Raw genomic sequence first — 124220 nt, forward strand, 5'->3', positions numbered from 1 at the left:
CCCTTGCTGGGATTATGGATCTTCTGTGATCCCTGTGAAAGCAGAGTAAAATTTGGGATTGTGTGAGGGTACGGTGCACTTTAAGAACAATGAAAAGCAAGTGTCATGTATTCTACAGAAACCAGTCTACTGTTTATATCCGCATCCCGCACTACTGGAAGGCTCCCTTAATTTAAGTTCTTGCTGTACAGCTTTTCTCTGTAATTTCCATCAGCACAATCACTGGCAATTCTTTTCTCATAAACAGATAAGATCTGAATTATCTTTTTTCATTCACAGTGGCTTTCATTCACAGCCAGCTCAGCTAGATGGGATGTTCTTTTAAACTATACTTCTGTTTAAGTCATCTCTCTCCTTCCCAAATACGAGTGTGTGTCCTTCAGGAGAGGTTAGGAGTTGCCAAAGCATCTCCTGTGATTTCTTATGGTCTCTGTAAGAATTCCTAACTCTGTCAAAGTTGGCTTTGCCTTGGACCCTCTGCCATGATAGTCTTGTTTGATCACAACCCTCTAAACTCACTTGCTGTTCATTGTTGTGTGTCAGGGACCCTTGTCCCCACAGAGCGTGCATTAGTAGTAGTTGCGTTTTGGTGCCAATGTTACTCCTCTTTCCACTGCAGATCAAGGACATTCTCAAACCAGAGGTGATGGAGGAGATCGTTCTGGAAACCCGACAGAGATTGCTGGATCTGGAGGGATAGCACACGTGGCCAGCAGCAGTCATTTCAAGTCCCAGCATGGCAGCTTTTGATTCTCAGTATTTTTTTTTCCCCAGTGTTCTCATCCCAAACATTCATTCCATGCTTCAGAAAACACCAAAATTCCTCATTTTAACTCCTAGGATACCTCCTGATCCCTTTTAGTACAATAGTATTAAATAGTACTGGAGTACAATAGCCTTTTAGCGCAGCAGCCTGAAAAATTGATATCCGACCTTTATGAAGATGCAGGTGGAACTGGGACATACCTCATAGCACTTGTTGCTGTGTCTAGTGCCCCTGAAGTTTGTGCAGAATGATAGGGGATGGGGATGGGATGTGTTTTGTGATGGCTCTCTCTCCCTAAAGTCTTTCTAAATGGTTTTGATTTTCCTTTACTGTGATACAGATCTGCCAGTCTGTCCTGACTGAGAGCTCTTGTTTTCCTCTTTAAGACTGCAGATCACAGGTACAAGTCTGGAGGTCAGGAGTATCCACACCCTTGCTAACCGCATTTTGGGTCTGGCTGTTCATGGCTTATATGTCTCAAGGGTATGAGATTGGATGTGGCATGATGTGGGTGTCCACATAAGCCAGGAGCCATGGGTGAGCAGTGCCTTCCCAGACTGTGTGCATCCTGCTGGTCCCTTTTTTATGCGGTGAGCTTCTCTGAGGAGGCTCCATTCTTGTTTTCTGTTAAATATTTTACATTTCAATAAATTTTTGAAACAGATCGGTCCTTCAGGAGTGTGTGTGTTAGCTTGTCTTTCTCTAGGATGAATTGGATCTAGCTTGAGACAATGTGGTTCGCTCAAGTTTCCTTGTGCCAGGACACTCAGAACAGTTGCAATGTCCTGTTATCTCCTCTTCAGCTGTTGCTCCTCATCCCATTCAAGCAGGACTTGACCTTCCTCTTCAGCGTATCTTCTGTGCAGAGTTCCTCTGTCAGTAGATTGCCTAGCATTGTTCACTGTGTCGCTCTCATCATTGCTTCCCCGCAGGATCCCATGGAGAGGTGAGTTGTGCAGCAGCTGTGTCTGGGGGATGACAGGGAGACCAGTATGATACTGGTGGAGCCAGACATTGGCAGCCAGTCACTTGCCTTCTCTGTATGGAATGGATGTGATGCTTTCCTTAGAACATCCTCTCGGATCTCTGGTGCTATATTAGAGCTGTTTGTGTGATACGTATGTATTGTGTGTATATATTGTATTTGTATTGTATTAGAGCTCCTTGCACTACAGTGCTGTAATTCTTAAAAAGGGTGAAAAAGCAAAATGTCCGCCCTAATTGTCCCTGAATCTAATTCTAACATTGCAAATTCTCATGCTTGCCCCAGGCAAAAGGAAAAGTTCTTTGCTCAATCTTTTCCTGGGAACTAGAAATACCCCGCGTTACTTCTCATCTAATTGAGACTGCTCTGCTTGCGGTCCAGAGTAAGCACTAGGTGGCAGCTTTGGATCGTGTTTGTGGTATTTACCTTCCCCAGCAGCTCTGCATCATTGCCCTGCCAAATAGCAAAGGCTGGAAGTCTGCCACCAGCGCTGCTACTGAAATACTAGAGCATTATGGAGCTCAGTGACTAAGGACAAGCAAGGACATGGCTAATCCATTCTGCTGCTGCACAACTCCAACTTCTGCCTGTGCTGCATCTGTAAAATAGTGCTTAACTTCTTGGGGATACTGATGGAATGCTCCACACAAGACCCGGGAATTGTTATTTTTGAGTTTTATGAGGATTCCTTAGTAAGTGTTGCAACAATCACATCCTCAAGATGACTTGGGAAATTTGAAAACTGAAGCTTGATGGTGATGCTCTCTGTCATTTCGTTAGTGGCCAGCCCAGGCCAAGCCACGACACTCTGCATGAGGCCAGCAGCAGCATTATCCCTATTCGTGTGGACTGGAACAGTGCAAAAAGGCTAAAAGCTTTAGCAACCTCTCCATCTTTTAATTAGAAAAGTTCCTCTTTTTTTCCCTACTCAATTGCTGGAGTTTAGCAGCTATCTTATTACCATATGGGGAGATTCAGGGATTTCTGCTGTGAAGCTTCTAGGTATAAGCAGATTTTGGTTATACAAGCAATAAGATAAAGTATCTGATGTCCCTCTTTTTTAAAGCGTTTTTGAAGGGTGATGGAGAGGTCTGCGTTTAATCCAGTAGATCTCTGCATCTCTGTCACTTAAACAACTCTGCCAGTCAAAGGGCGAAGGGGTGAAGAGACTGTACTTCACTCCCACCTAGAGAGCTTGGGTATCTGGAAATGGTTCTGCTGAACCGCTACACGAATGCAAAATGCTTCTTTGTCCTCAGCCAACCTCTCTGCAGGCATCTAACGGGTCAGAAAGGGGTTGGGGGGGTTATGAGGGTCTTGAAAGCGCCGTTGGTAATGTGGTGGAAACATGCTGAGTAAGTGTGCTCTGGAGATGGTTAATTTAGAGCTGGGTCATGCTGGTGGGTACAAAGCATGAGCTGTCAGACCTGCAAGGTGAGACAGTGCCACGTTCTTATAACACAGATCTTAGGAAGAGGGTGCTGGTGTCTGTGCAGCAGGCTGGGTGGGCTGCACAGCTGAGTTGTTATAAATATATATTTTTTTTTCCTTTTCCTCTCTCTTATTTTTTCTTGTTCTTTCTTTTTGGTCTACGTAGCAATCTTTAAAACTGTGGTCTATTTCCAGGTTTCTTATGCTAGCCCTCTATCCCCACTGTGAACTTTTTTTGGTTATTTATGCTCAATAAATGAGTATACAACCTGAAAAACAATGAGCTCAAGATCTGGACTGCTTCATCTCTGAGCTTTCCAATTCCTCCTGCTTGCTACAGCATTCCTGATATTTTGGCCTTGGGGATGTACTAAATGGGGGACAGCGTGTGACTCATCCAGTTCCTGTGCTCCTGAATAACTGGCACTTTTGTTTCTAAGCCTGAGAACAAGAGCACCAGCTGGTAAGGTTTGGTTATGGATTTTTTTCTGATGTGTGGGGGCAACTGAAGGTCCCAGTATTTTCCTCCCTGGCCACGAGGGGTCATTGCCATTCTTTGCAAATTCAGCCAGGGCTTTGCTAAGCCCAGACCTCAATTCTGTAACAAGGCCTTGGCAAGGAGACTGCTGGTGGTTCCTGCAGCCCCATCAAGCACGGCTTTGCAAGCCAGCAGGTAGTGAGAGATGAGAGTGACAACCTTGTGTGGGGAGGCAGAAACTTCCTGAGCAGTTTCAAAGGTGTCTAAGAAAGTTACTGGGCCAGCTGCCACTTGCTCTTGATTTGGCTGAATCCCTGTGACTTTTCGCTCTCTTGGCAAATGTCGAGGGCCACCAGTGCTCATCCATCTCGGAAGCAACTGGATGTACTCACAGTTCCCATATGGAGAGGTTTCAAGTATCACTGTTCAGTCATGACTCACAATATGGCAAATGACTTTTCCCCAGTGCTCAGCAGAGATGAGCGAGGAGACACACCAAGTCTGGAGGGGGCTCTCGCATCTCGGGTAGGTGGGGGAGCCGGGCCCCCTTTTTCCATAGGCAGGTCTGCATGGGAGTATGGGCAGGCTATAGACAAAATGCTTTTGGATTGGGAAGTGCTCAAGATGTAAAGGAGGACCCCAGCAAAAGCAGTGTCCTCTTGAATTCTTGAAATAGTCTGTGGGGTTTTGCTCTCTTGAATTCTTGATGTAGTCTGTGGGATTTTCCTCGTCAACTTCTAAGCAGGAGGAATGAAAAGGAAGAAATTATGGCTTCTCTTGTTTAAGAACAAAACCAGAGTCTGAAACCAGGTGGGAAAAACCTAATAAGTGTTCATTTTCATATGGGGAACTAAAATGCCCGTGCAAGCATTAAAACAGCTTAGACCAGCTTGATTTCTTTGGTCACCAGTGTCTTGACGGCATGGAGCCTGTTTATAAACCAGCTGTAGCTCCTGCCTGTGCTCTTACTCTGGGGAGAATACATGGCACAGACGTGCTTGAAAGTGGAGCTGGTAAATAGTTCCCTTGCTGGTGAGTGCTGCCTGCAGAAATGAGAACACAAAATCACTTGTCTGTAGAAATAACTTTCCTGTTTCTTGGTGGCAGTGTTTGATTCATGTACTAATATGAAGAACGTCAACCCCTCCCTTTACTCCCTGTATTAGCCATTGGGGTTTTAAGTTTGTGCTAATGGGTTATTAATCCAATTACTGCTGCTTATTACGCTACTTCTGCATCATCCATGTGCAGTTTTCCTGTTCAGTTGAGGTGAATGGTATAAATACGAAGCTTTGAGCAGACCCTAGAAGATACTGAAACCCCACTGAGATTATAGGCAGTCTTGAAACACTTGTCTCATGTTCCTGAGGATCCTGCTAATTAATATGCTAAGGTTTCTTATTTGGTAAAGAGGTTGAAGCTTTAAGATATTGTTATGGAGGAGGTGGAGGAAACTCACTGCAGCTGTCGGGTGTAACAACCCACTCTTAACTGAAGGTAAACAAAAAAAGTATTGAAATTTATTTTATGAAATATATGGGATGTACACAGGCTACATGCATGGCTCAATTGAAAGAAACAGTCTGTAGATTTATTTTTTTTTTTTAATTTATTCTGCATTCACACAATCTTTCTGTCTTCCCTAATAATTTCTGAATCCACTGGGCAACTTCAAGTTTGTTAACGTGAGACAATCACATTGATAAAATCTGGCAGCAGGGTAGGGGACAGAAAATATAATACCCTTCAGGAAGGAAAAGAGAGAAGATACCTTGCTATGATATTTGGGAGTGACCAGCTGGCCCGTCTGCCTGTGCATAGCCCCAGATTAACTACAGCACTGCTTTGGGAAACAGGAAATGCTTTTGGAGCAACTACTGAGTGGAAAGAGGTTGGGGACTGCTGGCGAAGAACCTGCCTCACTTTGCTGCTTATGATTGCAGAGCATCAGAAAGAATACCTGACTGTTGACCTGAATGATAAATTCACCCAGTCTGTTAAATAAAAAGCAAGTACATTCATCTGCGTAGATCTCAGGTGAGGCAGGGAGAAGCGTATATACAGTCTGTGTAGTCCAGAATACAAGTCCTGCTTATTTGCAATTACCCTTGTGTATTTTGGTCAAGGTCTTCCGAATATCACGGAATACGAGTCTTCTGGAGTTCACTCTGCTTCAGCCCTGCCATGATAGATTATCTAGGATGCTCCAGTCAGATCCAGAAGGGAATAACTTTTTCGGTAAAGGATGGTTGGTATTGTTTTTTTATAACAAACTTTCTCTCAGGCTGCTCAGCCTGTGTTGACAGCCAGCTTTGTTTCCTCAATTTTTTTCAGTCCGTGGGAGCTGAGCGGGGGGTTAGATCACTGCAGCGAGAAGCTTGATCTCCATTACTGAGATAAACCTGGAGAAATTCTGCTGAGTTCAAGAGATGTGACCCTGGATTTGTCTCAGCATAATGTACCAGAATTTCTTTCTCCTGCGTGTGTATAGCACAAACAGCTTCAGTACCTGCAATTCGAGTCATTGATGGAGAAATGCAACAGAAATTGGTTTGGGATCAGTCTCCTGGCTAAGAATTAGTGATGTAGGAGCAGCCTGCCAGAGCAGAGGTGGAGGATCCTGTAGGGCCATATGAGCTGCTACATTTCAGATGCTGTTGTTGGAAGATAAAAAAATACACACTTGCCAGGGACCTTGAATATGGCGTAGGAGACGTAGAGTATGTTTGGATTTGTCACAAGGGAGGAGTCGGTATAAACAAGCTGCTCTGTGTCCAGATGGTTCCCCTGAGCAGGAGGCTACTGCACAAAATTGCATTTGTGTGTTCTCCCGTTGTCGAGTGGGAGCAACCGCAGACCTTTGACCAAAACACCCTGACCCCAAGCTGCTGCCTCAACCCTCTTCTATTCCCAAGGTGAACTGGGGAACGTATGAGGAACTAAGTATCTTCAGCATCACCAGCTGTGCTCTTTAGCTCAGGGAACACTTACGCTGGGCATCTAAGGGCACCACAGTGAGGGCTGAAGAGTTTGGGGTTTTAACTTCATCTTTGTACAAATGGTGCACAAAAGTAGATCAATAAAATATTTATTGTCACATTCATTAGCCTCTAGGGCTGGTTTTGGTATGAAGTTCTCCGTATGTTCCGACAGCATTAGTGAGGAAGGGAAGTCCTTTGTGCAAGCAGCGTGACCCATCCCTGTCTGTGGAAAAACTGATGGTTGCCCACACAGGGGACCCACCGAGGATCTCTTCTTCCCTGTCCATCTCTGCAGGAAATGCGTGGTCCAGAGCTGGCCATGGCCCTGGACACCTGTGTGCAGGAGGGGTCTTGAGCTGCCTTGCGGGCCAGCGAGCTCTTGTTGTCGGATCTAGGGGAAAATAGCTTGGGTAGCCCTTGCAAAGGGTAAGGGATTCCGCATGAGCTTTCTGGGTCCTTGGCTAGCATGTGATAGTGATTTTATACTAGCAACTCCCTCTTCCACCTGTCATTTCTGCCATCTTCCCCTTCACCCCGCTCCCCTTCGTTTCCCTCCTCTTTCCCTTCGTGCCCTCATCGTCCCCTCAGGCCCCTTCACTGCACCCCCATTTCCCTCACGGTTTCACCCTGGAGGCACCATCGTGTCCCCCAGCCCCCTGTTCCCCCATCCTCCCCCCGTTCCCCTCACAGCTCGCCCCTCGACGCCTCCTCGTGGCTCCCTTCACCCCCCATTCTCCTCACAGTCCCGCCCCAACCCCTGCTCGATCCCTCATCCCCCTCAGAGGTTCCCCCCCATCTCCTCAGGGGCTTCCCCCTCGGAACCGCCCCGGCTCCCCTCACGCCCCGTTTCCCCTGGGCCGCCCCTTCGCCGCCCGGCAGGTTTCCCGTCATGGCGGCGGGCGCGGGGCCCGCCCGGGGCCGACAGCGGGCCGGGGCCGCGGCCGGGCCGGGCGGGAGGCGGGGGCGGTGGAGGAGGAGGGGCCGGAAGGGGATGTGACCGCCCGCCCCGCCGGCCGGGGACGGGGCTGCGCCGCGCCGGGGGTTCCGGGATCTCCCTCGCCGCCCGCAGCCGCCCCCCGCCAGCCTTGCTCCGCACCGCGGGTCCCCCCCCCCCCGGCGGCAGCCCCCGGGGTTCCCCCCCGCTGCCCTGCGGCTCTTCGTCCCCCTCCTCCTGCCAAGCCTGGCGGGGCCCCCCCCGGGCGTGCGGCCGCCCGGCCCCGCCGCCCCCCGCCCGGCCCCCTCCGCGTCTCCCGCTGCGGCCGGGCCGGCCTCAGCCCCGCCGCCTGCCCGGGCCTCCCCTGCCGCCGGTCCCGTCCGCGGGGATGCAGCCGGCCCGGTCACCCCCGCTTGACCTCTTCTGGCTGCTGTGCAGGAACCGGCCTCCCGGAGCGCGTTCCCGGCCTCGCACCCCAGCACCCGGCTGCGTCTGAGGCGGGCGGCAGGGCGGCCACCTGCCCCGCTCCAGCTGCCCCAGCCTTGCTTCGACGCCACCATGGCCCCTCACGGCCCGCTGGCCCGCTTTGCCTCTGCAAGGGAGAGGTAGCGGCGGTGCAGGCGGCCCCAGGCTTGCGATGGGAGAAGGCGAGGCGTCGTGAGGCTGGACCGAAGGAGCCCCCCGTCCTGCTCCTTTGCCCCACGGCGTGTGTGGGGCCGGCCGGGCCCAGAGCCGCCACCACTTCGCCTTGCGAGCTGACATGGTTCCAGCCTTCTTGATCCTGCTGGACGTCAACGATACTTGAAGCCAAATAGGTGGCTCTTTGGCCTTTGCTAACTCAATGCTATGCAAAAGAAAAGGAGGAAAAAAAAAAAGAAACCTTGACACTGGTTGGAGTGGGAATGGCTGTTTCCTGCCCTGGGTGAGCCTGCTTGTGGTTTCTTGCTTTGTGAGATGAACTAATTCTCCTTTACCTGGTGGAAGACACACTACGTATGGCAACCTGAAACTTTGGTAACGCTTGGTCATTACTAAGCAGTTGGAACTTTTACTCATTTTTTTTGCATAAAGTCACCTAAGGAGCCTTGTTGCTGTCTTCAAAAGCATTGGAGGGATCTGCGCTTGTCTTAATTCTTCACCTCAAGTGACTTTATCCTGCAGTGAGTGCAACCACGCACCTGCCTGAAATACGTTCTCCTTCAAAGCTCCTTCCCAACCTGGAAGATCAGGGATCACAGACTTCAAAAACTTCTCGTCCTGGGAAGGGCTGCCCATAGTTACTTTATGGGGCAGCAGCCTGGAAAAGTTCTTGGGGACCAAAGGAGGCCAAGTCTGCCTGCCCTGCACTTTATCAAAGGAGCAGGGAAGAAGGAGTCATCGAGGCATGGGGGCCCACACTGTAATGTCTTTGTGGAACACGGTAAGAGGCTTCTTCTATTGGTATTTCTTTTCGTTTAATTTTGATTTGCTGAGCTAGAAGCAATATGGATTTATTCAAGGGCATGGTGCAGATACAGAGATATTGTACTTTATGGAAGTCTTTTGTTTTCTCTCCCTTGCTCCTGAATGCAAATCTTCTGTGATTATTAAGAAAATACTTGGGCCGGATTGCTTGAAACCTGGGGAGAGTTTATTGTACAACTAAATGTGAAATACAAGGAAGTAACTTTTAAACATTGTACAAGTTTCGCATTTCTGCCTTAGGTATGTTCTGGTTTACAGTCTGGGAAAGTATTTTATCCTTTTCGAGTTGTCTGTTTTGTAGGTATAGACCAACCACAGCCGATGGTGATGCTATGGTCAGTGACAAGCCGTCTTTAATTATCTTTAAAAAAGGGACTCTGCTACCTGGAGAAAAACCCAACCAAACAACAACAACCAAAATACTTCCTTTGGAAAGTTTGTGGATAGTGCTGTTGTGAAAACTGGCTGGAATAAAACAGTGTCTTGTTGATTCACTTAGTGCATTTATAGCACTTTTGGTTAGTGGTTTCTCAGAGCTGGTTAAGCCTTCATCTGGTGCTCTGATGGATTTAAATGCTAGAGGATAAAGTGGCCAAGTTAGGGGTACAGCAACCCAGTTACTTGCTGGTCTTCTGCAAATTAAGAGGGGACTGAGAATCTCAGGAAAGAAGCCAGATGAAAAGCTCCGTAGGACTCAGAGATGGGTTTAATGACTGTTCCAAATGTTGCTTTTTTTTTTCTTTTAAAAAAAAATTACCAGAGAAATTGTAAACTGAAATCATCTCTACAGAAGTGAGGTGCAGAAATGCATTGTTTCACTGAAACTTTTTGGAATAATCCTTACTTTTGCACAATGCTCTTTTAATTCTAATGTTCTTTGAGAAGACACGCTACTGGCTGCTATCTTCAGCTGGAGAACGGGATTTTGACAAAGTTTCTTCAACAGTTTTGTCCTCTCAAGGAAGTTTATCTGTGAATAAAACAAAACTGCTTCTGTAATGTTTGTATAGCTAAAATTTGAAATATTTGCTGGGTCTGAGAAGACAATCTAGTTAGTGGAAAAGTTTTGACTGAATTTTGTTTTAGCTGGGCTTTGTTTTCAAACTTTCGCTAATTTTGTGTTTCTAGAAGGGCCCAAGAAATCCTGTGCAGTGTTCAGCAAAGACACAGAGATTCTGTGTATGTACTACTGTGTTGAAGTACTGTTTTGAGTTACATTAATGTTAGTACTTTTAATTTCCCATACAATGTTTTTGCACTGAGGAAATTGAAGATAATTAAGGGGAGGTTAGAGAATGGAAGGGCTACCTTGGCCCTCTGGTGATAAACCCACTGCTGAATTTTTCCAAGCTGTGCTTTCAGTCCTGCAATACACCCGCTCCTCCACCCCCAGTCTGGTTGCTGCTTTTACTACTTTGGACAGAGTTTCAAGGTCAGATGAGATACAGCAAGAGCGCTAACTGCAAGCAGTACGATATTCTGACTACCTTTGGCGTTTTGATGTAGCAGAAGAGCCAGAAACGCTCCTTTTTGATCATCTAACAGGAATAGGCAGATGGTAACTTCTCGCCAGTATGACCTGAGGTCAGGAGATCCTAGCACATTTGCAAAGAAAAATAGCATCTATAATGTCCGTACACCATATGCCCACAAGAGACCTCAGTGTCTTGATTTAGAAAAGAATAAACTTGAAAGGGGACATCAAGGCCAGGACATCTGTTAAGAGAACTGCAAAAGATCAGCCTCGCTTATCCACATGAGGAAAAGTTTCCTCCTTTGAGCATCTGAAACAGTTCTTCGAAGCACAGACAGTAGAAGGCTGTACCACTGTCATTTGTTGTTCAGCTCTGTTTTGAGTTTGGGCTGCTCCTGTCCTGAAAAATGCTAACTTAAAATATCTGGGAAAATACAGAGGGAACAACAACATTTGTTTTAGAAAGTTCTTAATTTCCCTCCCTTTTTTTTAATTGATAATTTGTCTTTGAAGTATATAGTCTGACATACTTTATAATTAATGGACAGGATAGTATTTAATGTCTTCAGTCCTATTCAGGTACGGTGTCATAGGCCACACTTCGTGTAAAAAAAAAAAAAAAAAAAAAAAAAAAAAAAAAAGGCATTTTTTTTTGGGCTTGAATTTGTATGTGTTTGTCTTTCAGTACTTTCATTACACAGTTTCTTCTAAATGCCAAACACTGTATCTGGTTTCTCTGTCATACTGGGGGAACCAGTTTGTCCCAGGAAAATCATGTTTCTTGCTTTTCATAACTAAAATGCTCAAGGAGAAATTCCAGGGTGGGCTGCTTAAAGCAAACCCCTAGAGATAGTCAAACTCTTAAAGGTACTTGTTTTAAGTTCTTGTATATTAAAACCCATAATACAACAACAAAAAGTGGAGTTGGTAGTAGCATGGCTCTGCTGTTGCGGTTGCGTTTTTGTAAAGCTGTTTCATGACCCTGCGTCAGTGAGACCACTGCCTGCTAAGTTCTCCTGAGGCTCATTCAGCAGACAGTTTGTGATTTTCAGAGCACTGTAGATCTTAATTGCTTCAGTGGTATTGAATCTTAGCCGAAAATGTTAGTGAGTATTATCACATACTAACAGTGTAAAGCAAAATAACTCAGGGAAGTAATTCCATTTCTCAGCTGTCACACTTTCTGTAGCGCTCAAAGCAATGCATCCAGAGCCTTCTGAAAAGCAAGGAGGCAACTGGCCAGAAATCAGCTCTGCTGGTGGTCAAATGTTCTGTGAGAATAATGCAGAAAGGCTCTAAATTTTGTCATGAGTTGACAATTGAGGAGTGCATTAAGCGGGGAAAAAATAATCTATGGGCAAGTTTTGGGCTTCTTTCTTTGTATTGCAGCTTTCCGCACTAAGGATGTTTTACAAGCTGGAGTTGGTGCTGGCGTGGTTACCCTGGGCAGCAGAGTAGCCCTTGGCAGGATTTTACAGATTTCATCTTGACGCAGATTACTCCATCTCTTATATTGATTGCAAGCTTGAAATTGAGAGAAAGTATAAAGGCAACGTTGGCCTCTTCCCCTGTGCTTTTCTAGGCTGAGAAATGAGTCTATAGTCACCGCTTTTTGGCAATATCCAACAGAGAAAAGCCATGGTCAGTAGACAGTTAACATAAAAGACTTTGTCAATGTGTTTAAAATTTTGTATGCTAGTGTGTCTTGTGCCTTTCCAGAACATTAATCTCAGGAAAACTCAAACTTCAGAAAGGGAAGGCGTATTCCCACAGGGCTCAACTCTGATCCCGGAGTTGGCAGTAGCTAATGGGAGTGATTGGCAAACACCACACCTTCTCTAGCTGTCTCGGGTAGGTGTTGCAGTGCTGAATGATGAGCAGATTCCCTGAAGTATCTTGGTAGAACAGTATCTCTGAGCAAAAGCAGCACCTGAAGGCTTAAAAAAAAGTAATTCTAATCCTTTGACCTGTAATGCTGAGGTGAAGAAGAGATGCTAGAGTAACTCTAGCGAGGTGGTGGATTTAGTTCACAGCTTTGAATTTCATTTATTGCGCAATTGACGGTTGTGATGCTGCTGGGAGGTGAAATCCTGAGTGGTGTCTCTACTTGTGTGAGCCCAGAGGGTTGAGTTTTGTGTAAATTGTGATGGTGACTGGGAATGGGGACCATCTTTCCATCGGCATGTTAGTGGGAACTTGAGTGTGATTTTTTTGATTCAACAATGCAAAATTATGGTAAATAATATCTTGAAATACAGGTCTTTCAAATGATGCTACAGTTTGATGTACATATTTGCTGTCATTGGTGCTGGTTTTGCTGTGAAAGTCAGAGAAATAATTGATTTGGGAGGAAGAAGAAACCTTCTGAAGACGTTTTGAATATGAGACTTTCTTATATGCTGCTTCTCGTTACATCTAATGGATTACCAATAGATATCAAGCTGGTCTTTAAACTTTTTAATTGTTTTGTGTTTGAGACATTCTGCTAAGTAATACAACTACAGCTGACTGTAAATTTGGTAGAAAGAGAAGGAACTTTATTTTTTTAATTTGTGTTACACCTTTACACTACCAGGGAGTGACAGTTGTTCAGCTTTGAGTTTTATTTTAAGTATCTTTAGAATACAGTTGATAAAGCACTCACACAAGAATGTTCTTTTCTTAGTCTCTCATAGTGATAAAACGTGGTCTTTCTGATAGTTTCTCTTCCAGCAGATAAGTGATGGGAAAGCTTAACCAAGCTGTTTACCTTACTGTAAAGAGAGACGAACTCCAGGAACTAGACCAATTTTTCTTATACCTTGAGTGCTGAATGTAGCTGAAGTCAGCCTGCTACAGTCTCTTTCATATTGGATCTGAACTTTTTTTTCTTACAAGGGTGTTGAAAGTTTTAGTGCTTTAATTAGGAAGTAATTGTATGAAACAGATCCATAGCATAAGCTTGCCACAGCTGCCAGCTGGAGATGTGCCCTGTGAAATTCACTGTTAGGAAAAAAAAAAAAAAACCAAAACAACCAATTAAAAGTATCTTTTCCTATACTATTGATTAAAAAAATGATTTTTAAGAGTCTTTAGGTTTAATAATCTATGTTTTTTTACACTGTTAAATTTCATGTTTCAACTCTTTGGATTGTGAAAATGAGCAAATTACTTTATAACTGGTTCCTTCCTCAGGACTTAGTGATTGACCAGCATATATGAGTATATGCTACAGTATATTCTGTTATATTTATATTGGTGTTTATTAATTTATAAAATGCCTATCATTTTCATACCATGTAGGAAAATGCATAATTCCAAGAAGTTTTATTTATTTTTTTTGTTGCGAGTAAGATGTTATTAATAACTGTACGGCTTTGGAATATACTTTTATCAGCTGGGTGGTCCATAGCAGGTGGTGATCAAGCAATAACATACGGTTTTGTACTCATTATCCTTTATCCTACAGGTGAGCTCAATATGTCTTCTTTATATGTAATATACATTTATTAGATAGTCAATTGCCCGTACATAGAAATGATTTAAATGAGATTCCTTCCATACTAGAACTCCGTTTCTTTAAACCCATGTAGTTACAAACCCTGCATTTATCTCTTTCCATTGTTCCTCAGGGCATTTTTATACTCCGTGTCTGCTTCATCAACTGCAAAACCTGAGACTTGAAAGAAACTGCTTTGCTACTCCTGATTCTGCTTTAGACCATTCACCTGAAATTGTATCGTTAGCGTCGGCCTCATTAAGAGTCCATTATTTAGAGCCTGCCTTCAGTAGCTCAGGTCTGCGGTCTAAACTGACACAACTTTCTTCGTCGTTAGGTTGGAAATTTGGCAGCTCCCAAACTTTTATTTCCATCTCTATTAGGAGGGACTTATCCCCAGCTTTTGAGATCATTGCTTGTGTATCCAGCTTCGATGTGCTTCGGTATTAGTCTGGTTAATGCCGATATCTGCCACACACCAAACGCAGATTTGTTTACTGCCTCTGACTATATCCCTTTTCATCATACAAAGCTCTTGCTATATTTTTTCCTGCTCCAATTATCAAATTCCAGTGGGTTTTGCTAAGAAGAAGCTCCTCCACAAAACTTGATCTAGGGTTGGAATATGTTAGGAAAGAGACGTTAAGGCTTGCTAAACTGCTTTTCCACGCAGTGAGGTGGAAGATGATGATGATGGGGAGACGCTAATCCTTTTCCTGGGCAAAAGCAGTTCTGTTTTGTGCACTGACTAATCTTTGATAACTTGCCATGTTTAAGCAATTCATCTCCTTCATGACAAATAGGTAGTGGTTGCTTGTATGCCAGACTTTAATTAATGGATTGTGCTGGTTCTGCATTCTTATTTACAAATTTTAATAGGAAGACTATGTGAGAAGATCAGGACAGGGAGGCAAAAGAAAGCTGCAGGGTATTAGAATAGAAATCATGGCTTGTAAGCGATCACCTCATTCAGCACACTTCAGCATTTACCTACAATCTTGCAGTATTTTAAATTGAAGAGTTTAAATCTTAAGCTTGAAAGTGAGTTATTGACACAGTCCCATTGCTGAGAGTTGGGAATCCGTAGTTCCATCCCTGGTGCTCTCTGTGATGGGCTCTGTGGCACGTGGCAAATCACGGGGGTGAGAAAGATGAAAATGGCCTTGGAAAGCCTTGTCCTGTTGCTTATCGTTTTAGGGGCGGGATGCTGTTGTGTTGTGTCTCGGGAAAATAGGGTTGTGTTTCCAGCTGCACTTATAGGAACTCTGATAAAACAGACCAGAAATAAATGGGTGAGTATTGTCAGTCCTGGGTGGTTGTGCTGTGTTTACTTGTGTGGATGCGACAGTAATCAGTGTCTTGGCAAGGTGTCGGGTCAGGAACGCTGGTAACTGATACCAGGCTGTCTGAATGCGTGGCTGCCATAGTTAGTCCAACTCTTAACATCCAGCTGATACCCGTGCTGTGCTCAGTAAAGGTCCATAGTGCTGCCTTAGGCCTCGGTCACTGTTTGGAGTATTTTAACATCCCCAGATTTCCCAGGACATTACTGCAGCTCCATCGGTGTACTCGATCCATACCGTAAGGTTTGAAACGTGTATTGCCGTGGTGCTGTGTGAGAATTGATGTTCAGTATGTGATAGGTGTCATCTCTTACAGCTATATAAAATGCTCTGATTGATGTGTGTTCATGCAGACTGAAGGAAGTGTTTAAAGTACTACTGTCCTTCTGCAGTTATTATTGCAGATGGACTTTGCTTTCCTTTTTTTTAATTTTGTCCAGAGGAACGGGTCTGCCTTCTATCTGCAGTGTCTGTTGATAGCCGTATAAAGAGCAGTAGTGTCTTCTCCCAGCAGTTTTTTGTCATTTCAGATGTCCTGTGCCACTCTTGCGAGAAGTCGTGAGTCTCCTTGTAGAAGGTCTGTTGTGAATGGCAGAAGTCCATTACCGTAGGAACGTGCAGAGCAGTTCAGCAGAAGCAGGAGGGACTCCTGTTGCTTTGCTTTTGTTGACTGTCTTATCAGTCAGCTCGTATCCTGCTCTATGCTGACTGAAGATCAATCTAAACAACATCTAGAGGTTATTAATCTGCTTACCAGAATATCCATTTTATCAGTTTAAAAAGGAATCTTGGACAAAAAGGGGAATGAACATCCAGACAATTTTAGTAAGTAAAGCTGCCTAAGGCGATGTCTTTCCTTAGTTCCTAACTAAATTAGTTCCTAGTTAGAGCTTTCCTTAGTTCTTAACTTTGTTCTTTCTTTAAACTTGCAAGTTTAATGCCAATTCTGCACTTAGATATTAAGCATAACTTTTCATGACATGGCTGGAAGTTGCACCGCCCTGATGGCAAAATTTGATAGGAACCTGCTAAAGTGGTGTGTTATGCTCTGGGAGGAGCCTCTTTCCACACATCTGGTTGTAAGGATGGGTCAAGCATGTTCTGAGTACCAGATTGCTTTAGTTTTTGCCTAAAGTACTTTCTTAAGTTAGCCCTGAAGTTAGATTTGTTTTTTTTTTTTTGTTCTTTCCCAGCATTTCTTCCTTGCTGTTAGTGGTTAGGTTGTGAAAAGCATGAGCTTGGTTTTCCGCAGTGATTGCTGCTAATTCACAGGGACACAAGTGAGATCATCATTCTTTCATGAGTGAGGAGGCTGCCTGATTTATGTTGTGTCATCTCTGTGCTCTGTTTTTACCTAATGAATAGAATTTCACAACAGATTATTAATTATTAAGACTTTGGTTTCATTGTGTGTATTAAAGAATCAATATTGCTAGATGTTGCCTGCCTTGAGAAGCTTCTTATCCATTAGTGCCGCTTTTCTAAGGCATTTTGGTGCATTTATCTTTTAGACTGACTTTAGTTCTTTCCTTATTCCTTCCATATCAGCTCAGTACTCCTCATATGCCTTTGCAGGGCCTGAGTTGTGTCTAGTCTGTCTCTGTGGACTCATCCTTTGAAGTGCCATCTGATCAGTAGCAAATCCTGTTTGGTCCAGTCTCTCCTTAAAGCATATAAACTAGTAATATGCTGAACCTTAATCTGCTGGGGTTTGCACTCCACATTTGCCTCAAAGAGGAAATGGTGGACTTGAAGCTGGGAATAGTGTGTGATGAAGTCAATACTGAATTACATATTCTGCTCCCTGTTAAATGCCTGGGTTTTGGGATGGCAAAGCTTGCTGAAATACAGGATTCCACCCTTTACTGACCTGCTGTTTGTTCCCTGTCTGATATCCATCACTGTTGGAGGTAAGGAGTGACCTGGGCATGTTCCCCGTGTTTCCCATCACTGATGCTGTATAGGAGGAAATTTCACTTACTCTATGCATCCAGAATTTACTGACACGCATACATCGACTCTGTCAGGTTTTTACAGTGATCAGCTGCCAATCCACACCTGGGGGAACTGATGGCTTTTTCGTGGCCTTTTTTTTTTTTTGTGTGGGTGTGTGTTCCCAGAATAAACGATGTTGTTTTTCCAGAGGCTGAATGGGTGAATGGTAGTGGGATAAGGACATGGAAACTGTAAATAGGAAATTGTTTGGTCTTTCAGGAAATGTTTGCTATTTCATTTGTGTTCAAGTTGCTCAATTTCAAAGGCTACTTTTTAGGTGCTGTCTCATTTAATGTAACTGGTGAAGGGTTGCTTCTGAGTTCTGTTTTCTCGTTTTCTGACATGACCACAGTGGGTTATCGACAGGGCTGTTATGCAGTAAGCTCAACTATTTTCACTTGGATTTTTGTGATACCTTTGTAATGAATCTTGAGAAAATTAAACTGTCATTTGGTGCACTGACCACCAGGTGTCTTCTTTGAATCTTTTTAATAACTTGCTCTGGTTAAAACAAACCCCCTGCAGTAAGAAGTGTCTTGGAAATGAGCAAAAGCTAATGGCAAGAACTAGGGTCAGAAGTGACAGCCATGAATTTCAGGAATAGTGGCTGTCAAGTCTCTTTAGTTACTTGTAGAGCCTATAATCTTTCTGAGCTAGCTTGCTGATGAAGAAGAGGTTGGTAGGTGATGTTTGCTTTTGCCGTTAACGGGAAAATCTTGGTCCCTCACCTCCTCAAGCTCCATTTCAGCCCGTTCTTCTTTTTTTGTTTTTAAAAACAACAGAAATAGTTTTCAGTGCTGTATTCCTTTTCATTTATTGCTGTCTTCTGCATTTGATCTCGTTCCTCCACCTCTTTATGCCACACTGACTTCTTAAAACTATATATATTTTTTTTTCTTTTATTAAATTGTGTGGTCCTCTCAGTATAGAAATTGATTCTGCAAATCCTGTTGTAGTGTTGTGTCCAGCATTTCTAAATGTGTGAGCTTTTCCTGGTGAGGATGCTCAGGGAATAACTGAAAACAATATTCAGCCTGTTACAGCTATTTACACAGTTGGTGTTGTCTGAATGTCAGAATTGCTATCACAAAGCTAATTGTGGAGTTAAACTTTTATGAAGTCATAACAATGCTAACAAAAGCAAAGCTGTAATCTAATAATACTCCGTTTTACTCAGATCTCTTTTGGGTGGGAGAACTTTATAATAATGAAGATGATTTAGTGTATCTAGCAAAATAGTTTAAGCCATAAATATGTATGCTTGAATGGGTTTTTATTATTTTTATTAGCTCTACGCTCTCTTCATATCCTCTGTAAATCTGACAACACATAATGTTCGTTTAAAAGGTATATTCTAGTTTAGCCAAAATTACTGGAACAGCTATTAGAGCTATTGTTGTCTGGCTACACCTAATGTTTGCAAATAACCTAGGAAAGCTCAAGTAAAAAATGTTGAATTCATTCCAAGCTGTTATTTCTTCTTAAATATATTTAGCTTGATGGATAAGCAGATGCATTTAAAATTCTCTGCAATCAACCTTTACTTATTTTAAGGCTATTGATGGATTTCAATAAAATGTATTTACTATATACATTTTTATTTTTTTCACAAATGTGAAGCTCTTTAATACAAAATAGATGTCCTTTACTGGAAATTAACCATAGGGTAGATGAAGCTGTTCCTATCATTTGATACTGTTGATGTTCATATAGAACCTGCGATTTCTCTGGGTTCTGTGGATTCTCTGTTATGTCTAAATAGTGCCTCCCACACAGGGTTTGAATGTCAAGGTACTATCATGTTTCAGGTATTAAGTAGTAATTATTGTTACAAGGTGATCACATAAGACAGTGTAAGTGTTGCTCAACCCTTCATGTTCCATGGCATTAGGAAAAAAAATCTGTTGGGGAAACTTCCGTCTAATTAGACCTCACTGCAAGAATTACTGGTGCTTTTTACCTTGCTCTTGCTAGAGGGTGGGTGTGCAGTGAGGCTTTGTATGGCGACAGGTCCACCACCAGATGGTTGTGTGGTTTGTATTGCATAAGAAGTACAACTTGCAGACGGATTCTAGGAGCTGGTTCTGGACCTGCTGCAGCGATGGGTCTGCTGCAAATCCTAAAGGCTGTTAGTGGTTAGCAAAACACACAGTGCTACTAACATCTCTTAAACAAGTAGGTGATATTTTGAGCCAAGCAAAAGGACGAATTGGAATAATAAAGGTTGGATTTTGGGAGGCAAATACTAATTTTAAATGCTAGTGTAATCATTTTCGTCACTGCAGTTTTGCCTCTGCAAAGCGACGGTGCTGCATAACACTTGGTTGCAGACCTGCCACAATGTCGGTCAGGAGACCTCTCCCGAGAGCATTTGCAAACTTCACTGAGCAGTAGTGTGGCTTTGTAATTGTGGTTTTAAAACACAGGATTTGAAGAACATTAAATGAAAAGAGTGAGCAATGCTGCATTTGGTACCGGGTAAAGATTCAAAGAACCACGAAATGTTAACGTAAAATATTTGTATTCCACTTACTGGAATAAGGAGCACAAATCTGGTGAGGTGTTTTTGTTCTAATTTGATGTCTTGGGTTACTTCTTCCCGGAAAAACGAATGTTACAGTGCATTGGCTGTGTTTGCATCATTGAGTCCTGCATAACTACAGAGGCATTAAAAGCATCAAGGTGAAAGATGCAGACACTAGTGGAGCAGATGCTTTCCAGCTCAGACATCTCCTTCATCTGCAAGGCTTCCAAATTAGGAAGTGGTGGGCTTCAGCTGCACTTCAGAACCTGATGATCTGGAGCCCCTGGTATGAGACACGTTTCATGGCCACCAGATAGGCTTGAATCACCCGGTGTTGAGGGTGCCTCATCACTCCGGTCTCGGTGAATCATGGCAGTAATGGCGGGATGCTGTCTGCCGGCTGATAAAGGGTGGATGTTGTGGCTGAAATGGGGAGACTGCTGGTGAGCCGCATCTGAGGTAACTATACTGTGTGGTATCTGAAGGGCTTGGTTGGGCTGAAATACTTTGGTCGTTCTACCTTTAAATTAGTTTAAATAGCTCCGTGGATGTCACCGTTTTTAAATTCCAGAATTAGAAGGTCGGCAGCTCTTCTGTGGCTATGAGGCTTTCATCTGCTGAAGTTGTATTTCAGAAAGTTGATGTGCTGCTTGTGAAACGCTCCCCTAAGGCAAATCAAGCCCTTTGGGGAGAGGGACTGAGGACTGGAGCGAATCAGACAGGCATTTTATGTTTCAATTATTAATATAGTACTTTTTATGATTTTCAAATTGGAATTGCTAGCAGCTGAATTTTAAAAATGTACTAGTTCTAAAATTTTTAGAAGTAAAACTAACCCCATGCAAGTAGAGGTGCTTTCTTCTACCTTGGAGACCTCTTTCCTACAGTCTTACACAATCACGCTCGGATCCGAGTTCTCTTTATCCTTGCTTTGGTGTGTACTGTGGTCGTATCCGTACCAGCCGCCGTGGAGGTACCCATTTGTGCAGCCTGTGTAAGGGATGCATCCGTGAGAGCTTGGCAGCCTCCTCTGGAGAGGAAGGCCTTACTTAAGGAGAGATGCATTGAAAAGGTAATAGTAGGGTGCATTCCTGGCTTGTAAAGAAATTCTGATTTATTTAAAACAGATACAAATATGCAGTACAATTACAAATTATTACCACAATGATGCCAAATACCAATCTGAACAAATGGATTTCCTTAGACAAATTGGAAGAGAATAGGTTGGGCTCTTCCCTTGTTCCTCCCTCCCCATCAAAAAACCCATTTAAAAAGAAACCATAAATGCTATCAAGAAAAGGGTGGGGGTTAGGAGGTCCGTGGGTGAGCTGTTGCTAGTAAGTTCTGTCGGTGCCCCTAGACCCCGACACTGTCACTGGGGCCCTGCTGTTTTGTGCAGTTGTGTGAATGCAGGTGCTGCCTAAACGACACCCGGCCAGAGCCAGGAACACTGGTGCTGGCATCTACTTATGTTCATCCCCTTGCACCATACACCACCTCCAACTCCTCTTCAGTACAAATCACCCGTCCTGACTCTCGATGGCGGAGGCCAATGCATCAGTCTGAGCATCCCGGGTTTGCTGCTGTGGTGAGAGAATTGCTTTTAGCTTGGGATCATATGTGGAACATTTGATGAAGGGTCTGGCTGGAGGAGCTGACCTCGCTGGGGGCTGGCCTGGGGGTGTTTTATGAGAGGCACAAGTAAAAGCAGATAAGGCAGATGTGGGGAGGAGGACGACGGAAATGTGCACGGCTTCTCCGGGGCTCTTCTGCCGCTTCCTGCTGCGGGGGCGGGTATGAGCCAGCCTGGATGACAGAGCTCCTGTTATTTTGAAACGTAGCGTACCACAGATAAACCGCGACAAGGACCTTCGTTGCTACTTTCCTTTATCCCACCTACGCTTTTCCTCCCACATTTGGCTCTTGCATACAGTAGAAATTAAAACTCTTGCTACCAAACCAAATAAAAAAAAAATAGGCAGGTTTTTCTTTCTGCCTGGCATCAGCTAGTGTTATGTTTGAAAGAATAATTGAGATTTTTTTTTTTTTCTCAATTGTTTCTCCTTGGTGCGAGGATTGTCCTTGGATAAGCAAAATGTATATTTTCATGCTGGGTAATTGAGGTTTGTGTAGGTAGTGATTCCAGGGATGCGCCAGCACCGAGCCAAACGAAATGCTGGATTCTGCCTTGTAGCAGGCAACAGCAGTGCACATCACCGGTAGTTAACAAGTACCTGCTTGGTTTGTTCGTAAGTCAAAAAACAGATCTATTGTCTTTATGTTCTTTATCATCATAAAACTGCAACTTCTTGCTCTGTAAGCCCATGTAAATAGGTAACAGGAGTTCTTCATAGGAGTGTTAGAGGGTTAAGAGGAGGGTTGAAATGCCTGAAGGTGCTAAGGGATGGGATAACTTGTGTTTGCTGGTTTAAATTAAAGGTAATAGTGCCGATACACAGTGCTATGCACATTCATTTTGCTTTGATTTTTCATTGGGCTGGGGGAAGATTAAACTGTTGTTGTGTAACACTCGCCGGTAGATGCCTATCCAGTAGTCACCTGTCCTTTGTGAATCTGTGTAGTATATCCCCTGACATTTCACGCTCATCTTGTAGCTGCTCACCTTTTGTCTTCAGTGTGCTAAAGCTGATTTTTATTTGGTTTTGTTTTGATTTTTTTGGTTTTGTTTTTTATCTCTACCAAATTGTTGCTTTTTCTCTCGGAGAAGCAACTGTCCATCTTCAAATTGGATGCCCTTGCAGGTTGGCTGATTGCTTTGTATTCTGTCAGACTATGAAAATCCTGCTGTTGAGCTGAAGGAACTGAAATCCTTGTTTAGAAAAGAAAATCATAATTTCTTACTGCCTGCTAGAAAAGCTGTTGGCCTGCGCTTGCAGGTGACCTGCCAAGGATTTAAAAAAGAAAAATTGGATTTTATCCTCTTTTTGTCTGGTTTTAAGATGGTGAAAGCTGGCATGAAAAATGGTGGTTTTCTGAGAGGGGCTTTGTCTGCCCTAAGCAGCAAAAAAAAGCAAACCTAATCTTGTTTTTCTTCTTGGGTCAACTTTTAAGCTCTCAGATATATTCGCTTGCTATTGAAAATAGTATTTCTTTCTTTCTGCCCCTTTAGGTAAAGGGAAATAGATGCCCACTCAATTTGCTATTTTGACATCTTCTTTCTATAGTTCTGCGTAGTTGTTCCTTCCTGCTGCATTTTGGGAAGATGGTGCTTAGAGACTGGTTGTGTCTTTTGTGGGGCAGCTGTACTTGAAACGCTGGTGGCTCTCGGATAAGGTGACGTGTAGATGTCCCTGCTCCCCTCTGCCACCACAGCCTGGACCTCCTGAGCTATTGCTCTAATCACAAGAGTGTTGCCATCTCAGAATGCTGCTTCTGTAATTAAACGTACAAGTTCATGTAACTCATGAATAGTCTGATTTTAGTCGATGCTTTGGCAGTCTCTAATGTGCCAAATATCACCTCCAACTGCTTAGTGGAAACAAAAAATCAGACCCGTTCTTGAGAAACTTGTTTTTCAGCTTTCTTGATGAGACTGATCAAAGTTTTTACCCAAACTCATCTGTATGAGTGGATCATACTGTCTGAGTGAAGCCTGAAGGATTGTGTGGACAGGAGACTGTTCTGTGTTATAATAAAAAGCTTTGTTTTGAAAACCCATATTTTTCTCTTAGACTGTGATTACATGGGATGGGATTTTGATTTCCACTTTGTTTTCGCCAGTTGCTGAGCTCTGACCTAGACCCTGCTGGGAGGCTGCCACTATGATTGCAGCACTTTGCTGCAGGACAGGCACTCGCCACTTCCCATTCAGACACTTTCTTTCCCGTTCAGCTCGCTGATTTTTATTTATTTTAACAAACAGTAGCAGAAATTGAAGAAACAACGCACGGGTCCACCTCTCAGCAATTTCCCTTCTTCCATCAGCCCTGACCAAAACAGCGATGGGAAAGAAGAAACATAATTGTAGCAAAATGTTATGCGTCTCCTTCATACCATAAACCCTGTACTTTAGGAAAGACTGTATTGCTGGACTCAATAGTCCAGAAACATTGTCCTTCCATTTTTTCCACATTGTCCCTTTCCTGCAAATAATACTTTCATAAGATGCTGTCTGAATTAATGCCATTTATTTTTTTTATGTATGAATGGTTGTCTTTCTAGTGTCGTAAAAGAATCCTTCCAGCTGAGATTGAGTTCATCATTCAGCATCCCTGTTCAAAGGAAAAGTCTGAAGGATTGCTAAAAGCCGGGAGGAGGCCATCTTGCTTTTGTGATCCTTCGGGCTTTGAGATTTTGGTTCATAGCACTTGGTATTTTATTTTTTTTTACCTCATGTCTAGGGACATTTTATCATCCTCCTCTTTCCTGTTCCAAGCAATTACCATTTATTTTATCTTCAAGCAGCAGCCTGTGGCAATAAATTTTAGGAAATTCCTTCCCGCCCTTTATTAAGCCCCACATAATAGCTTCCGCTACTCACTCATACGTTCATTAAGAAGAATTAAATGAGTGCTGGCGGCCATTAGCAGAGCATTTAATAACCTCTCCAAGGGGAAGGTGCAGCAGATTGGAATAAATGAACAGGAGCAAAAACAAATGAAATAACTTCATAGAATATGCTCAACTAATTTGTTCTTAAAAAACATTACTTATTTACATGAATGTAGCACTTTAAAAGGTGCCGGTGTGAGACCCCCGGCAGAAGAGTCCTCAGTTCAGAAGATCCGCAGGCAGTGACAGCGAGCGCTCGGCTCTGCTGCCTGGTGGAAGGGCTGTGGGCTTTTTAGGGCAATTTAGATGTCCTGCCCGCTTCCCCAGCTGCTGATGCTGTCAGCGAGGCTGCTGGCTGGGCTTTCGGGTTGCAGTGAGGACATCTGGCTTGTAGGAGCTGGGCCATAACTAATAGCTCATCTCATCTGGTACCAGCCATGCCAGGGTCTTCGGATGCTGGTGATGGGTGATCCATGCCGGGCTGCGTTACATGAACCACTGAGACTCGTTACCAGTAAGCAAATCACACCCCCTCCATCGGTTCTTTTTTAAAGAAGATTCCCTGTCAGCTGACATCCAGTGTATGACGGATCAGTCTGAATACCCCTAAATGACTTTTCTGAAATAAAGATGATTTAGCAGGTATCATTGCAAACAATTTGCTTAGGAGATCTCAACTGGTAAAGCATCGGGACTACCAATAGATCTGGAGTGGCATGTCGGAGCACGTGGAGTGGCTGGAGGGTGTTGCTGCGAGCTGTAATCCCTTCCACTATTGACAGTATTTTAATGTCCATGTGTATGGTCTGATCTGTGCAGATGAAGGAGAGTTGCTGGGATCTGTGTGGATTAAAATGCTCTTTTAATAGTTTGTGAGGCTGCTTAGCTGGGCATGCGTTCCCTCTTGTCTTGGTGGAAAATAAACAGAGCTTTAAGGTGATAACCAGCTCCTGTTCCACTGGTGTGCTCCCGTGTGTAAATGGTGATAGCTGGGCACACTGGTGTTAAACACTGCACATGTATCGGACTTCCAGCGTCGCAGTGAGTGTGTCCCAGCCTGGGTCGGTCACCTTTAGTCCTCAAGGATCTGACAGTGCCACATTGGTTTATCACACTTCAGAGCTTCAGTCTGACTTTCACTTGAAAAATAGAAAAATTCTAATAAATAAAAAATGCGGAGATGTTACAGTAGTAGTTTTTATGGCTAGCGTTTCATAATGGAAATGCTGACAACCTTGATCTCCTTTCATTGTTACCTGTTTTAGAGGTAAAAATACCGTGATTCAAATGTAGTTCAGGTATTGCGGATGACAGATTTCTGTTGAGATTTTGTAGGGTTTTTTTGCTGTAGTCATTTCTGAGCTAATTTGAGGAGCTCAACGAGTTGAAAACAATGACACAATAATTAATGTTGCTAAACCAAAGAAGCAGCTTAAGGCTTTTAGCTGGATCACAACATTTGCTTGATATTTTAATTTGGGTTTGTTTTTTTTTTTCAGATGAAATATAATGAGAATCAGTTTGCAGTTGGAAATATTTGCACTGGAGAATTCCTAATTTTTTTTAATTATTATTTTTTCCCTACTTCCTAGTACATGTGCAAGTTTCCTGTTTTAAATTTTTCGTTATATTTTAAGCATCAACAGTATATGAATGGAGTGAATCTGCACAAATCATTTCAATACGTGATATGCTGCTATTACGCTCAGAATATCTTATTCTAGTCTCTGTGCCAGGTAATAGCTCAGATAATAGCTTTCAGACGCGTTGTAAATAACGTTGGGGAGAGATGGTGCAGACATTTGTTTTTAATGTACAAATGTATATATGACCTGGCGATTTGCGTTGCTCTTTAAACAGCCTAATCGCCTTTCATCTAAGGGAACAAGTAACTGGGAGAGGGGAAGATTTTGATGGAGCAGATTGGTTTTGGATCTCTCTTGTGCTGTGATACGTGGACAACAAAGTGTTACTTACGGCAGAGAGGAGCCTGCAGCTCAGCAGAGGAGCGGGCTGAAATACTGATGATGAGCTAATGTATTCTTATGGGGTCACTCCCCTGCTAATAAATAGCAGCGTTGGTAATTGTTGCCATTTTCGTGCAAGTTTGCGGTATTTCACAGTTGAGCCCTGGCTTCTGAATGCAGGCAGTAAAAAATTAGATATTAAAACCTACCCAGGAGCAGCCCTACCTCCGTCTCTGGTTTTCCTTTCCCCCTACCCCTCTTTCCTTGTGGCGTGAGTTGATGGTACTGGAGCAGATCTTTCTCCATTTTAATTATGCTGGAAGCTTTTATCCTGGATTTGAGAAACTTGGTTAAAGACACAATGTAAATTGCTAATGGTTGCCCTGATGCTAATAAAAGCTAAAAATTGTAATAATATCTTTATCGGTTTGAAACAATTCCCGGGTCCTTTCCTCCTCTCAAGTAATAGAAGCCATTCAGCGCTCTGACATTTGATCGGGAGTTCAGGCAGCCGCGGAGGCGAGCGGCAGCTTGCTAATGGATTTCTGATTGTTCTCCTGGTCCATTCTCCTCCTGATGAATGGTGCAGAGTTGGCTCTCGCAGTCTGGGGAACTGATAAAAACACTTCGCCATCATGTCATTACGTTTCTCCGGGAGAGGAGAAGAGCAGGTTTCCTCTGCTGTCCCAATGGCTTGCTATCCTGCTCAATTAGAGAGAGAGATAGAGAAGAGCAGTCTCCCTATTTGAAGCTGAAATTAGTTTTATGGCTTATATTAGGTCTTTCCTGGGCAGCTGGTAGAATCCCTGCTCGCTCTGGGGGTGCTCAAGCGGGTTTTCCTGCTGCTGTTCCACTTTGTGAATGCCTTAAAGCAGTGATGTTGCACAGCTGACTGATGTAGGGCTTTTTGTGGGGAGATGTGTGTTGCGGGGGTGTGTGTTTCTCTGCCTCATGGACAAAACACCTTTTGATGGCAGACCTCTACATTTCAGGCGAACGTAGCCACGTCTGCCTGGCGTCCACACGCAGAGTCCCCCTGCAGAACTGCCTTCAATAGGGCCATTATGCAAGGAGCTCTTAAATGTGCTGCGACTGTTGGTTTAATAACTCAGGTTATATGGGTTTGGGATGCCTATTCTAGGGTGCTAACGGGAAAATTCAGGATGTTCTTTTTATTTCATTTGTTATGGGATAACATCCATTTAAAAAAAAAAAAAACAAACATAAAAAAACCATTAAACCCCCTTAATCTTAGGAATGATTCATTAAAATATTTTTATCAACTTAAAAACCAGCATTTGCAGCCCCTTTACCATCCCTAACAACTTGAACCGCTCATTCCTTTCCCTTGAAGGATTGATTCCCTTCCCCAGTACTGCCGGTGAGCTGTGAAAGTGAATTTTGGCCTTTGTTATTAAGATATCTTGAGTTATTTCTGATTTTTCAATGTGACTAATGAAAGGGGTTATGTGTTACGTCTCCTGTCACTGCTACGCTCTTGCACATGGAGGGCTTTGGGGGTGTAAATCAGCAGTGCGCCAGCCTGCAGACTTCAACTGCTGGAGGAATGGCAGAGCTTAGCTCAGTGAGATCCCCTCCAGGCTGTGCACCCGTGTTTTTTGTTTTCTGTAAAAACTCCAGGCTAATTTAGGCATGGGTTTTGAGCTTGTTGAAGATCGCTGGTGATAAACTGTGTTGTAACAGACCTACATAATAAACATTAATAGTGCCTTGCAATACGTTTTATTCCCAGGCATCTGAGAAATACCCACTGAGTGATTTATCTCGTATTTCAGTAGATACATCTTCTCCTTCCCCTCCCAGTTTTAGAAAAAATAACTAATGAATTGTGGGCTTAGTGCTGTTTTGCGGCTTAAAAGTTCAGGCTGTGCATTTCTTTCCATCACAATCTCATTATATTCCACAGCTACCTCTGTTGGCCCGGTTCAGATAAACAGCATTAACTTGTATTAAACCCCAAACCCTGTACGCATGGACTGTGCTGTCTTTCCCTTGCACAGAGAAGTCGTACCAAGGTTAAGTCCCTTCCATGCAGGCGGTTGCCTCTAGGGAGAGCTGGTGTACAATATAGGAGCACCCCGTGCTCGGTGGGTTTTCAGAAGCAATTATTTGTTGGACTCATCGTCTTGTGAGGAGCATCATTTGCTCAGCACATGCTGGCTTTTGGTGGGATTTTGAAATGATACTCCCGTAGTTGTAAGAAGCTTTTAAGTGAGATGTTCATGTTTCTCTAGAAAGGAGAAGGCCAGTTTATCTTCCTCTCTTGCTGTTACTCACTTGTTTTGATTGGTATTCTTGCCATTCCCGTTTTTCCTATTTTGATGGTCTTTCTGCCTCTTTGTTTAATCTCTAGTCACTTCGGCAAACACAAGCCGGCATGATTTCCTGCAAACCTAGTATGGCTCATGGATCAATTTCAAAGTCATCGAATCTGGACCTACTGAGTGCTCATCACAGGAGGGCTAATGTTCAGGACGTAATATCTGACGGTGTCACGTTGCTCAGTCCCGTCCCTGCTGAGACAGGCAGCTGGAGCTCTGCTCTCTGCTCTTTTGTTTGACTCCTCGATAAAAGCAAGTTGATTATTTTAACTTGTAATAGTTATACCCCTGTCCTGTGGACAGGCTAATACCAGATATCTGTACAGGCTTCCATTATCTCTTCATTCTTAGTGCAGGAAATGTGAAGAAATGTGCTGCTTTTTCCTGTGGATCCATAACACTTTGGTTTAATAACTGGTTTGGGGCCTTGTTTGCTGTTAGAACTACAGCCATTTGGGTGTTTTCTTTTTTTTTTTTGAAAGGATGCCAGCAAAACGGCATATTCAAATGTTTCCAAACTTTCCCGATTACGTAGAAAATAATCACTGTGCCAGAACCACCAGGAATCTTTCTTATCATACATGTTTTTTTTTTTTCTTTGATTACAGTCTTGCTGAAAGGCAGTGTTTAGGCAAACATTCCTCTTTGTGTTCCCTGGGATGGGCTGTCAGTTTGTTAGACTTCCAGCGGTCCTGTTTATTCACGTGTGCCTTTGGAAGAGTTGGGACACAGCAGGTCATTTTCTGCCTTTGTTCACTGCTAAGCAATTAGAAAATAATTTATGGCTTTGTTTCTGCTTTCGAATCCCTTAAGAAAATGATGGCATATTCTTAACAAAAGAACTACAGTGCTGAGACCTCTGCATCAGAGAGAAGCCGTTCCTCATCAGCGTTAGCACAGCACTGGGGCACTCTGCTGCTGATTGGGCCCTTTGGCTGTTACTTAAAATTAAATGAATAATGAATTTTCCCATTCAGCCAGAACTGGGTAAGTGGTAGAAGTGATGTACGTGCTAGATCCCTGCCTGGGAGCAGCAACGTGGCTGAAAAATCGACTGCAGTTCGGGTGCGCTGGCTGATGTGCACAAGTACTTGTCAGTACGTGCCATCATTAGTACTTCAGGGTCCGTCTGCCCCCCACTAGCAGGTAGTTGCTGCATGTAACAAGCAATTGAGGTTTTATCCTAACCTAATAAGACATTTGTTTTGTGGGTATGGAATTAGTGCCTAGGTTTATTGATTATCTAATACCGTGGTCTTCAGCTCTTTAACCTGTTGAAGGTTAATTAAAAAAAGGAATGGTCAACATAGCGACCTTATTGTTAATCTGAGTATGACTGGGCAGAAGTAAGAAGTGCTTTGTGTGCTGAAATTGGTTTATAAGCTTTTTCTAGATTGCCTTCCTCCGCCCCCTTTTCTGTGCCTGGCATTTCGTTCCCAGCTTGACATAAATATTTGGCTAAGGCTAAAGCGATGAACAGAATTACATACTATCAGCAGAATTAGAGGGAGGAAAAAAGTTCTTCTGCCAATCACATCATGTGCTGGGTAGAGCAAAGACTTGACTTAATGCATCTTATTGTATTTGGCATATGCTAAGCAGGATGAAGATGCAGTGGGTGCAGGTCATCGCCCACTGCTCGTTTCCCAGGCTTTGGGAGAGCGCTCCGTCCAGGAGTTTCAGCAAGCCGCGGGCTGGAATGAGCAGCATGTGTTGGTACCCGCTCTGCAATGTGACCTCTGCTGCATTCCCCAGGCTCATTCCTGGCATAACTTGGCCTCTCCATCCCCACCCCCTGTCCTGGCTGGTTCATGGTCAGGCTGGAGAACCGTGGTAACCCCAGCAGCATGAGTGCTTCGTGGTGGAGCACTGAGGCATGCTCAGCTGTTTGCTTGAAGGCTAGCGATCGGCTCTGGGTCTGAGCCCACCAAGGCACAACAGAAGTGCTGTGGCAGGAGGGGCTGGCAAGTAGAAAAGGCTCTTGTCCTGTGCCTGGTGTGTACCAGGTGTGCTAAACCTGACAGCCAGCATTGCTTTCCCAGCGATGCAGAGCTCATGGAGCACGAGAGGTGGAGAACACCTGAAAACCGCCTGGCTGAAGCAATGGCTGACATTAAATTTTATTTAAGTGGAAGAAAACAGCTAACTGTACCTTTGTTGGCTTGCCAAGCTTTAGACTGTACAACCTCACCATGGGAAGATGCTTGTCCTTGTTAAGGGCAGGGTAACCTCTTCTGAAGTAATTTAAACGGAAAAAAAGAAATTCATAATGTGGGAGTAAGTGTCAGATAATGGGTTATGCATCTTTACGTGTGACCTTTGGATTATAACAAAATGTCTAACAGGCAAGACCTTTTGCCTTGGGTTTTCTTCTAGGGTGCGCTCATCAGCCTGAGAACAGCTGTTGGTATGAGACATAATTAAGGTTTAATTGGAGATGTCCATTAGGAGGATAGAGTGAGTAACACAGGGACAACATAAAGATAATAAACTCTGAAGGTTTAAAAGAAGAGGGAAGTTTAAAGAAGAATAAGCTGAGAAATGGAAGCTGGTCCAATGGAAGAGCCAAAGGGCATAAGAAGAGCTGAGCTGGCGGATCAGATCTCAGAAGTACAATTGCCTGAATTATTCTGGGATGGAAGAGGAGCTGAGGAACATCAGGGCATGAATTTGAAGAGCTTGGAAGTGAAAAGGAGTGGTATTTTGGATGACAGCAGTATAAATGGAGAAGGGCAGGAGGCCTGTTGGGGTGAAGTGAGAAGTGGAAAGTGGTTTGCTGGAGGGCCGTGCAGTGCTTGGAGGATGTATGGTAATGCTCATGCCCCGATGAATGGGAGTGGGTGGTGAATTACTAGCAAAAATGCCTTTTCTCCAAAATATCATTGTTAATCTCTCTTAGCGTCAGTGCTGTGTTTAAATAGGAGTTTACAGCCATTGCTTTTGTCGTGTCAGAGTTTCAAGGGGTTTTGTTTATGTCAAGCACATTTGCAGTGGCACACGGGAGGTAAATTGCTCTTCAAGTGGTACGTGTCCCTGGCGCTGCCCTGGGAAAACAAAACCATACCTCACAAATCAAAAGCCCCGCAACCAATCCAAAAAATATGCTCCTGAGCCCTGCTTAGCAGACCAGTTTGTCCTGGTGGGACTGTAGGAGTGAACACTTCTTCATCTTCCTTGTAGCTCTGCAGAAATGGAGGCATTGAGACATGCAATAGCTTGTCCTTGGCCGTGTAGGTAGTCCAGATTGGGATGAATTGAAGTCTGGTGGCCGTTGTGGATTGTCTAGGATATTTTGCCCTGTAAATTCTAGCCAAAATTAAAATAGTTCCCTTAAACAAAATATTTAGGCAGACTCTATTTAAACATCCCCTGAAGTTTCCTTTCTCTTAAATTGCGTGACAAAATACATTTGCAAATTCTGCTGTTGAAAGTGGAAAACTTAACGTTAGCAGTTTCCGTTGAATTTTCTAATTGTGAGCATGTGCATTTAGTGCCTTCAGATTTTCATTGCACCCTTTAGCAGAGCTGCTTCAAATTCTTTATAGAGGGAAGTGCCTTTTCCTAAGAATCCGCAAATGTTTGAAATGTTGAGAACAGATTTAGTATCTTTTGATGAGAAGGTTAGCCTGGTGCTTAGAGCAAAGTCCTGGGAGCTGTAAAAGTTCGGGGCTATTATGCTAGCGGAGCCAAGTGACTTTCCTCTCTGTGTGACCTCCAGCAAGTCCTCAGACCTCTTTGCATATCATTCAACCCAGCTGGAAAACCTAAGTAAACAGCAGGAATCTTGCTGGAAGCCAGAAGCCTCGACTGACTGAGTTATTCTGGGGAAATGAAATAAGTCATGACTTAGAATCAGGTAAACAACATTTAGATTGGATTGTTTTAAAGAGAAACTAATTCTGTAAATATCCAAAACAGCTTTAATTTGGCTTACTTTGACTGGGTGAAGTGATTGCTCTGTCCTACTTTACAGCAAAGGAAAAAAAACTATACTTGCATTTTCCCTTTTCATCAGACTGTTTACAGAGTCTGTAGAAATCGAGTTAATCAATATTTCTATTAGACATGTGCTTGGGCCCCATGCCACAAGCACTCATTTTTAAACCCTTCAATCTTGTATCATTTATGGAGATTGTATTGTCAGAAATAGTGCTGTAAATAATTTATTTTGCTGCCAGTGCTTTTCTAAAGGTCTCTAGGCATGATGCAAGATTTCCTCCAGGAGCTGTAAAGCTTCCAGATCAGTTTGCTATGGCAAAGGGATATTTTTTTTTTTGAGACAGGCAAGTGGGATGGTGGAAATGACTTGTTATTTCAGGGAGTGGCTGGCAGCTGTTTCTTTTGCATCATTATTGTAATCTAGAGTAGAGCAATTAGTAAGTGAAATTATTGCCATCTCGTTGTTTCATGGGTTGTGTGGAATGAAGTTTCTTAGTGCACACAACCTCCTGAAACTGCAGATGTCCCAGTGGAGCCGCTGTCCCTGAGTGTGGGTTGGGTGGGTACGGCACGGCAAGGACAGTGGCAGCGCTGGCTGCGGGAGGCAGCTGAGGGGCAGTGTCTGGGGGGGGCCATGACAGCCTGCGTTCGGCCCCGCTGGGCTGGGGTGGAGGTAGGTTGGTGCTGTAATCACGGAATCACGGAATCTTCAGAGTTGGAAGGGACCTCTAGAGATCATCTAGTCCAACTCCCCTGCTAGAGCAGGATTGCCTAAACCACATCCCTCAGGGCTGCATCCAGGCGGGTCTTGAAAATCTCCAGAGAAGGGGACTCCACAACCTCCCTGGGCAGCCTGTTCCAGTGCTCTGTCACCGTCACTGTAAAGAAGTTTTTCCGTGTATTTGAACGGAACTTCCTATGTTCTAGCTTGTGCCCATTGCCCCTTGTCCTGTTGCTGGGAACCACTGAAAAGAGCCTGGCTCCATCCTCCTTAAACCCACCCTTTAGATACTTGTAAACATTAATCAGGTCCCCCCTCAACCTTCTCTTCTCCAGGCTAAAGAGTCCCAGCTCTTTCAGCCTTTCCTCATAAGGGAGGTGCTCCAGTCCCATAATCATCTTGGTTGCCCTACGCTGGACTCGCTCCAGTAGTTCCCTGTCCCTCTTGAACTGGGGAGCCCAAAACTGGACACAGTACTCCAGTTGTGGCCTCACCAGTGCAGAGTAGAGGGTGAGAATGACCTCCCTCGACCTACTGGCCACAGTCTTCCCTATGCAGCCCAGGATGCCATTGGCCTTCTTGGCGACAAGGGCACACTGCTGGCTCATGGATAATTTGCTGTCTACCAGGACCCCCAAGTCCTTCTCCTCAGAGCTGCTTCCCAGCATGTCTGCCCCTAACATATACTGGTGTTTGGCATTCTTCCTTCCCAGGTGCAGGACCCTACACTTGCTTTTGTTGAACCTCATTAGGTTCTTCTCTGCCCAGCTCTCCAGCCTGTCCAGGTCACGCTGGATGGCAGCACGGCCCTCTGGAGTGTCGGCCACCCCTCCCAGCTTGGTATCATCAGCAAACTTGCTGAGGATACACTCTGTCCCCTCATCTAGGTCATTAATGAATATATTGAACAAAATTGGTCCAAGTATTGACCCCTGAGGGACACCACTCGTTACAGGCCTCCAACTGGACTCTGTGCCGCTGATCACAACCCTCTGGGTTCTGTCACTCAGCCAGCTCTCGATCCACCTCCCTGTCACCTCGTCTAGCCCATAGGTATCATCCTTCAGAGTAGCAGATCATGTTTTTTCAAATTGTGTTGTGCAGCTACAGCAAAAGTGTGCACGCTCAGGTTTACACATCGGATGTCTTCCTCTCTCTCAAGTGACTCCGTTTCTAATGAGACTGGCAGTTGCAGGAGACGTGTGGCACTGCCTTCTCTTTGTACTGCTCAGCGCAAAACCTTCGTGGGCTGCCTGGGTCTCCTTTCCTCCAGGCAGCCACTGAATGCTTCTCCTCAGCCATCCAGACCTACTGCAGCTGGGTCTTCCAGCCTTCAACAGAGGATTGAAATCTGTCAAATTTCTATAACTTCTCAGAGACTAGAAACTTCGCTGATTGAAGAGAAAACCCTATAGCGGGCCTAAATAAACATCAGCTGTATACTGGGAGGCTTGCAAGAAAGTCACTATTTCCAATTTACTCTTGAAAATCTTCCCAGATCTTTAACACTGTTATGGATTTCCGGGTAATGAGTAAAGAGTGAAAAGAAAGTTCTAGTTCTAAACTAACTTGGTTTACTCCCCAAGCAAATTAGAATGCAAGTATCTAACAGAAAAGCAGGCACAGGTAGCCTAAATTATCTCCACAAGCTTAATTGGCTGAAAGTTTAGACCCGGAGAGCTGATTTAGCTTTAGCTATGGTATATCAAAACATTGACAGCCAGTTGTCCAGAGATTACTTGGGTATCACATGCTCCATCGGGGTGCTCCGCGGGTCTATATCCAGCGATGAGCCTCAAAGATTGGCTATTGCTGACGTAAATCTTAGTGATTCCTGGAAATGCCCTTGCCTGTCCTTACCTTCAGTGATGTGTAGAGAAATCAACAACTTCAAACGAATTAAGACTATAAGCAATTTGAGAGAGAAACTCTGGCTTTTTGCTTGGCAGGGATAACAAAGAGCACAGCCTGGCTACTGTTGTATTGCAGATGGCAATTTACAGGTACGGGATGAAACAGATCCTGTGCATCCTACCTGGATGATGACGTGCCTGATGCAGCGGAGGAGCGTTTGTCCCCTGGGCATGATGTTAGTGCCATTTGCTAACAGCTAAGACACCCAGGCTCCGGCTGGATTAATAAATGAATCCTCAAATGCCTATTTTGCGTAGATGTATGCATTCTTAAAAATTGCCTTTTTTAGTGCTTTGGGAAAACACTAAGTGTAATAGTTAAAAATAACTTATATTGCTTCATGTCAGGTGTAAAACATTGCATTTTGACTCAAGTTGTAGATTAAAGTGGGAGGCTGTGTCGTTCCTTCTTGTTTTAAACAAGCCGCATCCTTTATTGGCCTCTCCTGTGTGCCTCTAGCCCCCAAGGTGGCTGTTTCATATGAAACAGTATCGTTAGACTTTGTTGTCGATTATTTTCATGCTCCAAAGGAATGGATCAGAAACTGAATTTATCAGTTTTTATACTGAAAGAACAAACCTCACCCTATTCGAAGTTTCCTTCTGAGATAATTTTTTTCATGGCTTATTTTGGTTTTGCTGCGTGATCTATCCCTACATTTCCATCAGTGTGCTTAGATGCACTGGGTGTCTTGGGATGGTGGATTTTTCGGTCGTGTCACTTCATCTGATGGTGTATTTGTGCCTCTGCTTTTCCAAACGTCGGCCGCTGACCCTGGCGCAGCGGTTCGTAGCTCTGCCACTTGGTGACAGTCTTTCAAAATAAAACCATCACCGGTGAAATGGGGGTTTGAACTTACTGACTAGCATGTGCTTCTCCCCAGCAAATTCGGTATAAATAAGTACTGATGTATAATAATTTATTTGTATATGAAGTAGAGGTGTAGATACGTAGTGCTCTGATGCCAATTTGCTCTAAATGCCACGTTACCAGTTCCCATTAAATTCACTCCCTGGAACATCATGTGCTCGTAGGACTTTTTTGTGGAGTCATCAAACGCGGTAAATGACAGGTCTCTGTAACTGGAGCGTTGCTCAGAGGGGCTGTCACCAGGGGTGACATGTACCCACATGTTCACACCTTGAGAGCAGCCTCTTAAAGGCTGTTCAGGTCACCTTGCTCCCTTTCTCCCTAGATGCACAAGCCAGGTGCCAGTGAGGTTTTGGTAATTTGTTTTAGGCAGTGAATCTGTTAGCTCTCCAATTCCTCATGTCTTTTGTACGGCATGTTGCACAGCCCCAGACAGCTGCTTTTTCCATGTGGCAGCCAGAGCTGGGGCTTTTTCTTTGGGAGGGAGTACAGGTGGGTCTCAGACTTGGCCAGTGCCCTCCTGGGCAGGCTTTCTGCAGGCTTTCCATCTTTCCGCGCCCCTTCGCACCCCAGATATGTATTTTCTACCTTCTTTCTTTTTGTCGCATGTTTAACCTTTTCATTCCACTGTATTTTATTGTCTCTTTCCATTCAATTCTGGTAAAATTCTCCCAGAATGCCACAGCAATACGCCCCCCCCCCCACGTCTCCCTCTCTCCCCTCTTCCGGTGGGCCAGGCACACAGGTCCTCGCTTAAACTTTGCAATCTTCTTTTCACAGCCTGGTTTGAATTTCCTGGTAGTGCTCAGCAGTTATTTTCTCTGTACTCTCTATCTAAGGTCAAAGAATAAAAAAGGATGAGTTTGTTTTTTCTTTGAAAATCATATTTGGCCACTATCTAGGTTTCAAATTCAGTTCCTAATAGAGGACAGTAGGTACAATTGCTGCCACAGAGACCATTTGCTGTCTGAGTTGTGGAGTGCTGAGGTCTTTTTTCCATTTATCTTCTCCGATGAAGAAAAGCTGGTACAAATGTTTGAGTAAGTCGCTGTAAGCTCACAAAAGGTGTGTTTTGCAATGTGTCCTTCACTTTGGGGAGCTGGCATTTTGAGAATAAAATGGCCACCATCATGTTTGTGCTGAGATTTATTTTGGCCACCAAAATTGCAGATATGTATTTTCTACCTTCTTTCTTTTTGTCGCATGTTTAACCTTTTCATTCCACTGTATTTTATTGTCTCTTTCCATTCAATTCTGGTAAAATTCTCCCAGAATGCCACAGCAATAGAAGAAAATTAAAAATTAGCAATTTGCTCTTTTTGTGCTTCTACGTGGCAACGCTTTGGCTGTTGAAACATTCATGAACGCATCAGTATTGAGCTATTTTAGTGGATTTTGTGCTGCTGGTGCCAAGAGAACCTTTCTAGTAGGTATAGTCCTGGAGCAAATCGGTAATCTCAAGAATTTGGGATCAATTTACTGGGGTTCTGAAGTCTGGTGTGCAAGAAAAAGCGATAATTTTTGTTGTGTTCAATTCAGCGCAAAGCTGTGTGGCCACACAGTAAAGTCAAAGCACTAGTGCTTTTAGTGTTTGTTTTGTTTTGTTTTTCATTTGCAGCTATATCCCAGGATTATAAAACAGACAGGTAAAGACTGGAGTTTCTTCTAGAAAAAAAGCAGCTTAACGGGGTTGCTGAAGGCAACAGAGAGGTTCCGATGTAGGGCCGGCTTCTCACCTAGTGCAAGCCTTTGATGAAAACATAAACATTCCAGTGGCAGTTTCCTTGTTTGACTTTGCTTGTTTCTTAAATTCCCAGGGCGGGAACACTGGTGTTATAGAAAATGATTGTCCATTTTCAGCATGGTGAGACCTCGGTTTCTGAGCTGCGGGAGCACAGAGCATGCGCTGGCCAGTTGAGCAAGATTTCTCGCTTAGCGGAGGGCAGGACAGCAGGTGAGCAGGAGAAATCCATCCTTCTGCAAACTGCAACAGCAATCCCTTTATGTTTCCATCGTGCTCAATTCCAGGCAAAAGGTCATTCCCAACACCAACTCTAAGGGATTCTTGGCTTTTTTGCAATCTGAGATGCACCAGCCTCTCCTTGTGGTGTGCATGTCACTGCTCTCTGACACCGGAGGACAGCAGCCTGTCTGAGCCGCCTTTGTGTCTCTAGCAGCGCTATATCCTCTGTCTGGGCAAAGGACGCTGCTGTGCTGCTTCAGCTGCTGCTTTCAGACCGCATCAGCTCTCGGCTTCTGGTTCTTAATGGTTTGGAGAGGACAGACTGTGGAGAGGCAGAAATCCTCCAAGTCCTGATTTTGGCATGGCACCAGTGACATAGGTTGGTTTTCATGCCGTATGTTTAAGGTAGACACTATTCCCTACTGTAAATATTCTGATGCAGATACTCAGAAAACAGATCTTTATGACTGTAGGTGTAGGATGCTTTAGGGTTATCTTGGTGAGCTCAGAGTTTCCAACACAGTAAAGTATATTTCTGAGGGCCATGGGTTAGCAGCACCAAGAGCACAGTCTGGCCCTCTTTCAGTAGGCTGGTATCTAATTTTGGGTTGTCTGACTAATTAGTTTGGGACGCTTGGCACATGAGCGCAGTCAGAGGATGATATATTGGATTATTTAGATGGCTTGATGTGCCAGAGAGCTGAATTTTGATTCTGTTCGCTTCAGTCTGGCCCATGCCAGTACGCTGGAGGAGCAGGGGAGCAGCTTCTGCAGCTCAAAGCTGGCCTGCTCCAGCTGACCTGAAAGAGCACTCGGTCGTGTCAGCACTGCGGACCCAACCCACTTGGAACCCAGGTTGTGAAGAATAACACGATGCCATTTTTCTTGTGTTCTTCCTCTCTTCTCTGCATTTCCTGAAATACTCATAAGCTGTTTTGAAGTAATTGACATCGGTTTCTAATCAGCGGTGTCCATGAAGCCGCACTCCGTTGCTAGCCGTGATGACGTTGTTTGGCACAAGCGGCTGCCAGGTGAGTGAAAGTCGATCTGGAGTTGTGGAGTGAGTGGAAATAATGTGGCCTGGGACATGTGTATGTAATTTGTTCAGATGATTCAAGTGAGAGCCATGGCAACTGAGATAAACAGAGGAAAAGATACTGGAAAACCAGCAGCGGCTTCATTTTAGTAGCACAGCCTTATTCCAGACAGCTCAGATGTTTACTATAAGAGCTCCACCTTCCTGCGTGTCTCTTCCTCCCCACCACCCCCATCGCTTCACATGCACTTAGTCATGAGATCGGATGGCTTCTTGGGTAAAGCACTGCAGGCCAAATTCCACCGTTTCTACTGGAGCAAAAAGCCATCGGCTGTCTTCAAATATGGGCTGCAGAATTTCTCTCCCTGTTTGCACATCCGTGATTCAAAGGACCCTAATAAAAACGCATCTTATTTGAGTTTCCTGTGGATCAAAATACACTTTCTGAAAGCGTTACCGATTATTTGGCTAAATGTGATGCCTGAGCTCGCGATGTGCTTTTGCTAGAGATAAAACCATTGGGCAAGCATAAAGTCTGTGCAGTATGAAGGTAATGTCTGACATGGAAAGAATGGAATAAAGCACACCGCCACCGCTCTTCCCATGTGAAGTTAAAGTTGGCCAATCTGTGGCTGTTGAATAACAAACAGCTCTTGAGAAGATCAAGTACGGCTTCCATGCCAGGGCTCTACCACGTGCTTGGCAGCGGGACCGTGCTGGTGTGTGGGCTTCTGGGCAACTGAAACCTCAAGCTGCAAGTAGAAACAACCCAGCAAGAGCAGCAGCCGCCTTGTGAGAGAGGGCTGGGAAGGAGGACCTGAATTCTGTCTCCGAGGGAACGATCCCGATGGCTGTGCTTGCTGTCAGGGTTGTGTAATCTTGCAGCAGGGCTACAGTTTGGGTATGCTTATCCCAAATCCCACCCCCCCAGGGGAGCTGGTGGTGATTCACCTCTCTGAATCATAATTCCTGACACTTTTCTAATTGCTGTCCTTAGTGTGTCCTTCCTTCACGGGCTGCAAATCCAGTCTGATTGGAAGAAACAAGCTTTCAAGCGGTTTAAAAGCTGGCCAATTTCCTACACCAATACACTAATCCTGCAGCAGAGTTCTATCTTTGTGGCTTGTTTCTTTTCTGTGTTGCTTTAAGGGTGAACTAGGAGACACAAAAATTTGGAAAAAGAAATGTAGTGAGCTGTAGAAATGTGATAAATATACGGTAATTTGATTGTGAGAAAAAGCATGCCATGTATACAGTTTTCAGTTCACAGTTTAAAACTGAGTGTATTTATGTGTTTATAAAATCAGCTCTGTTTGTCACGAATTGGCAGGATCCTCAGTTCTTGTCGTTCCAAGATATTGCAAATACCAATAACTAAATCTAAATAAAGTTGTTTGAGTATACTTACACTCTAGAATACGTTTTTAACATATGGTTCAATATAAAACTCCCAATGTCTATACCAAAAACGCTAAGCTATATGTGCTGTATGTGCTTTTTTTTGAATGACTGAAAAGAAGGATTAAAGCTAATTTTGCAAATATCCTCTAAGTCATCGTTTTGCGGTAGGAATGGAGCCAGGGCACTGGTTGCTGAACTCTCGGTTAACTAACCATCTAAGGGCGTCTTGTACTTCTCAGCACGTACGTGCTCCAGTCCCTCTGCCTGCTCTTCTGCTGGTGGCCCCGAGCCACCTGGCTGCTCCGTGTCCTTGGTCTGTAACAACACTGTTGTGTTACTCTGAGAAAATGGATGTTTGGTGCTGCCTGTACAGGCAGGTACAGGGTGCAGGTGATGCTCCCTTCCCTGTGACTGCCTGTGTTGAGCCTTCAAGCCAGGAGTCAGGAACCCTCTGCTAGCAAAAGATTTTGCCTGGGCGTTGCGTGCTGTAAGCGAGAACAGGTTTGTCTTAAACATTTACCTAACTTAACGTGGCTTGAGGGGAATAAGCAGGCTCTCTAGGAAGGGTGCCTTTTTCCTTAAGATGCGTGTTATTGGTGTTAGTGTAGATGATGAAACAAGACACACTCATCTTTCTCTCTGAATTTTTTCTCCTTCATTATTCAGTTTTACATTTTTATGTCATTTCCAGTTCTCTTGTCACGGTGAAATCTTTCAGAGTGGATAAAAGCTGAAAGCTACAAGCAGAAACAAAAATTTTTCAGCTACTTTTGCTATCAAGCAGCAAACATCAGTCAGAAGCCCAGTGTTTGTTTTGCTTTTGTTACCATTCCTGGATGAAAAAATGTGCATAAAAGGTCTGTCTGCTGACTTGCAGTGATTGGGGGAGCACAAAGAGCTGAGTGAAGGGATTCGGAAGGAAGAGGTACAGAGTTCAGTCTTGAATCATGGAAGATGCTTTCCTGGATGCAGTGTTTTTGCATGCATCTGTCCCCGTGGTGGCTTCACGTCTCTTCATAGAGTCCACCCACTGGCAGAAGTGCTCAGCCTGTTTGAGTGTCCCCTCAATGTTCCCTCCCAGAACAGATTTTCTCTTTCTTTACCTGCCTGCCCTTGCTGACAGGTAGAATTGAGAAACCAGGAACCAGTGTGGAGAACTTGAGAGGGATTTTCTATTTTTGGGTGCTTTAAAAGGGGGCAGCTTGAGAGCAGAGGTTTGCATGAACTGGAACCACAAACCGATGGGGAGAAGGGGCTGAGCTGGATGGGTCAGAGGAAGTGGTGGGTCAGCCCTTGTAGGTGTTCAGTCAGGAGCAAACTATTTTCCACAGGATTTCAGAGTGGAAACTTACTCTTTCCTAGAAACATTCCCAAGGAGCAGATGTGCCAGTGATTGATACTTTTCCAATAAGGATAGGAACCGAAGCTTGCTCATTGCTTCACAGGGTGATGCCTGCTCAGGAAGAACACCTGATTTATATGGTTCTTTGGTGGCCAATTTGTGACTGGAAATGGCTGGAGCCTGTTTTGAAGCTGTGCAGAAGAGCGTGCTTGCGTCATCCAGAAAATGCAGTGAGTCAGCGGAGTCCTGAGGGAGCTGTAACGGCTCAAACAGAAACTTGGAAAATGAAATGGGGATGGATTTAAAGATACAGCCTTTGTGGCTGCTGCTCTGTTTAGAGATGGTCTGCATTTGTCAAAGGCCTTGGTGAGGAAGGGGTTCAGTAAGGACTTTGCCGCTGTAAATACAAGTGGAGTTTTATAAGAGTGATCCACCCGGGGCTGGGTGTGGATCTGGAAGAGGGTGTTAAGCTAGTTCTGCTTGCCATTATACTCAGTATTTTGGTATTCAGGGAATCTCCATGAATTCTTCATCGATATGCGTGTTTTGGTATGTTAATGAATAACTTATTGGGAGGCACAGGAAGGAAGGTGGGGGGCAGCCTCTCGGTTCGGCCCCTGCTCATCCTTTTCTTTAACGTTTTCAACCGCCTTCAGGTTTGGGCTGGTTGCTACAGCGTGACAAGCTCTGCTATGGCTGCAGTGCGGCTGTGTTGGGATTGCTCGTGGGCCATTTCATCTGCCCTGGGAAGACAAGGTCCTGCTAAGGAACCGCCGTGTGGTTTTTGAACACATGCCCAGATCCTACCCGGGTCACAGGGGCCGGTAGAAGCACCTCCTGGTGCCACCACCATGGGGAGGTTTGCTGGTAATGGACACTGCTCTTCCTCTTCGTGTCCACCCACGGCTAGACAAATGGGTATGGGATAAGTCCTTCCTTCAAATATTGATTCACCAGAGGTCGTTTCAGGGATTAGGTGTGCTCTTCTGAAAGTGATTATAGTTCCTATCGCAGGTGAAATAGCCAAGGTCTGTTGTGATACTGTTGGTGCATTGGCTGTTTTGTTTGAAAACTTTCCGTGACACTAAGGCACCTTAAACCCACAGATGGATTAATCTTTATGATATATTTCTGGAGGGAAAAAGTATCCGTATAGTGGCATAACAGTGAAGTCAAAGGTAATGTCTTGTGCTTCATATATTACCTATTGAATCCCTATTATTTTTGCTTCAGAATTGAGAGCCCGTTTTCCTCGTTTACAAGGCCAACAGGCTGAGGCTGTTCCTCCCAGCAGAGGTAGCAGAACATAGCAAAAATCCCTGGTGGATCTCCCCTCCAGGCAGGCTTTTCCCCTGCTGGGACAGAGTATTTCTAACGCAACTTCAGGCGCTGAACTCTGTTGTTTTTTATCTGAGCACGACAGAATAAGATGCATCAAAGCTAGCTGTCCCTTACAGGTATGGTAAGGGACTCTGTTGCTGAGAGCAGGATCTCTGAGAGCAGGTTCCCCCTCCCTTTGTATAGTGATATTAGTTCACAATTTACATTGTCTAAATAACACATGTGCAGTTAGGGACAGAGTGAGTTTTCCAAAATTAAAAGAACCCATTTCTGGAGAACCAAGAATGAAGAAAAATGAGCAGACGTGTTTTCTTATTTGTTCAGGTTTTTTGAGCAGGGCAGCTTGGTCTCTGGGCCCCTGGGGAGTCCTGTGGGGTGACTCGGTAGCTTAACAGGGTGCTGAAGTGTTTTGAATGACCATTCGTGTCTGTTCCTCCAGCTCTGCAAAGCTAAATAAAAAAAAAAATCTCCTAACTCCCAGTGTTTGCCGCTGTGTCTCTCTGGTTAGCTCATTTCAAACTGCAGATCGTTTGAACGAATGAGGTGGGATTCCTCGCTGGGCCTTCAGTTCCCCCGTATTTGCTAATTTTCTCTGCGTATACCCATTCATTGAGTTTGCGTCCATTGGGGTGTGTACTGACCTACGTGTTCTTCTGTGTATATAGGCTATTCTGGCACTTCGTTATCAGGAATATGAAAATGTATTGTGACTGTAATGTGCATGCACGTCAATTATAGTTTAGCTTTAACTTTCTTTCTGTAGCAATTATATTCAGACCGTGAAAGCTTCATTAGTTCATTTTGATTGAAGAGTGTATATGGTCCCCAGCAATGCTTATGCAAATTGATGACTCATTTTGTATCTTTAGAGTTGAATTTAAACATCTATAAAATTTTAGACTTAGGGAAGTAATTGCATTACAGTTTTGCAAGTTCTGTGAAAGTTTTTTTTTTTTTTTACACTTAAGGCCATATTTCAAACCTGTGACCTCATTCCCATAAAGCAAAGCTATTTCATTACATCATAGCTGTGCAATTTGACTTTTGATAGCTGACACTTGCATTTATGTTGGATCCATTAAATATTTGTCTGCTTAAAAAGCTGCCAGGCATTTACATGTTAGCATGTAAATGTTAGTAAAAAAATTCTTTTATACATTGGTATTCTTTTGGCCTTCTTGCTGGCAGTTTTTTTGAAAACAAATGAATTGTAGTTTCCCTTCCATTGTCACCCTCTGCTTGGTTTCCAGAAAAAATGATGAATGATACTTTTTTTTGCCTTTGCAGCTGCAATATTTGATTGCAGTCTGACTTCACTAGTGATACATACGGAAATATTTCTCCAGTTAATTGGACATTATCAAATCCACAGCAGGGGACTAAGCCCATATTCAGATGTAGCTGTTCTCCCTCTGTTGCTGTGAGCAGGATCTCTGAGGGCAGGTTCCCCTCCCTATGTATAGTGATATTAGTTCACAATTTACATTGTCTAAATAAATACTTGAAGAGCTTAGTGTCACAAATCTGCTGCCATTCACTTTGCTTTGAGGCACTGTGGATTCCATGCTCCTCTAATTAAAGTTAGATTTTAGATAAGTTAGATGAGACTTGTATGAATCCTTTGAGATGGGAAAGGCTCAACATATATTTGAAATATTACAGCGTGTCAGTCTCTTACAAGGTGCCTGTTTGCAGGCTTCATATAAATATTGAATATTTTTGCGTAATATTTATTACCTTTAGCAGTGGCCAACTGTCTTTGAATCGTACTGAATTCCAGCACTGAAATTCCCCTTCTGAAACAGGTTAAAACACATCTTTGATCGCTCTATAACTTTAAGTCGCGTTTTTTCCCCTTCCCTGAACCTCTTCTGTCACCTCTCTTTTGCCAGCAAGTCTTGTGAAAGCAGCATCCCTTGTGATCCGGATCAACTGACTGTCTGGCGCCGGGGGCTGAGGCGGTGCTGGGGAGGACCCCTCCCACGGGGAGCGGGCCGTAGACGGTGTCCTAACTCCTAACCCCCGCGCTGGACTGCACGTTCCTTGGTAGGAGGATGCTCGGTAAATGGGATTGGGAAAACCTTCCTCTGAGAACGCCGGGGAGGGTAGCACTGAGATTAATAGTAATGTTTTCTTCGCACTGTAAGCTCTGTAGGTGCAGAGTTAAATTCCTTGCTCACGCTTACCCCCTTGGCAGCACCTCCATGCCATCGATTATTCATATTAAAAACAAAAACAACAAAAGGATAATTGCACAAATTTTGTAAAATGGCTATTTTTGCACATTCAGCCTCAGATGGCGTTTGACCCTTAATACAGATGGTTTCACTTAATGTATTTTGTTTAAACAATCCCTGTTCCTGGAAGTGGTTTCAGAATAGGCTGTTCCTCATTGCTGTTCGTGTTTGCTTTTTCTTATGATATTATAAGAAACTTGAAGAGAGCGGATTCAGAAAAGGGCAGCAGTCAGTGTTAACAGGCATTCGTAGAAGCCTTTGTATTTTCCAGTTAAGGTACTGCAACTTTGTTGACTCCTCACAGCTTTCAAGACTGAAGTGGTTTGGAGCACTTTTGTTGTTCAGCTGTAGAGCTCACTATATTTCTCTTATTCCTCTGTCTGCGTTACAGACCTTGGGGAGTCCCAGCACATTTATGTGGAACAGCTTGTCATCTGAGATACCTCCTTTCCCCTGGTTTTCCCCCATGGAATAGGCTTCTTGGTGCTCTGACACATGAAAACCTTCTCTTTCTCTTGGATATAAACGAAGCGTTTCTCTGTGAGGGGGGAAAAAAAAAATTGTCTGTTATCCTTGGATCTAGCCCCTTTTCATGTCTAATTCCTGCATGTGCAGGCTTTTCGCAGATTGTGCAGGATGTGTTGTTCATATTGAGCACACCCTGGGCGAGCTGTGAAAAGCCCGCATCAAGTTCAACGTCAGGGGTCGTTATATCCTGCCCTCTGCCATGGCTACACTGCTGTGGGGCAGCCCTGCTCATGGAGAGAATGTGAGTGCTCTCAAAGTACATGAGAAACGTGTTTTATAAACTGGAAGTTGGTGTGACGGGTGTGTTAATGAACATTCCACGTTTGTATAGTACCTCCTAGCAGTGGATCTCGAGGCTGGGACCTGATTTGTAGTTAGCTTGTCCAGAAGCCAGGTGGCATGAATATCTTTTACGTTTGGAAGGAATGGAGGCACAAGTTGGGTAATTGGTTTATCTACAATTACAGGAGAAATCTAAAGAAGAGTTGGAAATAAAACCATGGCATGTTTATTTCTAGAGCATACAATTAAGCTGAATGATTAATTTTCCCATTATTTATTCATATTTTTCCTAAAATTATTATCATCTTAAAATCCAGATCCTGTTCTAGGGGTTGACAGTGTAAGCAAAAGTGAATGAAGCTATTACCAGCTCTTTCCAAAGCAATAACCTGCCAATCCCCCCAGTGACATTGTGACATCCTTTATATAACACTTCAGGTACAATTAAAAAACGAGAGATCACATAGTCTGTGGGGTTCTTCCTCTGTGCTCTTTCTTGATCTTATAAATGGTATGTTACATGGCTTAAAATCCTTTTGCGTTATCTCTTCAGTATCTTCTGTTTCCCATGCAACATGAAGTGATGCATTGGCTTCATCCCCCCTTGACTCCAGGGCTGCTGGAGATTTCTAGTCCTGTTTCTTTCTCCAAACCTTCCTCTGCTTTGAGATTAATTTTAAAATAGGTTCTGCTGGCACCCCAGCTGCAGTGCGTGTTGGAGAGGCGGGATTAGGAGAACACAGCAGCTCTTTCTCCCTGTGAAAATCCTCTGGCCATGTTCCAGGCGTGAGACTTGCAAAGACTGAGCTGAACCAAGAGAAGGGAGGAAACTGGGACATGTGGCCTAATGAAAACCAGTTGGCTTTTGCTCTGGGTTTCCCCACCTCTTGTTGGTTCAAGCCAGAGCCTTCCTTCTCCTGTAGTGCTACATGTTCTAGGCTGCTTTTGCTTGTTCGCTTATTTTGTAGGCTTTATTCTTGTACTAACTTGGTATAACATACCAAACTTGGCTGAGCAAGCAGAGGAACCTGCACAAGGGACTCTTGAATACACCACGGACTAGTGAGGTTAAGTCTGGGCTTTTTGCACTACATTTCAGGTATCAGCCATGTGAACCCAAATTTTTATAACAGGTACTATCTGGTAAACTCAAAGGAAGGAGTATCAATCGAAAGAGTATTCTACCTGGGCAATATGTGGTATTTTCCGTTCCTCTTGCAACACATTAAGGGAGAGATGCAATTTCAGAAAGTGCTGGATATTGTTTATTTTCATAGGGAGTGTTGCATGACTTCTCCTTCATGGAGAAAGTAAGAACAAGGTAATACAATAAGAGCTTGTATTAGAGGCTTGCGATCTGCAGAAATAACATGGAGTGTACCTGATTTACATATCGCTGACATGAGACCTCAATACGGACTGGAGCTCGAGGAGAAGTAGGAAAAGCTGGGAATTTAATTACAGAGTGGTTGTATCTTCTGCCTGGAACTTCCCCAGAATCAGGAGAGGCTTACAGAGGAGCTACACAGGAACTCACTCCAGAAAGAGTTTCTCACAAAGCTGTATTTTCAGAGCGCGTTGTCTCTATTGCAGCACCAGTGCATATCTGGGTATCCGTCAGCTCTCTAGGAATTTGAGGCATTGCCATCCCTACACCCAGGCTGGAGCGTGGCCAGTTACTCGAGGCTGGCCGAGGTACTTCCATTTCAGGTGGAAGCAGGTCTCCCAGCACTGAATGACTCTGTGGTCTATTTGATGGTCTCTGAATGATTAATGAAATGCATCTATATCTGGTCCACTCCTACGTTCACATTTATTTCTTTTGGATTTGTTTGTAGATCTTTCAGTAGGAAAGGTTGTCAAGGTTAAGCCGTCCATACAATTTGCTACTTGCCAGTACAGATGATTTTCTCCATATTTTGAGTTAAGAAACAGCTCTCTTGGCCCCTTTGTCATGCCAACACTGTTATTTGTATGAACACACAGCAAGGAGAGTCTTCACATTCTTGAACTGGGTCACCACATGGTTGTGTGAGCACCAGTGCCAACAAAAGGGAGAAGATGGGAAAGGTGGGATGGAGGCATTCGGGATTTTGAAGGCATTAACTGTCTGAGGACCCTCGCTCCGTGTCACCAACTAGTCTCCATGTTTGCCTGGACCACTTTTCCGCTTCCTGCCCTTGTGCTCCATTGTGCAAATTTTCAGAGCAGTGGCAGATATTTGACTTTTTATTTCTTTGTTTAATCATTTATGCGAGTCTTCAAAATCTACTTCTCTCCCTGTGAAGAGTGAAGTGACTCAGCTGCGCCTGAAACGAAAGATGTGGCAGCTCCAGGGCCAGCGTGGAGCAGGGTCGGATAGCTTATAGGGTGCCGACTGTTGCTATTCATTTATAGTTCCGCACTTTTCTTTATTTTCTGTCTGGTATGCGGGCAGACAGAATCTACAATCTTTATTCACGCCAACAGCTGTAAACCTCAGACCACATGTAATATATCTGCTGTGTGAATGGCTCCGATTAATGACGGGCAGGTAGGGTAGAGAGGGAGTGAATAGAAAGGAATTTTGCATTTCTCAAAATACACAGAGGGGCAGACTTCAGGGTTACTGGAGATCAGTAGCATTGATTTCTTTTTTACACCTTCCTTTATGTTGCCTCTTTTGCCTGGAAAGGCAGAAAACACAGAGGTATTCCACAGTCTCATGCCATTTTCTAAATCTAAATGCAAATCTGACAAGCATTAGACTCTGTGCATACCAAGGAAACTCATCCCGAAAGGATTTAATTTAAGAAACTTTGCCCTGATGAATTTGGAATCAGGCTTTTGCTTTGACTTACTGATGCAACCTACAGGGAATGTTACCTACTTTAAAAAAAAATAATAAAAATTAAAATGCTTCTTTCGATGTGTTTTTATGTTTGGTAATTGAAAAGCAGTGTTTTAAACCCTTGTGAAAGTTTAGTACTAGGTCTGGCACCTGAACTGCGCCCATCTACACCCAGCAGTGCATGAGTAAAATGGATACCTCCTCCCGCATCCTCGCTCCCGTTGGAGCAGGACGGAGGTGTATATATGCATCTTTACATTTGCCTTGATTCACAGTGGAATAGCTTATTTCTGCCTGAAGTTTCTGCCGGTTGGCCCCATTCTTCACAAGAGAAAATACTGGTCCTGCCTTTACGTCATAGTCCCAGCAGGACTCTTAAAACTTCTTATATTGTGTCCTGACAACAAAATAAAATGCTGAATTGTTTGGAGGGAACCATTGCTGCAGGCAGTTCTAATTAACTGGAAGCTTTTCCTTTCTGGGAGCATATATTTAGTTTCTTATACTGGGAATAATAAGCAATTAGTGCTACAGAGCACCAGGCACTTCACCTGCTTATCTGAGGGAGGCTGAGTATAGGTGCTGAGGGTGGATAAATACTGTAATTCAAATCAAGCAATTGTAGATGTTTTTATGTAGCGTCTTCTACACTTATATGGATGCTTTTTTATTTATATAGTTACAAAGGGCTTCTACTTTCGCAAAATAATATGTACTTCCCTGTGGATGAATTAGTGAAGTCTTGAATTCCTGATTGGAAGGCACTGGTTTTTGGCTTTTCTTAGTATTTTTGTTTGTTTTAATTAAAAACGAAAAAAAAAAGTATGCTCATTAGTGTCAGGACATGTGTATGCTGTGATCCTGTAAGGGTTTCTGTCCATCGATATTGATGCTGTTCAAAAGCATAACTCTGTTTAGGATTAGATCCCTAGAGAAGAATTGTCTTTGCAGTTGAATTTATCCTAATCTCCTGTTGCTGCGTGTGTTACCTGAATTTTTCTACATTTCAGAAAATGATATTAATTTTTGCTGAATTCAGTGCTGAAACAGTTCAGGTGAGTGGGGACTGGAGGAGCGGCGTACGGCTGGGTAGGGAGACCTCGCTTGCCCCAAAATAGCTGTGAAAATGTTAATACAGCTGTGAGACCTCCTCTGGTGATCTACTTCAAGGCAAAAGGGTTGACTTGCTACTAGGTTTGATGGATTATTTGTTCATCAATGGATTATTATTTGTGTCCGCTAGGCGTGAAATTTTTTTTTCTGTTGCTTTTCAATTACTTTGGTGATTCCTATACCTGTGGCAGCGCCAAGTGTGCTGGACACATTTGTAGAGCTGTGCCCCCAGTTAAACTCTCCGCCTGGGAGAGGAAGAGCAGCCCAACTGCATCGGCTGGGTGCAGAGAGTGAGTGGAAGACAGACGTTTCGACTGTTCCAATAATATTAATTCAATAGCTGATGCACAAAAGGTTTGACGTATTGGCCAGAGCGAAGGTGCTCAGTAGAGGTGGATGTTCCCGAAATGAGAATGACAAGGACGAGACGTGGGTAAGGACCAAGCGTGTGTCTCCAGGCGCTTCAGCTGGGGTGGGATGGGGGCTGGAGAAACCTCTCCTCCTCCCTCGTCCTCCTAATCCCTGCTGGGTCTAATGCAGCAGTGGTTCAGTAATGCTTGTTTTCTTTTCTTCTTCTCCCCTTCCACCCCCTCCTCATGTGTAATTTGATCTCTTAGGCCTGGTCTTCTGCTTTGGCAGATTTTTCAGCTCTTGAATGGAAAGAATTAACCACTTAGTTACTGTCGGGACTGAAACACGTTTTACTGGTCCTCCTGTCTCTTCCTGCAGACGTGCTCAGAATTACACAAGATAGCCCATGAAGTCATCAGCTTTGAGCTCCCCCTTTTAACCTCTTGTTTTAACTTTACTTTTTCATCTGCATTTCCTTGCCTTTTCATTTAAAAGAAATACGGAAATGCTCACACTCAAGATCTGAGTCAGTATTTGGCAAAGAAACTTCTCTAAAATTTCTTTTCTGATATTTTCCAAGCATGTATCGTTTCTGATTTGTGTCCTGGTTGTCTGTAAGCCCTCTCTGCTCTGGGCTGGCAGGAAATACTGAACTTCAGTAGGATCCCTAAACTGATGTGACTCTACACATCACACATCAGTCCCCACTCCCTCTTTCGCAACCTTAATAAACTGCCCAGACAATGGAAGTTAAGTAATTACAGTAAGTAGGAGTTTGTATGATTTTTGTGTCTTTAAGGTAAACTGCTATTTTTTTCAGATCTGTAAAGTGCAAGACGCCCTTTCTTTTTCTTTCCCTGTAAATGTTTAAAAAAGCCTTTAACGGAAGACGCCCAAAACTTTTTCAATGATTTGTGAAGAGCCCCTTTGCACTTGGATTTAACCTTGCAGGCTTCAAACGCTAATACCCCAGGCGATTCCCTGTGGAGTAGTACCCTCTGCCTTGTTACTACCTTAAAAAGAAGGATTCTGCCCTGTTGCTTGAAAGGAATTTCAAATAGCTGAACATCCCCTCTCTGAAATCCCACCACTTCTCAGCCGCTTCCTTCACTCATGAAAATTGCAAATAACAAACATCTGTTAAATCATGGAGAAAAAACAACAAATGCACATGCTGTATTGCAAAATCCTTTGTTTTTCTGTTGGTGTGTACCGTGGACTTTTTGTAACCTGGATTTTTTATTTTTTTTCTTGAAGTTTCTTCCTGTGAGAGTGGGACTTGCTAAGTCCAAGTGCCAGAAGTGTTAATATTTCATTGTATGTGCAGGTATCTATGGGTGCTCCTGCAGGGCCGTTCAGGCTGTGCTAGATGGTTCCTGAAGGAAGGAAAACACTCTTTGCCCTCAGGTGTTAACTAGCCTTTGTTCAAATTCACGTGTGGGCTTTCTTTTATTTACAATAGTGCCTATTGTAGAGTGGTCAGATAGTAGCAAGAGGCTTTTGTTTTTAACATGCTATTTTAGTTAGCAATTGTAAACCTGTCAGACGAATTTTGAGAAAAACTTCAATGTAAAGGTAGAATACTGGTTTCTATAAAAATGCTTTATACGTGAACTAGAAAAGGAAAGGGCGAGATACCTACATAAAAAGGTGGAAGAAAACAGACGATGGCAGCGCCGGTGGAGTGTCTCTGAGGTAGGGCAGTGCTGGAGAAACTCGGGGTGGCCTGACACAGATGCCTGAAGGCACAAAGGTTCATCTGAGCCAGGAATCAGGACAGAGCAGTAAAACCACTTGAGCCCTGTTTGTCTGGGTAGACGTTACTGATGCCAGTGGTGTTACTGCTCCCTATGATCACCAAATAAGTGGTGGTCAGAGATCCTTTGCTATCTTGGGCTTTCTCCTTAGGTGCGTGAACAAACTTGGAAAGTTTTGCTGGGTTGACACGATCATTCTATGGGCGAACACCAACAAGGACTTTTCTGACCCTCTACCTGTTACCTGGCAGGTATTAGTAATAAATCACAAACGTAATCGCCTTCTTGTGTGGTGCTCGCATTGCCAGGTAAGAGGAGAACAGTCGTCATATCGTGGAAGACTTGTTCTCCCGTGTTGTTTGGACTAGTTAGGAGGTGTCAGTGGACAATTATTGAGACTAAGAGGTGATTGACTCAAGAGAGAGTTAACTCTGAGGTGGCTTTTGAAGGGCTGGGTGTGGGATGTGTGCCGAGCTCTAACCCTGCCAATCTTGAGCTCACCTTCTGCCGTGCTTTCTTTGGAATGCCATAGAAAAGCTCTCATGCTTGACCCACTGAAGTTGCATTCATTGCAGACAGTTTTGTAGACTCCACCTGACAGTGTTTTGTGCTGCATATGCCAAGAAGGTAGAACTTAGTAGCCAGGATTTTAAAGCTGCTAGTCCTCTCGGTCTAATACATGCTACTATTTTCCAAAAAGCTTGGCACACTGTATCTAAGAATGGATGGAGGCATTTAATGGTGGAGGATATGAAAACCCAAAGGAAAACTGGAATCTGTCAGACAAAGCTGGACCAGCCCCCAGGAAAACAGGCAATACTGCATTTGCTGTCGGATCAAAGCCCAGCTTTGTTACAGCTGTGTCTATAGCACATGCTGTGGGCATTCATGGATTTCAACATAGGCTTCTTTGATCACTTTCATATACACATATATTTTTAATCAGGTAATGGTGTTAGAATGTGTTACTTCACTATGTGAAAGATGTCATCGGAAGAGAGCTGTGTAGTGTTGCAATCCTCTGTGGCATGGACCTATTTTTTAAGCGTAATGACAGTAACCTGTGAATGCCCAAAATCACGTATAACCTTATCGCTTACTAAGAAAAATGCATCTTACAATTGATGTGATTCTACCTATCATTGGTCCATACATCCAGAGAGAGCGAAGTGCTTCACTACCTGCATTGGATTAGTCTGAACATGCCTATCAAAAAATGTCCAGTGTTTGGGGCTTCAACCCCTGTTACCTTTCCATGTTTCAGAAGAGGATTTTAAAATAGAATTTAGCTCTGCTTTTAGGTGGGTGACGACCACTCAAGCTGTTTTTAATGGTATCACAACAAAATTCACTCCAGCTGCTGACATTGTGGGATCATGCCAAAACTCACTTTCTGCTCATGGAGTCCAGTCCTTTCACTGTCACTGCGTGCGTGTGTGTGATCGTTCTCTTTTGGAAAAAAACCTGCCCTCAAATTTGGGGTAGCTTTAAGAAAGTGAAGACTAAAGAGCTGTCTGCTAGAAGAAGCTCAAACGTGAAGGCAGTTGGCTAAATAGGTTTACGCTGTTGTATGAGCATGAACAATAAAGGCTAATGGATACTGGATTGCATGAGGCAGAGCAGAGCCAGCAGGTCGAAGGAAGTGATTATTTCCCTCTTTTTGGCGCTTGTGAAGCCACATCTGGAGTAGGGCGTCCAGCTCCCTCCTTGCCCTGGAGCAGACACCGGAGGGAGACTGGTGGGGGGCTGGAGCAGACGGTGCCCCCCGGGCTGAGGGAGCTGCCTTGGCCCAGGCAGGGTGAGGGGGCTGGAGGGATCCCAGCACGCTCAGAACCACCCACCTGGTGACCAGAGAGATGCTTCTCAGAGTTGCACAGCAAAAGGAGAAGCAACACTTACAATTTGCAGCAAGGCAACTCTGGATAGGTATAAGAGGACAAAAAAATGTTTCATTCTGCCCAGCAGATTCGGTTAAAGTTTAGCTGCAAAAAGCCTGGAACAACCTGATGTAGAAGATAGCCGCCATCTGAGCAGGGGGTTGAACTGGAGACTTCCGAGTCTGCTCCCAACCCAAACTGCTTTGCCGTTCTGCACCGGAGAGCCTGAGTTGAAGGTTGCATCAGTCACTCTGTAGACCAAAAGTCTGCACACTTTTCATGACTGACTTTATTCAAAGATGCGTATATGACAAACAAACATGGAAGGGATTAATGGATGTCAGCCGTAAGAGTAGCAGGGTTTGTGTGATGCTACCAATATGCTTTTATTTCTCTATCACCAGTTAATATCATGGCATGCAGGAAAGGCAGAGGGTATTTGCTCCGAAGTATTTACAGCCTAGTTTGCCATGACACAAAAGAGGAAATGGTGAAGGATGAAGTTTGTAGCAGAGGGACCACACGAGCTTGTCTGTGTGGAAACATAAAGGGAATAATTTGTTTATCTACAGAGGAAGTTATCCCAGGATAGCTCTTTGTGCTTGACTCCCCAAGTGGATGCCTTTCTCCTACAGTGAGGTTCTTCTGGCAAGCGGGTTAATTTAATTTGAGATGAGGCATTCTTCTTCTGGAATAAGAACCCCAGGAGTTCATCAGGAATGTAATCCGCATTAATTCTGCCGGCGCTCATTGTATTAACCTTAATTGTAATGGCTGGGTGGTGTTCATGGGGGGCAGTCTTTGTACTGACGGGAAAATGCCATGGGGATTCTGCATTCCTACAGCTGCAGCTGGAGAAGGGGGATAGGGATGCTCCTCACATGGAAAAGAAGTTGCGTGCAAGATGCCTGGTCTGCTCTTGCAATGTTGCTTCATCCCAGTTCCCTGAACATGACACTGGGCCTAAACACGTGATGACAGAGCTCCTCCTGTGATTTATGTAACCTTTCTCCTCCAAATCTGCTTTTAACTCCTCTTTTTTTTTCCCCCCCCCCTTTTTTCCTTCTTCCCCACGTCCCCCCCCCCCCCCCCCCCCCCAATCCAGTGCAGTTCTGCACAAGTTCTCTGTTGCAGCCTCATCTAAAGTTAGGTGGGCAGGGCAGGGGACAAGTAAGTGGGTGCTGGTTTCTCTTGAAACTCTTGTGCTTCCATAGAATAGAAATCCTCCTCCAGAAGTGGAGGGAGGAAGGGAGAGCACAGGGAGAACCACATCATTTTCTTTCCAATGCATGTGCAAGCTGCCAGAGGTGGGGGATCGGGTCTGTAGCCTCAGCTCCTCTCTGGACTAAGTTGATGAAATGTTTAAGTTCTCTTGCTGTTTCCTACTTTATTAAATGGGGATATCCATGTTCCTCCGCGCTGGGAAAAAGCGTGAAACCACTTTGAACATCATGATTATTTCTCTGCTAGAAATGATGTGGCTTGTGGTAGTTAAAAAAAAATGCAAATGCAATTATTGCAATTCAGTACGGGTTGAGAGACCAAGGATTTTTTTCCAAGCTGTCTTTCAGGCGTGCCCCCCATGGATCAGAAGTCTGAGGCAAAGTATTATGCTGTAAAATACTGTTTAAAGAGTCTGAGCAATGTTTGCTGTTTCGCAGGCACGGTCCTCAGATGCTGGAAGCATGCAGAGTTTCCCCTAAAGTATTAAATGTTTGAAAACGTTGGAGGGCAAAAGAGTGCTAGCTAGTCAGTAACCGTGCCAAAATAAACTGTCAGATCTGGAGGGAAGTTTTCAGGGACAAAAATGAAGATTTGCTCCTATGTTGATCCTGTGTGGGACACACCAAGTGCTCCACACGGTGCAGTGGAGTTTGTGGGGTCGGCTTCCCAGGCCGTTTTCCCCAGCCTCTTTAATTTGCACCCCTGGTGAACTCCGCACCCTTGAGCACCTTGTGCTCCGAGCAGCAAAAGCACCCTGAGATTGGGGAAAAAAAAAGCAGCTGTACACACACGCCTGATTTTCTATCTCCTTTATAAAGACAGAGAGAGAGAATGTATATAAATATAGAATATAAGTAACACAAGTTACAATGTAACTTGTAACACAAGTGATGATTGTTTTAGAAAGGAAACACACAATAATGTTCAAAAGTAAAGTATCAAAACTGGAGAGCAGTAATTAACATGTAGCCTTGAGAAACCTGCAAGGGAAATGCACACTTTGTAGGGGAAAAGAACAGTAGGTAGTGCGAAGGGAAGACTTTTGGCCCCTTGTGCAAGAGGAGTGGTGCCCTGCGAGTGTAGCTGCCCCCGCTGAGATTTGAATCCCTTTGCCTGCAATTATCACAGGGGTGCTACGGCTGCATCTCCTGGGAAGGACCTTCAGCTCCCCTGCAGGTTTTGCGCTGGTTTACGAACGGGTATAGCTCTGTGTTTGCTTCTCCCTTAATATGGGAGTTCCCTTAATATGCTGGGAAACGACAGGCTTTTAAGATTTTGACTATCGCCTGCGACTCCCTGGGTCCAGCAGTCGTGCAGAGAGCACCAGAGCAACAGCGTGACTCCTCAATCCTGCCTTTCCCCCCTCCCCATACCCAGGAGGGCTCTCACAACATAATAAAACCAAACTTGTCGCTTTTTCAGCGTGGTGTCGGGAGAAGGAGGCGAGGCAGGGTTGCAGGCAGGAGGAGGGTTAAGGAGCGAGGGCGTTGCTCGCCCTGCCTGATGTCATGGAGGACGGCAGCGGCTGAAGGGGGCCCTTTGTTGGCAGCGGAGCCCCAGCAGCCCTGCCTGCACCCAGCGCCCGGCCGCGGGCGGGCAGCTGCCGCTGACGGCGGGCAGCACCGGCACCCCAACTTGCTTGGCTTTGCTTTCTTCTTCTTCTTTTTCTCCCCCTCCCCCCGCCTTCCCCCCCCCCCCCCCCCTCTCTCCCGCCAAAAGAGTTGGGAAGGAGGGAAAGATGGCTGGAGTTAAGTCCCCGGGAGAGGAGATGCGGGGCCCCAGGGTTTTCCACCTCTCGGGCTCGCCCTTGTAATGGTTTTCAGAGCACTGGATTTCTTAGACTTTTCCTGGATGTTTTGTTTTAAACTTTTACCTGGATATTTTGTCTTAGACTTTTCCTGGATATTTTATTTTAGACTTTCCCTGGATATTTTGTTTTAGACTTTTCCCTGGATATTTACTTTTAGACTCTTACCGGATTTTTTTAAAGACTTCTATCTTTTTTTTTTAGCCTTTTTGCTGGATAATTCGACAGTGCGAGAAGCTGAAAAGAGGGGGTGGGAGGGGAGAAGGGAAACCAGACAGCCGAAGCCAAACTCTAACAAATGAAAATGTTGGAGATTTGCTTGAAATTGGTGGGTTGCAAATCGAAGAAAGGGCTTTCCTCCTCCTCCAGCTGCTACCTGGAAGGTGAGTAACCCAAAGGGGATGGGGTCAGACCGTGCTCCCCTGGGAGCTGCTGCACTCCCGGGGGGCACGGTCTGACCCCTCCGCCATCCCAGACATGAGTTTTATCTGTTCTTTGCAAGTTTTGGCCAGGTTTGGGGAGATATTTGGTCCTGACCAGCTTAAGGCTAGGCTTTCGCGTGCTGGGGGGGTGAGGGAACCGAGTGGTGTACATCCAGACCCCAGGTGACTTTCATTAACTGCTGTATACAAAGGGAGCGCGGCTCTACCATTTATGGTTGTAAAATGTCAAGTGATCTTATTGCCGAGCCCATAAACAAAGCCGTACCTTCAGGCTTCGGCTTTATTATTTTATTCATTTTTTTGCCCAGAGAAGGATCTCCCTTATTTTGGATGTGAAAGGAGGAAAGTAAATCCAAGTTCAGCCTCGGGAAGAAAATGTAGATGAGTCCATCAGTAAAATATTTTCAGCATGCGTTAATACATAATCTCTTAGTTCATTTTGGTTATCCCCTTGTACGTTTGCTTTCCACAGGCACTCATTTAACTGAATTTTCTTGTGTGATTGCTTTTAAAAGGTGATTTTTGAGTCACAGCTGTGGTTGTTTGTAGGCACTGAGATGTTAAACATATGGACCGGACTAGTTCAGATTGAAAGCCCTGGCGACAGAGGCACCCTGCCGGGTGGGGGGACTTTGGGCTGAGGTTTTGCTTGGTGTGACCTCGAGCAAGTTCTTCACCCCAGTGTGGCTTCGTACCCCGTCTGTGGAACAGCATTAGGGGTCCCCCCAAGCAGCCCCGTCCCTGCACTAGCGGGGCTGTGTCCATCCCACCAGGGCGGTCCAGGCTTCTCCAACTTCTTTTGTGTTGCTGGATGTTGCTTCAGTAAAAATAATCCGCATGCCAGGAGGACTGTGCTAACTCGTCAAATCAGAGGCAGGAAAGGCAGCAGCTGATTTCCCGGGGCCTATCGAAAGTCGCTGTTGCTCAACTCTCGAATATTCAGTGGAGAAATGGTCCTCGGGAATTCAGAGGTTAGGAATCTCAAAATCTACAAATGGCTTCTCATGGCAAACCCGTTTGAAGAAATTTCGGATTAAGAGTCTGTACTCATCAGATGCATTTAGTGTCTCAGAAGGATTTTCTGTTGTCTAAAATCAAAGAGCAGTTTCCAGAGGACTTTTTAAATTTATTTAAAGTTTCAGAAACTTAATGGTGGGCAGATGAGTACGAGTAGTTTTGATCTTTCCTATGCGACTGAGTTCTTTGGTAATCTTTTAGGTCTAGAAAACCTCTCTGTGTGTCCCCTGCCAGGGGCCGGGCTGCCTGGGGAGGAGCAGCCCCGAGCCCTAGGGCCTCTCCGCGTCTGCCGCTGGAGCTTCAACGCAGCCCCGGCGTCTGGGGCCTCTCTTCCCTGCAGGAGTGAATGCTGAAGGATGATGTTACAAGGGTGTTACCCTGACTGTTTTTGCAAGTTTTCTCTTTTGTGTGTGTGTTCCAACCACTTCCCCCCTCCCCAATTTGCAATGCAGTTGCAAAATAGGATTAGAGCACAGTTCGACTTGCGCCATATTGGCAGGATTGAGTTAAGAACATGATCGTTGACACAATAAATATTGTAGTATTTCCACCTTCAGCTTCCCTGAGACTGTGGTTGCATATTTATTTTTTATGATGGTATGGGAAATGGGCATTGAAACAACTTTTAAACCATCTTCTATCAAAGTAGCTCTGTCTCGTTTCTCAGCTCAGCATGGGACAAATCCGAAGCCAGCATCCAAGTGGCATCTTAAAGGTGACAGATGTGGCAACTGCAGCCTTAATGCTGTGACAGTCGGTTAGGCAGCCCAGGACCCACTGTAATCGACTGTAGGCCTGTAAAACAGGGTGAGAAGTGAGATGTCTACTCATCTGGAGGGGAGGAGATGGAGGGGGGGAACATAAGCTTGTGTGTTATTCTTTTCTAAAGCTGAAGGTCCCCACGTGGTATCCCTAGGCAGCTTTCTTATTGAAATTATTGTGATGTTGAAAGCCCTGTTGAGGACTCTTCAAGAAGAGCAGTGGTTGTTTACCCCAAACCCCTCTACTCCAACGGCACAAGTGAAAATATGCTTGCATTATTACCCTGGAGAAGATAACAGTTTTTTTCATATGGATTTGTTAATTTTGATAGCAAGTATTTCAACGTGTTGTCCTATGAAGGCCAGACTGACGGATCGTGAGAAGGGGACAGGCTTGTGTCAAGGGCCACAAACTAGGGACGGATGCTCCTGGATCCCTGGGAACAGCATGTGACAGCCAGTCCATTCCCATGCGCGTCCCACAGCCTCACTGAACCTTCTGAAAAGATTAAGGAGACGATGGTGATACCATTGGAGGATTTAACTCTGCTCTTGTTATCTTAGTTCTACGGGAAGCTATTGAGGACATGGGGGGGAAGCTGTAAGTCTCTTTGTTATATAGTAGACTATGAAACCTTAAACAAAACTGCTTAGAGGATGAGAGGTCCATTAGTTGCATGGAAAACCAGTTGCCAGGAGGATAGATTCAATTTTACCTAATTCAGTTTCTTCTTTTGGTTTTCATGTGTTAACGCGACAGTGTTTGGTTGATGAATAGCATGGGGCTGTAAAAAAATCAAATCTGTTGTGTGTTTAAACACACTTATTGAAAATACTACATTGAGGTTGGGTTTGATATAAGGCTGATTTAGAGTCAGGCACTCATGTAGGTGTACGTGTCTTTTGACCAAGTAATAAGAAATGTTTTTTTTTCCCATGGTGGTCTTCTTCCAAGGACTTTTATGCTCTGTTAATTTGCAAGAACGAGGATTGTTTGTGGAGTCCTCTTTGGTGGTGTGGGGGGTGGCAGGTGCTGCATCCCATAGCTGTGTGCAGGCGTGCTTGTCTGCTCGCTGAAGGAGCTGAGACCTTTTCTTAACTTGATCAAAACTAAGTTTAAACTGGTTCTAATGATTACTGAGCTTTCATATTGGTGTTTGAGCTGGCCATTTTTTGCCCTTGTTTCTATTCCCACTAGTAAATATTATTTTAAAATGTGGGAGATCTGAGTTTCTGTCATCTGCTTTCTTCTTTCTGCCTGTGCCAAACTGAATAATTCCTCACCCACTTCACACCAAGAAAGGGTAAAGAGTAGAAGGGAAGAGGCACAGCACGTACTGCTGCCAATCTGATCTGGAAAACAGAACGTGTCCATGTCCCAAATAGGGGCTAAAATAGTCTTGCTGCCTTTTTGGGCTTGCTGTGCCACTGAAAGGCAGAAGCCTTGTTTAAAACCTGTCAATGTTCTCTGTAAAGCTTGAAAACTGTTTCTGTGAAGTATAAAAACTGTTTTGGGGACGCTAGTGAAGTCCTTTGTTTTCCAACTGGAGTGATTCCTGTCCTGCCAGCTGTCGGATTGTCTCTATCTTTTTTTTTTGTGTTTAAGTGTGTCTTGTTACAGTTAGAGGAGCCTGGGGTGGAGCAGCAACCCGTAGCCATTGCCCCAGTCCTGGGGAGTTTCTTCTTACACGTTTGGGCACGTATTGAGCCAGACCCAAATGTGCAGTGCCAGCAACTCATCCTGCCCCGGTGTCACTGGGATCAGCTGGCAGGTCTTGGGTCAATCCGTTAGGAAGAGCGAGTGCATCAGGACGTCATTGCTGCCTGCCGGGGAAGAGTCTTCTGTTTGTTTCCTCTCTTCCTTGGCTATTTTCTGCTCCTCACCTCTTGGCCTCTCATCTACCATCACTCAGTAGAGTTCTTGCTTTTAAATATTTGTGATGGCTTGCTAGTTATGTGCTTGTTCCAGTGGTTCTCGCCTGTCCCGTCCTTATTAAGAAATCTGGCTGATGGTGCTTGCTACCATTTCCCATGGGTTGTGGTGAGGAAAGGATTATCATTTCATAGGAAAAGCTGGAACTGTCTTCAGACCTCCCACTGATCATCCACACAAGGGTTAGTCCTTCCCTGAGCAGTCTGGGGCTGCTCAATAAAACAGGGAAATATAACAGTAAATATTGACGATTCTTGCTTGATGCTTTCCTTTCCCAGGGCTCAGAAATGGGCAAACTTCACTACTTCTGCTCCCTTAGTAAGGAAACCAAAACAAAAACGGTAAGGGTAAAGTTCTCAGAAATACACAAGTGTCATTGACGCTCATTTGTATCTAGTTACTCTTTCCCCTTCCTCTCCCAGAGGTTATGAGCTAAGGTCAGGCAGCAGTTTAGTAGCAGATTTAGGAATAAAATCCAAATTTCTGCCATACCCACTATTCCACTCCATCAACATCCACACATCCACTACATCTACAACTGTGATTAGCTGGCTGGAGAAAGATATTTGCCATGTCACTAAGGGTTTATAAATGGAATAAACTCAGTGAATGAACTCGAGTGGAACCTGCAGACTAATATAAGAGTGAACTTTAAAAAGAAAACCCCAAAATAATCCAAAAACCAACCAACCAAAAACCAATAATGAAAGCCCCAGGATGACAGAATCATCTCTTGGAGGAGTGGGAGAAGCCACATCGTCAGGGGTGCTTAGTGTTAGACAAGATAAAACACTGCAGTTTGTGCGTGGGCAGTGCAGCAGGAGCCGTGGGTGGCCTTGTTCTCTCATTTGCGCTCAGCAGACTTGGTTTTCGGTATTTAGAGTGCCAGAGGTTCCTGGTGGCCATGCGACGAGGGTGCAGCCTGCCTTGCTGGAGGTGGAAATTGGGTAGCACAGCTGGGGAGACTGGCCCAGCACAGGGGGAGGAGCTCCGGTTGAGAGAGGCTGGATCTGTTTTTGCAATTCTTTATCTCTGTATCGAAATACACAATATTTAAAAAGTGATCGTTTGTCCTCAAGACGGCTGTAAGAACGTGGACTTCGCAAATATCAGCCAAGAGCACAAGCAACAGCGATAGCCTTTGCTGCAGAAGGTTGTATGGCCTGTGCTGTGGAGTGGGTGACAGGAGAGGCTGAGCGTGATCTCACTAACGGGATGAGTCTGAAATAAAACATGAAACCTTCCTTCTTTTTGGAAAGATATGTTTTAGAGATTTTTTTTATTTATTATTTTTTTTAAAATCTGTATTCCGTCAGGCATAGGGAATCCGTGAGGGCCACTAAGGAAATACTGGGACAGAGAGGCAGCTGCTGCATCCTATGTGCTCAGTGTCGGGAACGTTTGAATATATTAAACTTGCATAGCTATTCTGCCATTTATCATAATTTCTTCCAGGGGAAAAGGAGAGTAGAGGGAATGTAGGGAAAGAAGATGATTCCGGTAGCATATGCTGTACCTCCAAAGAGATTACTAGATGTGTTCTGCACTCCCTTGCTCTAGAAACCTCGTGGAAAAAAATGCCAGCACAATTTGTAATACCACAGGATGTTTGTTTTGTAGGGAGACAGGAGGTCTCTTCCTTCCCTTGGGACTGCCCTGCAGTCAGCTGTGGAGGAGCCGAGTGTAATTCTGTGCTTCTGCCTGTTTTCCAAACCTTCCCTTAAATTACTAAGGAAATTTGCTTGCGTTGGTCTACACCAGTTGTTCCTATCTGAGAACTTCTTACACGGGCCCTAACAATGGTTCATGACTTCGTATAAATGGTAATTAGCAGGAGATAGTTATGTTTTGGTGTCCGAATATAAATATCTCCTGGTAAAAACTTAATTTAAGGGGGAAGTGAAGATGTTCTTATGGCTAATGCCTCAAAATAAAAGCTACTGTTGTCTTATTTTGAAGGCTGCTCTGCTTTGAGAGTCGTCATTTAGTTGGTGTTAGTGGAGAACTGAATTACAGCATTGCCTTGGGACTCCTCCCAGGAATCCAGGTGTCATCTGGAGCATGCTGTGATCAAAGTAATAAATTACAGTCTTGCTAGGACGCAGCAGAAGACAAAGTGGATGCGTGGAAGGAATCGCAGCACAGAGATAACAGATTGAATTACGCTCGCTTCCTGCCCCATCGCCGTGCCAGGGTACCCTCCTGTAGGTATAGCAGCCAGGCTGATTTATTAGGAGGAATCTGAAGAGCTCAGCAGTGCTGTAAAATTGTCGTTAAAACCAGCAGTAGGAGGTGAAGAAGCTGTAGTGTGTTGAAAAAGACCTTCTCCACATATGAACAGCAATGTCTAACTCCTGCTCTGAAGGACTGTAATGTCTGGGCAAATTTACTAGAGAGTACCTTGGAGGGATAAATGCTGCTGACAGCCAGCTGTACATGGCTCCCAGATGGACATGTCCTGTCTGCTTCTCTCGCTTCAGTGTTTTGTGTCCTGAGTCTGCTGACAGCCTCCTCTTGGGGCCCAGACCTTTAAAAGTGTGTTTTGTCATGGTCTATCAAGCTTCTGCTACACTCGGGTCACCACAACTCTGCTCTTTCCTTTACGCTCTTCCCTGTGTTGACTCAGGGCCCCATCCTCCCTTTCTCGCTGCCCTTCAAGCTTCATTTGGTCACTGCCTTTCCCCACCCCAGTTCTTAATGTGGGGTTCCTACCTTCTGGAAACGCCAACCCAAAGTTGGGTCGTACATCTCCCCGTCGTGCTCTCCTGCTTGGCAGCTTTCACGCGCAGCGTGCAGCTCCATCGGGGTGCCAGGGCTGAGCAGGGGAGAGTCATCTTGGGGGATACAGAGGATACGAGCCCATCTGTGCGTAGCATCCTGTGTATTCACTGGGGAACTTGTGTAGTTTTCCAGCTTAGCAAATTCTCATACATTTACTTATCAGCCCTTGCTCTTGCCGGTCCTTGGGTTTGCAGTCAGTTATCACTGAGTCGGTGTTCACAGGAATGTAATCAAGCACAACCAGCCTTCCTTGACTTTCACACCGCAGCTTGTGTGTGTTTTTGGTGATTGACACAGAGTTGTCTCATGGTCTGAATCGAAGCGCATACCTTGGCATCCGTGCGCAATGAGTCAGTCCCAGCATCGCCACAGCCCGGGCACGAGGGAGGGATTCTTGCGGAGTGCTTGGCTTTCCTCCCGCCTCCCCATCCGTGGCCGTGCATGAGCCGTCCCTTCGCTGGGCTGCGCAGGAGTTGGAGGGGAGCCTGCCTTGGATTTCCTGCCTTCCTGTTGAATCAGTCCCCTGTGGGGGAGGCATTTTCCTTCCTAATGGAGGTTATGGTCCGTCCCCCGTGCAGCATGTACTGGTTTGTACCATATTTGCGGGAGAGCATCCCGGCGTCGCTCCTCGCCGAGGTTGTGTATCTGCTACTTGCAGCTCTCTGCTGTCTGTCTGTCTGTTCCAGGTGTTTACTGATGGTGTAACTCCTTGGAGTATCTCCAGTCACTGCAGCGCCCTGTGTTTGATAAGGGAGCTTAATGGGCTTGACAGGATCAAAGCGTTTTCATGGTAAAATGATTATAGCTTAATTTTCTGAAAGTGGATTTTCTGTTTATTTTCTCATTGTCCCTCTTGAAGCAAACCCAGGCTATTAAAATGTATTCTCCTGCAGGAAACAGGAGGGGGAAGCAAGGATGGCCACATGCTTAAAAACCACCCAACACCCCACCACCTTTTCTGACTGTGGTATGTCTAGTGGAATCATTTTGAAAGCAGAACTATTTGACTTCTCTGATTCACTATAAAAATATATCTCCCTGCAGATACGGTTTGGCTAGGAAAACAGGCCCAGCAGTGTGTATGTTTGCTCTTTTGCTCTTTGCCCGCATAGACGATCTTGCCTTTTCCAAAGAATACAGTAGTAGTGGTATTCATAAATAAGTGCCCAGAGAGCCTTTACCAGCGGTGATCTGACCAACATATCGAGGACGCCAGATAGTCTGTGGGTGAATAGTGCCACATTCACCACCAAAGCTCAGAAAATAATAGGATTTGTTACTGTTTGTAGGGATGGGTTTTGGGGGGTTTTTTTAAGCATTTCCCCATTGGGAAATGTATTTTGGACCTGTCCCAGTCCACGCTTGACTTCTATACGTTTTTTGGTGTCAATTCATGTCAGTTCTTCACCGGTTTACTGGTGCAGCTTATGCTGGATTTCCAGACCAAACAAGCAATAGGGTTAAAAGTGTATTTTGGTGTGATTGCATCTGCATGGCAGCCCCTTGCTAGTGAGTATTGCAAGTGTAGAGAGAGAACTGCGCTCCCAGCTGACATGATAATGTACAAAACACTTGGCCTGGGATTTCTCCCTCCAAAGCCCTGCTGCGTTCGCCTGTGCAGGAGAGGGATTCAGCAGCGAGGGGGGGCAGCAGGCGGGAGCTGATGCTGAGTAACGAAGAGCAGTTCCGTGGTGCAAGGGTGCGATAACGCCATTTCCTGTCCTCATACCATCGCTGACGTGATGGTTTTGTGCAGTGCCGTGACCTCGCTCAACAAACTCATCCAGATGGAAAACAACCCTTCAAAAACCAAGATTTTCACAACTTATTGTCCTGGGTTTGTGCCAGCACAGTCACTCGCGGGGCTGCTGGCGCAGCCGGGGGTGGCACGTTGGAGGGAGGGGACGCAGGTACCCAGAGCATCGCTCTCCCAAACTCTCGAATCATCATCCAGAGGGGAGGGTTTGCAGGAGCGACTGCAATAAAATTCCCTGATGTACTTGGGCTTGCCTGATGCTGACTGAATATTGCACACCTAACATGCTGCAGTGTACGGAGGACTTTGGCAGTTGGTTTTTACTCACCCGTGAAACTCAGTTTTTAGGAATTTCTTTTTCTGGAGGTGTCTCGAGGCTGCTAAAAATGTAGAAAGCTCATTGTGCCAAGTACGCTCTCTGCTGTGCTCTGGTTTCAAGAGTGACAGGCAGGAGAGAGGGTAACAAAAAAGGTACAGCCTTCTGCTCAAGTAAGAAGAGAAATGATTAAAAATACTGCAAATAACGGAAGTACATATCTCATTCTTAAATACCATGTCTTATAGATCTCGCCCTGCCTGGCTCTCTCTGCTGCCCATTCTGGTGATTTCATTTATAGGATAATTAAGGGATTTACTTTTTAAAAGTCTTGGGTTTGTTTTCAAATCTAACCATTCCAGCAGTTAGACATGAGCCAAAGGATCTACCAGCCGCAAACAGCCTACGTGAGCAGCATTGGCTGGAGGGAGGGAGAGGGGACTGCGTGCCATGGGAGGCAGGAGCTGGGGGACAGCTCTGGGACTAGGGTGTCCTGCCTATGTGGCAGGAGATCTGCATCGAAGAGCTGTCCGTATCTGTCCTCTGGCGCATGAGGAGCGCACATGTCAAGAAACAATGCAAATTAGAAAATCAGAGTGCGTGGGTTAACTAGATGGCTTTTATCAGCAAAAATGAACCTGATTTTTTCCTCTCTCTCTCTTATCCTCCTCCAGAAGCCCTTCAGCGGCCGGTAGTGTCGGACTTTGAGCCCCAGGGTCTGAGTGAAGCAGCTCGCTGGAACTCCAAGGAAAACCTCCTGTCGTGTCCTAGTGAAAATGACCCCCATCTCTTTGTTGCACTGTATGATTTCGTGGCGAGCGGTGACAACACCCTCAGCATAACTAAAGGTAAGGCAGCTGGGCAGAGCAGCATGGGAGTGTGTGAGAAGGCTTAGAAAGAAAAGTCACTGTGGAATAACTGAGTTATACACTAAACCCTATGGAATTTTTTTTACTGTGGGAATACTTCTTAAACAAATACAAATATTTCACAAAGTCATAACCTTTTAAGAGCTTAAAACTGTCTGAAGTTTTTGCATTGGGCAAGAAACTGTTTGCCAAAACTAAGGTCTCCATTAGAAGCAAGAATTTGAACTGAGAAATTAAACTAAACTGATTTTAGAGGCTGGCCTCTATAATTTTCATAATTCTCCAAAACACAGTCCCTGTATGAAAAATGACTGTACAGTTATACTGTTTTATTACTCAGTCCTTGTGTTCTTTGTGCACTCCAAGCCACATCTTACCGTGCTAATTGAATTTTTTTCTGTTGTTTATCCACTCCTGTTCTCTCCCAGCCCCACTGAGCTAACTCAGTTCAAATAAAATTTGTTGGATTCATTTTGTAAGCTCAGGCTGTATCAGAGCTGGTGCAGAACTGCACGGGAGCCTTAGAAACTCCTGAAGCGTGCATGTGTCTTTATTTGTCTTCGAGGGGTCTACTCAAGCTTAAAGAAACGCACATGCTCCCTGCTCAGTCAGATACCTATTCCTATAGGAGATAATTTAATGGTCTGTTAGCCAGAAAGAACCTATCTTTACCCTCAGCTCCCGTGTTTGCTGTGTCTAAATACATTTCTTCTTGTGCTAAGGTGAAAAGCTCCGGGTCCTGGGCTACAATCATAATGGGGAATGGTGTGAAGCCCAGACGAAGAATGGACAAGGCTGGGTACCCAGTAACTACATCACCCCAGTGAACAGTTTGGAGAAGCATTCCTGGTATCACGGACCAGTGTCACGTAACGCTGCTGAGTACCTTCTGAGCAGCGGCATCAACGGCAGCTTTCTTGTGCGCGAGAGTGAGAGCAGCCCAGGACAGCGATCTATTTCACTGCGATACGAAGGAAGGGTGTACCACTACAGAATAAACACTGCATCCGATGGAAAGGTAGGCTGCAGGCTCTCCAAACCATGAGAGAAAACCTTACCGGTGTACTTTGTCCACTGGCTGTACAAGGTCAAGTAGTAGCAATTGAATTGAGCAGTTCTGAACCCTGATCACAACGTTCATCACCTGTAGTAACAATAAACTGTGACTGTCACAGCTCTGACAAAACAGCTTTACTCCTTTAGCAAACTTCTGGTGAAGTGTAATACAGCTCAGTTGTGAAAGACTTAAAGGTAGGAGGTAGTAGAGTTATGTCAGAGCTGAATGTAATAGATACCATTAATAAGACATTCTGAGGATGAATTCTTGCCCCTATGTCCAAAAGCTAATCTCTTCGACTGCCAAATCAGAAAACTCAGTGCCGGTTGCTAATAATCCTGTAAATATTAGGGACAGAAATGCCTTTTGAGCTATTCTGCAGTATTTTTAACTACTCTTTTGATTTCTCTACAGTATTTCAGCGTGATCATTGGAGACGGGTAGGCACTTTCACTTTTATATGGGCCCAGTCTCTAGTTCCTTCGTTATTTTTTTTCCCTAGATCGTTATGTGCTGTAGCAGTGTTGCAATGCCGTGCTTTGTGGATGCTGCAGAGAGATGTTAGCATAAAAGTGTAGTTTTCCACAGATTTTTCTTTGAATTTCATGGAAACATTTCTACTGGCATTGGTTTTTGGAAAATCTTGTTTTTAAGGGTTCTATTTTAAGTGGTGTCTCTTTAGATCCTGTGCAGAAGTTGAAGTGTGAGTCTGGAGCATGGCTGCTGAGGCTCTTCTTGCCAGCATCTAGTAGATGGCAGATTCTGTGCCATTAAAATACTTCAAAAGAAAAAATAAAAAACCCCAAGTGCAGTAGTGGCCCACCATGGCCAGTTTTCTTTTGTCCTGTGAGAGCTTTATTCTTCTTACAGCAACGTTGACAGCAAAATCTCCAGTAAGAAAACACAGGGAACCAGTTTATAGTGTTTCCTGTTTATCAGACTCATCACTCTAAAACCTTTAATAAGATAAACAGGTTTTACTCAATGGTGAAATGCTTTTTGTCTGCTTTAAGAAGGACGTTGTAATTGAGACAGTTCTGGCCTTGTTATTTAAGGCAATGTATTTCCAAGTTACAGTATTTTGATTCTTCCTTTTTCCTCCTGTGTAGACACACTCGGTGGTCAAAATCGGCACTGGGAAATGCTGACGTGCAGCATACTTGGAGGACTCCATGGCAATCTGGAATATTATTCCTCCTCCTGTCTCTGTAGTTGATATTCCTTCAATTCACATTGATGCTGGCAGATGAGCAGTGTTCACATGTGAACATTTTGAACCCAGGCCTCCTTCAGTGAGTGTAAATAAGCATGTGTCCATGATGTGCTAGCACATGTTCTCCATTTTAGCTGTAAAAGGGTTTGGCATATGGAGGCTTTCATCCCAGCAGAGCTGGTTTTATCCCAAAAACAGTTCTGCAGAGCTACAGTAACGCGTTCAGGTCTGTATTAGCCAGGTTAACTATTCATTTTCCACAAAGTTGCTTGCATCAGTGTCTTTGAGAAAAGGTGCAGGTCAGCAGAATTCACTGAAGCAGATCTGTGGCTGATGGGGGTTGGAAATACAGAATCGAGAAGCAGCAGTGACTGAGAGCTGTGGCTCCTGGGCTTCGGCCCTTTAGGAAGGGGTGAGCCAAGAGGTAGCCACAGTCTTCCCCATTGCCGTGCCGAGGGCCAGCATCCCAGCGCAAGGAGCTGTTTGCCATGTCCATGCATCAGGTGCGGCAGTTTGCAGCCTGGCGTGTTAAACCCCATTGGTTTTGATTTGTGTTAATGAGCCGGGCAGTGAATTGCGACAGTTTAGTGGCAGACGTGCTGCTCTGCTGCTTCTGCTGCTGGGCTGGGGGATGCTGTGCTCTTCAGCACCCTGTCCCCACCTGTCAAAGCCGAGGAGCTCCAAGGAAAAACAGCTAATATCCCCGCTTTTCTCTGCGAAATGGAGACGGTGGGAGCAGGTCCCCTGCTCTGAGCCACTCGTGTCGCACTCTATTACCTGTTTTGCAGCAGAGCGAAGGAAAGCTCTTGCCTTCAACTCCCATAGCACCTGGGGCCTTCCCAGCCTGCTGTATCGTTAGCCAGCCTGTCCAGGGAGTTTAATATCTGCAAGTGCCGTAGTAAGGATGATTGGCTTTGGTGGCATCATATCCTGTGACTGAAAGAACACGCTATCGGGAGAAAGAGGTATTGGAGAACCGTGTGGAAGAACCACTGCTCGGTGTGGAGGTGTGCCGTGCATCACACAGCCTTACCCAGGCTCTTTCCCAGGGGAAGAATTGAAAAGGACTAGAAAGAGATTGGTGCTGTGCATGTCTTAATTTTTGCACCATTCATACGGAATGCTTTGGGGTTCAACAACTTTAAAAAAAAAAAAAAATCCTCAGGGAATTTTTTCATGATTTCTGAGTTTAATAAGTCATATTCTTCTGGACCACCTTTTAACGTTTTGTTGTTTGGGTTTTTTTGTTTTTTTTTTTTTTTGTTTTTAAGGAAGGCATTAAAAGTGACCTTTCTTGATTTGGCTGGCGCAATGCAGCTGCTCATCTAGTAAACCGCTTCCGTGGTCCAGAGGTTTTCCTGACTTGATAGTACTTGAGGCAAAGCCTCCTATTGAGTAACCCAACTGAACAGACAGTGCTGTCCAGCCAGTTCTTCAAATCCTGCTGTCCTCAGCATTAAGGACACAGGACACATGTCCTGCTTGAGTCTCTTGGAGCCTCCAGTGGCTGAACTGGATGCAGACTTGCTCCTTTATCATGGATCCTTATGGATTTTTTTGTGTGGATGTTCAGTTTTGTCTGCTGAGTGGGGAATCTCATCAGGGTAAGGATCTGCTGGAGGTTAGCGTGGGCCAGTTTAACCACCCTTATAAAACATACTAGCCAGGAAAAAGACATGTGGTCTCTTGGCCACACAAGCTGCAGATGTGTGGCTAACTTGTACAAGCAGAGCCCCTTGGAACAGGTCCAGCGTTCCAGTTTGACTGACAATATACAAAAATTGCCCAAATAATCTGTCAACAATGTAGCTGGGAAGCAAACTCTCCGAGTCCCTCTGCAGCCTCACGTGCAGAACACTGTCCGTTACCTCTGTATGAGCACAGTTAGCAGCACCAGGCGGTTTTCCTGGGGGAAATTATGCGGCAAGCAGCTTGAGTTAAGGCTTGGTAGTCAGGGTCAGTGGAGACGGCAGGCTGCTGTGAATAGTCAGAGCGTGTATGTAACTGGCTGGGCTGCGTCGGCAGCATGCCGTGCATAGCTGCTCCTTGCTTCATCTTCTTGGGATACATGCTTCACATTCCAGATGAAGATTTAAACACAGCATAACTCTGATTTCCAGTAGTGCTGATGGGAAGCAAGGCCTTCAGAAGTCAGTGTTGAGATGTAATCACTGAGAGGTTAGAAAAACTCTGCCTACAGAACGAGCACGTTTAGTGGGTGGAGGTGTTGGCTTTTTTTTTTCCGTGTAAATGACAAACTTCATGTGTGTTAAGGTACAGAGTGTTGTCCTGTGGCCTGGACCGGGTTATCTTGAGTCTGTTCCCCATCCTGCCACAGGTTTGCTGTGAAACCTTTGGCCATTTATTGAACTTCTTTCTCCATCTGTAACAAGATCATATAATCTGTCACACAAAATACAGATATCTCTCATTTCCATGAGATTTGAGACTATGAGATATAAGCCATCATAAAAGCATGGGCGGCTTCCTTCTCCATACTTCTCTAATGCTTCCAAGTGATCCTGGACTTCAGCATAGCTTTCTGCATCCATACTTTTCTATTTTAGTCCTCAGTGTAACATGGGAACTGCTCGTACCACTGCTAGTACTACCAGTTGTTCCCAAACAGGTATCGCTTGTTTTAAATTGTGGTTGTGCTGGCTAATGCTTGGTGGTCCAAGCCATGCAGCTGCAAAAGCCTCTCTCATGTTGTCACTTTTCTGTTCTCAGAATGTCTGTTTTTAAGGTGATTTCACCTCTTTGACCATGAAAGGTGTGTTTTTTGAGATTTTGTTTGTTTGTTTGTTTGTTTTTTTAATTATAGTGTTGAAATGAGATTTGGACCAGTTACTTTATCAAAGGAATATTGGACTCATTTTGGTGGAGGGTTGAGAACACGCTCCCCAGAAGGATGCCTTCATTTTCTGGAGATAAAGTTTCCATAGGAGTTTTTTTATCAACAACTGTAGCAAAATCATAGAATCATAGGGTTGGAAGGGACCTCTGGAGACCATCTAGTCCAAACCCCCTGCCAGAGCAGGGTCACCCAGAGCAGGTGGCACAGGAACACGTCCAGGCGGGTTTTGAATGTCTCCAGAGCTGAAGACTCCACCATCTCTCTGGGCAGCCTGTGCCAGTGCTCTGCCACCCTCAAAAGAGAAACAGGAGTGAGGAGAAAGTAGACTTCTCCAGCCCAGCGTGTAAACCCCTCCCTTCTGAATGCCCTTGAGCATCCAAAGGTGTATGTGTTGTCACCAGAGTAGTTAATGGCGTGGTTCTAGCTCAAGTGGCTTACAGACAGGTTGGCCACTGTGCATCTTCCCCCACTCCCCCAAGCCCAGGTGCTATTACCACCAGAGGAAATGCCATTTTAACCAGGGCTTACGATTTCCCAGCACTGGAAAGGTGGGTTTCTACAGCGTAGCTGCCTCTTTGGGATGCCGAATGCATTCACTTCCCAGAAACCTTCCAGGGGGGATCATTCTGTTACAAAGGCCGCAGCTTGAAAGCCAACAGCCACCCTGTACCTTGCAGTAGTCTAACCTGCCTGTGACTGCTCTGTGGGGTTGTTCACGTCTGTGTTTGTTTTCCCCTTCCTGGGTTACGCAGCTCAGCGTGCCGGAGCTGAGCATTTCACCTTTCTGCAGCTCTTTCAAATAAGTCCATGATATACACAGATTGGCAGGTTTTGCCAATTCTGACCATAACGGTTACCATACATAGCATGCGGCTCATCCTCATAAAGTTAAGTAGGGATTTGGACAAGCAGGATGCTGAGGAGATGAGGCATTTTCATCTGTCACTGACTGACTTAGATGATATGGCTGCTCTTTTCACTCACCTTTTGCTCTATGCAGTGCCTGTGCTGTCATATGCTTCAAAATATTTGGTCTTCTCCAATGCCTCTCATTCTCGCTTTGGGTTTATATAGTGAACAAAGGAGGAGCCTGCAAAGGAGGAGCATCCATATGGGAATTGCCAGTCTCCAGTCCAAAGGCTTTACTCAAGTTTGAGGGTGGCTTTGTCCCTCCCTTCAAATGTTTTTTTTCTCTGGCAAATGCATCTCCCTTTTCTCTTGGGCATATTTGCTTATTGCTGGAGCTTCACAGATACATTTTCTTTTTCCATCCAAAAATTCTGTCTAGGTGGAAGAAGCAGAATTTGACTCTAAGTCTGGGATTTTTGGATGCCTGGCAGCCCCATCAACTTCCCGGCCTCCCGAAATCCCAGACAGATGGCCACTGCACATGCACAGGCTGCTGAGAGCGTATCCAGTGAGTCAGAAGCATTTGGGAAGTTTGTTCATAGGTATTGGCACGTAATGCGTACAGTAGGACATCACGCTGAATTCACAGTGAATGGACTGGGCAGAAATCTGGGTGACTAACATGGTTCTGCTCTTCCCGCGTGGTTGACCCTTGCCAGAGCTTGGTCCTTTGTGAGAAATGGAGCTCTTCCATCTTCTGTGTGCTGCATCCAGCATAGGGTGTTGCACTTCGATACAAAGATTTCTCCTTCTCCTTCAGGTGTTATCAGCATCACTTTTTTAAAAATTAAATTTCTAGCTTTTGTCACCTTGCCTAGCAGAAGACTGGGCTTGGGTGTGGAAACTGGAAATACAAAGCTCTGGTGGTAGGGAGTCACTTCTCTGTTATCTTTAGCAGGCTTTTAGGCTTAAAATGGATCTTCTGTAAAAGTGTTAAAAAAGGTAACAAATATGGATTACATGCCTCATGGCAGGTTTTCATTCAGTGGTAATGATTTTACTTCTGTGTTATTGATTGGTGCCCATCACAAGAATGGAGCAGACCAGCTGCCGAACTTCATGCAAAATATTCTGCAGAAGCTTAGGCCAAAAGCAGGGAAGCCACCGGTTTGCTAGTGACGCTTCAGGGAGAATTCAGGGACGTGAAAATGTCATAAAAACCAGACACTAATAACGGAATCAAGACACGGAGGTTGACAAACCCCTAGTCTCTGGGAAATGTCCTACAGTCTTTACTGACCAGCCTTTTGAAAAAAGACATTTCAAGCAACAGCATGCCAAGCTCGTGCTATTTTGCAGTCATTCCTTCCATATTGTTTCAGCGAAGTGCATGTATTTTCTCCTGAAACCATGCATTTCCTGTGTAAGTGTTGATTGTTTTCAGCTGAGAGCTAGTTACAGAGCTCGTGGAGCTCATAGTACTGTGGCTCGAGTAGAAGCAATGCAACAGTTTGCTTTCTCAGTTTTATAACACATTTCTAGGTATGACTGCTTTGATGTGCATAATGGGAATGAGCTTTCTCCTTCTCTTTGGTCCCTAGCTGTACGTCTCTTCAGAGAGCCGCTTCAACACCTTAGCAGAGTTGGTCCATCATCATTCAACTGTCGCAGATGGGCTCATCACCACTTTGCACTACCCAGCACCCAAACGCAATAAGCCCACGATTTATGGCGTGTCTCCAAACTACGACAAATGGGAGATAGAGCGAACTGACATCACGATGAAGCACAAGCTTGGTGGAGGGCAGTACGGAGAGGTGTATGAAGGAGTCTGGAAGAAGTACAACCTTACAGTGGCTGTGAAGACTCTAAAGGTAGGACTCAAATCTCAGAGCATTCCCATTAGTCTCCTTTCAGGAGGAAGGGAGTTCAGGCTGGCTGCCTGCCCTCAGCCCTGGGTAGACAGTTTGGGTTGGTGACGGCCCTTCCTTTCCGTGCTGGAGAATTGGAATAGAGTATTTTTGAAAGAGCTTCATCCTATTATGGTTTTCTGTGATACCCGAAGCACTTGGACCTAAACAAAGGAGGATGTTAACAGCGCATTTTTTACTTTAGAATGGGTGAAACCTTAGAAAAGTAAACAGTGCCGTGATGTCTCGCATTCAGGGTGTGGCCGAGGTGACCTGTTCACGGATGAACACACTAACACAAGCTGGTGTGTTAAGGAAAATTGTGGATTGTGAGTCAGTCAACGTAAAATTCAAAGGCTTTGCTTCAGGGAGACTTCATGTGTTTTGATTTTCTGTCTTACGTGGCGTCTTTCCCAAAAGACAAGTTCCCTGTGTACCTGGAAGTCTTAAGCAATTGTTCACAGCTGCTTCTTATTGCAAGATACAAGTAAGGAGGAAAAAGTGTATCCAAGCTAAAATACATTAAAATTCGTAAGTGGCTGTAATGAGGAACTGGATAATCAGTTCTGTGTGTGGCTCTGCTCCCTGATTTCTGTGTCTTGGTTTCCTTGTCTCTCGAAATGCAAATAATGCTCTGTGAGTTCATAAGGTCATTGCTTAATTCATTTATGTTTATAAAAATGTCTTGAGATCCTCTGGCACCATCCACACACATTGCATTTGATTGCTTAATAGGAGTTTGTGCTAACTTGACACCGTGTTCTCTCTCCTCCAATGGGGATGTGGTTTGGTCTTGCAGAAACAAACAGAACGGGTTTTTTGTTTGTTTCTTTTCATTTTTTGCAATGGAAATTTTGAAGTAGAGAGAGCTGAGTAGATGCTTTAGTGTCAGGGGAAGAACGTTTCCTTGATTTGGGGAAAATATTTCTTCCTTACTCTCTGAGCGGCGGCTACCTCAGTATTTCTGGGTTGCCATGGTTGCAGAAAGTATTTTCATTTTGGCCTTTTCTCTACTCTGGAGATTCCTGTTGCTGCTTCCCGGTGGAGCAGAGTCCAAGCGCCGACTTGCACAGGGAGCGAGTGACACCTAGTGTTGTCCCTGCTCGGAGACAGCGCTGGGGACGCGGGGCTGACTCGGGAGCATCGGGATGCAGGTGGAGCTGGGATGTGCCCAGGGTGAACAAAATGCCTGCTTATCGTCGACAGGAGAGAACAGTTGTTTCTGGGATCGTTGATTTTCCTAACATCTCTTTTCCCACTTCTGGTTGCGGTGTGAGGATGCCCGACGTCTTCAGATCTCTCATTTTGCTCCAAACTGTAGTTGTTTCTTTCATTCTCTTCTCTCTAAAACCCATCAACAAATGCAAATTGCGTCTAATCCCATAAAAACTGTTTGTGCGTAAGGAGAAACCTTAATACACAGACCATGGCTGTTTCAAATATATCAAATAAATATTTAATGAAACATGACTAAAAGTGGTTCATAATGTAGTATGAAGCCACATGTTCCACTAGGGAATGTAAGAAAAACCAAGAAGAGAGTAGAGAAACAATTTCAACCTGCAATTATGCACACTAAACCCATCCTTAAAAGCAAATTTATAATCCACCTTCCTTAAATCCATCAGTCTACTGCCTGACAGGTGGGATTATAGCTTTCTTCAAAGTTTTGGGAAACATTTTAAAATCACATTTATATCCCAGTTCCACTGGGGAAAACAAGCCCTCCGCAGCTTCTGCACGAACATTCAAATGACTCACTTTATTTTCCTCCGAGAGAATATTTTTCAAAACTTTATATGGCTCTTCTTGTTCCTTCCCCATCTACTCAAGGTATCTCTATAAGGAAGATAAACGGGAGGGAAAACCAGAAGAGAAAAAAAATCGTTCCAACTTCTTTTTGAACAGCGATGCTTACAAACACCCATTTGTTGTTCAGTTTTCTATCAAGTGTCTAAATGTAGCTCGTAGCTGCTGCAAAGCACTAGATCATGCAAGAAGGCAAGGGGAGCAGCACACGCTGTTCCGCAGTTGCATCTGACTGGGAGGTGTTAGGCAGTGTTTTGGTGCTTAGGTGTTTCCCGTTAAAACAGGTCATTGGGAGCTCAGCGAGTCGCACAGGACACACCAGTATTTATAAGGGTCTGTTATCATAGCGCGACGCTCTGAATTTGTGGTTTTCCACCTGATGTTGGTGGAACGGAGCGTGAGGTGGGCAGTGGCTGGGAGCGGAGCTTTGTGACCTGTGTATCACTGGACCCAGGGCAGCCTGCTGGGACTGTGGCCGAAGCTTGGTCCCCGTGAGGGCCATTTAAGGGCTGAACTGTTGTGAGCTGGTCATCTCGGCACATTTCTTACTACACACCTCCAGCCTACATCCGTTAAGACTGCCTCCTCTTTTTTTTTCTTTTTTTTTAATTTAATTTTATTTTATATTTTTTCCCCAGCAGAGAAGCCTGTGTTTTAACCAAGGCAACGTGCCACCCTGGTGACCCTTAATGCCAAGGCATGGTCCTGCGCTCTGCTAGAAAAATACTGTGCAGCCAGAACTATTTTATTTCTGCGGTGGTTTTGTACAGCGGAAGGTGGAAGCTGGTTAAGCTTGGTCCTTTGCATGAGATCAGTTTTTCTGAGGGGTCGTTGTTACAGTGGCTCTCTGTGTCCTTCCTATTAATTTGGTCAGTGGGAGGTAGGAGATTTAGAACAGTGGAACAGCTATGCTGAGGAGCAACCTTTCACACTTTGTATAGCATGCATAAGATAAATGTGTATTTAGGGTAATTCCGCAGCCTGGATTATTAACCCAGTTTCCTTTGCCAAAGAAAACAGTTTAAGGTTCTGCTCACAAGGACCTTTGGGCTATTAGTTGTGACAGAGTGTGCTCGGCAAATCACAGCTGCCAATCAAGCTAATTGGCAACGAATAGTAAATGATTGAATGAAACTGTTTGAAAAGGGTTCTCGCTCCTCACTGCAAAGCAGAGAGCTGGCTGGATCTTACAGCGGCAGCCCACTGTTATCATTCTCACCAGCAGCAGTAAATCCTTTCCAATCCTTCCTTAAAACACTTCGTCCATGTAGCCTGTCAACATTAATCCACCAGTGGAAAAAAAAATATGGATATAGAAAGAAACATTGCTTTAGGAATAGATCTGTATTTTTTGCACCACTTTGAAATGACCTTCCGGCCATTTGGGGCATATTTGCTTCAGAAAATATGTCTTTTGAGCAAGATTGTGTCTTCCTCGGTTTTGTGTTGTGCCAAGCAACTTTATGGCGTTCAACAAATAGGTAGTGACACGTCTGCCCGGAACGGTTACGTCATGGGTCAGGCTCTAAATGCCAGAAATGAAATCTCTGAAGCACTGGTCTTTCGGTGATGGAGTGGCTGCCTTTGGTCACGGCCCCCCATTGGAAAGCAGGGATTTCTTGCCCAGTGAAACTGGGGTTCCATATTTCAGCAGCTTCTCAAGCATTTGATTGTGGCGTATCCTTCCTTTTGTGTTTATTCTTTTTTCTTTTCTGTACTTTTTATTTCATGTTATCTTATTTTTTTCTGTTAGGAACAAGCACATTTTTCCTTTTCAACTCCGGAGTGATCCTGTGAGAGGCCCTTCACAAAAGGGATATGGATTTTCTTGCCCCAAAAAGCTCCATTAGAATAAGAATGATAAAAATATATTTTTTAAAAATCCTACAAAAAAGTCAACGTTCCTAACTCCCTGGCATTGTGATGTGGCTACAGGGAAAAATTACCTGGAAAGAACTGTGGCTTATGTTGTCAGTTTTCGGTTTCTTTTTGTGTCCTTGTACAAAAATCTGTTCCTCCTTTGTGTGTGCTGTCCTTGCCAAAGCTTTACCATTGTTCTGCAGGAGGATACCATGGAGGTGGAAGAGTTCTTGAAAGAAGCTGCAGTAATGAAGGAGATCAAGCATCCGAACTTGGTGCAGTTATTGGGTAAGTGATAAATACCAAGCAGAGGGATTTGAACTAAACCCTTGTGCAGTGATATGGATGTTAAGGAGCAGATAAGCTGCTTACCGTACCAAGGCTTTAAATACAGACACTTATTGTCTGGCAAAATTCACAATTTGTACTACTAATACATGATTTTTAATGATCTCGTCTCCCTAACGTTTAAGTTGCCAGAGCCTGAAGCAGGAAATTAAACCCCTCTATTAACCAGCTCCAAGCAGAACTCGTTCTTTGTGTGAGCCCCATATTTCTACCTTCTAGACGTAGAAGTTGCCCTAGAGGACAAAACCTGAAGATCTGCTGATATTCTCAAGCATTCATTGTAAACTTTATCTTGGTCCCTAGGGGTGTGCACACGGGAACCTCCTTTCTACATCATTACGGAGTTCATGACGTATGGGAATCTGTTGGATTATCTGCGTGAGTGTAACCGGCAGGAGGTGAATGCTGTGGTGCTACTGTACATGGCAACTCAGATCTCCTCTGCCATGGAGTACCTGGAGAAGAAAAACTTCATTCACAGGTAGGAAGGACAATGAGCACCCCTGAATCTTGAGCACAAAACACACCTTGATTTATTTTCCTGCCTTTCGGATTCTCATGGCATTGACTTCAGATGCAGTTGGCATCCCATATTTAACATGCTGGTGCATTGTATTCTGATACAGTACTTTAACCTGTCTATAGGACGGTCTCCTAATTGTTTTTCTCTCAGGGTTTTTCTCCTACCTTTGAAGTAGAAGCAGGTGAAAGACACATCAGTACTTTTATATTTTGGACAAAGGCCTTAAATGTAAATGCTTCCCAAAGTAACGGGCTGTTAATGGACCAGATAAGCTACTGCTCTTCCTTGGTTCTACCAGCCGTGAAAAACTGCTGCAGTTGGTGTTGCCGGATGCGTGCAGGTGCTCACAGCAAAGCCACCGTCTTACTGCCTTCTTATCCCATGTTCCTTCTTGTTTCTTTCACGTTTTTTTTCCATCCTCTGTAGGGATTGTTTCCCACTATTGTCCAGATTGCGTATTCACTTTAATAAGCATCTCTGCAGTCTTACAAGTCTCAGAGACTCTGACCTTTAAGTGTGCTGCAATTATGGCTAGAGCTTTGCGTTCTTCATCTGTGGAAGTGGCCTCCTAGCAATATAATGACACATCCTGCGCAAAGGTTGGAGAGTCGCTGAGCTTTATACAAGATGTTTTCTGTGCCACGGCGTGACCTTTCCTGCCCAATTAACTGGAATATGAAATTAGCACATGTTTTTTCATAGAGACAAATATGAAGATTGTGTGTAAAGTTCTAGGTGCTCCTCTAAGTCATGCGTTGCTTTGCTGCCTGAAAGGGCTGTTTAAATGCTTCTGTCAGTCAATAAAGCAAACGATGATGCTGCAAATTAAAATTTCCAGCCTTTGATTTGCTCCGTTGAAACTATTTCATCCCTTCAGCCTGTAGGAAGTGAACTTTAAAAACTGCTTTGTGTGAATCCCATTTGTCTGCTCTCCCGTTCATTTCATTTCCTCTTATTTCTGATGACCCATTTATCTAAAATAAATAGCAGCGTTTTTCCTTATCAGCCACCCCCATACCCACCTACCCAATTATTTTAAGTGTGTTGTCACAATTCATATCCATGGATTCAAATGCTGGGCTGTGAACTTATTTAATGAATCAGGAAGGAGGAGGAATTTGATTATGAAGAGGAGCTTTTATTTAGACATGCATTGTAGTAATCAGCATTGATAAGAAGGTATATTCAAAAATACTGCGAAAATTTAATGGGCATCTAGTAAAACGTACTTTTTTTTAAATTTGTTCTGATTGAGCAGAACAAGCAAAAGAAACAGCAGTGTCTGCTCATATCTAAAGATCTCACTCAAGATTTGTGGTAGAATCAATTTTTAGTTGAACGTGACATAATCTGGAAAGGTGTTTTTAATGAAACCTAATATTAAAAGAAACAAACTTTTGTGCTTTATATTTTTGTACTCATTAAGCATTTCTGAGAGTGCTAACAGCATTTACAAGCCAGGGAAGTGGCAAATGCAATGTGCACATCTCTCACCTGCCGAGGTGGAGGCAGGTGAAAAAATGTGGAGGAAAAGCTTAATTTGCTTATTGCCCAGTCTTTTAAAAAAATGTACGTACTGATAGCAGAGGCTATACAGTTCTGAAAAGGCCAAAACATGGTATGAAAAAGTTGTATTGTAAAACGCGGTACACTTGGGAGGAAGAAGAGCGTAGCTGGGAGCTGAACCTGGTGCTTGAGCAAGGACTGGAAGAGAGTTCTGGAGAGCGACCGGTGTTGGCTGGGGTGACCGAAGTGCTAGAGAGGTGGGCAAGAAGTGAGGCATTGAGGCGTCATTTATTCAGTGCTCATGCTCAGCTATTGATAACTTGAGCACTGACATTTCTTTAAATTATTTTTATCCTGAGGGTGGCTGCTTTTATTGAAAGTGAGGGGGCTTCTTGAAGCTTTCACTTCAAATTTAAAAAAAAAAAAAGTTTGGATGACAATCTTACAAAGCCAGAATGGAAAATAACTTTCCCTCTTCCATATATATGTATAACTACATAATTTCTGTGTAATACTCTGATCAAAATAATCACGTTTCTTTGGGAACAGCAGGTTTCCTCTCTATTGCTAAAACTGAGATGGCAAAGACTCCTCATTGCCTATTTTTGTTCTTATTTTTAGGGACCTTGCTGCCAGAAACTGCCTTGTAGGGGAGAACCACTTGGTGAAGGTGGCAGACTTTGGCCTGAGCAGGCTAATGACGGGCGACACGTACACTGCCCATGCTGGAGCAAAATTCCCCATCAAGTGGACTGCACCAGAAAGCCTGGCCTACAACAAGTTCTCCATTAAATCTGACGTCTGGGGTAAGAATTTGCACGTATGAATTAATGCAGATTAATAGTCGTCTTTTCCAGGGCTGTGAAATGAGGACATTGTGGAACATTTCAGGAGGGAGCGCGTTCCCCGGTTTGAGCCATATTGTTCTATGAGCTTGTCAGAGTGCAGGAACTAATCTCTGCCAAGGCAGTCTTTGAGTGGAGCACTGAGGATGCCGACCTGACTTTATGTGTTTGAATCGTATGAAAATAAAGGATACTGTAGTGTTTATAGAAATATATGAAATGGGGCTGGAGGGCACCGACACTGCTTCTTTGATAGAGTTCTGGCACAGGACTGTGAAGCGATATATTGTTATGTAGCCAGGAACTTTCTAACTACTTCAAGGAAGAAAGTGAGAATCTGGTTCATTTTATGTTAAAAAAAAAATAATTATGTGAGTATCTGTCTAGTGATAGCTCCAAGCTCGTCTTTCTGCATTTTAAAAGAATAATCTTTGGAATGAGATGAGGAGAAACAGAGGGAAAATTTGATGACAAATGGTTATTGAAGAGCCCTGAGGTGCTAGTGATAAGAGTAGGCTTAGCCAAATGGAGCTACGTTCTATCAAATCTGACCGCAGAAAATCTCATTGTACTCTTTATCAGCCTCTCTTTGGGTATAATATCTCTGCCATAGCTGTTGGTCAAATTCTCAAAAGTGCCCGGTGACATGAGATAGAAGTTTGTGGGACGTGGTCCCAAAGGCACTTGGAAAATGTTATCCTGAGCATCTTCTATATATAAAATGACAGATAGTAGTGAAGCAACGACGAAGTTTTCTGGAGTTCAGGGGAAACTGTGCTGAGAAAGGCTCTATTTTCAAGAAACTTTTAGGTAGATGGCTGATGCAAAATGTTTTATAGATGGGGGAGGAAAACCCGTAACATCCTCCCAAGGAGGTGATCGAGGTGTTTCTTCTGCTTTGGACTTGCACGTGGTGGTGTTGGCTGCTGCCGGGTATCTGCCAGTCTCAAGGATGCTGCCGTATCGCTGTGGTGGCTGCAGGATCCATGTTGCATTTAAATAGTGGAGTACTCAGGGAGGAAAGATCCAAAAGGGGTATTTGGTGCCTTTAATTAGGGTTAGCGTAACCTTGTGCAGTCGAGGCAGTAGCCTCTGGGATCTGATTAGAGCAAGCTGGCCGTCCCCGGAGGCCACGGCTGCTGCTGGGCACGCCAGAGTTTAGCCGCTTTCACCTCACTGCCTCGAGACAGCAATCAAAGAAAATTGTGCACAGAAATGTCTAATGTAAATTGCCCTTGGTGTTGTTACCATGTAATGTGATGTGATTTCCTTACTTATGCAGAATTGTAATCGCTTTCTCTTCAGGTTAAGAACAGAATAGGGTGACTGAACTAATTACATGCAGGTTGTTGAACTGGTGTTGAGCCTATTTTGCGTGCCCGACTCCTGGGTTAGCTGCCTGACCCTGGTGCTGACCTGCATCCCACCGACCTCGGGGACTTGAATGCCTCGCCTCTTTCACGACCCTTTTTGTGCTCTCCCTTGTCCCGTTCAGCTTTCCCGTGACCAAACGTCTCACCCTCACCCTGTCTTGTTGGTAGCAACTGCTGAAACTTGCCTCTCGCCGCTGTCTCATGGGTTTCCCCTCTAGAGACCAGGCTGCAGCTAAACAAGGGCACCCCAAAAACACCGAGCTATTAAAATGTGCGAGTCCCCTGGGGAGAGGCTGTAGATGAGAGGAGCTGTCAAATTGAGTGGGAGACTGCAGTGCAGCAGTGAAATGGTTTCAGCTAATCCACTGTGAAGTCTCTTAATTGTGCTTTTAATAGGACTTGAAGGGTCTCAAGGCGTTCAGGTTTGAGACAACTGATACATTGAAAATTAGTCTAATTCTACCCTGTCATATCGCAGGAGACTTGTCTGTGCTGACGAAGAGGCTTGTTACGCTTCTTTAACATTTAAGCTGCTGCTGAGCATGGGATCTGAGCCACCCAGAGCTGGTTTAAGTGTGCAGCACTGTTTAGTGACTACTCCCACTAAGCATCCTTGCAAATTTAAGATGAAAACAAAGCTTATTGATTTTTTCTTTTTTTTTTTTTTTTTTTTTTTCCCCCTCCACTGCAGCCTTTGGCGTTCTGCTGTGGGAAATTGCGACCTACGGCATGTCCCCTTACCCCGGCATTGACCTGTCTCAAGTCTATGAGCTGTTGGAGAAAGACTACCGTATGGAGCGCCCCGAAGGCTGTCCTGAGAAAGTTTATGAGCTCATGAGAGCATGTAAGTGTTCCTCAGCCCTGCAAATGCTGCTTTTTAGCTCTGCAGAGGTGCAGTAAAAGTGCCAGGATCTGGCCACGTATAGCGAGGCATGAGGAACCCAGTTCCAGTGAAGGTGCAATGCTGTGCAGAAGTGCTTGGTTAAAGCTCCTTTCCCCAGAGGATGAACACGCCGTGAAACCAGTCGTTCTTCTCTACTGGGAGCACGTAGGCCTGGGGGAGAGATTTGTTGTTCAGCTCAATGTTTTCTTTGTCTCCTGTTTCCTGACAATTTAAAGAAAAGCTTGTGCTCTAAGGATGAAGCAGGAGCTTCATTAGGCTTCCTAAGGGACTGACTGTTACTGTTCCACTCTGGGCTTTTGGTACGTGACTTAGTGTGATATGTTTTTTTCCAGCATTACTTTGGCTCGGTGGTGGTTGCTGATACCCAGCACCCTTCAAATGAGGTTTCCATGTCATTATTTTATCGTGTCCATTTTATAAAAAAGGAACTGCCATAGGTGGCTCCTCTTGGTGTAACGTATTGAAGTTGAATGCTGGTGGGAAGCTTTGAGTGGTGTTGTTTTTTCAGGCTGGCAGTGGAGCCCATCCGATAGACCCTCCTTTGCTGAGATCCACCAGGCCTTTGAGACGATGTTTCAGGAATCCAGCATATCAGATGGTAGGTCTGGGTCCCTCTTGGAGTGGCAATTCCAGGGATGGGGACAGGACCAACTGCGTCCTTAACTCTGCATGTTTTTCATGTGCCTGATTTTAAAGGGCCAAATGGCTGAACAACGTCAAGGAACCTCTATGCTTTGTGTGGTTTGCTTTTCTTTGCATTATTAACTCTGAGCAGCACAATAGTTTTTATCTTCCATTGATTGTAATAATTTTCTGCTGTGTGTTGCAGAGGTGGAGAAGGAATTGGGAAAGAAGGGCATGAGGAGCGTAGTGAGCAATTTCCTCCAGGCCCCAGAGTTACCAACCAAAACACGAACATCGAGGAGAGCCGCTGAAAGCAAAGATGCCAACGAGGGCTTGGAGACTGCACACGCTCGAGGCTTGGGGGAATGTGGTAGGTTTTAATTAAAGTCATTATTCCTTCAGGAAATGCAGAGGAAAACAAAATGCATGTCCAGCTCCGGGTCTTCACCTAGGAAAAGCTGTGTCTAATAACAGGTGCCATCTTTCCATACTAGTGTTGTGTTTCTGGGTGACAGGCTGCTGAGTTTGTTTGCCTGGGTTCAGAACTCCTTTTATTATTTTTTGCAAAGGTAGATTGTTAATCTTGGGCACAGACACACACACATGTACACAGAGCAGCTGGGAGTGTGAATCCTTACCTGGCTGAGGGATCGGCACTATACCTGCCGTTGCTTAGAGAAGCCCTAGGAGTTCTTTTAACTTAATGGCTGTTGCCCGCAGCTCCCTGTAGACCAGAGCCTGAGCACGGAGCTCTCTGATCATATCCTCTTCCCGTTCCCTGGCAGGAGCTATCAGTGGGATCTCCCACTGCATCTGACTGCTGGGTAATCTGCTGTGTTCAAACCACTTTACACTACCATGCTGCATAATTTAAAGCAGGACGATGGCTCGGGTTTAGCAAGCCCCATAAGGGAGGTTTCTTCACTGTTCCATCCTGACAGATTTGTGCTTGGAGCACTGAAGAGGATTACTCTTGGCAGGTACCAAATATAATTTCAGCAAGGGACAAAGAAGTATTTACAGAATCTTCCATGAAATTAAACTCTCTTTCAATCAGTTTCTTCAAGAACTTACCTTCCGTTCTGAGGTAATAAAAGCAATGGTAAAAGGCTGAATGTATACAGTAAATTTGTGTCTAGCTCATTTGAAAAAAAATAAGGTAAACCAAAATACAGTGGTTTTTTTCCAGCTCCCGTTGAGGCTGCCTTCTCTAACCATTCATGTGACTGACCTTTTTTTGTGTAATGTCACTTAGTAGTACATGTTTCAGTAGCAGATGTACATCTAGACAAAGAGGGGAAAAAAGAAGGGATGTAAAATGTTGGAAAAAGGAAATATCAGTGACTTAGAAAGGAAGGTTATTTACCATATGTAGGGGATATAATTGCCTAGTGTTACAAGCTTTGAAGTAAAATAACTTCATTTAAATACTTAAGGGCTTTAAGAGATTCAAGTGCAGCAGGAATAATATGATTTTAACATTATGCTGGGAATCGTTTCGCTCTTTATTGTGAAAGAAAATATTTCACATTAAAGTTTTATTGCAGTTTCCCCTTCAATTGTCAGTGTTTCCATAGCAAGTCCAGCAGCTGGAAGCTGATCCTTGGTGCAAGCTGCTAGTTTTCTCTGTATCTCCGCAGCTCCACTGTGTCTAGACACAGTAAAGCCAAGGCCTCCCGAAGTGCTGGGAGGGCTTTTCTGGTCATCCAGGTCCCTGTAAGTTGTTGTGTGGGAATGGTTTAACTGCACGCGGTCCTGTGGAAGCGTGATGTCTTCTCAAAGTACACAACTATTTTTCTTCAAATTCTTTCTCCTCAACCGAAATCCCTTCCCCAAGCAGAATCCTACCCGTAGCATGATGATCACCAATAAGTGACTAAGAAGCATCCCTCTTTTCCCTGTGACTCTGCTTCATCTCCCGTCTTACTGCCTAGTGAAGCTGTAAGTGTATCTGCTGCCCTGAAGGCATTCCTCCCCTGAATCGCAGTGCTGCCTGAGTGCCTGGCCTGGGAATGAGACCCCCTGTCAGTCAAACACAGAGACCTTCAGGACTGTGTATAAATTTATTATAAACCACTATTCATTTTTAAATACCTCTTGTAAGTGGAGAAAGGGTCACCCCATCGTTTCCTTTTGGAATGTTGCTGCTGAAGGAGGCTGTTACTACCACTTTGCCCCATTTTTGTACAAAGCTGGCCATCTTTGCGGTGGTGTGACCCCAAGTGTCCAGCTGTCAAAGGGCATCTTGATTTCTGCTTGTGAAAAAGTGATTTCCATTCCCCACAAAGGATGACATCAGGAAAGGAGGTTAGGAGTATCAGAATCTAAATGAACAAGGAGGCTGGGGATGGAGATGGGTTACGGAGATGTCTTATTAATTCAGAGGGTCAGCTCTTCAAAAGACAGCAACAGCACAGGGACTAAAGCAAAGGCCTCTTAAAAATCTTCTTCACGGTGTGAAGCTTAGACGTGTCTCTGGATGTGAGGGCAGGAATCTGAACATAAACATTTTGTGTTTGTATGTCACTGTTCAAATCAGAAGCCTACAGGGAAAATAGTTTGGCAGCCGAGTCCTGTAGAGGCCACCTCAGAAATGAATGTATGCAGGATTAGGGACCAGGTTCAGTCCAGGCTTGAGTGTGACTGAATTTGCTTTAATTCTGGCCTGAAGTTGTCTCTCTTCACAGAACCTGCACCTGCTGCAGTGGTTTGATCCTGGAAGAAAACCAGTTATTCTGGCTGTTGAAGCAATGCTCAGTAGACTCTTTTCTTTCCCTTGCAGACCCTCTGGATCACGAACCTGCTATTTCTCCCTTGCTCCCACGGAAGGAGAGGGTGGCCCTGGAGAGCAGTTTGAATGAAGATGAGAGGCTGCTTCCGAAAGACAAAAAGCACAACCTCTTCAGTGCCCTTATCAAGAAGAAGAAGAAGACTGCGCCTACCCCTCCAAAACGGAGCAGTTCCTTCCGAGAGATGGACGGCCACTCAGACCGCAGGGCAGGTGGGGAGGAGGAGTGCAGAGATGCTGGCAACGGAGCTTTCATTGCACCCCCCGCAGACGCAGCTGACCCCTCCAAGTTTCAGAGCCCAAGCAACGGGGCTGGTGTCACCAATGGGGTTGTCGCTGGGAACTCTGGATTTTTATCTCCCCACCTACGGAAGAAGTCCAGCACGATGAGCAGCAGTCGAGGGGTGGCTGGTGAAGAGGAGAGTAGTTCCAACTCCAGCAAGCGTTTCTTAAGGTCCTGCTCAGCCTCCTGTGTGCCCCATGGAGCAAAGGACACGGAGTGGAAATCTGTGACTCTGCCTCGGGATTTGCAGTCCACGGGACGCCAGTTTGATTCCTCCACTTTTGGGGGACACAAAAGTGAAAAGCCAGCACTGCCTCGGAAGCGGGCAAACGAGGCCAAGACTGACGTTGCTGTCAGGGGAACAGTGACCCCTCCTCCACGGCTGCTTAAGAAAAATGAAGAGACCACTGACGACGTGTTCAAAGATGCAGAGTCGAGCCCTGGCTCCAGCCCTCCCACTCTGACACCAAAACTTGGTCGTAGGCAACCTGCTGCCCCTCCTTCCTCCAGCATGCTCCACAAGGACGATGGAGTCAAATCCAGTGCCTTAGGTACCACTGTGACGATGGACCAAGGTTCTGCTGCCAAACCCAACACTGCTGGGTTCGTGGGTGCCAGCAAGGCTTCCTCTGAGGAGCCACGACTGAGGAGGCTCAAGCAGACCTCAGAGTCGGCAGGGAAGGACAAAGGGAAGTTATCGAAGCTGAAACCGGCCCCTCCGCTTCCGCTCTCTTCATCCTCCATTGGCAAGCCTGGGAAGGTTTCTCACAGTCCCAGCCATGAAGCAGCAGCAGATGTGGTGTCTGGGCCGAAATCCAAACAGTTGACTCAGGTTGGAGAGGCTGCAGGCGGTGATGCTGTCAAGCCAAACCAGTCAGGGGAAGGTGTGAAAAAGCTGGGGATCCCCTCTGTACCAAAGCCACAGTCCTCTACGAAGCTGCTGATGAGCACAGCAACCCCAGCTGCCTCTTCCTCATCTGTACCCTCTGCCCCAGGCGGGGACCAGACATCATCTACAGCCTTCATCCCCCTCATATCCACCAGGGTCTCTCTGCGGAAGACCCGGCAGCCCCCGGAGAGGATCGCCAGTGGCGCCATCACTAAAGGGGTGGTGTTGGAAAGCACTGAGGCGCTACGGATCGCCATCAGCAAAAACTCTGAACAAATGGCAAGCCACAGTGCTGTCTTGGAGGCTGGCAAGAACCTCTACACCTTCTGCGTGAGCTACGTGGACTCCATTCAGCAGATGAGGAACAAATTTGCCTTTCGGGAGGCCATCAATAAGCTGGAGAATAACCTACGAGAGCTTCAGATCTGCCCAGCAACAGCTGGCAGTGGTCCTGCAGCCACCCAGGACTTTAGCAAACTTCTCAGTTCAGTGAAAGAAATCAGCGACATCGTTCAGAGGTAGCAGAAGCCAGGTTAAAAAAAATAAATATAACAATGGGCCAAAGCCAACTGCGGAGAGAGTAATGTGTGTGGACTGACAAAGGACCGGGGCATTCAGGTTAGGGCTGTGCAAAAGACACAGACTGTGAATGGATGCCCCAGCTCCAAAGGGCAGGGCTGTGTTCGAGAGGCACTTTTCACCCTCTTAACTCAGATTCCCTGTGTTTCATATACTTGTAATCGTCTTATCTGTGGAGTTCTTGCCTTGTGGACTACAAGTCTAAATGCTGATGTCACACCATGCCTTTTTATTAATATTTTATTGCTCTGGACAGACCGTTAAGACTGAAGCCAGGCTGATGGACACTGAGATGCCATCCTCCTCAGGAGGACTTCCTACTGCGTTTGTGTCCCCTGTCCCTGTCCCACTGTACACAAGGATGAGTGCTTGAATGGCAATATACCCACGGCGTTTCTTGGGAGAGATGCAGGACATGTCCCTGGCCTGAGTCTGACATTCACCTGACATTAACGCAACAGATTTGGCGCTTGGGAGGGAAGGGGGGAAAGTTGTTAATGTAAGGGGTTTTTTAATGACAGAATGCTACAAATGATGTTTGCCCAAATTCTTCCTATGATTCCACCTGCTGCCGTTCGTTTCTGTGTGTTTTAGTAATTTCTTCATGTTGCTGAGCCCAAGGGAATTGCTTGGGTTCAAAATGTTGCCAATGGCACCTGCTAATGTAGTGGCACAGGAGCCGGTTTGCGGATCTCCCTTGGTAGTGGTAAAGGACTGGAGAAGGTCTGAAGAAGGACGTGCTGTCGCACTCTTCTGATATCTGACATTAGTGGGGCTGGCGTTGGGGGTGGAGGGTGGCAGAGGTGGGGGAGCAGTCGGCTGGTGCTGAGCAAGGCATCGCTCCCCGCGAGACAGGACCGTCGGAGCAGGGGGAGGTAGCTTAGGGTGAGTTCAGAGATACCGCTGTGCCTCCAGCAGTTCTTTCAGCTGAGCCTGCACATCGCAGATGGGTGAGAACTGCTCTTTTCTAGCTGAATTTCCAGCTTTTTTGTTCTCTGAGCGGAGGTGGGGCCTGGCGTCTGCCCTCCCATAGAGACCTTTGCTTTGAGGGGCTGTGGTGCCTCCCTCTGCGTGCCAGTGTAACTCCCCGTGAAAAGCTCAGATGCCAGTACTCTGGGGTTAAAACCGTCACTACCTTCATGCCGGTGTGGTTCCATCCAGCATCAAACAAGGATCTGTGAAGACTGCAGACACTTCTCTTGGGTGCGTCTCCCGAGGAGTGTGCCACAAAATGCTGACAGCAGGACTCCTGGGCTTCCTTTCCAAGGTCCTGTGACCTTCCCAACTAATGCAACCTGACTGGGAACTAACTGTGACTTGTGACAATAGTGAAAGAACAAGGTTTAGGGCTATTAACAGTGCAATTTAACTCCTTTTAACAGTTCCAAACAAGAGGAAACAAAAGCGTTTTCCATGTCCTGTTCCCCTGTAACTCTTGTGACCCCTCTTGTGTATCTTAAATACTAATTGCCTTCAATTGTATTTTATTCTGTTCTCTTCGGAACTGTTTCTTTTGTATATGATTTCTAGTAGTTCACTCGTGTGTGTTCACGCCACTTCTCGCCCTCACAAACAGCCATGACTTAACACATGACAAATGTTCAAAAGGAAATACACACTTCTGCCACAGGCTGCCTTTAAAAATGTAAGGAAAAAAAAAAGAAAAACAACCCTTGGACTGTCTCTTTCCTGGAGGTACTGTTTTTACTTTGATAACATATTGTGCCACTATATTATACATTTGTATCTCGTTATTACACACTTTTGTAGACTTGTCTTTTTTACAGTGTGTAAATAGCTCTGTCCTTCATCTCTGTGATACTTAAGGGGGTTGTTTCCCCTTTAATTTGGTCCAGTACAGATTGTTTCTGTGCACGACTTCCAATTCTTCCTCCTCTCTTTCTCTATTTTTCATTTTTTTGATTTATTTTTTACTCCAGTCTCTCTTGCGTAGTATATTTAAAAATAAATCAATGTTGAGGAAAACTCGTGTTTGTCTGTTAGCGAGGCTTTTCGAGCCCGGTTACCCCCCCTTAGACTCCACGTCCACTCCACGGTTCCCTGTTTGGGTGGTTCACGGGGCCCTTTGGCACAGCGGGCTGCTCCGAGCCAGCCAGGAGCACCTTTTCCGCATCCGTTTGGTCTGCCTCTGAAAAATCACAAGAGAAAAAAGATGCACAGAATAAAGACTGCGTCATCACCTCTTTTGAAGCGAAGACTTTGCTGTTGTCTTCAAGGAGATTTAAATCAAGGATTTGACTTCAGACTTTTCTTCCTGTTGGTTGGTTGTATTCTGTAATTCAGCTGCTGTTGCTTTTTCCTCCTCCTCTGCTATGAAAACACCCGTGAGTTTCTCTCCTCAGACGGTTCTGGCTGCTCCCTGCCTCGTCTCTAGTCGTGCGCTGGCTGAGGCACCGCTGGGCGTGATGCTCCCAGCACAGACCCCACGCGAAGAGCTTCCCGTTCACCTCCCTCGAGGCGCTGGCACGCCACACGGCCGCAGGGCTCCCTTCGCGGGTTTTCTCTCTGAAAATGGGAAATAATGCTGTTTCCAAAAGTCCATCCTTATTTTCTGTTTTCAGGCTACCTTTCCAGCAAATCTTGAGGGAGGGATGCGTCTACGTACTAAGCAGCCTCTAAAATGAGACTGCTTTGATTAATTAAGATGTTAGAGCGAAAAAGGATGAGGAGGAAACAAGGGCAGCTGAAAGCGAGTGGTTTGCCCGAGGTCCCGCGGTTGCTCGGTGATGTTTGGGGGTTATAACCCAGCTTGTCCAATTTCTAATCCCCTTGACAAGTCCCTGGTGAAATCTGTCAGTCGTGGCACGGGGAACCACTCGCTCGTGGGCCATGGGAACAAGGCTCATCAGAAACCTTGTCTTGCTGTGACAGCGATGGCATTGGGCCGATTCTATATGAGCGTGAAGAAAAGAGGAGAGGGGAGGATGCTGTTGGCAAGTGTAAATGGGATTAATGGCCTGCACTTGGCGAGGCTCGGGCTGCTCCGCAGCAGAGGGCTGGTGTCTGGTGAACGTACACCTGAAGCTACAAGGGGTTCCTGGTTGCTTTGTGACAATGACCCTTGGCAAAAGTCAATGCCCAGGCTGCTCTTTGTGTCCATCTCTCGCGTAAAGACTTGAACACGGTGAATAGCTGTGGGTTGAGGGAATACATGGAGAAGCTTAACCTGCCCCGCTCCTAGTCGTCTCCATCTCTGCTTGCTTAGGGACCAGTCCACGGTGTCGTGGGAAGGTGGCGGCCGGTTGGCCTGGCTGGGGGAAGACCTGGGATCTGCAGTGTTGGGAATGAAAGAGAGGGGATTAAAGGCTAAATTTATCTGAGTACAGTAGGAGTTGATTTAACAGATCGATGCATTTAACAGTTTGATTGCTCCAATTTTCAAGGCTATTGAGCTTGAAAGTGAGAGTGCTCTGAGGGAAAAATAGCTGTGCTTGTGTTTTTTGTTTTGGTTTTCATGTCTTTGAAATTACAATGTTCACTCTTTTAAGTTTTCCTTTAATGTTATCCTGCCTTTTGCTAAGAAGTTGCTTGTCACAAGATGTAAAATGTGGTCAGTGTTTTATACTCAGTTTTTTTCTCAAAAAAAGACTGTTATCAAAGATAGGCTGGTGTGGCCGCCTGTCTTGCAGAGATGCTGCTGGACCAGCGGCACTCTCAGGTGTGCGGGCGCTGCCTGCTCCTGGGGGTGATCAGCGGCCGACTGACAGCCTCTTCCGTGTTCGGCATTAATCCTTTCATGATTGAAAAGAGAGGAAAATACACCTAAAGAGAGGAAAACAAACCTAAGTGCTGTGTCACCTCTGAAGAGAGGGTTTCTGGCATTACGTGCGCAGGCTGGGCTCCTGGTCTGAGGGGGAGCCCCGGCCTGGGGGGGTTCTGGGAATGATGCTCCCGGATCAACCTGCTTTTCCGGTCAGTCGATGCCTTGGCACTGTTGGTGCCCCTAACGCTGTGGGTGCGGGACAGCCCTGCCAGTCATTTCGCTGCTTAGGTTGGGCTCAAAGCCGTCCTCCCTGGCAGCGGAGTGCTGCGCAGTGGTTTTTCCACGGTAGATCCGGCTCAGCAGGGAGTTTACCTGCAAACTGGGCTACGCTGAACCGCTTTCCCAGCAGTCGCCCCCCTGTTGCAGGCGATGTCTTTGTCCTAACGTCCAGTCTGCTGACAAGGATCCTACCTGTGCTTCTGAAGCCACAGTGCTGAGTGACCCAGCTATGATGCCTAAGTCTCTTCATGAGTCCCTTGGATGTGATTAAATTGGGCTTTCTCTACAGAGGATCCACTTGGGTTTTTGAGGTGGTGCGTGTTTGCAGTGCCGCAGGTCTGCGCGGGACGGAGGAAGGATGAGAAGCGGCCTCATGGATGGAGCGGATGAGCAGCAATGGGGCTGGGACAAGGACGGGGGTTGTACCCTGGTCAGGGGGGGATAATGGCGCGTTTTATAGAGAGTCCCGGCAGTGGTGATGTTGGCAGCAAGCGTGTCTGCGTCGGTCCTTGCTGGCTGGGACCACTGGCCACGCGTACAAGAATCCAGTGCCTATTTGATGCCGTCCCTTTGGGTGCCGGCTCGCACAACGGGCCGTGGTGCTGGTGCTCCAGGCAGGTTGCCCTGCCTTGTCTGTGTGGCCATGCCGAAATGAATCCGGCTCATTACGGTTCACCGTGTGGGTGGGCTCCGAGCTTTCCAGCTCTCAAAGGTGTTGGGTGTCTGGGTGTCCCTCCGGGAGCTGCCCCACAAAGGGACCTGGGAGGGGGCGTAGGTTCCCATGGGAGCTGGACGGGAGACACCATGTCCAGCGCACAGGGATGGGCTTTCCAGCCTCCTGGGGTTGCTCCTGGTGTGTTCCCCCCTCCTTCCTCCCAGACAACACCCCCAGACTCCAGGCAATTATTTTCCATTCACTTTTATCTCCTCCTCCCCCCTCCCAGCCTCAATCACCAAGGAGCAATAACGAAGAGCCTGGAGCGCTGCCTTTTCCCAAGCACATCAGCCGTTTTAATGCCTGCCGAGGGCTGCTCCCGGGGTGCCACGACCCCTTGCCTGCCCCATGCCGCAGCCCCTTTCCTCCCTGCGGGCGAGGAGGGTGATGGCATCGTCCCTGTGGCACAGAGCTGCCCATCAAGGAGCCCCCCAGGCACACCGGCTGAGCCCAGCTCTGTCCCACCCGCAGGTAAGCACTGTGGGAAGCGCTGGCTTTCACTTTTAAATAAGCTATACAAAGGGTTATTGCACTTCAATCAAAGCCTCGTTATACGTGGGGCTTTATCACGCTGCTCTGACCCTGTTCTTCTCCTGGACTTGAGAGCGGGAGCCCAGGCATCCCGCCGGCCCCAGCATCACCCAGCAGGTTTCCTTTCCCTTCCCGCAGCAGACGGTGCCACTTCTCCCTGCAGCGATCCATCACGGCAAAGCCAGGGATTTACCGGCCCTCACTAACCCAGCCTTGCTCCGAAACTCCTTCCCCTTCCTCCCTCCCATCCCTCCCCCCGACTCCAGCGCAGGGTAAAATTGATCAGTGCATATTTATTGATGATTTGAACACTCAAAAGAAAGGGTGGGAAAAAAAAAAGAGACGTTGCCATAGAAACATTGATAAAGCTCCCGTGTCTGCTGGGTAATGCGAGCGCTGCGCCTGCGTCCCCCGAACTGGCGGCCTTCGGTGGGGTGGGAGTCGAGGGGGATCGAAGGTGGGTTTGGGGGTGCCTGGATGGGGGGGGCTGCGTGGGCTCAGCCCCCCCGAGTGCCACCGGGTTTGTTGGTCGCTGGCGTGGTCCCCGCAGTGTGAAATGGTTACGGCAGCAGAGACGCAGGGGAAGGGAGATGCCCTTCCTCTCCTTCGCCATCGCAGCTGGTGCCGTCCTCGTGCCAGGGCCAAATCCCGGCGTCATCTGTATCCCTGCAAATCCAGAGTCCCTCCCGTTCCACACCCATGGGGTTGTGACCCGCACATAGCTCCCCCCCAGAGGAGCCTTCTCTTGTGCCCCCATCGCTCCTCCCTGGACCTGGCTGCTCCACGGCCGGCGTTCGCCTGCAGGTTCCTGCTCACCTCCGTCCAGCCTTCGCTTACGCACCGCTCCTGCTGCGAGAACAGCTCGCACCAGCCCTGGCAGCGCTGCATTCAGTGGTCTGTCTGCTTGATGGATATTACAATGCACCTCTTGGAGACTGATTTTGATTTCCCCCCCTCCCAACGAAGTACTGCCATGGTCTTTGATTTTGAGGGTGCAATTTAGCGCTTGCAAATAATTGCCCTGCTTCATTTTTGTGCCTGCAATGAAATATTAGCAGTCATTAGGCGCCTGACTTGCCGTTAGTGCCTGCAAGCCAGGTAGTTAGATCGCTGATTACTAATACCTCTGCCTGCAGCGGTAGGCACAAAGGCAAACATTGTCGTTGGCATTGGCAGAGCTAAATGTGCCCAACGGAGGAGAAGGCAGTCGCTGCAGCAGGGCTTGTTCTTCACAGCCGTGGCTGTGCTGGGTTTTGGGGCTAGCGATTCCCCAAGCTGCACCCTTGGCAGCAGAGGGGACCGAAGAGCAGGACACCGAGCACCCATTGATGGCCCCGGGCAGGTGCAGGGGTCCTTGTTTCAGCCCCTCTGCACCCAAATTTCTGCAGCGGCTGCAGCTGGGAGTAGGTGGCAATGGGGCCGGGAGGGGGTTAGGAAGGGCCAGGCTTTCAGGCCAGCGCTGGGGTGATGGGACAAGAATGCTGAAGGTCGGTCATCACTTTCTCACCCTCGCAAGGACTCTGGTGGCACCTGAGGATGGGTCTCGAGGTCGGGGCGTGAGCGGGGCGGTGGGACTGCAGCAGGACTGGTGATGCCAGGGCAGGTTTCCGTGCTCACGCCAGGGATTTCTAAGGACAAGATTTTCTCGAACCCCGCTGCTCTGTCCTGGTTTGCACACAGGAGCCAACTCAAACTGTCCTGGTTTGCTTGCAGGAGCTGGCTCTTGTAAGTGGCATCTTGACACTAAGCAGAATTTGCTGCCAGAGGGTCTATTCCCTAATAGGCAGGAGAGCAGTGACTCCGCGGAGAGCTCTGAGGGACCTGCTCCTCCCGACAGCCCTGCTCTGGCAGCTACAGCAGTGCCCAGGGGACCGTCACCCCCGGGACTATCCTGCTGCAACACTCCAGCCCTCCTCCCTCCGGCCTCGACGCTTGGCCCTGCCACCTCTGCCTGTCCTGGGGTGGCATCCCTGCCCTCTGCCAGCACCGTGCCACTGGAGACCCAGCACAGGGTCCTTGCCCTGTGCCCCAGCAAAGACCACATCTGATCGGGGAAGGGATGCGGTGGCTTCTTTTTAAGGCGCCCTCCTCTTCTTCCATTGCACTGGCTGGGAACAGGGATGGGAGACTTGGAGCAGGGCTGCAAGTGGAGCAGATGCGGTGTCCCCCCCTCCCCAAGGCAATGCCAGCAGCAAAACCCCGCAATACCCTTTTGTCTGAGCAAATCGAGGCGAGATGGAAGGGAAGGATGGGACAGGGTGACCCGCAGGAGGTGTGGGGGGGTCCAGTCCAGGCCCTCATCTCCCAAAGCGGAAGGTGAAGCCCCCTTTTTTCCTGTTGTAGCCGTTGAGCTCCTCAGCCAGGTTGCCCAGCGTGCTGCTGCGCTTCTCCCCTCCCACCGGCAGCAGCTCGGAGCCCCCCTGCCTGCCCAGCCGCTGCCCGTTGCCCTCCTTGCCGTAGCCCTGCAGCTCCCGGGCGATGCCCAGCAGCACGTTCAGCTCCTCGCTGCGCCTCCGCCTCCCTCCTGCCCTCCAGCAGCTACCCGGGTCCTCAGCCCCCGCCGGCCAGCTGGGCTTGAGCGGGGTCCCTTCCCCGGGGTCTCCGGGCTCCTGCCGCTCGCTGGGAGGGAAGCAGGCCCCCAGGCTCAGGAGGAAGAGGCAGGACAGCGAGTAGGGTGCTCTCATCTGGGGGAAGCAGAGGAAGGGAGAGACGTGTGGGTAAACGGCAGAGCATCCTTGGGCAGCGGGTAAAGCAGCGGCCAGGACGCGAGGCTGCAGAAGGGCTGCCCTTGGCGAGCACGCGTTCCCCATCCCTGCCGCAGCACCCGCAAACCAGCCCTGCCACCCCGCCACCCTGCGAGAAAACCCCTCCAGCACCCGCCGCTCCTCCCGCAGCCCCCACGCCAGCACCCGGCTGCAGTGGGGGTGCTGGGGGACCAGGGGCTCTGCCTCTGCCCTCTCGCCTTCAGACCTGCTCCCCTTCCTCTTCAGCAGCTCCGTGCTCACAATTTACAGCCTTGCAGCTACTCCCCTTTTTCGCAGCCGAGAGCTGGGCTCTGCTGGGGGGGGGGGGTGGCTGAGTGGGCTATTAGCCAGGCTGATGGGCTCCGGAGCCGCCCGCTCCTCTTAGAGGCTCCGCGGGGAGGACTTAAGTGTGTTCGCCTGAGCCAGCCTCATCTTCCCCATGCGCAGGTCCTGCCTGCGGTGCCCGGCTAATGCGGGTGTGGAGGAAGGTGCTGGACATCCCTCTGCTTCATGGGGCTCGGAGGTGCCCCCCCGGCAGCAGGGTCTGCTCAGCAGAGCGGGACGGAGCTTGGTCCGGGGCCACAGGCGGCCCTGGGAGTGACCTTGAGTGCAGGCAGGACTGCTCTGCCTCCCCTTCCTCCTCCTGAAAAGGCTCAGAAAGGGCAAATGGATTTTTTTATTTATTATTATTTATTATTATTATTATTATCATCATTATCACTATTATTATCATTATCATTATTATTATCATTATCATTATCATTATTATTATTTTGCTGGAGGTGTTGCCTTAAAAGTCACCGCTGGTGATGGTGGCCAGGGTGTCTGCCCTGGTGGGGGGCTGCTGTGGGTGCTCCTGCGCCCGACCCAGCTGAGCCCAAGCCTTCCCCAGCACCCCCCTGGCCCGTGGGCTTCGCTTTGGGGTGCTCCCCCCCTCATTGGCACCTTGCCGCTCTTCTGTCCTCTCCCCTTTTGCACCCAGTTGCCCGTCATGGAGCCAAATTGCTGGGTGCAGCCAGAGCCAGGGGCACCTTCCCAGCACCAGCAATGGGGGCTGCTGAGACCCCTCCTGGGTGCCGGGGGGTGCCGGTGGGTGCCCTGCCTGGCTCTGCCTGTTACCCTCAGCTGCCTCCCACCATCCTTTCCCTCCCTGCCGGCTGTGCTGCCCATTGAGGCAAGGGCAGAAAGCAGGGGTGGGCAGACAGACAGACAGACAGACGGCCGGCCGATGGCCACTCACCTCTCCGTCTTGAGCGATGCCCCAGTGCCACCTGCCCTGGCCCTGCTCCGTGCCGCCCTGTGCCCAGACTGAGCCGGCCAGCCCGCCCTACCTGCCATTAAATACGCGCCGGCGCTAATTGCCGTGTCGCCCCCGGAGCGCGTGGCCGGCTGGCAGGGCTGTGGCCGCTCAGAGCAGAGGCTGGGATCCCGGCGGGGAGGGGGACAGGGGGGATGGCCGAGCCGCCACAATGGGAGCGCGCCACCACCGCTGATTAACGCGCCTCCTTCGTTTGCTGCCTCATTTGGAGGAGAGGCTGGGTGTGCGCCGTGCGGGAGCTGGCCTTGTCACCGGCGGCTGGTGGGGACAGGAGGGTCTCGTGTCCCCCACCCCCTCGGTGCGTGCGGCTGTCGGGGGTCCCAGCCGTGCGTGGCAGTGTGGTGGGTGCGCAGGTCCCGGCAGAGACCACTGCACCCCCAGACCCACTCTGGGGCTGGCCCCGCATGGACAAGCCCGAGTGTGTCCCCCGTCCTTGGCCAGTGCACGCAGCCACCGGTGCCAAAGCGTGTCCCCCAACGCCTGGCGCTCGGCTGTCCCCTCCCAGGTCCCTCCTGCCCGGGGCAGAGCGGGGTGTGGGGTGGGCAGCACCTGCTGTGCAGCAGGAAGGGGCCGGGGGCTCCACTCAGCGCTCTGCCCATCGCCGCAGGCAGCGGGTCCCCTTGGCACCGAGGCCTGCCACCACCCTCTGTCCTGGCCCCAGGGCCACCCCTGGGTTTGGGCTGCAGCCCCTGGGGAGCCTCCACTGCCCCACCCCTGTCCCCCCTGGGTCTCCCCAGCAGTTTTGCAGAGCAGTTTGGGCAGGTGAAGCTAATGATGTACCGGTTTCTGGGGAATCCATGCCGTGAGCCTGGCACAGGGAAGGATCCGTCACCTGCAGCCTGTCAGGAGCTGCGATAATCCAGTGCATCCCTTTGCCATCACCATGGCAGGTTCCTCTGGGGATGTCCCTGCACCGCACGGTGGGCACAGCTGCCGACACGCCAGCTAACGATGAGTTCCTTTTATTAAGGAGTTTAGAAAGTCCACATGTACAGCGCGGGACACCACTCACACACGACCTAGACTTCACGGCACTGCTACACACCACCGCCCGCCCCAGGGCTTCGCCGAGAAGGTACATGACCAGGTCCCAGGCCCCTGGCCCACCCCTCTCCAGGGAGGGGTCACCACGGGCGGGTTGAGCCTAATCCGGGGCCGCGGAGCAACGCGTGCACTCTTGGGAATAATCCTGGGAGATCCTGGGTCTCAGCGTGGATTAAATACCTCTCGCGCAAGTCAAAACATAGTCATTAGGGGGCCCTGGGTGACACAGGCAGTTACACGGGGGTGTGCTACCCACAGACCGCACACACAACGTCCCCTCCCCGCCATGGAAAAACACCGGTGGAGGCATCCAGGGAGGGGACAAGCCTTCCCGGCAGGGCCCATGGCTCCCTGTGCCGCCTTGTCCTGAAGACAAGCGCTAGAAAACCCGGCTACAGCTAATCACTGAAAGAAACGAACAGAAACTGTGCTCCCCGCCCATGCGGGACCCTTTCCTGAGGGGTCCGGCGGGGTGCAGGGAGCCCCTCGGAAGCTGCTGGTGGCTCCTGCTCTCCTGCTGGCTGGGAAAAGCCAGCACTAAACTCCCCCAAATCCCATCGCTGGAGGAGGCCAGCGGCGGCTGCTCCGGGCAGGGCTGGTGGGGACGGAGCCGGGGGCTGTGCTCGGAGCTCGCCCTCACCCGAGGGACCTGAGGAATGTCTCTGGCAGAGAGGAAAGCTGCGATGATCCCTGTGCATCATTTGTCCCTATTTCCCGGCAGGATAGACAGACAGAGACATGCCCGGCACAGGATCTGAGGTGGGGAAGGCTTAAAAAAAAGGAGAAGCACGGAGGGAAATGCAAATCAGCCACAGCCGGGAAGATGAGCCTTTGATCTCCCAGGGCTTTAAGCCCCGCTGGAAACAGGGATGGCGGGAGCTTCCCTCCTCTCCTTGGGCTGTCTGTCCATCTGATGGTGTTCGTTGGGGCCAGGGCCCGGCGCGGGGGCTCTGCTCCCCATCGCTGCTGTAGCACCAGCACAAAATCACGTAAAGGGTGGCAGGGCCCCAGCTGTCCCCCTCCCCTCCTTTTTTTTGGACATTAAACCCCCAATTAGAGTCCTTCCAGGGATCCAGAGGGAGAAGTCACCCCACACCCTGTGGCAGCCCCTCTTTGGGTCGGCCGGCACGAGGCATCGCCTGCCGCCCGGTTATCAGGGCCCTGCAGATGCTAAGCCCCACTCGCGGCTTCTTTTTGCAAAACCTTAATGGGATTTGAAGAAATGAAAGGCTTTGAATATCTGCAGGTGCCGAGCCAGAGCGCGGCTCATCCTGGGTGAAAACAAATGCGCGTCCCCGGGCTCAGAGCGAGCGGAGGGGGCTGGCGCGGGGGCACGTGGGCATGCTGTCCAAAGTCCAGGGTTTCGGGAAAGGTCACTGCTTTGGGATGGTGAAAGTCCGACGTGAGTCCGAGCAGGTCTGGTTGGGAGGCAGGAGCTGTGAAACGCAGGCAGAGCCGTGCCCGGAAGCGAGCCTTCCTCGCCTCCTCTTCCTCCTCGCCATGCTCCCTCTTCCCCCAGCACTGGCAAAACAGCTCTGTGCCACGCTCGGGTGTGGGTGCGCGTCCTCGCAGCACCGTGCTGGCTTGCTTTGGGGTGCTCCAGGAGCCGGGACGGGGATGAAGGAGTTCATAGCTGTCCCTTTCCATCTGCGTTGCTCTTGCAGGGGGAGAGGCGAGCGTTGTGCAGAACGGAGAAGGAATCACTGGCACGGTCCGGCTGCAACCTGGCCGAGCACCCCCTGTCCCCCATAACCCCACGGGGTGAGCCTTTGCCCCGGAGCAGCAGCCCCATCCCTGTCCCAGGGGCTCTGCAGGGCTCGGGGGCTCCCCAGGGCGAGTGTCTGCCAGTCCCTCGCCAGCTCGGCCAGGCCACGGCCAGGTGTCTGTGCCCAAAATGGAGATGAGCGGAGATGCCCAGCCTGCCCGGGCTGCTGCATCCCTCCCTCCCTCCCTCCCTCCAGGCAGCCCTTTCCCTTCCTTGCCAAATCCCTGCACCCCGCTGCCCTCTGTCGCAGCCGTGAGCACCGGCCGTGGGTCACGCTCTGGCCAGGACACCTGTTTTGGCTGCAGGGGAGCCATGGCAGTAGGAAGCAACGGTCCAGTGATGTCCGTGGATGCCCGGGAGCTAAAGCCACCCTTGCTGGGGACAGGTGCTCCCCCGGGGCACCTTGAAGATGGGCCAGCCCTTGGTGAGGATGGGAAGGGTGGCAGCTGGGGGGACGGGGCTGTGGGGTGATGGGGAAGGGCAGGGGGCTGGGCACGGGGTGGGGGGGCTCATGCCATCCAGCTAATTCTCCTCCCGGACAGGCCGGATCTTCATCTCGGTGAACTTGAGGGAGTACTGCCAGCCGGTCCAGGAGGACCACTCGATGCCGTCGGCGTAGGAGCTGTGGTGGCCCTTGAGGTACTGCCCGTTGAGGTTGGAGGTGTGGCAGTTGCGGTACCACCAGGCGCCATGGTAGAAAGACGCACAGTTGTTCTCCGAGTGATCGTTGTCCAGGTCCTTGGTGGTGAACTTCATCCCGTTGTGCTTCAGGAAGGAGTCGCCTGCCGTGGGGGAACGGGAGCCACGATGGGCCCTTCCTCCCCCTCACCCTGCCCTTGGGCTGTCTCCCCCCCACAGGGGGGTCCCCTGGGCACCCCGAAGGGGCACCTTCAGTGATGTACAGGGCACTCGGGGTCACCCACCCTGTAAACATCCAACTGCAGCCCCTCTCCTGCCTCCAGCTCCCTGTGGCTGCAGGGATGCAGCCAGGAGTGCAGGAGGAGACAGCCAAGACCCCAGTGAGGGGGTTTGGTGTCCGTGGGCTCCCCCTGCCCCATGGGACAATGTGTGCCCCCCAAGTTCTGCCACCCTACCTGCTGTCCCCGAGTAGTCGGCGATGGAGACAGGGTACCCGTCCTCCTCAGGGTCGACGGAGAAGAGCCCCACGCCGAAGCTGCCGTAATGGGCGAAGGCGGTGCCGTTGTCGAAGTCCTCCAGGTCGATGCGGAGCTCGTAGCTGCCCTGCACCGTCAGCACGTGGATCCGCTTCAGCCCTGCGGCGGAGGGACCGGGTGAGCGTGGGGACCCTGGCAGGGACGGGAGGGCTGGGGGTCCCTGGGGAGGGGGCCGGGGTGGGATGGGGAGCGGTTCCCCCCCCGGCTCTCGCTCTGTTATTGCAGCACGGCCACGGGCTTGTGCTCAGCTCGCGGGCAAACAGCCCCATCGCTTCCCTGTGCAGCCACCCCGTCCCCTCCCGCCTGCCCGGGCTGTCACTCCTAGGACGTGAGTGCTGGCCAGGGGGGTCCCGTGTCCCCAAGGAAACCCAGAGCCCCTGGGAGGCCCCCAGGCTTTGCCAGCCCACTCAGGAGCAGGCACTGCCAGCCCCACGCACCTAACCAGTGCTCTCCCGTCAGCTTCCCGAAGCCGTCCCGGTAGGCTTCCCAGCCGCGGAAAAAGTTGACGGAGCCATCCTCCCGCCGCTGAAACACCTGGGGAGGGAGACACCTCAGTCGTGGGGCTGTCCCGAGCCCGTGCACCCCGAGCAGCCCCCCCTGCTCCTCCCCAGAGTGCTGCCCACTCCTCCCCGCCGCCGGCTTAATAGATGTGGGCGCAAATTAAACCCTTTCTAATCAGTAATTACATAGGGATGCTGGTGAGCAGGTCCCCAGGGAAAAGCCAGATCAGGCTCCTGGGGATGGACGAATCAGTTCAGATAAAACACTTCACTGGATCCTCTGCCTGGAAATGGGAGCGGAGCTCGGGAAACCCACGGTGTGTTCCTGCAGGAAGGGGGCGGATGCCCTGGGAGGGGTGGGCACCCTGCACCCGGCTGCGCGCAGGAAACCGCCTGGGCTCTGCCATTGCAGGCAGGAGCGGAGGGAGGGAGGGAGGGACAGACACACGGCTGTCCCCACAGCATGTGCTGCCCAGGTCAGTCCAAGCCATCCTGCAAGTCATGGAATGGTTGGGGCTGGAAGGGACCTTAAAGCCCACCCAGTGCCACCCCCTGCCCTGGGCAGGGACACCTCCCACCAGCCCAGGTTGCTCCAAGCCCCGTCCAACCTGGCCTTGAACCCCTCCAGGGATGGGGCAGCCACAGCTTCTCTGGGCACCCTGGGCCAGGGGCTCACCGCCCTCACAGCAGAGGATTTCTTCCTGATATCCAATCTAATCTGTGTCTAATCTAAACCTACCCTAATGGCAGGATGCTCAGTGCCCTGGAAAACTCCCAGGTCTCTGCTCTCTCCTGGGCAGCCACCCCGTTATCAAGCATCGTTCCCGTGACAGCCTCATTAGTTTCCCACAGAAATTAACTGTGGGGCACTGACCGCCCCGACTCCTGCAGAGCCCCCAGATCCCAGACAGATCCCCGGGGCTCAGCACGGCTTTTCTCCTTGGAGCCTTTCCCTTTTCCTCCCCCATCTGCTCATCGGCATGTCATGCCCTTGTGTGTTTCATCCCCTTTTATCCGTAGTTTCGGGTTTGATTTATTGACAACGATCCAGAAAACGCTGCTGCGCGTCTGACCATTTGAACTTAATTAAGCCTCCAGCCCTGGATTAATTGCATTAAACTTGGCTGAGCCAGCCTGCCCGTTTGCCACCAAGCACTGCGCTCCTGTGGCCATGGCGGGGGGGGACGGGGTGCTGGGTGATTTAGGACCAGCCGCCCCACGTGCCGGTAGCCAAGGGGTCAGAGCACCCTGTCCTTGGGGCTGTGCTGTGCCGATGAGCCCGTTCACCCGCATCCAGCATCCCAGGCTCGGGCAATGCTGCCGTGCTGGCCGGGAAGCCGCCGTGCTTTGCTCCACTGCGGGGATGCTCCTTCGCAGCCTCCCCCTGGCTGCTCCTGCCCACGCAGGGTTTCATCCTGGCATGTGAGAAGACCCAGCTCATGAGTTTCACACCCATTTCATCACCAGACGGGCACTTTTGGGGCCGGGGATGCCCGGCGCAGGCTGCGGCGCGCTCCTTAGCACGGCACAGCTCTGATCCTGCTGTACTTACCTTCTAGAATTAGAGCCTTAATTTTTATCCCTGCGTTGAGCACTTGAGAAGCTGCGGTTAAGCCCGTTTAAAGGGGCTTTCTTCAGGCTTGCTGGGAGCGGGGGATGGCGTGGCTGGACAGGGGCCCGAAGCTGATTTTCCCCGGACAAAGTCGGCTCCGGCGCTGCCGGACGTGGAAGGCGGCAGAGGCAGCACCGATGCTTCCTCTTAATCGGCTTTGACCCACAGTTGTAAATAGGCCAATTGCCTGAGCGGTGCCCAGGGAAGCGTGCGGGGCATGTCTCCGTTGGCTGAGCCCCGGCACGGCTTGGCAACCACCCTGGGTGCCAGAGGAGCCCTCAGTGCCCTGCAGCCTGCCCGGCTTGCCCCAGGGGGCTGGAAACCAGGTTGAAAGGGCTGGAGGGCACTGGAGGTCCCGTGTCCTCCCGAGTCTCCTGCTCCATCCTCATCAGCTCTTGTGCACAGTCCCTCCTTGTGCTTCACTTACGGGAGCCTCCTCCTCACCCCCGCACCAGGATGCTGCGTGTACCGGGATGCTGCGTGTACCGGGATGCTGCATGTACGGGGATGCTGCCTGCACCCGTGACCCACAGCCTCGCCACACTCCCAGCCCTGCCTTGCTGCTCTTTTCCTCCTCATCAAATATGCATCACCCCCTCTTAAGCAAAAAGGATTTCCTTCCCTTCTTTAAAGGCAAGGCTGAAATATTTATCTCCCCCGCTCTCTGCCTCCCCCGGTCGTGCTGAGCTCGCAGGGCAGGGACGGGATGCTGCAAAAGCACCAACCCAGAAAAATGTGTTAAAACCAGAGAAGAGCGGGAACGCCAGCCTGTGCTTGCCGTGGCGTTGTGGCGAGGGAGGGCTCTGCTCCCTCTGCCCGCAGCCCCCTGATGCCAGCCCCCACCAAACCCCCAGTGGGCTCAAAACCCCACCACAGCCACAGCCTGGGGAGATGCTCAGCCATCGTCTTGCTGCCACCGCTGTGCTCCAGCTCTCAGGTCATGTTTTCGGCAGCCATGGCACAGCCCCCACAGCCCCGGCCCCACAGCATTCCTCTGAGCCCCGACACAGCGGGGAGACCATCTTCGGGTTCAGCCATGGAGAAGACAAACCGGGAGCAACGCAGGAGCCGGTCTCCGGGAAGTGCCGATCCCGTGTGACAGCCTGCACCCATCGCCGCCGGCAGCGCTGCCCATCCTGGGGACCCGGCGGCCTCTGCCTGTCCCCGCCAGCAGAAGTGTCTTGTCCCCCTTCGTGGCAACACATAAATCACATCTTTTCTAAACAGTACGCATTTCCCCGGGCTCGTCTCACCCGCTGCCTTTGGCTTACCCCCGCCCGTGTGTAAACGCATCAGTGTCTGCTCAACCCCCCCAGCCCGTGCCGGGACCCCTCCGGGGGGTGATGAGCAGCCTGGACGAAGCTGTCCCCATGAGCATCCCCAGCGTGGCAGGTGCCCGTGAAGCTGGAAGCTGTCACTTAACATCACCACAGCCCTCTTCCTGCCAGCACAGCGTTTTCTTCCGCATCCTTTGGCTTTCCCACCACTTCCCACTACATGCTGTACATGGAAAATGATGCTGATGCAGCCGGAGCCATCATGGCACCATCGCTTACAGGGTGGAGATGCTGATCCCAGGGGGGCTTTGCCCCGGCTGGGCAGTGATGGAGGCTCGGGGGCACTGGGAGGAACGTGGGGCATTTGCAAAGACTTCCCAAGACAGAAAAGGCAACTTTTCCAGGCCTCCCAGGATGCCGAGCCTCCCCCACCCTCCATCACCCCATTATTACTTTAATAAAGTGCCGGAGGTGAGCGTCAAAGGGGGAGTCGGGGTCAGGCTGGGCAATTACATGGCTGCAGCCCGGCGCTGCCGTGAGGCTGGGGTCACCCGGGGCAGTCACTGCAATTAAAGCTGGCGCTGAGCACAAGGCGAGGATGCTGCCGGTGATGCCAGCGGGCACCGACCCGGACCCACGTCCCAGCCGGCTGCAAACATGGCCCCGCTGCTGGCAGGCAGGGCCAAGGGGGGGACAGAGCAGCCTGGGGGGGTGTGCTGGGGGCTCTCCAGCTCTTCCCTCCCACGTTTCTTCACTTCGTACCACCCTGCCCTGCATGGATGCGGCTGCTGGCTGCCTTCTCTGCCAGATTTCTGCTTTTTGACTATGCAAAACAGGCAGCAAATGGCCCCAGAGCTGCAATCGCTCGCTCAGCACAGGGGCCTTCAGCTGCCCGGGGCTGGATGCGGCCGTCGTGAGGACGAGAGCGGTGCCTTGCTCAGCCTGCCCGAGGAAGGGGACAGGGAACAACCAGGGACCCTGCCTCCGGCAAGGGGACAGGGTGACACCACAGATAACGCCATGGGGACGGGGAGGTGCTGAGCAGCCCCGGCCGGGCTTCCCCCCGACAGGGCATCGGGGAGGCTCTTCCCTCTGCCCCGCTGCCCGTGGTCTCTAAGCCATCCGTGCAGGCTCAGGCTCAGCTCAGCAGCTCCCGAGTCAAAATTGATTCAGCTGCTGCTATCACTTCCACCCACCCACCCACATGCAAATAAGCCCAAATGTCAGGAGTAATTGCTCCAGAGGAGGAGGAGGGGAGGGAAACCTCCTGGGCTCTCCACCATGGTGCTATGGCTCACCTGGAGCCCCAGGGAGACCCCCCCAGCCCCACGGGAGATGGCTGAGACACCCTGAAGGACTGGAGGTACGTTTGGGAGCCGGTGCTGCAGAGCAGCCCCAAGGAATGGGAGCCTGGGGCGAGCACCCTCGGCCCTGCTCTGGACGCACCCGTCTCCAGACGCCGGGATTCGGCCAGTTCGGCCCCTCTGCCCGGGCCGAGGCAGGGCAGAACCGTGGAGCTGCGGGCAGCCCCGGGCCAGCCCTGCTGCCGGATCCCACCGTGCTGCCGGCTGTAAAATCATCTGCTTCGCCCCCTCCCCAGCCCAGCCTGAGCCCTCCCAGCTGCAGCAGCTTTAAATAAGCCCCTGCGCGTCTTGCTAATCACCTTGGGCTGCTCTTCAGGCAGCGCTGGAGCAGGGCTGGGGCTGGTGGAGGCTGTGCAGACTGTGCGCGGGGTTTGCAAGGACCTTCCTCGCCCTGGGGAGCAAGCGGGGTCCCTCCTTTTCCCTCTGTGAGCCCCCCCAGGAGCTGGGGTCCCCGGGACTGTGCTGTGCCTCAGTTTCCCCGCTGGGGCTGCTGGTACCAACCTGTGCATGACAGGTTGCTCCTGCCTGGGGTGGGCTCCAGGCAGCCCGAGGCCGAAGGCTCATCAGCCCCCCAAGGGCAGGGGGGCTAAGCTCCCTCCTGGCAGCGCTCAAAGCTGCTTAGGGGAATCAGATCGTGGGGATTTGTCTCCTGGAGCACCCAGCTGGAGGGGCACTGACTGTCTCGGCTCACCCAGCGTGTCCTCAGGGGGAGGCTGCCTGCCCCTCCCCGTCCCGATGAGCCCCCCACCACCTCCCCGGGGACACCCTCGCTGCCCTGCTGGCACCGTGAGCGATGCCCTCCTGGCTTGGGGCCACTTGCACCCAAGGAGCCCCTGAGGTTGGGGGGGGGTCTCTGGGCTTGGGGCTGCCGGTGCTGTGTCCCCCCATCCCCCTGCTCCCTGCCCCCATTACTGTGATTACGGGGCTGTTGCAGCCGCCACGGCAAAGCAAATCGGACAGGGCGGCCGGGGAGCGAGTGAATCAGCATGGCATCGGAGCCGCCCCGGGCATCCCTGCGTTAGATGAGGCGAAACACTCTGGGTTCAGGGTCTGTCCTGAGCCCCAGCCCCGGCTCATCGGGACCACGAGGACGGGGCAAAGCTCAGCCATTTGCCCCATGGCACAACTGCAGTTATGCCATGCCCCAGCCGGGCACCAGCCCTGCCGAGAAGGATGAACTCCAGCCATGGCATCCAGCTCCCGGCATGAAACCACCCTCCAGCTCCAGCCAAGCTTCCCGAACCCTGCTGGGCTCTGGCCGGCAGCGCCGGGCAGCTCTGCCGATGCTGCCAGCACGGGTAACACTGACAAGCCTGTTTGCCCGCTTCCCTGCAGGACCCGGCACCCTGTGCACCGCCAGACCCCATTGGCATTTATCCCCCATCCCGATGACTCATCCAGGCACCAAGAGTAATGTCTCCCGCCCCTGGCATCCCAGCGTGGGGACAGCCCGTGGCTGGCGGTGGCATCACCCAGTGGCCCCCAACACAGCAGCAGCCTACCGTCCAGCCGCCCCCGTCGGTTGTCATGTCACAGTAGACCTGGAAGCCAGAGGGATAGTGCGTGGGGAAGATGGAGTAAACCCCGTCTTCTTGCTGTCCACTCATATAGATGTCAAAGCAGTCTCGGGGCCGGGAGCCTGCAGTGGGGCATTGGGATGGGGTGGGACAAGAGGAAAGCTGGTTAATTAATGATCTAATTTAATGTCTTGCCATTTCTTTCAGGCTCTCAACCTTGCTGCCAGCTCTAGTTGGCGGCTCGGTGCTGCCTTGTTCTTTCCCTCCTTTCTCCTCCGATGCTCAGGGTGAGCAGTGCCCGGGGGCCTGGGCGGCCAGCGGGGACCGACCCCACGTCCCCGAGTGACGGCAAGGACAGGCTGGGACCCAGCTGGGGAGGAGGGAGCCCATGTCCAGAGGCAGCTGCAGGCAGAGCGTGGGCATGTGCTCGCAGCCCCGGGACAGTCTTACTCAGCTTCATCTTAACCAAATGATGGATGTGACTGTTTATTCCGAGTCCCGTGCAGCGCTGCCCTCTGCACCCGAATGAAGGCGAACGGTCACTTCTTGCTCTGCTTTTACCCCAGCCATGTCTGCGTGGGTCTGCAGGGGTGTGAGGTGGCTTTTGTGTTGGCTTTGCAGGCTGCTTTATGGACAACTAAGGGACACCCGGTGAGAAACACCCCTTCTAGGACACAACTATCCATCTCCCCCATCTTCTTGCCAGCCCCCCTCACTGTATTAAAGCCCTTTCCCCCATCTCAGGTGGTTTTCTCCCTCCCCTCCTCTTAGGCAGAGACCTGCCGAGAGCATCCCCAGGCGTATCCCTCTCCCAGGGATGCCATCTCACCGTTGGAGCAGCCCCGTGGCCGCACTCCCCTGGCCGGCGCTCGCTGCAGGTCGGCCTTGGGCCGGGGCCGGGCACCGCCACGGTCCTTCTGCAGCGTGTCGAGGACGTCGCTGACGGAGCTCACCAGCCGAGCCATGTTGGTCTGGCTCTCTGAGAGCAGCTATGGGCAGGGGACACACAGAGGGGACAAGGTTAAACCTCTTCCAGCCACTTGACCACCCCACCACGAGGATGCTCTGCCCATTCCCACAGCTCCCCAGGTGTTTGCCTGGGCATGGGCTGGTGGGGACCAGGTGGGGACATAAAAGCCACAGCAGATCCCATATGCATCCCTCGTGCTTTCTGACCCTGGGTCAGGGTCCAGATAGCACCTATTGCCACCCGGGCTGAGAAACCCCCCAACTTGGGTGCATCAGTGCCGCCACCCCGTGGGATAAAGAGCATCTCTGGGCAAGGGACAGGATCACGGAGGCGGCAGGAATAGCCGTGTCCTGAGACAGCCGCCGGCTCTCCAATGTCCCCCGAGGTGACCCAGGCCCGGCAAGTGACATGGGGTGGCGGCGGCAGAGCAGCAGGATGGGGAGCAAAGCGCAGCAGTGGGGATGGAGCAGCTCCAGCCGGAGGGCGACCAGGAGGGATGGGCACGGAGCTGAGCATCCAGCCATGCCCTGGGTCTTGGTACAACACTCGGCAGACCCCCGGCAGACCCAGGTGAGCATTTCAACACAGCTCATCGGCTGAGAAATTTTTGGGACTGTAAATAAGGGGCGGGGGGGTTGGTTGCTGCATGAACCGCCCTTGGGATGGTCCTGTGCTGTGCTCGGCTCAGCTCGGAGCCCCCAGACTGGACCTGGCGACGGGAAACCCCCCATGTGGGAGGCTGCACAGCCGGCTCGCTGGCACCGGGGCCATTTGGCATCGAGACGCAGACGGCTGATGAGCTGGAGCTGAAGTTTTGCTTCCTAACTTGCAATTCCCAGGCACCTGCCTTAAACCTCGGCTCCTTCTGCTGGAGGTCCCCCCTGGACACCGTGGGCAGGGGCTATGAGCAGCTATGCCCCTGGGGACGTGACAGGGGGGTTCTGTCCCCAGGGAGCCCCATGTGGCTCTCCCAGCCCTGTCTCACCTGGATGAGCCTGCCCTGCTCTCCCTGCAGGGCGCTGAGCTCCTGCCCCATGGCGCTGTGCCCCTTCTTGAGGCCATCGCAGTCGGTGCGCAGCTGCACGGCATGTGTCAGCAGCTTGGCCACCTCGTCCGCCACCGTGACCAGCAGGGCCTTCTGCTGGTTCTTGGTGGCCTTGGCCTCGGCGTCGTGGTCGGTGATGGCGCGCAGCAGGGACGTCTGCAGCCCCTCCAGGCGCCCAAAGGTGCCCGCCGCGTCGGGGCAGTTGGGGTCGATGAAGATGTTGATGCGGGAGCTGTCGGCTTTCTCGATGGTGACCAGCGCATTGGCTTCCTCGGGGTTGGTGCTGATGACGGGGGGCGACTCGGTGACGGGCGTGTGGTAGTGGTTCATGAAGAGGATGGCCCCTGTCACCGTCACCGCCAGGAGGACAGCCACCGAGAGCAGGACGGTGCACAGGACGTACCCGCAGCTCATCCTCTGCAGACAGAGACGGACACTGTTGGGACCCATTCGGACGGACCCATCCCGCTCCCCTTCATCCGAGAGGTAGGTTCAAACCCTTATGAGCTTTGGGGGGGTCCAGCAATGAGGGAGGCGATGTTGGACACGGGGGTGGTGGCAGAGGAGGGGATGCGGGGACTCCGGGAGCCCTGCGGTTCTGCCAGGGACGCAGAGGCCATGGGCGAGCGCTCAGCAAGCAAAGCAGCTAAACCCGCCTGGGAGCCGGAGGTATGAAATAATAAAGAGAGTGAACGTGCGGCGGCCGCCTGCTCCCGCTGGCATGTTTTATTTAAGGCGGTGATACTCAGGCGGAGCAGCCCCGGCTCCCTGGGAGGTGTGTGCGGCGCTCCCTGCTGCCCTGGGCTCAAATACGGGGAGAAAAAGGGAAAAAAGGGACATCCCTTGTGTTCCCTGGAGCGGGGACCGTGGGGAAAGCAGGGAGGGGAGGGAAGGCAGGGGCTCTTCCCAGCAGCAAGGGGAGGCTGTGGATCAGTGCTGGGACCACGTCGCCCTGAGCACCGTGGGGACCTGCCCCGCACAGGGCATCTCCCAGCTGCAGGGGGCCACACGTCCCCGTCCCCCTTGCGCCCTCGCTGCTTGCCGGAGGGGAGCAGAGCTGCTCCCAAAGCTCTCGGACCCGTCCCAGAGCCTCCCGGCGAGGGGGAGTCGCTGTGGGAAAGGTCTCTGACCCCCCTGAGCCCCTCCGGCAGCTCTGCCGCAACAGGGACGCGTTGGCTCAGCCTGCAGGACCTGCTCCCTGCGCACCAGGAGCCTTTTCTCCTTGCAAAGCAAGAAGCGCCAGCGCCGTCAGCGTGGATGGAGCGAGCTGTCACCCAGCCCCATCAGCCCCCCGTCCCACCCCCCTCCTTCTCATTACACCTGCGGGACAGAGGCTGTGATTTTCCCCTGACCCCGTCCACGGCTGTCACAAGGAATTGCAGGGCTGCCAGAAAACTGCAGATTCGGAGAGACAAAGACTACTTTCCCCAGAAACGAGGGGAAAATTGCTGCATCTGCAAAGATTTCCCAGGCCCTGTCCCCTCCTGTGCACATCTATCTGGAGTGACACCTTCCTTCAAGCACCCTTCATTTCATTCACGCTCCCGCAACCATTTGCATTAAGGTGACCCCGGCTGCGGCAGGGTTGGCCGGCCGGGGGGCCACGGATGCCCCATCAGCCACGGGGGATGTTCCGGGTTTCTTCCCCAGCCCACAGAGCGAGGCTGGAGATGCAACGGCGCAGGGCTGAATGGGAAGCCACCCTGTGGGGACCTCCGTAATGAGGCAGCCCCAGGCCCAGCCCTGCAGTGTGCATTAACAGGAGACGTCCAAGGCAAAAAGGGGAGCTCTCATCAAGCAGAGGGTCGAGGACTTTACCCAGCATTTGTGGACACGGAGCCCCGGCTCGGGGGCACAAGCGGCACCCGGCAGCAGCAGGACAGTGGCAGATGGAGGTGGGAGATGCCCATCACTGACACCCTCATGCGGACACCCAGGACCTGTGCTCAACCCGGCCCCTCGGCACCCTGCGAGCGGAGAAGTGACAGGAGGGACGGCTGCTGACCGGAGGCCAGCCTCGAGTGGTTTGGGATACGTGGGGTGAGCAGGGAGCGTGTCCCCGTGGCTGTCCTGGCTGTCGCAGCACCTTCGGCTCCCTGGCTCCACGTCCTCCCATCCCACACGCTGCTGCTCCCCACCACGCTGATGTCCCCAGCTCGAAACGTGCCTGATGGGACACACGGATGGGCTGCGATGGCCGAGGGACCCGTCTGAGCAGTAGTGGTCTCAGGAGCAGAGCTGTGCACGGCCGATGCTCCATTTCCCGCAGCCACACAAATCCCAAATGCACTTTAACACACCAAAAATCCCACAGCTCTGCCCAGGAGCTGCATCCAGCTGTTTTCCAGCCTTCGAGCCCCAGCATCGCTGCTCTCCTGCCGGCACCAGGAACTGTGGCAGGAACCGGGGGCCGAGCCCCTTCGCAAGTGACCCCCACTGCTTGCGACCGCGAGATCCCGAGCGGTGGCAGCTTTACAAGTCCCACGGCATTTTGCTGGCAGGTTGTGTTACCTGGCAACCTGCAGTGGGGAGAGGAGGGAAACGCTCAGCCAGCGGCACCAGCAATGCTCCGAACTGGGGTGTGGGTCCCCCCAAACCCCCCAGCACAGCAGCACTGCCTCTGCTCGCCCAGCTCCCAGCATGGGGCCCTGCAGCCGCCTCTGCCACACGCTCCTGCCCCACCATGGCCACGGCCCTCGTGGCTCCGGGGGGTTTTGCCCTCCATTGCATGGTCTCGGGCTCCTGGATCTTCTTGCCAAGGCTTTCAGGCAGCCGCAGGACATCTCCCTGTTGACCATGTGGCAGCTGCCCCAGTTATTGATGTCCCCTTGGGAACCCCTCCATGGGATGTCCTCATGTCGCCACACCACTCCTTCCTAAGGAGGGAAGAAGCTGCAAGGCTGGGAGGTGCTCGGGATGAGTGGAGCTTCACTTGCAAACCTACTCTGGAGCTGGGGAGGGAGCCCCAGGCAGGAACTGAGGCACCGTCACATCCCGGGCGCAAAGCTGAGCCGGGCTCTCCGTGCCGTGTGCTGGCTCAGGCAGTAGCTCCATGCTTGGCCATCATGCCCCATGGTGGCCAGGTCCTTGGTGCCCCAGGTATGCCACATGAGCAGCCTGTGGGCCACTTTGCACCCCGGGGCTGTGGGTACCTGCAGCCCCTGTGCCCGTCATCCCCCCCAGGCGTCCCCAGCCTCCTCAGGCAGCTGGACAGGCGAGCGGCTGTGCTGGCCGTGGGAGACAGCAGCTCCAGCAGGTGCAGCCTGTGGGGAGGGAAGGATAAGAGCCAGCTTGTCCCTGAGGCAGCTGGAGCAGAGTCGGAGGTGGGCAGGCCCCCGGGGAGCATGGACAGAGCGTGGTGGTGGGAGAGGCTGAGCTCTGCCGTGGGAGATGCTCTTTGGGGAGGAGATGCCCTTTGCTCCTGCCGAAGCCGTGGCTCTTTGCCGGCTCACCAGGCAAGCTCTGCGCTGTTGGATGGTGGGCAGCAATCGTGGGCAGCCCTGGGTGCTCTGCCCCTGAGCCGTGCCCTCAGCCAGCTACAAACCAGGACCCAGGTGGTGCTTCTGAGGCAGGTGGACACCGTGGTTTGCATCGCCCAGGCCCAGCTGCTGGGGCAAACTTTAGTCCAGGTACCCCCTTCTTACTGATGGGGTCCATGCAGCCCCGAGAGAGCCTCAGGGAAGCAGGGGACAGTCCCATACCCCGCCTAAGCCATTGCTCGCTCCAGAGCTGCTCAAGCAGCTCATTTTTCATCCCCGCCACTCGCCCTGCGCTGCTCCGCTGCCCCTGTCCCTCTGCGCCCTCCCTGCCTGCCCAGCTCTGCTCAGCTTTGTGCAGGGCTGCAGCCCCCGTCCCTGCTCCCCCGGGGGCAGGGCTGTACCCCAGATGCCCCCCCTGCATCCCGCCGCTCCCCGCGCCCTCCCGGAGCCTGACGCCGCACTTTGCTCACTCCCCGTAGGCACGGAGGCAGATGAACTGAATCCTGCTCCTGGTACCTGCTCTCCTCCGGCATCCAAAGCCTGCCTGCCGCCGCTCCTACAGCACGGCGCTTTGCGGCTCGGGGAGAGGAGATGGCTGGGGAACGCACGGGAGCCAGGTCTGTGGGTGAGCAGGCACGCAGGCTGGGATGGGTTTCCACCGGAGCTTATGGGAGCCGGGAGCCCATCACCGGCTGCAGCACAAACTCTGTGCCCCCTTTGCAAACCATCGGTCGCCTGCGTGGAGGGGCTGCGCACCGGGGAGGCAGCGCTGCCGGCGCCGGGAGAGGAGAGCGAGGTTTATCTCTCGGGGGGGGTCTGAGGCAGCCCCTCTCCAGCGAGGCGAGGGAGCTGAGCGGGCAGAAGAGGGCTCAGAGAAGGGTGTGCAGAAGGGAGAAGTCAGGCAGAAGTCCCTTTCCCGCATCACTGCGGGTGGCAGGGTGACGGGGAAGTGGCAGACTTGGGGGCAAGTGAGTCTCATGGCTGCAGAGGGAGAGCTGGCACTGCCGGCTCCTTGCCTCGTCTCGCAGGCTCCGTCGGAGACTCGCTTTCCCCCCAGCTCTCCCCAGGCACGTTTGCCCACACTCCGCACCCCTTCCCGCCCTGCCCGCGCCCAGGGTGCACCACTGCGCGGCACACGGTGGCCCTGCCTGCGCGCTGGGTGCCGTGCCCTGTCCCGTGTGCGCGCTGGGTGCCGTGCCCAGTCCGGGCCGCTCGCTGGGTGCCGTGCCCAGCCCGGGCCGCTCGCTGGGTGCCGTGCCTGCGCTCCCTCACCCGCTCCGGCACCCTGGCCGGCTGGAGGCCGGGGCTGGCGCACGTGCGGCGGGCTGTGCAAACAGGCTCCGGCACGTGCCGGGCCCCCCGCGCTTCGCCGCACCCCGCCGCAACGCCGGCCTCTCCCCAAAAAACCGGGGGGGCTCCTGGAGGTTGAGAGAGGGCCAGACGGCCAGGAGCCCCCGAAACCAGGGATGGCTCCGGCTGCAGCAGGGAGCCGAGGTGCAAAATCCCCTGTGCGGGGTTATTTAAGCAGTTTGAAACGTGCAGCCGTTCAGGAGAGGCGTGTGGGGCAGCCCCGGAGCATCGCCCGCTGCCCGGCCGAGGGGCAGCCCCCGCGCCGGGGGGTGAGGGGACATTGGCTGCAAATGAATAAACTCAATAATTGGTGGGGGGGTGTCGGGGCGGTGAGGGGAGGCAGCCCTGGGGGGAGAAGCAGCGGCTCACCCCGCCGAGCTGCACCGGCAGAAAAGCTCGCAAGCTCGCTGGGGGGGGAACGGTGGGGGCTCCGGGGACCCCCGGTCTGGCCCCTGTCCCTCTGCCCCCCGTTGCCCCCCCGCCCCGCGCCGTACCTGCGATTTCTCCTGCTGCCCGTCCTCAAGTTGCGAGGCTCCTCCCATGGTTTTCCAGCGCTCGTTCCCCATCGTGCCGCCAACTTCCAGCCCAAGTGCCCAGACCTTCCCCCCCCAAGCCCTTGCGGGACCCCCCCCACCCGGCAGCGCAGCCCCCGGCCCGCCCGCGCTGCCCGGCTGGCGGCGGCGGGAGCACGGGCGGCGGCGGCGGCGGCGGAGGAGGAGGAGGAGGGAGGAAGAGGAGGGAGGGAGGAAGGGAGGGAGGACACGGGCACGGACACGGGGGTGGATCTTCCCTCCCCGCCCGCCCCGCTCCCCCCGGGGCTCCCCCGGCCCCGCTCCGGGGACGCCGCCCGGCGACGCCCCGGGGGCTCTCCCTGCCCGCCCCCAGCACTGCCCCGAGCGCCCCCCGCGGCCGCCCCAGCGGCTCCGGAGTCATTTCGGATCCGCGCCCCCCCCACCGCTCCCGCCCCTGGGCTCCGCAGCTGCCCAGATGTGGCGGCACAGCTGGAGGAGCCGCAGCAGGTAAGGTGGGGGCTGGGGCCAGCGGGGCCAGGGGTGTTACAGGGGGCCGGGGGTCAGGTGGGGGGCTCGCCCCCTTTCCCACACTACGGTCCCCAGTTCCGCACCCCATGCTGACGGCGCTCAGTCCCACCAGTGGGCAGGGATGGGCAGAGAGGAGGGGGGGCATTGGCATCGTCCCCCTCGCCCCCCCCAAACCTGTGTGCCCAGGGGTAGCCAAAGTGCTGGGGGCCTCTTAGCAAAACCCAGTGCACGGTGGAAAGCTGGTGCTGGCTGGGGGGAGGCAGTGGCCGGGCCCCCCAGCACACAGGGTCACACCGATGCCCACTGGAGCACCACTTGCCCAAACCCCAGTGTTCTCAGCCCAAAGCAGCGGTGCTGGCCCTGCGTGCTGCCGGCTCCCGCGCAGGAGTCCCTCCCCGGCCTGATTTACCGCCACCTCTCCGGGCCGGGATGTGGTTTTCTTTACCGTACCTTTGCGGCACCTCACTTAAATCTTTTATTTGCCGGTTGTCTGACCTGCGGGCAGGAGCGTTGCTAAGAGGTTCGGAGGAGCATCGTGAGAGCAGCGATGGCTCAGCCCTGCGTTAATCCGGCTGGGGGGAGGCTGGTTTCTCTCTCGGTGTCAAGAAGCCCCTGGGAAACCTCCTGGGGGGCATCCTGCAGCCCCCCTGCACACTTCTCCTGCGGCATGGGAGCTGTGCCCTGGACAGGAGGCACAACAGGGCTGGGGGTTGCTCTCTGAACCCCCCTGGGTCTCTGTCCTTGGGGCTCAGCCCCAGTTGGGACCCCCCAGCAGCTCCCGTGGGGCTTCACTGGGGTGGGGGCTGCCTCCCTGCGGTGGCAGACAAGGCGCAGTGGTGACAGGTTGTGTGTGCTGGGGGCCAGGGCTCCAAGCGGCTTCTCTGCAGGACATGCAGCCCGTTTTGGGAAGTGTGGTGCATCCTGGGCTGGCAAACGGTGCCGAAGGGCTCTGTGGGGCGGGGAGGGAAGCACAGCCATGTGCTCGAGCGGCCGGTACCCGCGTGTGTGTGTATGTGTGTGTGTTGTCTGCCAGCCAGGTGTAAATCCTGCCTTTGGCTGCGGCGATGTTGTGTGGGTTGAGCGGGCGATGCTCGTGGCTGGCAGCCCAGCTCCTTCCCCACAGACCGTTTTCAAGGACTTCCCCTCACAGCTGAGACCGTCCAACTCGTTGCAGCGGTGGGATGTTTGGCGTGCCCGCACCAGCTGGGCTCCGTCCCCACACCACTTGGCCGTTCTGGAAGCAGGAGGCCACGGGCACCGGAAAGCTGTTTTAGCTGAACTTCAAACAATAAAACCTTATCATTAAAAAGAAATGTATCTTGGCTTCATGTGGCCTGGCAGCGCAGGGAGGAGTGATTCAGTGGCTTGTCAGCCCTGGGTGTTAGGCACGCCGAGCTGCACAACTGGACACTCTCCAAGTCCAGCAACTAATTTTCTGCAGATGGAGCCGGGACCGCGCAGCGGGCTGACGTCTAATTTGCAATCCAACATACCTTGACATAACCCGCACTGAGTCCTGGGGGCTGGTGCGGGATGGGATGCTCGGGAGCCGGCTGGGCAGGGGGGCGCGCGTGGGGCTGGGATGCCCCTGCTGCACCCCGACACGGGGGTGCCCATGAGGGGGCGGGTGAAGGGTCCGGCTCGGTGGGTCCCAGCGCCATTCCTGATGTCCCGGCGGGTGCGTGGCTCTCTGAGCCATGGCGGGGTGCCTGCCTGGCGGAGGGGGGGCGTGTTTCTGAGAGCCCCAGCGATGCTCAGGGTGAGCCCTGCCCGTGCTCGCCACTCAGGCGGGCCAGGGGCCGGTGGGGATGCTGGCCCAGCTCATCACTGACTCACGCCGAGCCGTGTCACCTTGCGTTACCCATCACGGGGTCTGGCTGGAGCTGTGGTGCTGGGGACATGGGAAGGGGTGTCCCCGGACAGCTGAACCCCGTGGCTCCAGCCCCGCCACCCCCAGATCCAGCCCCATGGGCTGTGCTGGGAGGGATGGGGTGCTCGGGGCGCAGCCGTGCACCCCCAGGACCTGCGCACACACTGTGGCCGGGCATCGTCAGACACGGGACTCCCTGTGGGCTGACGGCAGCTTGGCTGGTGGGGAGGGGGTTTCTGCCAGCAGCCTGGCCCAGATCGATAGGCAGACGGAGGGGATGATTCATGTCTCAGGCTGTGGCCCGAGGGCAGAAACGGGAGAGATGTTTGATGTGAAGATGCCAGCAGGCCTCTGCGGCAGTTTCCCCTCCCTGAGCCAGCTCTGCCCATGCTGCCCGGGCGTCCCGGCTTGGCCTGGGGGCAGAAAACGACTGAAACAACATGGGATGAGACCCATGCACTAAAATGAGTCTTCTTTTTTTTTTAGTTTCAGGTGCTATTTTCTATTTTGTGGTCCAAGACAGTGGGCAGAGTTGCAGCGGTGGTGGCAGGCAGGGGGTGGGCACAGCTTGGCTCCGTGCCCCCTGCGGGATGGGACCCTCTGGGGAGTAGGACACCGTGAGACAGGTTTTGGTGGCACTTTACCCACCTCGTTCTGTTCAGCCAGCACTTGGCCGGCAACCCCAGGATATCATGGGGCCAGAGCTGGTGGGTGGACAGGTCTCCCATGGGTCCAACCCAGCGAGGGGCTGTGTGGGGCAGAACCGCTCCGTTCTTTACCATCCGAGATGTGGAGCGGTGCTGGGGACAGGGGAAAGGCTGATGGAGGAGGGGGGACACACCGACCCTTCCCCGAGGAGCGGCGTGTGCTTTTCTTGGCAGGGTGCCACCGGAGGCAGAGAGCCGTCGCTGCGCACACCCGGCGTCAGACATCATCATCATATTAATAATGAAAGGGCAGCTCCTTCAAAGCTCTTCGCCCCTGCGCCGGCAAGAGCACGGAATGCAGAGGAGGCGCGTGAGCCTCATCCCAAGCAGCCGCAGGGAGAGCGCTGCGATGCCCGGCCAGTCCTCCGCCAGGCCACTGGCCCAGGGTGACACAAAAACGTGCCGGGTCCCCTCTGGGTGCTCTCCCTGCTGTGAGTTTGGCTGTCGGGGGGTCCCTGCGTAGGAGAGGGGCAGCCCACGGTGCCCCCCGGCTCCTGTCGCCATCACTGCTCTGAGCAGGCTCCCCTGTCCCCTCCATCCCACGGGGAAGGGCTGTCTCGGCTGCGGGGAGAGAGCTTCTCTCGGAAGGGCAGAGCGCTCTGTCCATCATCTGGCGACACCGCTGTGCCAGGGCCTTTTCTTTCCCCGGGAGGAATCGATAGCTCAGACAATGAGACAAACTACCTGCAAAGAGGCCTTGGGCTGCAGCCAAAAGTGGTGGCACCAGGTCCCGGGGCATCTCTTCTGCTCAGCCCCAGGCAAGACCTTTGGGTCTCCAGGACGGACCAAGGGCTGAGCATCTCATCACCTCCCTTCTCTCTGCCAAACCCCCTGGGGTGGCCGGAGCCAGGAAGGTTTTGCTGCGGATGCCCTGATCCGGGGAGGAAGGAGTCAACACCCCTGTGCCGGGTGGAGGTGGGGCACCCCATGCCCACCCCATGCCCACGTGCTCTCCCTGGCACCGCATGCGCATGTGTTTTGGAGGGTCCCACCCCGCAGTGGTGCCCCGGCTGGGGGGAGCTGCTGTGTCCCCCGCAGCCCCTCCTGCCCTGCCCTTTCTCAGGCTTTTTTTATCTCCCTCCAAACACAACAAAACCCCCAAATCCTCCACAACTGAGAAACCTCTTTTTGTTCCCCTTTTCCCTTTGCTTTCAGCCGCGGCAGAGTATCGATTGGAGCTGATGCGCTGTAATCCGCTGTTTCTGTGAAAAGTTGGCATCCCGGAGTCCCTGGAGGGGCCGGATCCTGCCCCTGCGTGGGTCTCGCTCCTCTGCCAGACTTGGGGCACAGCAGGGAGGCTGTGTGTCCCCCATCCCATCCCACCCATCCCATCCCAATCCATCCCTGTGAGGCCAGGAGCTAAACTCTTGGTGTGGGGGATGGTGCTGGGTGGGAAAAGGGGCCGGATCGGAGCAGAGCCAGATCAGATCCTGCTGGGATGGGTGTCCAGAGCACCGGGCACCTGAGGGAGCCCTCCTGCCCCTCCGGCGGGGCAGGGGACGGTGGCAGAGGGGGACACCGGGGCTGAGGAGAGGGTCTGGCGGCGGGGCTCGGCGGGGGCTCTGCAGAGAGGAGCGGTTCAGCTTCCCAGCAGCCAAGGAGGGCTGCGGAGAGCAGGGGCTGCCCCCCGCCTGAAAGGGGGTGCACGGCCACCTCTGCGGGGCAGGACCTCGGCTGGGGACCCCCACCGAGCCCCGCTCTGTGCCTGCAGCCCCCCCCCCCGCACCTCCGCTCCACCGTGCTGCTGGCTCCATCTATACCTAATGATGGCAAATGGGCTGGAGCTCCGGAGAGAGACGGGGAGGGGGGGCGGGTGGGGAAACCAGCCAGAAAAACCTCCAAAAAAACCCAGGCAAGATTTTAATTTAAAACCTTTTCCTGCATGAAGAGCAGCAGCCCGGGCCATCTGGAGGAGCATATGCAGGTGAGCGGGAGGTGGTGGTGCCTCCCCCAGCTCCCTCGCCCGCGGCAGCCCCCCGAAAGGGCTTTCGGCTGGTAAAAACTAACACCGGTGGGCAGCTGGGCACCCCAGCCCTGGCAGCCTGGGGGAGCCCCAGTTTCCCCTCCACAGCTACCGAGACCTCTCTGTTTAATTGTTATATTTGCAGGAAAAGTGATTATGAATCCCAATGCAAACTGCAACAGCGGCCAAGTTTATTGCAAGAGATTAATTCAGCGGTTTAATTGGAACTGCAGGAGCAGGATGGGAAAGCATCGGTCCGGGGCTGGGAGGAGGAGGGTCAGCCCTGCTCAGCCGTACCCACATCCACCCCTAACCCCCGGCAATCAATGAAACCCAAATTAGCAGATTTACTCCTCAGAGGAGGACTCCATTGGTTGAGCATCACATCCAGCATCCCAAAGCCCCCAGTCTCCTAGCAACTCCCCAGCGCTGCCTCTGCCCACCCGTTAATCCCTTCCCCAGAGCCCCCCGCACCGCATGCTGCACCCGGTGCTTCGAAGGCGTCGCCACCACGCCGGGTGCGAGGAGGGGTTTTGTCCCACAAATAAATCTGCAGCCTGGAGATGTAGCCTGCGTACCTGGAGGACGCTCGTGGTGCTCAGCTGGGGAGGGTGAGCCGAGCCCGGTGGTTAGTCGAGTCTCAGAGTCTTTTATTGCACGTGGCACAGCGAAATCCTCAGGTTTATCTATTGATGGCGGAGATTTGGTTTCTAAATGTCACGTTTGGAAGGTTTCATCCTCCCGATTTGTGGGGAGGCTGGGAAAAGGTTAGGGAAACCCCCAGTCATGGCCAGCACACACAGTGGCCGGCCAGCGTCGGGAGAGGCAGAGCACGAGTCTCCCAGCCCCATCCTCCAATTTCAATAGTAGATCAATTATACCGTTTCTTTGGGAAGTGGATGAAGAGTGATGAAGTCGCCCTCCCAGCCTCCCTGCAAATGAAAATGTCCTTGAAAGTGTAAAATCGCAGCAGGGCACGGTGTGATGCCCCAGCCCGGGGCGGCTCCGTGATTGCTGTTATTTCGGTTCGGATGTCCAATACTTCCTCGTTTTGCCTTTAGAGACCAGAGGCTGGAAACAAGGGCTGGAAAAAATAGTGGTTTGTTGGTTGAAAAATAACAGTTGATGTGAAAAAAAAATAGTCTTTTTTTTTTTTAAAAAAGTCTTAATATTTATGGGTTGGGAAATTTGTCCAAAGATCATGTGCCGCTGAAAAGGATAAATCACTCCTCTTACTTTAATGTGCTTTGTTGGGGTTTATCTGCAACGTAGTCATAAAATTATCAAATTGAAATTTTAAATGGGGGGGAGGGAGGGAATATCTGGAGGGTTTGTCGCTGCTTCTATTTTCTTATTGCCAAATAAAATACAATTAAAGCAACATTTTATATGCCAGCCAGCATAGCTAACATTGGTTTTCTGACGGCACTTTTTTCTGTCAGCCAATGAAAATAAATGATGCAGGATTACCAGCGAGCATCCAGCCTCCGTGGCTGGAGGGGGATTCGGAGCAGCAGGCATTCGAGTACGAAACAGAGGGATTTTCAGTCCCGCTGTAAGTGGAAATCTCCGGGGACATTACCCGCAGAGCTCTGCCACGGCCCGGAGCAATGCCTTGCTGCTTTCCCAGTGCTTCCAGTTCCCACCAGTGCTTCCCAGTCCACCCCAGCCCACGGCACAGCCTGGCTGGGGTGGCAAATTCGCTCCCAGCGCCTTTGGGGCGGCCCTGGCCAGACCAGCGTGGGTCCGGTCCCCCGTGGGGCTCGCTGCTGTGCCGGGGGCTGCCGGCAGCTCAGCTGCTGACTGCACCGAAATCCCCGTGGTAATTGGATGAGGGCACTGGTTTTCATGGGAATATCAAATCAGAGCCCCAGCCCCGATCCGGGGCGACACGCTTGGGAATATAAAGACACGGTAGATCACATTAGGGGGGGGTGGGGGGTGGTATTTCTACTGCTTTAAATTCAAAGGTATCACAACAACTTCTATTCGTCACGGAGTCTATTGGAGCATCACTTCCTGACGGGAGGGAGAGGAAGGAGGGGGGCTGCTGCTGCGGAGGGGCAGCCCCTGGCAGAGGGGACGAGCACTCCCCGCTCATCACAGGGGTGGGCTCTCACGGGGGGCTTTGGAAAAGCAGGCTCAGAAAGCACTTAAGCCTGCTTTAACAAAGCCCCCCTGAGAGCCCATCCCTGTGATGAGCGGGGAGTGCTCAGCACCTCTCAGGAAAGACCCCGGAGAGTGACTGCAACCACGGACTGTCGTGGCAACACCCGTGCAGGTGCCCTGGCATTGCAAACGATCCCGGGGGCTTTATGGGCAGGAGCTTGGTGCCACCATCCTGAGCTTGCTCCCGTCTCCCTGCGGGACCCGTACGGGGAGTCAGTTAGCAAATGAGGGGCCTCCAGCCCGCTCCCGGTTATCGGTTTAGCCGAGTCTCTGGTTGGGGTGACCATCTGGTGGCATCTGCCGCTGCTCAGCTGTCACCCACCCTCTTGGCGAAGGGGGTGCTCAGGGCACCTCGTGGATGGGGTACCGGGGGCACACACCCAGGGACCAAGTGCAGGGTTAGGAGCAGCTGTGCCGGGCACATCCCGTGGCTCCTGCCGTGGTGGGGACAGACGGATGGATGGAAGGATGGATGGATGGACAGACAGGCTTCTCCCCACTCAGAGCAGGGAGGTGGGGGGGGCGGGGGGGACAACAGACAGATGTGCTTCATTAGCCAATGAGGTGGCCTCAGCTGATGCTAACAAGCCCATTAAGGGGGTTTATCAAGGGAGGCCGAGGGCTTGCGGGAAGGCTGCCGGTTTTATCTGAGATGCTGCTTTTGGGCTGGGAGAGCCTAAGCTCCTGCTCGTTAATTAGAAAGGCTTCGAGGAGGTTTGTACTGGTTGGCCTCACTTGTGAGCAGCCCTAATGTGATGAGCG

General features: G+C 49.4%; 4 protein-coding genes across 7 annotated transcripts in view; 2 read left to right on the forward strand and 2 right to left on the reverse strand.

Moving 5' to 3' along the window:
- The window catches only part of EXOSC2 (exosome component 2), a 4983-nt gene extending 3553 nt beyond the window's left edge, over positions 1–1430 (forward strand). For both annotated transcript variants that reach the window (XM_054220888.1, XM_054220889.1), the window contains one exon: positions 620–1430. In XM_054220888.1, coding sequence (XP_054076863.1) covers positions 620–700 — 81 coding nt within the window. In that variant the 3' untranslated portion in view covers positions 701–1430. The remainder of the gene's footprint in view (positions 1–619) is intronic.
- Positions 1431–7887: 6457 nt separating this feature from the next.
- On the forward strand, positions 7888–91286 carry ABL1 (ABL proto-oncogene 1, non-receptor tyrosine kinase). 3 transcript variants are annotated; one of them, XM_054220584.1, is made up of 12 exons: positions 57113–57590; positions 64829–64932; positions 66889–67062; positions 67806–68101; positions 74661–74933; positions 78842–78926; positions 79290–79467; positions 81637–81821; positions 83925–84077; positions 84646–84735; positions 84967–85131; positions 87544–91286. In XM_054220584.1, exons 2-12 carry the CDS (start codon positions 64902–64904, stop codon positions 89241–89243), a joined length of 3330 nt encoding a protein of 1109 aa, XP_054076559.1. In that variant the 5' UTR covers positions 57113–57590; positions 64829–64901; the 3' UTR covers positions 89244–91286. The 3 variants fall into 3 exon arrangements, with proteins under 3 accessions (XP_054076557.1, XP_054076559.1, XP_054076558.1); XM_054220582.1 differs by lacking the exons at positions 57113–57590; positions 64829–64932 and adding an exon at positions 7888–8995; XM_054220583.1 differs by lacking the exon at positions 64829–64932.
- Positions 91287–96846: 5560 nt separating this feature from the next.
- QRFP (pyroglutamylated RFamide peptide) lies at positions 96847–97233 on the reverse strand. The gene has a single exon (XM_054221068.1). It carries the CDS (start codon positions 97231–97233, stop codon positions 96847–96849), a length of 387 nt encoding a protein of 128 aa, XP_054077043.1.
- Positions 97234–101942: 4709 nt separating this feature from the next.
- On the reverse strand, positions 101943–116275 carry FIBCD1 (fibrinogen C domain containing 1). Its single transcript, XM_054220769.1, has 7 exons — positions 116204–116275; positions 110821–111297; positions 109695–109854; positions 108851–108987; positions 103033–103129; positions 102515–102694; positions 101943–102202 (listed from the first exon to the last, which is right to left on the reverse strand). The coding sequence occupies exons 1-7, from the start codon at positions 116273–116275 to the stop codon at positions 101943–101945; spliced, it is 1383 nt and encodes a 460-aa protein (XP_054076744.1).
- Between the last annotated feature and the right edge of the window lie 7945 nt (positions 116276–124220).

Source organism: Rissa tridactyla, chromosome 14 (assembly GCF_028500815.1).
Source record: "Rissa tridactyla isolate bRisTri1 chromosome 14, bRisTri1.patW.cur.20221130, whole genome shotgun sequence".
Classification (NCBI taxonomy): Eukaryota; Metazoa; Chordata; class Aves; order Charadriiformes; family Laridae; genus Rissa; species Rissa tridactyla.

Bases quoted from the DNA above. Each gene is read 5' to 3' on its own strand.
- FIBCD1 (XM_054220769.1), bottom strand. From the start codon at position 116,275: ATGGGGAACGAGCGCTGGAAAACCATGGGAGGAGCCTCGCAACTTGAG. The intron at 108,988-109,694 runs GTGAGATGGCAT...GCCCCACTGCAG, and splicing joins GCCACGGGGCTGCTCCAACG to GCTCCCGGCCCCGAGACTGC. The intron at 102,203-102,514 runs GTAGGGTGGCAG...CCCCCACGGCAG, and splicing joins CGACTACTCGGGGACAGCAG to GCGACTCCTTCCTGAAGCAC.
- ABL1 (XM_054220582.1), top strand. From the start codon at position 8,860: ATGGGGCAGCAGCCTGGAAAAGTTCTTGGGGACCAAAGGAGGCCAAGT. The intron at 74,934-78,841 runs GTAGGACTCAAA...ATTGTTCTGCAG, and splicing joins TGGCTGTGAAGACTCTAAAG to GAGGATACCATGGAGGTGGA. The intron at 84,736-84,966 runs GTAGGTCTGGGT...TGTGTGTTGCAG, and splicing joins GGAATCCAGCATATCAGATG to AGGTGGAGAAGGAATTGGGA.
- QRFP (XM_054221068.1), bottom strand. From the start codon at position 97,233: ATGAGAGCACCCTACTCGCTGTCCTGCCTCTTCCTCCTGAGCCTGGGG.